Here is a 144,179-nt window from a genome sequence, read left to right as displayed (position 1 = left end):
CCCAGTCCTGGCCGGCTCCTCCTAAGCCCGCCTCCTAACCCCTGTCAAGGCCCTCCTCCGCTAAGCTGCGCTTTGGCTCCTTGGGGCTACATTCTTCCAGTGTGTAAGTATATTAGTACTGTGCTTCGGCACTTTGACACTTCGGAACTTCGGCAACTTCAGCACTTTGGCACTTCGGAACTTCGACACTTTGGAAATTCAGCAATTTCGGAACTTCGGGACTTCGGCTATTCGGCACTTTGGCAATTTGGCAATTCAGCTATACGGACATTCGGATGTATCTGAATGTCCAAATTGCCTCAAATTGTGGCCAGTGATAGGCTGTTTTCCTGTCCTCTATGACTCCCAGCTTTGCTAGTACAGTAATGCTGGGCTGAGGGCACCAGCCTATCACTGGCCACTCATTCAGAGGAATGCTTAAGAAAAGTATGTACTTTTGTGAAGCATCATTTGCTATTGGCGGCCTGTAATAGATACAGGTTAAAGTTAATGAATTTTCTTAGACCTACAGCACATGTGCTATGATTGATATGTGTGGAGTGTAGAAGGTCCTTGTAGCAATTTTGTTTCTGTTGTCCCTTGTCAGACAATTCTTCAGTGTAGAATCTATGCTGAAGATTTGACCGACGGGTGGGAGAAAGACCTATTTTTAAAAAGTTTTTTTTTCTCACAAACTATACAGTTGCTAGCAAAGCTGCTATCACAATGTATAAGTAGAATATAATGCTCTTTAAAAATCTGACATGACAGGTACCCTTTAAAACCCTAGATGTAGAACTTATTCTTTTAAAGGGAACATATACTCCCGAAAAGAAAATGTATTATACATGTGCGGCCAAATGCCTATCTGCAGCATTTCATTCCCACACCACATTTTAATCGGTCTGGAGGAGGAAGGGCCTCTAGTGGCTGTCAGTATGAAACCCACTAGAGGTGGAGTTAACTGTCCAATGTAAACATTGCAGTAAACATTGCAGTTTCTAAAATAAACTGCAGTGTTTTACTCTGAAGGGTTAAATGACAGGACCACTGCACCAAGACCACTTCATTGAGATTAATCTTTCTGGGTGACTATAGCACTCCTTTAATTTGCTTCATATTCACTTGGCCACTATTGATTTAATAACCCGGTATACAAATGTTAAACTTGTGTTTTGCTGAGAATGCTATTAAAACATTGACTCCAAGCACCAGGAAAATTATTCTTTAGTGACAAACGATACAGACAAAAAGTAGAATGTTGGAGATATTACTGAAAAAATAAATATGTACTTACATGGAAATAAGCTTTAGTGAATGTTATTATTGTTTGGGAGGACTATGTTTTCCACAGGCGGCATGTATGTTTCATCCATCTTCTCGGACTTAATTATGGATTATCTATGGTTACTAAGTCCATGAATGTCAATGAACTGTGCAAAAGGGTGATATATTGCCCTACACCTGAAAAAGCTTTATTCCGTTCTTTAAAGGAAAAAACTGCTTGCACTTCCACTGGTATTACGTATATGGCCTTTTGTTCTCCCGAGTGCTTGGAACAAATTGCTTTTTCTTCTGACGATTACCGTAGAGTTTTTTGGACAGCTTGGGATACTGCTATTTTGGAGCACGTTGAGACGGTGAAATTTAGGGCGAGCAGCCGTCCTGTGATATTAAGATATTGTCAGCCGAGCCCCATATACATTCACAGCTTTTCAGGTATTTAAAATCTGGAATAAATACAAAGTATAACATTGCACGCTGCTAGCACAAAAAGGGTTAGCAGTCACATATACCTATACAATTATTGTAAAAAGGATACATATGAAACACTGTAAGTAGACCCATGAGCACCGTATTTGCTGCCTGTGAAGTGGTTAATAATGCAGCTGCCACAAATCCGTTCAGTGCGTTGTATGGAGAGGCACTTTTTTATTTTGCTGAAGTGGGATTTTCCTCTTTTGGTTTATAATTGTTGCAGAAATTTAAACCTCAACCCATTTCAGTGATAGCTTATGCTAAGCTTGTTAGTGGCGTCTGATGGTCCACGTGATAGGGCTGATGCATTACCATAAATCAGCAGAATTAACGATGATCTTCAGAAACATGCCTGAAAGTGGGTGACAGAAGCCTGTGCTTTGGATGCTCTGAATATTATGATAACACTTAATATTAAATGTTTATAATCTACTTAAAGATGAGCTTAGAGTATATTTTATATTTGTGCCAAACCTATTATAATAAATTCCATGCTATTTGAGATTCCCTAGGACAACTATCCTGGAAATTAAGAATTTAGATGATGTTTTATTTGGAACTTTCTTTGCAAAACTAACATGCCTTCCTGCAGCATATTATATGCAATATTATTACTTACTATATCTATATGTAATCATTTACAAAAAGTGGACAGAATGTACTTACAGCTACCACTTATAAATACATGTGTCTAGTGCCGGTCAGTCCAGCTGCTACCTGATGACATTTCCTATAGCCTGGCCCCTTGCCTGACACTCGCCTAATACGCATGTGAATTTCCGCATTCGCCTGTCCAACTTTCGGAAGCAATGATAGGATGAAAGTGTGGGGCTAACTAGTCCCCATCATTATCAGCCTTCTATTGTCACACAAAGTTGAAGTTCACTTGCAAAATAGATGAGACAGGAGAGCTGGTCTACAGAAATGAGCTGAGGCGTTTTTGTCAAACAATTACTATGAGAGTATGGTAGTACATATCAATATATGCTACATTATTATTATTATTATTATTATTATTATTGGTATTTATATAGTGCCAACTAATTCCACAGCGCTTTACAATATTATGTAGGGGGGGGGGGGGGGGGAGGGAATTTACAATACATGAGACAATTACACAGTGACACAGGAACAATAGGTAGATGAGGACCCTGCTTAAATGAACTTACAGTCTAGATGAGGTGGGGTACAAATACATAACAGGCAGCAAGGGTGACAGCCACCAAACAAGGTGGAAAGGTAGCAGAACTGGAGGTGAGAGTCAGGGCCGGATTAACATAGGGGCTGATGGAGCTGCAGCTCCAGGCCCAGGCCCATGGAATAGGCCCATTGATTTAAAAAAAAAAAAAAAATTTTTTTTTTTTTACACACTACTCTTAGGGTTGCCAGGTATTTCTCATGTATTTCTTAGGGTTTCAAGGTATTTTTCATAAGTATTTCTCAGGTATTTGAGGCTGCCTAGCCGGTGCCTGTACTGCAGTAATACCGGCAATACAAATGTCTGTCTCAGTACAAAACAGAGATTGTTCTGCAATACCAACGCCAGCCAGTAGGGGTCGCTGTTTGTGTGGAGAGAGGCAGTGATAAGAAGTTACGGCATCTCCCTCCCTGCCTCTCTCTACTCACTGAGAGTCCAGACAGCAGCTCCGAGACATGGGGACGCTGAGACATTGGGACACTGGGGAACATGGGGACCCTGAGACACTAGGGACCCATGTCTCCCAGTGGCCCCTAGTCTGTGTCCCCATGTCTCCCAGCCACTGTCCCTAGTGTCTCAGTGGCCCCATGTCTCCCAGTGTCCCAATGTCTCTAAGTGTTCCCTAGTGTCTTAGTGACATTGGGACACTGGGAGACATGGGGACACAGACTCTAAGGGACACTGGGAGACATGGGGATACAAACACTAGGGGACACTGGGCAACATGGGGACACTGAGAGACATGTAGACACTGGGGGACACAGGGAGACATGGGGACACTGGGCGACTTTGAGACCTAGGAAACATGGGGCACTCCCAGTGTCCCCATGTATCCCAGCCAGTGTCCATAGTATCTCAGTATCCACATGTGTCCCTGGTTTCTCTCAGTGTCTGTGGTGTGCCAGTGTCCCTAGTGTCTCAGTGTTTCATAGTCTCCCAAAGTCCCCTAGTCTCCCAGTGTCCCCATGTCTCCTAGTGTCTCAGTGTCCCCTAGTGTAAAAGAAAAAATCTCAGGCACTCACAGTGATAGATTTAGGCAGGTTTATTGGACACTGCAACGTTTCGACCTGTACCCAGGTCTTTATCAAGTCTCCAATATCCCCTATGTATCAGTGTCACCTATGTATCAGAGTGTCTCAGTGCCCCATGTCTCTCAGTGCCCCATGTCTCTCTGTGCCCGTAGTGTCTCTGTGTCACCTAGTATAAAAGAAAAAAGAGCTAAACTCAAGAGGCAGCAATTGCCCAGAGCACATGTCTTACATTGGGAGGTCTGTGATTGGACAGACACAAAGCCTGGACAGGTTTAGAAGGGGAGGCCTTGCAAAGGCAGACAAAAGAGCAGTAGCTTTTACAAAATTATTATTTTTTTCATTGTTATGCATGTAAAAATGCTTAACTAGAGGGGTGGAGCCAACGCATGAACCTGAACAGACGCCATTCCTGAAAGCTCCTCACAGGCCCTGTCAAAATCGCCTTATATCATCACCCCGAAACGCCATTTAGCCTTGCCACCCCAAGAATTGGCACCGGGAAGCCTACCCGCACAGTTAGATGCCTTTCCAGTACGCTCAGCGACAAAAAAAACAGAGGCGTAAAACTGCGGCCTACCAGCCACTGACACCACGAGGCCTGGAAACGTTCCTTGATCAATTCTTCGAGGCACACAGCCCGAGCAAGCCAGAACAGCCTGAACCTACCTCACTTTCAGACTCCTCGAGCATGAAACACCGGACACAAAAACCTGACAGAGACATAGGGGCCATGCTCCAACACAAATGGAGACCTTACACATGGAAGGGGCACCAACACTAGAGTCAGCAAACGGGGAACAAGAAGCAGTCAACAAGCCTGACACTGAACCCACCTTAAGCCTGCAACATACAGACAGCTCGGCCCCAACTAATAAAGGGGATCTCAAAATCCTCCTTGCAGACCTGCGCAAAATGATGGCAGCTGACCTAGTGCCCCTACGATCCAGGCCAATACTGTACGCATTAAAGCGATAGAAGAAGAAATCACGGATGTCAGAACCACAGTGAATCACCTGAACGGTGAGATCCCACAACTCCACACTTACTATTACAACATGTCCCAGCGCCTGACTGCCCTTGAGGACCAGAAGCGCCGCAACAATATAAAGATCTGAGGCATCCCCGCCACAGTAGTGGCTGAAGAGCTGCCACACTACGTCAGGAGGCTGCTTACATCCATTCTCTCGCCCCCAGTGGCCAAGAAAATTGTCCTGAAAAGCATATTCACGATCACTAATGCAGCTAAAGCCTCTTCAGCAGAGTCAAGAGACGTCATAATTAAATGCACCTCAACGTTGGATAAAGCCCATATCATGGCAGCACTACGGGGGAAAACCCCACTGACTCTTGAAGACTCCTCGCCTAACTTCTTCAACGACCTATCCAGGGCAACACTACAATGGCGCAGAACCCTGGGCCCTGTCACTACCCACCTCCGATCCTCAGGCGTGACCTACCGCTGGGTAAACCATGGCACTCTACTGGAGAACAGAAACGGCGCCACATACACACTCCGGTCCCACACTGACACACCAGTGTTCCTGGCAGCATTGGGTCTCCCCGCACCCGATACCACCCCATTACCACAGGCCCCATCAGAGATGCTAAACCCTCATAACATCACCACATTTGTGCCAAGGGTCTCAACACTCACCACCCCTGGGACTTGAACACTTGGAGCAGAAAAATTAAGGACTCAAGAATCCAGGCGGCAAGACATAGGAACGCAAAGCAATGGATCACACCAGATGGCTCATTTTATTGTTTAAACAACGTTTGACAATAACTGTTTTTTTTACTTCATATTGTATTTAGTTAGACACTGCATGTTCTCCCCGCCTAACAATACACGTAATGTCAGTTACAGGCTCCTATGAGTAGCAAACGGGCCACAATGCACATTGAACAGACCAGGCACGGCAGAACACACACCCGCACAGGTGCCACACCCATCACAAACACCTCTTGAAATCCCCCCCACCCCACGAGCCCTAGGCACTGGGGTAACCACTCACACCAGCCCTCTCTCTAATCATGGGGCAATCATAGGTGCCCAGCTTGCCCACCCATGTACAAACACACATGACCGGCCTCAGTAAAAACAGGCTAGCCAGAGGCTCACGAGAATCACGAGCCACCATGTCATAATACCACAGCACATGCGTGACACACCTACGGACACCTACAGATATATACTGACGCATAACAGCCTAAACATCCTACAACACCTGGGTTACTATCCTGGCCCGACACTGCAACACTCACACCAACGCTGACTAGGACAGCTCCCTCCTGTCTATATAAAAAAAAAAGTGCCATGAATCTGTCATATAATGCTGATCTTGTAACTACTACTTTCACTACCTTAATTGACCAAATACATGTATGGTATATTACAAGCACTACAAAAATAAAGATTTATTAAAAAATTAAATAAAAAAAAACCTCAGGCACTCACTGTGATAGATTTAACCAGGTTTATTGGACACCGCAACATTTTGACCTGTACCTTGGTCTTTATCAAGTCTCCAGTGTCCCCTATATCACAGTGTCTCAGTGCCCCATGTATCCCAGTGTCCCCTTGTGTCTGTCACCCAGTGTCCCCATGTCTCCCAGTGTCCCCAAGAGTCTCAGTGTCCCCAGGTCTCTCAGTGTTCCCTAGTATCTGTGCCCCCATGTCTCCCAGTGTCCCAATGTCTCTCAATGTCCCCTAGTGTCCTAGTGACATGGGGACAATGGGAGACATGGGGACACAGACACTAGAGGGCTGGGAGACATGGGGACACAGACATGCCCCCTTTTTGTGTATGTTCGCCCTTTCAGCTGTTCTGGTTATGTGATTTGTGTCAGTGGCCCACCCTTTTACCGCATCCATAGACTTCCTGCTTTACTGGACACTGCTGTTAGGGGATATGGGTTGACTTAAAAGATGAAAGCGTGAGATTAGCAAAGGGTATATGTTTTCTCATAGTTGCATCCTTTGAGTTTCCCTCTAGCACCATCTTCATCAGATACATGACGCTTAGGAGGTAGGACTGTTTTAGTGTTTTTGGTCAATAAGATTTGGAATTAGGCCCATCATAATTATCAGCACCAGGCCCACTGGGCTCTTAATCCGGCCCTGGTGAGAGTGGAGGGTGGCTCTTTAGGAGAGCGAGAGACAGACTTGGGTAAGTATAGATAAGTTACTCTTGGAGTCCATACGCATTTCTGAACAGATGTGTTTTGAGAGACTTCTTAAACAATTGAAAACTAGGAGAGAGTCTGATAGGGGTAGGCAGGCTGTTCCAAAAGAAGGAAGCTGCCCTTGAGAAGTCCTGCAAGCGCGAGTTAGCAGTAAGGGTGCGAGCAGCGGACAGGAGAAGGTCACCGGCAGAGCGGAGAGACCGAGAAGGGGCATATCTATGAATCAGGGAAGAAATGTAAGAGGGCTTAGAGTTGGTTAGAGCTTTATAGGTAAGGGTTAGTAATTTGACACCTATATGATACAGGAAGCCAGTGTAAGGATCGACAGAGGGGCGAGGTATGGGAGGAACGACGGGTGAGAAAGATCAGCCTAGCGGCAGCATTCATTACTGGTTGTAGCAGGGCAGTTCGGCTTTTGGGGAGACCAACTAGGAGAGAATTACAGTATCCATGCAAGAGATTATTTTTTTTGCGTGGGTTTTTTTTTAAGGTGGAATCGACAGGTCTTAGCAACATACTGGATATGTGGGGCAAAGGTGAGGCCAGGATCAATGATAACAGCAAGACAACAAGCTTGCAAGGATGGACTGATGCATGCACCATAAACTTGCAGGGAGAGCAAAGGAGGTGGATAAGCATTATGAGGGGGAAAAATAAGAAGCTCAGTTTAGAGAGATTGAGTTTCAGAAAGCAGGGTAACATCCAATCAGAAATAGAAGAAAGGAAAGCAGTGACACGTTACAGGACCGCGGGGGAGAGATCAGGGGAGGAGAGATATATCTGGGTGTTGTCGGCATGCAGATGATAGCAGAATCCAAAGGATTAAATGAGTTTGCCAAGAGAGGCAGTATAAAGAGAGAACAGAAGGGGACCAAGAACAGATCCTTGGGGGACTCCAACCGAGACAGGGCAAGAGGAGGAGGTATCATTGCAAAAGGAGACACTGAACGAACATTGTGAGAGATAGGAGGAGAACCACTAGAGGACAGAGTCACAGAGTCTGAAGGATTGAAGAGTTTGGAGGAGAGGACATGATCAACAGTCAAAGGCAGGAAAGAGGTCAAGAAGAATTAGTATGGAGTAGTGGCCTTTGGATTTAGCTGTGATTAGGTTATTTGTAACTTTAATAAGAGCAGTCTCAGTACAGTGGAGGCGGCGAAAGCTAGATTAAAGAGGATGAAAGAGAGCAGTTTAGGATGTGTGTTAAGGATGGTACAAGATAAGGGGAGAGAGATCTGCTAATGTGGGAAGGTACTGGATCAAGCAGAAAGGTGGTGGGATGAGAGAAGAGGAGAAGCAAAGCCACCTCCTGTTCTGAAGCTGGGGAGAAGGCCTATAGGGTAGGGAAGGTATGGTCCATATGTGGTTGCGAGAGGGAGGAGCAAACGGGGGAGAATTCTTTCCTTAACTGTTAAATCTTGTCGGTAAATAGCATGCAAGTCTATCTGCTGAAAGGTCAGTTTGAAGGGTGGCTTGAGGTGGGCAAAGGAGAGAGTTGAAGGTATTAAAGAGACGCCTAGGATTGCGCGAGCAATAATTACATCATAACAACATCTGTTTTTTCTTTGGGGGTTTAGGGGTGGAGATTTGTTTTTTTCATTATATTTTCCCTTTTAAAGTATGTGATCTTTCCTGGAGAGTATTCCTGAGTAGTGTTCTTCAGAAAACATTGAATGCTCACTGGCACTGGTAACTCCCTCCCCTTGATTCTGCCTAAATAGTGGCGTAAAACATTCAGAGAGACAATCTGGTCAGCACAGCGGTTTGCGGCAGATTGACACTTGCCAATCCTGTTGGGCCAGCGCTGTAAGGGAGAAAAACTAAGCAAAACTCAACTTATCATCTAAACAGTGACTATGGCACTAAAGTATTAAAGCAATTCTATAGTGTTAGGAATACAAAGCTGTATTCCTAACACTATAGTGCCCTCTGGTCCACCTCCTTGGCACATCAATGGTCACTTACCTGATTCCAGGGCCAGTGTCCCTCTGCACTAGGTCACACTTCACCTCCTCCTCTGGACAACCTAATGTGCATGCGTGTGCAGGCCTTTTTCTAGGTTTCCTCTGACATTGGAGGTTCTCATGCAGAGTATGAGGACATCCAGCGTTGTTTAATGGAGTCAAACTAAGTGAAACTCCAGGAAGCGCCTCTAGTGGCTGTCTGATAGTTTCTCTAAAACTTCAACATTTTACCTTGCATGACTAAGGGTGTCAGAGACACTGCATCCAGACCACTTCAATGAGATGAAATGGTCTGGATTTGTATCTATAATGCTATAGTGTTCCTTTAATGGATTGTTAAACATATTTTGTTGGACATAATTATTTGTCTTGGTTTATCTATTGTACAGTGCTGCAGAATATGTTGGCACTATATCAAATCATTGTAATTTAAAGGGACACTATAGTCACCTGAACAACTTTAGCTTAATGAAGCAGTTTTGGTGTATAGAACATGCCCCTGCATCCTCACTGCTCAATCCTCTGCCATTTAGGAGTTAAATCCCTTTGTTTATGAACCCTAGTCACACCTCCCTGCATGTGACTTGCACAGCCTTCCATAAACACTTCCTGTAAAGAGAGCCCTATTTAGGCTTTCTTTATTGCAAGTTCTGTTTAATTAAGATTTTCTTATCCCCTGCTATGTTAATAGCTTGCTAGACCCTGCAAGAACCTCCTGTATGTGATTAAAGTTCAATTTAGAGGTTGAGATTCAATTATTTAAGGTAAATTACATCTGTTTGAAAGTGAAACCAGTTTTTTAATCATGCAGGCTCTGTCAATCATAGCCAGGGGAGGTGTGGCTAGGGCTGCATAAACAGACACAATGTGATTTAACTCCTAAATGACAGTGAATTGAGCAGTGAAATTGCAGGGGAATGATCTATACACTAAAACTGCTTTATTTAGCTAAAGTAATTTAGGTGACTATAGTGTTTCTTTAAAGGATAAATGCAAAATGATTCAAAAGTGTAAATTTTATATCACCACTGTAGACTTTGTTTTACGCACCAAAAGAAGATCTGTTTATACCAGGGTTCTGCTTTTTTCTGAATAAAAGTTATGACCTTTATTTTTATGTGTGTTTTTTTGTGAGCCCAATTTAAGGAAAAACTACTAAAGGAGGGTGTTCCACATTATTAAGCAGAGCACCATTTTCATGCAATATGGGGAAGAAAAAGGACCTCTCTGCTGCCGAAAAGAGTAAAATAGTTAAATGCCTTGGACGAGGTATGAAAACATTAGATATTTCACAAAAACTTAAGAGTGATCATCGCACTATTAAGAGATTTGTGGCTGATTCAGAGCACAGACGGGTTAGTGCAGATAAAGGCACATTGAGGAAGATTTCTGCCAGACCCATGCATCGGATCAAGAGAGCAGCTGCTAAAATACCATTACATAGCAGCAAACAGATATTTGAAGCTGCTGGTGCCTCTGGAGTCCTACGGACATCAAGGTGTAGAGTCCTCCAGAGTCTTGCAACTGTGCATAAACCTTCTATTTGGCCACCACTAACCAATGCTCACAAGCAGAAATGGCTGCATTGGGCAGAAAAATACATGAAGACTAATTTTCAAACAGTCCTGTTCACTGATGAGTGCCGTGCAACCCTGGATGGTCCAGATGGATGGAGTAGTGGATGGTTGGTGGACAGCCACCCTGTTCCAACAAGGCTGCGACATCAGCAAGGTGGTGGTGGAGTCATGTTTTGGTCCGGAATCATGGGAAGAGAGCTGGTCGGCCCCTTTAGGGTCCCCGAAGGTGTAAAGATGACCTCTGCAAAGTATGTGGAGTTTCTGACTGACCACTTTCTTCACTTGTACAGAAGGAAGAACTATGCTTTCCGTAATAAAATGATCTTCATGCATGATAATCAATGGCGTACATACCAGGGTCGCAGGGGTCGCGGCTGCGACCGGGCCCGGCCCACCAGGGGGCCCAGCCGCCCCTGCGACCCTGTATGTACCCACTGGGCCAGCCTCTTCTCCTGGGGGCCCCAGGAGCCGGCCACCTCAGGGCCCCCTGAGGCTGGCCCTGCTTACACCTGGCGGGCAGTCAGGCTGGCCGGTGCGCGAGGGAGCACTCTCCCCTGAGTGCTTCCTCTTCAGCTCCCTTGCGCACCGCACTGATACCGGAGCCGGAAGATGACGTCATCTTCCGGCGCCGGCATCCCTACGCGGCGCGTGAGGGAGCTGAAGAGGAAGCACTCAGGGGAGAGTGCTCCCTCGCGCACCGGCCTGACTGGCCGCATAGGAGCCCAGCAGCACCACTGGACCCCAGGGAATCCCCTCAGCACTCCAAAAGGTAGGGAGGCTGGGGGGATTAAATTTAAAAAAAAAAACATGTGTAAGTGTGTGTTAGTGTGTGTGAGTGATTGTGAGTGTGTGTGAGTGTGTGTGTGTGTGTGTAAGTGTGTGTGAGTGAGTGTGTGTGTGAGTGAGTGTGTGTGTGTGTGAGTGAGTGTGTGTGTGAGTGTGTGTGAGTGTGTGAGTGTTAGTGTGTGTGTAAGTGTTAGAGTGTGTGTGTGTGTGTGTGAGTGTGTGTGTGTGTGTGAGTGTGTGTGTGTGTGTGAGTGTGTGTGTGTGTGTGAGTGTGTGTGTGTGTGAGTGAGTGTGTGTGTGAGTGTGTGTGTGAGTGTGTGTGTGAGTGTGTGTGTGAGTGTGTGTGTGAGTGAGTGTGAGTGTGTGTGAGTGAGTGTGTGTGTGAGTGTTAGTGTGTGTGTGAGTGTTAAAGTGTGTGTTAGTGTGTGTGTGAGTGTTAGTGTGTGTGTGTTAGTGTGAGTGTTGGTGTTTGTGTTAGAGTGTGTGTGTCTGCTAGTGAGTGTCAGTGAGTGTGTTACTGTGTGTGTCTGTTACTGAGTGTGTTTGTGTGTGTTAGTGAGTCTGTTTGATGTCTGTTAGTGAGTGTGTATTTGTCAGTGAGAGTGTATGTTTTGTAAGTGAGTGTGTATGTATGTCTGCCGCTGAGTGTGTCTCTGTCAGTAAATGTGTGTGTCTATTAGCTAGTGTGTATGCATTTGTTCGTGAGAGTGTGTGTGTGTGTCTTCAGCACTTACCTTTCTCCAGCGCCGGACTCCCATGGCGCTGGGGATCCCTCCGCCTCTCAGCTCTGAATGCGCATGCACGGCAAGAGCCGTGCACGGATTCAAACCACCCATAGGAAAGCATTACTCAATGCTTTCCTATGGACGTTCAGTGTCTTAAAATGGCGGAAGCGCCTCTAGCGGCTGTCAGTGAGACAGCCACTAGAGGCTGGATTAACCCTCAGTGAAACGTAACAGTTTCTCTGAAACTGCTATGCTTTCAGCTGCAGGGTTAAAACTAGAGGGACCTGACACCCAGACCACTTCATTGAGCTGATGTTATCTGGGTGTCTGTAGTGGTCCTTTAAGTGTGTGTGCATCTGCATGCACTGGCGTACATACCGCGGTCGCATCCCTGCAACCCCTGCGACCAGGTGCCCGCCGCCATGTGTTGCTGCCCCGGCCCGCGCAGAGTAAGCGCGAGGGGGGGGGCCACGGATCAATTTTCGCACCGGGGCCCCATGGGTCATGTGTACGCCACTGATGATAATGCACCATCTCATGCTGCAAAGAATACCTCTGCATCAATGGCTGCTATGGGGATAAAAGGAGAGAAAGTCATGGTGTGGCCTCCATCCTCCCCTGACCTCAATCCTATTGAGAACCTTTGGAGCATCCTCAAGCAAAAGATCTATGAGGATGGGAGGCAGTTTACATCCAAACAGCAGCTCTGGGAGGCTATTCTGCCATCTTGCAAACAAATTCAAGCAGAAACTGTCCAAAAACTCACAAGTTCAATGGATGCAAGACTTGTGAAGCTGCTATCAAATAAGGGGTCCTATGTTAAAATGTAACGTGACCTGTTAAAATGTTTAAAAAGTTAACATGTTGTTATAAGTTTGATTGAAATAGCTTTTGATTTCAGTAAATATGCTGCAAACACAGCAAATTACAATTTTCAGTTCCTTACAACCTATAAAGTGTTTTGAAACTTACTGTGCGTAATAATTTGGAACAGTGCATTGTACGTTTTTTATGTTTAAAAAAAATACTGTTATCATTAGGAGGTTTGTTCAATAAAATTTGAATTGTACTATTAATAGTTGATAACATGAGAATTATGCTGTTATTTACATCAATTATTTAGGTAAATGAGAAAAATATATTTTGCATGATAATTTGGAACAGGGTGTATTTCTTTTATTTTGCAGGCATTGATAATTACAGGGAAAGGTTAACGGTGCATGGAGTGATGTATTGACTCTTTTTTTTCTTTTTCTTTTTTTATCACTTGGGTGCACCCCAAAATTATGCTATGGGGTGTATGGCACTATTTGTAGACATCTTTATGGTACAGGAGGATCTGATACTGATAGTGGCTACTTGGACACACAGCAGCCTCATCCTACACTCTTGAAGACCTCCGTCAATGTTTTTTAGCTCAAACTCCTTGGGGCCCATAGAACACTGTACTATAAAAATTTCTAATCTCACTGACCACACACACAGTTGTGCAATTCGTAGCTAAGTCATCTCATCTGGCATATTGAAAACCATTGCATGGCTTATTATTAATGTATGTGTTTATTTGTGTTTTTAATTAAAGATCCTTGCATCTCATTTCTTGCTGTGAACACATGGTATGCTTTTTGGTGGAAGACTATGGCAGGTGAGCTGTTTAAAGAGACCTACTTAACAGACGATCAGCTTTAGGATGGCTCAAATTGGTTATCTCTCTAGTTAAGTTATGGAAATAAATATTTCTTTATATAAAAATATTTGTGTATATTCGGAATACTGACCAACTTTAAGAAGTCAAATGCTGGCATGAAGTAGTCTGAAGTGATTCCTAACCATCTTCCTAAAAAAGGTGTTTGCAAAGACTGACTATTGCAGATACATCCTTTTTTTTTTTTAAACCCGATCATGGATGACTTAAAGCATGGGTCCTCAAACTCCGGCCCCCCAGATGTTGCTGAACTACAACTCCCATGATTCTTTGAATTATATAGATAGCCAGAGAATCATGGCAGTTGTAGTTCAGCAACATCTGGGGGGTCGTAGTTTGAGGACCCATGACTTAAAGGAACATTATAGTGCCAGGAACACAAACATGTATTCCCAACACTATAGTGTTAAACTAACTATTTAGGTCCCGGCCCCCCTTAGATCACAGTAAAAAGGTGTTTTTACTAACCTTTTCTCCCACGCTGCACCAGAAGTAAAGCACCCATAGGAAAGCACATGCGTGGAAAAATGCTGTGCTGCGCCTATCAACATCTCCTTTGTATCAATGCATCTCTAGCGGAAGCATTCAGCATCTCTGATATTGAACGTATGTGCGACATACTGTGGTGCACTGAGATTGGAAGCACATCTAGTGGCTGTCTGAATGATTGCCACTAGAGGTGTTACTATGTAGCAATGTAAACAATGCCTTTTCGCGGAATGCTGAGCCTGCAGGGGCAGGCTATAGACACTAGAACCACTTTAAGCTGTCCCTTTAATTATAACGCAACACATGGTGATTTGCATATAGTACTGCAAGCTGCTTCATATTATTTGCATAACAACTAGAATTATACACAGAGTTTTTATACAGTGAATATAAAATACATATTAGAATAACAAAGAATCCAAGATATATTTATAGACATCAAAAATAAGAGTTGATGCAAGTATGTAACATTAATAGTAAGGCAAAAGTACTGAAAATGGGTAGAGAGTTAATAGAAAATAAAAGACAATGACAAAAAAAAAACAAGTCTGTTTTGTCAGTGGAATATTTTATGCAGAAAGTGCCTTAGAGTTTGTTGTGCTACAGAAAACTTCTGAGATACTTTGCATATTTAATATAAAATGTATTTTCAAGGTTGTTTTGCAATTTTTAGGGGAAAAAATATCTAAGATGAAAACCATTTGCGTGGACTGGTTGCATTATTAAATGGCTCGGATTCGTCTTGGGCTGTTCCATTCTCTAATGATATTACAGGAGGCTTTCCATCTCATCTAATCTGTTAGTAAAATCCTAAAGTCACTTATGTCAGTCTCCGATGCAAGCCAAATGAGTCTTTCCAGTAATAAGAAGATTCTGAGAATTAGTTTTCGTTTTGCAGAAAATTGCCATTGGGGCAGGCACTTTTATCTAAAAATTTCACTCGTGCATAAGCAAAAAACTCATATTATTTGGTTACATTCCATCAGTGGGAGAAATAACATTGTGAAAATTCTATGCATGTTAATGATATATAGAAATCCACCTTCTTTCAGATAAAAATGAGTTTAATTTTCTGTTGCCCACTGCCTGGTTGGCCTTTCATAAATTACTTATGCACAGCTATTATTAAAATAGAGGAAAAGAAAATTAGAAAAACCTCCTATCTCTCCACTGGATTTAGCCAAAGCACGGCTGTGACAGGCAGAGTCAGCATTTTGTACAAATTCCGCTCTCTTGAAAAATTTTTGCATCTCTATACATTTCTATACCACTGTTGTAAACGCTCTGACCTGCCTTCTTACCAAATTAATCTAAGTCTTTTCTAGTTTTCTACTTTAATGGAATACTTGAGAGTCCTGCTGATCTATATTAATATATATTTATTGGTTCATTTGAATTCAAATATTTTGTACCATGTTTCCAATTCTACTATTCAGCGTTAAAATGCCATCTTTGCACAATTATGAGATTAGTAAAAAAATATATATGTATATATACATATAATTTTTTAACAGCACTATGTGTTTGCATATTTGACAATTCTGTTAAAAAGAAATACTAAAGATAGTTTAAGCATTGCTGCCAGCATGAAATATTTTAATTGGATTTGACACTCCAGTTTAAGGTCGTTACAGCACTGTGTTTGAATATCTACCTGACCTCTTGGTTTTAAATTTGGGGATTAATTTTTTTCTTTAAGGGTTTCAATTCCTTAGACCCTTTAAATGTCATCTATTGTTGGAAGAATCGTGGTCAGTTTAAGATGAAGTTTCTTTTGATCTACTAGCCAACAAAGGAAATCCTATTACTTAAGTGATTAAAGATCAATTATAATATAACTCTTTATTCTTGTTACTGATGTGTAATAAACGTGATTCAATTAATTTAAAAGGGTATATGTTCATAATCCTGTTCCTGATTGAACCTGTGCATTTTTCTTGTCGAAATGTACCGTTGTTGATTTTGATTTCCTGTTGTGACTAGTTAAAGGGGCACTCTGAGCATCTGCATGTCTAGTGCCATTGGTATGTTAAATCACAGTTTGCATTTTTTTTCTCGCTCTTCTTTAAACAAGAAACAAAACAATTAATAACAAAATAGTGAATAAAACACTAAAAATAAACAAGTATATATATTTATATATATAAATATATATATATATATATATATATATATATATATATATATATATAAAACCAGCGGGCTGCACTCACCTGAACATGCATTAATGGGCTAGTGCTGGGGGCCAATTTATACAATACACAATATCCAGCGCACTCACCTATTCACTAAACAGCAACTTCAATGTTATTTTTGTCCAGGTTAGGTGTTTTTTTAAAAAAAAAAAAAAACCTAATAAAATCTGTCAACATTGAAGTTGCAGCACCCCATTTATGCTTGTTCAGGTGAGTGCAGCACCCTGGTTTCATTTATATATATATATATATATATATATATATATATATATATATATTTGGGAGTCTAGCCAACTCCTTGGTTTTGCACCCCTCCCTGTCACAGGTGCCTCATCCCAGGGCCCTATTTAGCCTTGTACTGCAGAGAGGCCCAGATTGATTTTTTCCCCCAAGTAAGTGGGTTAATCTCATAAGAGCAGACAAAAGACTGTGAGAGTAGGACCTGCCAAGAATGTACCCCTCTGGTACATTGACATTGTGGCAGGCTTATGCAATGTATGATTATATAATGTCTAGGTTGGGTGTTAAAAAAAACCGAATAAAATCTCTCAACATTGAAGTTGCTTTTTAGTGGATAAGTGAGTGCGCTGGATATTGTGCATTTTTTTTTCCTTTATTTTATTTGTGCACATTGTGAACAACCCTGTTCGTACTGCCACAACAGCTGGCACAAACAGACATGTATGTATACATTAACATTAGTGTGGTTTATGAAACATTGCACTTTTGTTTTTAAGAAATCAGGATTGGTAACATATGACTGGCAGCCGGTAACCTAGAGTGTTGGTTGGTTGCCTGTGAAGGCATAGTAAGGCATTATTACAGCACAACGTGGCTCCGGTCCCCTGGGCACATGAATAATACTGTTGTTTGGTCAATATTCATAACTCTCAGGTGATAAATTGCTCCAGGTTTGGGATGTGTCCCCCTCCAAGGGTACTTGGCTGTGGGTCATACTGATTGCTAGGCTGTATTGTGCACGGAGGGGGGTGGAGGGGTGGGGGGTAGTCAGGGCTTCTAGTTTCGGTAGCCACTTAATAGGTGGGGATGATGAACGAAAACTTGTAACGGGCTTAGGTGTCCAGGGTAATAGGTATTTTACACTAGTATGGTACAAACAGGAAACAATTTGGAGTAAGCAGAGAGCAATTCTCACAACTATGGCATGATAGGTGATCATTCTACCCTGGTTTGGTGTAAGCGAAGAACCGTTTACACTAGTATGGTGTGGGCAGAGAATGGTTTACGCTAGTATGGTGTAAGCATAAAACAATTTACATTAGTATAGTGTAAGCAAGTAACAATTGCGGTATAGAGTTCCTCGGGAGGTGAAGGATATGAGGCGAGGTGTACCCCAGCACTACTGGATGTTGTTGGACCTCAGGAGTAGTAAACTGGGTTGAAGCGATTTCCGCCAGTTTAGTGTTCCTCTCGTTAAATCCAAGAATAATAGTAGTTGGGATTCTTCGAACGATAAAGGGGTTTTCCCTCGGGCCGCCGCCATGACTGCAGATTTGTCCTGTTGGGTTTGGAATTTTACTATAATGTCTGCCGTGGCGGTAGGGGGTGCATTTGATGGTTTGGGCAAGTGGAACAGTCCGTCAATTTTCACGAGTTTGGCCTGCTTGGGTTGCAGTAGTGTTGCTATTAGGCGCCTCACATAGTGTGGGAGGTCGGCTAGCCCTACATCGTCAGTTACCCCTCTGACCTTTAAGTTGGTCCTCCGTCTTTGGTCTTCTAAGGTCTCCAACTTCTCCGCCGTGCCCACTTGTGTGTGGAGGGCCGACAGTTTTTGTTCCAGATTGTGTAGTCTTGTGTTGTGATTGTCTGCTTTTGTCTCCAAATGAGTAAGCCTTGTGGTGGCCCCTTCCAAGGCCTCCCTGAATTGTGTGCGGTCGGTAGCTAGATCCTTTCTGAGCTCCGTGAACATTTTAGTTAGCAGTAAAAATAGTACAAAAAAGTGCAATATAAAATTAAATCGTCTGTATGACACAAAATATTAAAAGTCCAAAGATAAAAATTTTTTAGCTGCCAGACATAAAAGGTTATTCCGCAAACCTATGTGATAGAATGTCCAAAAGTAGATAAATATCAGCGCTGTGCAATAGCCCCAAATCAGTGTTTGTGGGGAAGCTGGGTATTGAGGTAAATGTGTATGATTTCCACCTCCATAGGAAATTAGGAGTATTCTGTGTAAACTTTGTATCCAACAGCAGTGATCACAGAAACGTATCTTCAAAGATACAAACCAAGCAAAGAAAGTGCAACACAGTTTATTAATATCATGTAAAAATAAAACTCCAAATCCTTTAAAAAACTCATACACAGTAAAAAAGATGGTGTTTAAATCCTACTTTCCATCTAAGGATCCAGAGTCCAGGATATGTAGCAGATAAGCAGTGTGCTGAAAGTATTACCACTCCCTTGGTGCAGTAGAAATCCAGAAAATGTCCAAGGATCTAGCCGAAATGCTGCAAGTTCAAATGGAGGGATGACAAAGCACTAAACTGCCAAAGGTGTCTGCCTGGAAAGATAACATATAACTCATCCACACGTTCCACCTGTACTCAGCTGGCTTTTTCAAGACCTGCTCCTGATGATCTAAAACTCCTATCATGCTCAGATTTTTGCTCTAACTGGTGAAATTTAACATATACAAACAATGTAGTAGGACTGTGAGTTAACTACCTGCTAAATAGCTTATGTTGATTATAATTCCAGTCTATTTCATCCTGTGGTTGGATAAGCCTGATAGAAATTTAGCCTCCATTATTCACCATTCGAATGGGCACATAACGATAGTATTTTAAAAAAAAGTTATTAATACAGCTTTAAAGTACGTTGTTTTTTTGTTTTGTTTCTTGTATGAATCCACTACTATAAAAAAAAAAACTATTTATCTGTATTAAAGGCTTTGGACTGGAGATTTGTACTTAAAGGGACACTACAGGCACCCAAACCACTTCATCTCATTCAAGTGGTCTGAGTGAAGTGCCCTTGTCTGCTTAACCCTGCAATATGAAACAATGCAGGCTTAATACTATCTCTGGCTGCTGTCTTCCAGACAGCGACTGGAGACACAATCTGGTTTCTAACAGAGTTTAACTCTGTGAAATGTCTGTGGACAACCTCGTGCTTTGCATGAGGACATCTCATGTCTTCATATTCCCCATAGGAAAGCATTGATTCAATACTTTCATATGGGGAAACTCTAATGCATCCATGGCACATGTCTCACATGCGCATTAGGTTACCCCATCGGCGCGACATTGCAGGAGGAGACTAAGCCAGCAGCGACGGAGCCTCTGCACTGGTACGAGGTAAGGTAACAAAGGGTTTTTATCCCTTTCAACACCAATGGGGAGTGGACACTATAGCAAATACAGTTTTACATTCCTAACACTACAGTGTTCTTATAATGTTTCTCTGTGTGATATTTGTCAAAAAAATAAAAGATAATTTATTAGACATGTGCAATTCGTTTCGGTCCGAATATGAATTCGGACGAATTTCGGACAATTCGGACATTCGGGTACTTCCGAATGTCCGAAGTGCCGAATTGCCGAAATGCCGAGGTCCTGAAGTTCCGAAATTACCGAATTTCCAAAGTGTCGAAGTGCCAAAGTTCCGAAGTGCTGAAGTGCCGAAGTTGCCGAAGTTCCAAAGTCTTGAAGTGCCGAATTGCTGAAGTCCTGACTTGCGAAAATCCCGAATTTCGGAATGCCGAACTGAACCGAAAATGTTTCCCATGCACATGCCTATAATTTATATATTTAAAAAAAAAGGACAAATAAATAAATAATAATTTTAAAATAAATATATATATAAAACTAAATGAAGGTATCTTGCTACATCATGCAATGTAAATTTCCCGACTATAGCCATAGGTTTGTGGTAAAATAAATCATAAAATTAAATATGCTTTTGTAATAATATGTAGCTTTTTTTCACAAGAACATAAACTTCATATATTAGATGTGCCTCATCACCACTGTTTTTTGAAGTTTAAAGGGACACTATAGTCACCTGAACAACTTCAGCTTAATGAACTCTCCTCCAGCTCTGCTTCACTCCTACTTGATATTTCCTATCCTAATGTTTCTAATACCCCACTTCCTATAGACTGTAAGCTCATTTGAGCAGGGTCCTCTTCAACCAATTATTCCTGTAAGTTTTCTTGTAATTGTCTTATTTATTGTTACATCCCCCCCCCTCTCAAAATATTGTAAAGCGCTACGGAATCTGTTGGCGCTATATAAATGGCAATAATAATAATAATAATAATGAGGTTGTTCAGGTGAGAACTATAGCTCCCTGCAGCCTTTCTCATGTAAACACTGTATTATCTGAGAAAATACAGTGTTTACATTGAAAGCTAGGTACACCTCCAGTTGCAGTCACTCAGAATGCCACCAGAGGGACTTCCGAGTTGATTGAGGCATAAAACTCCTCAATCCACTCACATCTGCTGTCAGCAGAGCAAGCAGGGGTCAAGTCCTGGGTCAAAAAGTGCAGGAACTCACCCAAGATCCACTCCCCGCTCCCTCCCCCCCTCACCCCCTCACCCCAAAAAAAGATACGCTTGTATGCAGGGGCTGAGTAAGGGCACGGGGCTGAGGAGGGGGACAGGAGCTGAGGAAGAGGGACAGGAGATTGGGGGGGGGGGCATGGGCTGAGGAAGGGGACATGGGCTGAGGTAAGGGATAGGGGCTGAGGAAAGGGACAGGAACTGAGGAAAGGGACAGGAACTGAGGAAAGGGACAGGAACTGAGGGGCTGAGGAAAGGGACAGGAACTGAGGGGCTGAGGAGGGGGACATGGGCTGAGGAAGGGGGCAGGGCCTGAGGAAGGGGGTCAGGGGCTGAGGAAGGGGGTCAGGGGCTGAGGAAGGGGGGCAGGGGCTGAGGAAGGGGGGCAGGGGCTGAGGAAGGGGGGCAGGGGCTGAGGAAGGGGGGCGGGGGCTGAGGAAGGGGGGCAGGGGCTGAGGAAGGGGGGCAGGGGCTGAGGAAGGGGGGCAGGGGCTGAGGAAGGGGGGCAGGGGCTGAGGAAGAGGGACAGGGGCTGAGGAAGAGGGACAGGGGCTGAGGAAGAGGGACAGGGGCTGAGGAAGAGGGGCAGGGGCTGAGGAAGAGGGGCAGGGGCTGAGGAAGAGGGGCAGGGGCTGAGGAAGAGGGACAGGGGCTGAGGAAGAGGGACAGGGGCTGAGGAGTGGGACAGGGGCTGATGCTCGTATGCAGGGGCTGAGTAAGAGCACTGGGCTGAGTAAGGTGGACAGGGGCTGAGGAGGGGGACAGGGGCTGAGGAGGGGGACAGGGGCTAAGGAGGGGGACAGGGGCTAAGTAAGGTGACAGTGCTGTGGAAAAGGGACAGGAGCTTAGGAGGAGGGGGGGCATGGGTTGAGGAAGGGGCCATGGGCTGAGTAAGGTGGCAGGGCTGAGGAAGGGGCCATGGGCTGAGGAGGGGGACAGAGGCTGAGGAGGGGAGCAGGGGCTGAGGGGAGCAGGGGCTGAGGAGGGGAGCAGGGGCTGAGGAGGGGAGCAGGGGCTGAGGAGGGGAGCAGGGGCTGAGTAAGAAGACAGGGACTGAGGAGGGAGACAGGGACTGAGGAGGGAGACAGGGACTGAGGAGGGAGACAGGGACTGAGGAGGGAGACAGGGACTGAGGAGGGAGACAGGGACTGAGGAGGGAGACAGGGACTGAGTAAGGGGACAGGGCTTAAAGAGGGGGACAGAGACTGAGGAAAGGGACAGGGACTGAGGAGGGAGTCAGGGCTTGAGGAGGGAGTCAGGGCTTGAGGAGGGAGACAGGGACTGAGGAGGGGGGCAGGGACTGAGTAAGGGGACAGGGCTTGAGGAGGGGGACAGGGACTGAGGAGGGAGACAGGGCTTGAGGAGGGGGACAGGGCTTGAGGAGGGGGACAGGGACTGAGGAGGGGGACAGGGACTGAGGAGGGAGACAGGGACTGAGGAGGGAGACAGGGACTGAGGAGGGAGACAGGGACTGAGGAGGGAGACAGGGACTGAGGAAAGGGACAGGGACTGAGGAAGGGGGACAGGGACTGAGGAAGGGGGACAGGGTCTGAGGAAGGGGGACAGGGCCTGAGGAAGGGTAACAGGGCCTTAAATAGGGGGACAGGGACTCATGAAAGGGACAGGCCTGAGGATGGGAGCAGGGACTGAGGATGGGGGCAGGGACTGAGGAGGGGGGCAGGGACTGAGTAAGGGGATAGGGCTTGAGGAGGGGGGCAGGGACTGGGGAGGGGGCACAGGGCCTTAAATAGGGGGACAAGGACTGAGGAGGGGGGCAGGAACTGAGGAGGGGGGACAGGGCCTTAAATAGGGGGACAGGGACTGAGTAGGGGGGCAGGAACTGAGGAGGGGGGACAGGGCCTTAAATAGGGGGACAGGGACTGAGGAGGGGGGCAGGAACTGAGGAGGGGGACATGGCCTTAAATAGGGGGACAGGGACTGAGGAGGGGGGACAGGGTCTTAAATAGGGGGGCAGGGAGTGAGGAGGGGGGCAGGAACTGAGGAGGGGGGACAGGGCCTTAAATAGGGGGACAGGGACTGAGGACAGGGCCTTAAATAGGGGGACAGGGACTGAGGAGGGGGGACAGGGCCTTAAATAGGGGGACAGGGACTGAGGAGGGGGGCAGGAACTGAGGAGGGGGGACAGGGCCTTAAATAGGGGGACAGGGACTCTGGAAAGGGACAGGGCTGAGGAAGGGGACAGGGACTCTGGAAATGGACAGGCCTGAGGAGTGGGACAGGGACTGAGTAAGGGGATAGGGCTTGAGGAGGGGGACAGGGACTGGGGAAAGGGACTAAGGGGATAGGGCTTGAGGAGGGGGACAGGGACTGGGGAAAGGGGGCAGGAACTGAGGAGGGGGGACAGGGCCTTAAATAGGGGGACAGGGACTGAGGAGGGGGGACAGGGCCTTAAATAGGGGGACAGGGACTGAGGGAAGGGATAAAAAAAAAAAAAACTAAAGTGCCTTCCCCCCTCCCTGAGGCTTACCTTGGGCCAGGAGGGCTGGGACAGGATGTGGAGCCTGCAGCCTGCAGTCAGTGGAGTAAGCCGGCCTCTCCTGATGATGTCAGGAGGAGGAGGCGTGACTTCCTCTGCTCCCCAGCGGTCCTGTGAGAAGAGCAGAGAAAGTCACGCCCCCTCCTACTGACATCATCAGGAGTGGCAGGATGACTCCACTGACTGCAGGGGGAGAGGTGAGTTTAAAAATCCGAGTCCCCAGTCAGAGGCAGGGGATTCGGATTTGTCCTCCCCCCTGCTTTGGCAGCCGCTTGTGCCAGCCCTGGGTCCTGCAGGACTAGTAATGGCAACGGCGTTCCTGCTGTGGAAAAAGTGCAGGAACGCCGTTCCCACGCGTTCCTGCAGGACTCGAGCCCTGAGAGCAAGGGTAGCACTGTGTCTCCTCCCTCTGCATGCAGACACTGAACTTTCCTCATAGAGATTCATTGATTCAATTCATCTCTATGAGGAGATGCTGATTGGCCAGGGCTGTGTTTAAATCATGCTGGCTCTGCCCCTGATCTGCCTCTTTGTTAGTCTCAGCCAATCCTATGGGGAAGCACTGTGATTGGATCAGGCTACCACTTCTGACGATGTCAGCAGACATTTTTTAGGCAAACAGCATGCAGAGTTACAGCTTCTGGTTTGAATACAGTAAGATTTTTACTATATATATGGCGGCATGAGGGCAGGGCCAGATTAAGATGCCAGTGGGCTTGGTGCTGACAATTATCATGGGCCTAATTACAAAATCTTATTGACCAAAAACACTAAAACAGTCCTACCTCCTAAGCGTCATGTATGTGATTGATATGGTCCTGGAGGGTAGGCATGTGCATGGGGAAAATATTTGGTTCGGTTCGGCATTCCGAAATTCAGGACTTCGTCAATTCGGGACTTTGTCAATTCGGCAACTTCGACACTTCGGAACTTTGGCAACTTCGACACTTCGGAACTTCGACACTTCGGAACTTCGGCACTTCGGAACTTTGGAACTTCAGCACTTCGGAACTTCTGCAACTTCGGAACTTCGTCAACTTTGACACTTCGGCACTTCGGAACTTTGGCAACTTCGGCACTTCGGAACTCCGGTATTTTGGGACTTCTCTTGCAGCCGCTTCCTAGCCAACTCCCTAATTCCCACGGTATTAGGGAGCTATTTACCAAAAGGTTGAAAGACCTAAATTGGTCTTTCAGCCAAATTTACTAATACTAAGTAAAATTACTTAGTATTAGTAAATTTTGCCCCTACTCGCTATACCGCGAGGGGCATGTCTATAAAACAAGCCTGTGGCTGCTCACTGTTAAAAAAATAAAATAAAATTAAAAAAATTGCCCCCCCCCCTGCTGTGTAATTTGACTCATAACACTCTGATTGGTTACTTAATCCACCAATCAGAGTGTTATGAGTCAAATTATACAGCATGGGAAAATTCCAAAGAACTTTCCCACGCTGTGTAAAATGACACAGAGCACTCTGATTGGTGGATTTCAAACCAACTGACTTACCTGTCAGTCTTTTCATTTACCTGTCAGAGCACTCTGATTGGATGGCTTAAACCCACCAATCAGAGTGCTCTGAGCCTAATTGCAGGGCAGGGCAAGGCTTTATAAGCCTTCCCCCGCCCTGCAGAGCTCAGTCTGCGCAGAGCCCTCGCTGGGTGAAGATGGATTATATTTTTTTTTTTGGCGCTCAGGTTTTTTATTTTTTTTATTGCATTGGTTATTATGGATTTTTTGGCCTTTTTAGAAGAAAGAAAACATCAAATGGTAAGTTTTGATTTATCTTTTACAGGTACTTAGTTAAAGGTTCCCCCCTGATTATTTTTAGGGTGAGGGGGGTTGGTAGGGGTTCATTTTTTGGGGGAGGGGGTGACTAGGTGTTTGGGGACCCCTAGTCACCTGGGGGAAGGGGGTTAAATCTGTATTTAGGGCCCCCACCCGCCGCTCAGGGGTGGGGGCCGGGGGGAGAACATTAGGTCCCCCCCCAGTTTGTATTTAGGACCCACCCACCGCTCAGGGGTGGGGGCCAGGGGGGAGGACATTAGGTCCCCCCCTTATTCTTGTTTAGGGCCCCATGTGCCCCATGTCTCCCAGGTCTTCCTGTGTCCATGTCTCTGTGTCCCCTAGTGTCTCAGAGTCCCCATGTTGCCCAGTTACCCAATGTCTCAGCGTCCCCAAGTCCCTCACCATCCCCATGTCTCGCAGGCTTAGAGATGATGTCTGGGCTCTGTGCAGAGCTGCCCCCCCGCGTTTCAGTGAGTAGTGAGAGGCAGGGAGGGAGATGCTGTAACTTCTTATCCCTGCCTCTCTTCACACAAACATTGGCTGGCGCTGGTATTGCAGAATAATCTCTGTTTATACTGAGACAGACATTTGTATTGCTGATATTAATGCAATACCGGCACCGGCTAGGCAGCCTCAAATACCTGAGAAATACTTCTGAGAAATATATGGCAACCCTAAGAAATACCTGAGAAATACCTGGCAACCCTAAGAGTAGTGTGTAAAATCAATGGGCCTATTCCATGGGCCTGGGCCTGGGCCTGGAGCTGCAGCTCCATCAGCCCCTATGTTAATCCAGCCCTGCATGAGGGCTAGATGGTGGTGTTAACACTATAGGGTCAGGAATACATGTTTGTGTTCCTGACCCTATAGTGTTCCTTTAAACTAAATGTTATTAGAATGTTACATTGGAAATCTCTTACCAAGTGATACAGTGTTGCTGTCCTTCCCTGACCTTGGATCAATCGATACCTGCAATACCAGTTGAGTAGTAGTTAAAGTTGCATTTAATATACTAATTTCTGTTTACACTAATTGTGTGTGTACCAAGCTAAGGGAGACTTGCCAATGAGTATTGAGACAGAATATGAGAACTGTGTAGCTGCACAGTTCAGGTAGACAGATTTTGCAAACATAATGTTTGTCATACAAATTTTGGCTACTACTTCTGAATATGTATCAACAAGTAGCTGTTTACACAAACAGTAATATTAGAAGAGGTGGACACAAAAGAGTTCAAAGCACGGAGAATCACCCGAGGGTATTTATAAATGTCTTAACCATGCTGCTTGTTCTTATAATCGCTTCTCGTTCAAATCCAAAGCAAAACGTCTAGAAATGCTATACAAATATGTATTTTGTTTTATTTTTACAGTTCTTTAGATCAATGAACTTCAAAGGTTATTAAAAATCGATAAATAGTGGTTGTTTGAAGTACCCACCTAGAATAACATGTTAAATTCCAGCTCTAATTTTAAAGATTTTATTGCGGATTATCGACATTTCATAATGTACAGACACATTCATTATCTTTATAAAGGTGTCAGTCAAAGCTGTGTGGGAGATATATATTATAGATTTAGTTAAACCATAGGCCATTTGTAGGGTAATGGAAGAGGTAGGAGAGTAGCAGGGGTGAGCAAAAGCAGGGGCACATGTGACTGCACGCATGCACTTCAGACTTCTATGTAAACTTTGGGATATACGCTGGCTACCTCCTTGCCATTTCTAATTAGAGCAGCCCACCTACATCGTTAATGGTGGGCAAATCTAGGTTGAAGATTGGGGAACTGGGACTGTCCATGGGGCATACAGTTGAATTGCTATGTTTCCCAGGTAAAACCACATGCCTTATATCGTGTTTTACAGCCAAAACAGCTCTGATGCATTGAGGCATTGACTCCACAAGATCTCTGAACGTGTCCTGTGGTATCTGGCACCAAGGCCTCAGCAGCCGATCCTTTAAGCCTTCAATTTGTTAGGTGGGGCCTTCATAGATTGGATTTGTTGTTCCAGCACATCCCATTGTTGCTCAATCAACACCTTGTACTCCTTGCAATGCTAAACAAATCATTCCTGAACAATGTTTGCAGTGTGGCAGAGTGCTTAAACATGCTGAATGAGACCACTGCCATCAGGGAACATCATTGCCATAAAGGGGTATACATGGCCTGCAACAATCTCTAGGTAGATGGCGTGTGCCAAAGTAACATCCACATGAATGCCAGAACCCAAGGTTTCATTGCCCAGAGTATAACACTGCCTCCACCGTCCTGTCTTCTTCCCTTATTGCATCCTGCTACCATCTTTCCCAGGTAATTGACGCACACACCTGGCCATCCAATTGATCTAAAAGAAAACATGATTTATCAGACCAGCAACTTCTTCCATTACTCCATGGCCCAGTTCTGAAATATATGGCCGAAATATGTGAGCATTATATGATGTAAAATTAAGTGAGAGAACTATAAATCGTGATAAATAAAATAATACATGTAAAAATGAGAGAGCTTTCCTTTGAGGAACTAAAACGTTGATGTCTTTGACAATAAAAGAACAAGATTGATTATAAAGCCAGGAGTGCCAATAATTTCTAAATAAGGTATTTACAGTGTTACTTGGCACCGGGTTCATTTTTCCGACTAGAGGTTGGAGTGCAAAAGTTTGGATTCATATGCATATGAAATATATTTTCTTGAAATGTCTACAGTACCAATTTTAGACATTTTTATACACTAGATTTTTTTGGCGTATAGAATAATGTAAAACATTTGGAACTAGGAAATGTGTTTCACAATTGTCTGCATTACTAATAGTATTCAATTATACAATGTTATTCATCTTTATTAGTGACCAATTTTTCTAAATGTATGTGCAGTGCATTTACCATGATCCTTTGCATGTCTTGTTATAGAAAAGGGTGGGATGTGTAAATGGAATGTTGAAAGTGGAGGTGCTAATTTATTCATACCCACATGTCACTGTGAAAAAATAGGATTTACCTAGACAAAATAGAAGTGATTTTCAGGCTCATCAGTTTAGTAGATTCTCACGAATTCCTCATACCGTATATACTCGAGTATAAGTCGAGTTTTTCAGCACATTTTTTGTGCTGAAAAACCCCAACTCGGCTTATACTCGAGTCATAGTCTGTATTATGGCAATTTGCATTGCCATAATACAGACCGGGGGAGAGTGGGGTGCTGGCAGAGCTGTACTTACCTTTCCTGCAGCTCCTGTCAGCTCCCTCCTCCTCCGCGCCGTCCGTTCAGCACCTCGGTCAGCTCCCAGTGTAAGTCTCGCGAGAGCCGCGGCTCTCGCGAGACTTACACTGGGAGCTGACAGAGGGAGCTGCACAGACCGCGCGGAGGAGGAGGGAGCTAACAGGAGCTGCAGGAAAGGTAAGTACAGCTCTGCCAGCCCCACTCTCCCCCCCACGGAACTACCAATGACACTGGATCACCAGGGAAGGAGCCCCCCTCCCTGCCATGTATCAAGCAGGGAGGGGGGACGAAAAAAAATATAATAAAAAAAAAAAAAATAATAATAATAAATAATAATACAAAAAAAAATAATATAAAAAAATTAAAAAAATAATAATTAAATAATAAATAATACTATAAAAAAATAATAATATAAAAAAAAATTAATAATATATTAAATGCCCACCCCCACCCCCACCCCCACCAACACATACACAAACACACACTGCATCACACACACTCACACTTCATTCATATACACACACTGCACTCACACACACTGCACTCATACACACTGCACTCACACACACTGCATTCATACACACACTGCATTCATACACACACTGCACTCACACACACTGCATTCATACACACACTGCACTCACACACTGCACTCATACACACACACACTGCATTCATTATATACACACACTGGAAATAAATATTCAATTAATATATACGCACACACACTGCACTCATACACACACACACTGCACTCATACACGCACTGCACTCATACACGCACTGCACTCATACGCACACACTGCATTCATTATATACACACACTGTAAATAAATATTCAATTAATATAATTTTTTTAGGATCTAATTTTATTTAGAAATTTACCAGTAGCTGCTGCATTTCCCACCCTAGTCTTATACTCGAGTCAATAAGTTTTCCCAGTTTTTTGGGGTAAAATTAGGGGCCTCGGCTTATATTCGGGTCGGCTTATACTCGAGTATATACGGTAGTTAGAATGATTGATATCGCATGTAAAAGATAAAAAAACATCATAGTACAGCACTGTCATGAAGTATAAATCAGCTTTAATGGTTGCACTTACAATATAAAAGATGTAAAAAGGCCCATGTCACTGTCCCTTGGGTAGAAATAAATTATTTTAAGGTGGATAGCAACATTTTACTCTTCAATCATGGAGACCACTAAATATTTTATATAACCTTACTTAAAAAATAATGGAGAGCAAAAAACAGGGCGCAAGAGAAACTTATGGAGAGCAAAAAACAGGGCGCAAGAGAAACATTACTTAAAAAATACATTACTCAATTATTTCTACTGTTTGCTGTTTTGCAGTGAGTATTTTAGCTTTTTTTTGTCATTCTTTGTTTAATTGTCCTTATTCTACAAATTACACTTTTTTTTATTATTGTTTACAGATAAAGTCTATAAACTGGAAGAATCATGGGGAAATTATTTACGGAATATTTCAGTCCTACGTGCACTGCGTGTTATCTACATGGTCCAGCATTATAGGAAGTCGGGAAGAAACCAGTAGAGGCATTTATGGTGCTGGATTTAGAATTTTCTCCTTCTTTCAACATACTCATCTCATCCCTGCAATGAATTCTACTATCTACTTTTCTTGTATGTTGAATTAGTTGTAAAGTGGTTTTAACATTACAGAAAGGACTTCAAGCATGTAATGAACCCATTCAGAGTAACATGTATTGCTGGCAAGTGTTGCACATTTAACGGTTGTCACATTTTGCGATGCATTCTAGTTCTGAATTTTTGTTGTGCTGTTTTTTCATGCGTGTAAATAACATTACATTTTGTTTGTGCTGATGACAATGCCCATTTTGTGATAGTATTCATTTTATCTGTTCAGTTTTTTACACTAGTCACAAAGGTTTACCATATCTTTAAAAAAGGTTATTTTTGCTATGAAATTCTTAATTCATTGTGTGTCTGATACTTTTAATAAGAACACAAAAATAGCAACATGTGCACACTGGATGTTGTGGGGGGAGGGAGGGGAGGGGAGTAATGCCTGTGTGTTATATGTTTGTTTTATCCACTCAAAAGATTCATAAATGAAGTGCTATTTCAAAGACAAGAAAATAAAATGTGCAATAAATAGCAGAGTACTAAGATGCTAAATGTTCTAGAGTCTGTCTACACACTCTACGCAGAGCACAGTGTTGCATAAAACACAAATCTAGCACACACAGTAAAATTGAATGGATGACCTGCTGCTACTTATGTCTTATTATACATAGAAATGTCTTAGAATAATAAACCCCACTCAGCTGAACAGAATATTAGCTGCTGGTTAACCTCCTGACCATACCTAGGTGTAGGAACCTAAAACAATTAGGGATAAACCTTCTCCTCAGGAATTTTGATGTTTCCTTATGAAGAGCATACATCAAACCACATTATTTTGTAGAGGCTAAAATGGTACATTATTACTTTGGCGGTGGTAATTGTGTGTTCCATTTTTCTTTTTCTTTAACTAATTTCTATTTTGTTTTAGAGAAGAATTTATTCATATTCACATTTGGTGGTTATACTTGATGTAATCATTTTGGGCAGCGGCATTTAACTTGTTGAGTAATGTCTTGGTAAATCTTTGTCCCCATCCATTGATGGCATTACTAAAAGGCACACATTCCTATGTCAATCCCACCATAAACATTTTACTCCTCATTCATATCATATGTACTGTTGCTAAAATTTGTATAGTGAGCAGCACACACTTATAACGCAAGGGAAAAAACACAATAATACAATTACAGAAATAGAGATGAAAATGGCCCATTGTGAGATCCAATTAAAATAATGTGTGTAAATGTGGCTATACACATGTAGCACTTGGAAATGGTTCACTTAAAACCCCAAATGCCAAGCAGTAAATAAAATACTATAAGTTTAAAGTGTGCAAAGTGCAATAAAAAAAGTGTGTACCAGCATACAAAAGTGTGAAAATAACAATAGTTTCCCTTTTAAATACTCAGACTCTCTTTTCCAAATTGCTAAAAGTTGATATTCATCACACGTACAGTAGAATAAATAAAAAGAGAAAAACATTCATAGTGTAACCTACACCAATAGGTATTAATGTTAAACACTTCTTAGAACCACCCACATTCTTTAGAGCCGTGAAAATAATAAATGATAAAATGAGTACATAAATGTCAGGAGATATAAATAAGATATTTAATAATAGGGGGTTATAGAGTTTATAAATATAACTAGAAGTATTGAGCTTGGTTAGTTCTTGATTTACTAATGTCATGAAATGTTGGTAAAGCACTGAATAATGCAGAGGAATTCGAAAGCAGTAAAGATAGCTTTTTATATGTAATAAACTTTAAAAAATGGAAAGAGAAAGTTTAATGACATTTGTTCTTTAAGACCATCTGAGCTGCGTGTAGAAGACATGCTTATAAATGTAGCTACAGCAGTAGAGATTAAATCTGAAATCACACACTTGTCTTCAATACATTACAGATTAAATGGGTGTCAATTCATGATAAAAAAATACATGACATCAATGTTTTTTCTCATATTTAAATTCCTTAAATTGTTAGTTCAACTTTCATGACCATGCGTTAGAAGTGGTCATAAAGCAAGCAATCTGTATGTTCAGAGTTTCAGCTTGTACGTGTCCCTTCCCTCCCACCCTGTCTTCTTACATGTAAAAATCCTCGCTCTCCCCTCCCTCCCCGAATCCCTATCTCCTTACATTTAAAAGAACAGTCCATGACTTGTCCACCAACCCCAACCAGCACCGCCTTCCTTTCCACGCAATACCTTCTCATTTCCCTCCTTGGCTAATAGTCGGTTGGTGGACTGTATTGCTGAGCTGAGCAACACAACTCGTGACCATTCAAATGCACAATGTAGTGTTTACAGCTTCTGCTGATATAAGAGAAGCATTTAATTGAAAAACTGGAAGAAGATGATGGGTCACGATGGCGGACGAGGCATAGAAACGATCTGCGCTGGTTTAAAGGTTAAAAGTATTTCTACAGGTTTTATATATAAAAAAAAAAAAAACAAGTGGGGGTGGAGCAAGCAAGTGACAAATACCAAGGCTTTAAAAACCAAAAAAAAAAACAATAATGGAAAAAGGGTTGTACTGTTTAAAGTAAACCCGTAATGAAAAACGTACTTTAAATCGCCCCCATATACATTGAATACATCCTATATCACAAAAGTAAATCATGTATTCTTTGTAAAATTCCAGCTCACCACATTCATATAACACCAACCTCTAGTCTGTCCTCTGCTCCTCCTCCAGTGTTTTGTGATTTGCTTTGCTTGATGCAAACCTCCTGTGTGATGTTGACACCATGGCTTCAATGTCAGCATGCTGGTGTTCCTACACTTCCTGGGTAGCCCTAGCTAGTTATATTCCATGGCAACCACAACGAACGCACTGTGCTTGGGAGAGCAAAAGAACCACCTGTGGGAGGTCATTTCTGCTCTCCCTTGCCAGTCAAATCATTGGCATAGAGACTATGCTGAAGATTTGAGTGAGAAGTGGGTGAAAGATATGTTTATAAATAGGGTTTTCTCACAATCTATACATTTGCTAATCCAAAATTTCATAAATCAGTAGTTTGGGGAATGGAAGTTCCAGGGCCGGATTAAGAGCCCAGTGGGCCTGGTGCTGATAATTATGATGGGCCTAATTCCAAATCTTATTGACCAAAAACACTAAAACAGTCCTACCTCCTAAGCGTCATGTATCTGATGAAGATGGTGCTAGAGGGAAACTCAAAGGATGCAACTATGAGAAAACATATACCCTTTGCTAATCTCACGCTTTCATCTTTTAAGTCAACCCATATCCCTTAACAGCAGTGTCCAGTAAAGCAGGAAGTCTATGGATGCGGTAAAAGGGTGGGCCACTGACACAAATCACATAACCAGAACAGCTGAAAGGGCGAACATACACAAAAAGGGGGCATGTCTGTGTCCCCATGTCTCCCAGCCCTCTAGTGTCTGTGTCCCCATGTCTCCCATTGTCCCCATGTCACTAGGACACTAGGGGACATTGAGAGACATTGGGACACTGGGAGACATGGGGGCACAGATACTAGGGAACACTGAGAGACCTGGGGACACTGAGACTCTTGGGGACACTGGGAGACATGGGGACACTGGGTGACAGACACAAGGGGACACTGGGATACATGGGGCACTGAGACACTGTGATATAGGGGACACTGGAGACTTGATAAAGACCAAGGTACAGGTCAAAATGTTGCGGTGTCCAATAAACCTGGTTAAATCTATCACAGTGAGTGCCTGAGGTTTTTTTTTATTTAATTTTTTAATAAATCTTTATTTTTGTAGTGCTTGTAATATACCATACATGTATTTGGTCAATTAAGGTAGTGAAAGTAGTAGTTACAAGATCAGCATTATATGACAGATTCATGGCACTTTTTTTTTTATATAGACAGGAGGGAGCTGTCCTAGTCAGCGTTGGTGTGAGTGTTGCAGTGTCGGGCCAGGATAGTAACCCAGGTGTTGTAGGATGTTTAGGCTGTTATGCGTCAGTATATATCTGTAGGTGTCCGTAGGTGTGTCACGCATGTGCTGTGGTATTATGACATGGTGGCTCGTGATTCTCGTGAGCCTCTGGCTAGCCTGTTTTTACTGAGGCCGGTCATGTGTGTGTTTGTACATGGGTGGGCAAGCTGGGCACCTATGATTGCCCCATGATTAGAGAGAGGGCTGGTGTGAGTGGTTACCCCAGTGCCTAGGGCTCGTGGGGTGGGGGGGATTTCAAGAGGTGTTTGTGATGGGTGTGGCACCTGTGCGGGTGTGTGTTCTGCCGTGCCTGGTCTGTTCAATGTGCATTGTGGCCCGTTTGCTACTCATAGGAGCCTGTAACTGACATTACGTGTATTGTTAGGCGGGGAGAACATGCAGTGTCTAACTAAATACAATATGAAGTAAAAAAAACAGTTATTGTCAAACGTTGTTTAAACAATAAAATGAGCCATCTGGTGTGATCCATTGCTTTGCGTTCCTATGTCTTGCCGCCTGGATTCTTGAGTCCTTAATTTTTCTGCTCCAAGTGTTCAAGTCCCAGGGGTGGTGAGTGTTGAGACCCTTGGCACAAATGTGGTGATGTTATGAGGGTTTAGCATCTCTGATGGGGCCTGTGGTAATGGGGTGGTATCGGGTGCGGGGAGACCCAATGCTGCCAGGAACACTGGTGTGTCAGTGTGGGACCGGAGTGTGTATGTGGCGCCGTTTCTGTTCTCCAGTAGAGTGCCATGGTTTACCCAGCGGTAGGTCACGCCTGAGGATCGGAGGTGGGTAGTGACAGGGCCCAGGGTTCTGCGCCATTGTAGTGTTGCCCTGGATAGGTCGTTGAAGAAGTTAGGCGAGGAGTCTTCAAGAGTCAGTGGGGTTTTCCCCCGTAGTGCTGCCATGATATGGGCTTTATCCAACGTTGAGGTGCATTTAATTATGACGTCTCTTGACTCTGCTGAAGAGGCTTTAGCTGCATTAGTGATCGTGAATATGCTTTTCAGGACAATTTTCTTGGCCACTGGGGGCGAGAGAATGGATGTAAGCAGCCTCCTGACGTAGTGTGGCAGCTCTTCAGCCACTACTGTGGCGGGGATGCCTCAGATCTTTATATTGTTGCGGCGCTTCTGGTCCTCAAGGGCAGTCAGGCGCTGGGACATGTTGTAATAGTAAGTGTGGAGTTGTGGGATCTCACCGTTCAGGTGATTCACTGTGGTTCTGACATCCGTGATTTCTTCTTCTATCGCTTTAATGCGTACAGTATTGGCCTGGATCGTAGGGGCACTAGGTCAGCTGCCATCATTTTGCGCAGGTCTGCAAGGAGGATTTTGAGATCCCCTTTATTAGTTGGGGCCGAGCTGTCTGTATGTTGCAGGCTTAAGGTGGGTTCAGTGTCAGGCTTGTTGACTGCTTCTTGTTCCCCGTTTGCTGACTCTAGTGTTGGTGCCCCTTCCATGTGTAAGGTCTCCATTTGTGTTGGAGCATGGCCCCTATGTCTCTGTCAGGTTTTTGTGTCCGGTGTTTCATGCTCGAGGAGTCTGAAAGTGAGGTAGGTTCAGGCTGTTCTGGCTTGCTCGGGCTGTGTGCCTCGAAGAATTGATCAAGGAACGTTTCCAGGCCTCGTGGTGTCAGTGGCTGGTAGGCCGCAGTTTTACGCCTCTGTTTTTTTTGTCGCTGAGCGTACTGGAAAGGCATCTAACTGTGCGGGTAGGCTTCCCGGTGCCAATTCTTGGGGTGGCAAGGCTAAATGGCGTTTCGGGGTGATGATATAAGGCGATTTTGACAGGGCCTGTGAGGAGCTTTCAGGAATGGCGTCTGTTCAGGTTCATGCGTTGGCTCCACCCCTCTAGTTAAGCATTTTTACATGCATAACAATGAAAAAAATAATAATTTTGCAAAAGCTACTGCTCTTTTGTCTGCCTTTGCAAGGCCTCCCCTTCTAAACCTGTCCAGGCTTTGTGTCTGTCCAATCACAGACCTCCCAATGTAAGACATGTGCTCTGGGCAATTGCTGCCTCTTGAGTTTAGCTCTTTTTTCTTTTATACTAGGTGACACAGAGACACTACGGGCACAGAGAGACATGGGGCACTGAGAGACATGGGGCACTGAGACACTCTGATACATAGGTGACACTGATACATAGGGGATATTGGAGACTTGATAAAGACCTGGGTACAGGTCGAAACGTTGCAGTGTCCAATAAACCTGCCTAAATCTATCACTGTGAGTGCCTGAGATTTTTTCTTTTACACTAGGGGACACTGAGACACTAGGAGACATGGGGACACTGGGAGACTAGGGGACTTTGGGAGACTAGGAAACACTGAGACACTAGGGACACTGGCACACCACAGACACTGAGAGAAACCAGGGACACATGTGGATACTGAGATACTATGGACACTGGCTGGGATACATGGGGACACTGGGAGTGCCCCATGTTTCCTAGGTCTCAAAGTCGCCCAGTGTCCCCATGTCTCCCTGTGTCCCCCAGTGTCTACATGTCTCTCAGTGTCCCCATGTTGCCCAGTGTCCCCTAGTGTTTGTATCCCCATGTCTCCCAGTGTCCCTTAGAGTCTGTGTCCCCATGTCTCCCAGTGTCCCAATGTCACTAAGACACTAGGGAACACTTAGAGACATTGGGACACTGGGAGACATGGGGCCACTGAGACACTAGGGACAGTGGCTGGGAGACATGGGGACACAGACTAGGGGCCACTGGGAGACATGGGTCCCTAGTGTCTCAGGGTCCCCATGTTCCCCAGTGTCCCAATGTCTCAGCGTCCCCATGTCTCGGAGCTGCTGTCTGGACTCTCAGTGAGTAGAGAGAGGCAGGGAGGGAGATGCCGTAACTTCTTATCACTGCCTCTCTCCACACAAACAGCGACCCCTACTGGCTGGCGTTGGTATTGCAGAACAATCTCTGTTTTGTACTGAGACAGACATTTGTATTGCCGGTATTACTGCAGTACAGGCACCGGCTAGGCAGCCTCAAATACCTGAGAAATACTTATGAAAAATACCTTGAAACCCTAAGAAATACATGAGAAATACCTGGCAACCCTAAGAGTAGTGTGTAAAAAAAAAAAAAATTTTTTTTTTTTTTTAAATCAATGGGCCTATTCCATGGGCCTGGGCCTGGAGCTGCAGCTCCATCAGCCCCTATGTTAATCCGGCCCTGGGAAGTTCCCACAAAAAATCGATTTGTACTTATTCTAGTAGACAGAAGCAAATGTTGGGCTGCTAGGAAGTAAAGGGAGTTTAGGGGATGAGAAGGGATATATTCAAGGGGGTGGTATAGTGGGATTTGGGGACAAAATTGAGTCAGATATCTCTCTTTTAGTAACCGAGAACAAGAGGGAGGAAAAAACAATAACCAGTGGTTTTATTTGCTGATTGAAGAGCTGGCATTAACAAAATCTCTGTCATTTCTTTTTTTTAATAGGCATGTCTCAAATCCCCTCCTTGGCTGCCCTTTTTGTTTTCTTTAACCCCTTAAGGACACATGACATGTCTGACATGTCATGATTCCCTTTTATTCCAGAAGTTTGGTCCTTAAGGGGTTAAATGGCCCATTTTTGCAAAGTTATACATAAGAACCAGCAGGTTCACAAAAGTTGACATAGGGTGGAGCTTTAGTCAAGCTCCATCAACTTTGTCATTGGCTCTGGATGTGTATACACAAGTCCCTCCAGTGCAGTATCACATCCTAAAGTGACGCATTACAGATCTCCAGTGCTGACTTTCACATGCATGCCTAGGAAAGGGGAGAAGATAGTATTTCTTGGTGCCACCAACTTAGAAACTTTAAGATGGTTGTGCCGTGTTTGAAGACCCAGAGGGACTGGAAAACCATAAATATAGTGAGTTTAACCCGTCCCAGGGTCAGTGAAAGCTTGGGGTGGCATCAGGTGGAATATAGGAAGAGATAGCTCATGTGGGAGCTGAGGAATTCATAAAGTGATATGACCTCTTTAAGTGGCAAGTTCTAGAGTAGAGAAAAAGGAGTGGAATACAAACATGGGTGGTTGAAAAATGGGGAGAGGAAAGTGGCAGAAATATCTGGGGTGTAAAGATAGTAAGACTAGTAGTGTAGAGAAAAGTACATCCCTAGATTGTAGGGTCTCAAAATGAACTTGATATGAATAAAGTCTTCTTAAGATCTTAATTTAGTAAATGTTATTTCAGTAAAGCAGATAGATGAAGTGTATTTTTACTGCTATATTTTTCCATTGTATAATGTTAGTTGAAATGCTTGTGTGTCATTTCATCATGTTTTGTGGTATGCAGATGAATAGGTGGAATTGTCTTCCACTGCTTACCTATGTTGGTCATTGCAGCTGTTAGAATATGCAGCAGGATGTGTTTTACGGGCCCCTTTAAAGGATGCGGAGAACATGTCTAGCAAATAGCTTTCTCGTTGAAGAGGAAGAGAAAGCTGCGTAACATCTTGGATTAACTGTTGAACAAGTTGCCAGTAGGGTTTTATAAGGTTGCAGTAACAAATTATGTGCAACAGTGCGCCAGGTTGACAACCACAGCTCCAGCATCAATGAGAAGCAGCGGAATAGATATACACAAGGCAAGTGGGAACCATGTACCAGCAGAGAAGGCGATTTCTATTGGATTCCAAATGTGACATACAATTAGAGGTACCATGCACAGTGGACATGGCCGTGCACAGTTCTTCCCATTACAACATATACAAGGTTTTAGTATTAGTGTTTAACTCCAGTAGAAAGTGGTAGTAAGCTGAGAATGGACAGAAAGTCTGTTAAGTTTTCATACACATGAGACGAGAGATCGGCTTTTGGGAATAGCGACACTCCCTGCAAAGAAAGGAGCTTCTTAACTGTTAGAAAATAAAGTGTCTACTAGGTAGCGAATATTGTATGCTTAGGTTGGCAAAGGTGCGAATAGTTGAAGATGAGAAAATATGGTAAACCTTGACCATACATCCTATTTTATTCTACAGAACAATGGTGTGAGGTTGCAAATGTACAACCCCCTGTCCCAGGGGGTATTTTCCCCTATGCCAGCCCACAAATGGCTGAGATAGAATAGAGTTGATTTTGATTTACATAATATCTGGAGAAAAGAAACTATTTAACTTATGTACACCAGCCTCAAAATATCTCAAAAGCAGAATAAACTAATCTTTAGTAAAACGAATATCCTAAGAATTCACATTACCTGGCTGTTTTATATCATATTTAAAAATTATTATAATATCTCATTATCACACTGTGGGTACAACAATGTGTTAGTGACTAAAGCCTGTATGGGTATGTGTGTTGCCATGACCTAGAAAACCTCTGTGTCTTGTTTGCTAGACTTCAAAATGACTTTTAACTTCATTGTTCAAACATGGAACACATTCACGGGAAGAAAACACACTGAAAGGCTGTTATATCTATTTGATAATGGATTTTACTCAATTGTCATGTACTTCACTTTGCCTAGACAGGAGTATGTTAGCAAAGGGGAAAAAAAACATGCTTTTATGTATCTGGAACAAAAGAAGAAATAACAGCATATTTAAAGTAATTTGCTTTTGTGCAAATAATACTAATCTAATACGTTGTTTTCTGTCTCAGACCTGTGTTTAAAAACATTAACGGCCCTTTTTGTTATGTCTGTAACTGGGAGGATGCTTTGAAAAATCAAGAATCAAAGCAAGGGGTGCATTTATCTTCCTTCCCTTGTTATAGTTCAGCAGCCACAGCCTCCTCCGTACAGTCCAAATCCTTACATTAATTTGTCATATACCATGACTAATCATGGCCCTGCAAATGCCTGGGAACTACATTTCCCATAAAGCTCAGCCAGCCCGCTATCCCCAATTCCTATTGTACACATAAATTCATATATATTTTATATATGTCCTAAATTGTATATTTTATACATGTCCTAAATTGTACTGCACTGTAGACTAGATGAACGCTTGATAAATAATAAGAATAATAATTAGTAATTTTACTACACACACCGTTCTACAGAATTTAAATCTTTGTACACATACTTTTTTTTTCAATTCATTTTTTTAAAACTAATTTCTATAAAGCTGTTTGTGATAATCTGTATTCAATTTATTAATCTAAGATGTATATAGATTATCAGTATTAAAAAAATTGTTTTACAGACTTGACATCAATGTTGATTTTGAAGTACACAACGAAAAAAATAATTAATTTTAATTTGGATAAAATACAAGCTCACATTCCCCTGAAAGCCTGTGTGCACAAATGTCAAGAGTTTTCGCATGAATAAGGGCCTTAAGCCATTAAGTCACTGGATAACACTAAGTATTGCCCATTACTTTCCATACAGAGAGTTCATTTTGTGGCTGTACAATGTGATGTGAAGGTGTTTTTGATCGTAGTATCTGCTTTTGAGGTTTGATCCCTTTTTTATGTTTGCATCATTTAAGTTTCCACTTTTCTGCACCTCTCCTCCCCCTATTATGTCTGAACGTATTAAATCTGCTAACGCACTGATGCTCAACTGAGCCGAGGAGCTCGGAATGGGCTGTGATACGAAGAGATAGCTCTCCCCGTAATATGCAGAACACTTGGCAGATTTTCACTGGATATTTTTTCAATTTATGTAAACTCCCTCTAAATAATTATGTTAAAATGAAAGGAATTACTGCTGGCAAAGGATGGCAAAGAGACATGTATCATAATCAACATATAACAGGAAACATATGATGTATAATGCTGTATTCTAATCTGTCAAATTTTTGTAAACTCTGTAAAATTGTGTTTCATATAATTAGTATGCATGTGTATATATTACTTATTACCAAGAAGTCACAGGCCGTTAGCATGATAATGTAAATATAAAAAAAAACATACATCAAGAAAATGAAGAATTGAAAAATCTGTTCTTATTCTGAAGCCCATTATACAGAGGTAGATATACTGTGTCGCTAATCGGAGCATCATTCAGGTTTAAGTTTTAAACTGGAATGCATCCTATTATTCTTGAATAGTTTAAAGTAGGATTTGAAATATAGTGGTACTTTGCTGAATGTATGATTAAAATAAAATAAGTATAACATTCAGCTATAATTATACAGTTGCCATAAGAGTGAAGTTTTCTTAAAGTGAACCTGTTATGAGAAAAACAACGTACCTTAAATTGCTCCCATACACACTGAATACACCATATATCATAAAGATACATGGTGTATTTAACCCCTTAAGGACACATGACATGTGTGACATGTCATGATTCCCTTTTATTCCAGAAGTTTGGTCCTTAAGGGGTTAATGTAAAATATAGGGATTTACTCACTTTTCCTCTGTTTCAGCACCGCATCATCGGTGTTACTCTTTGTGTAAAACCCACCTTTGGACCATCCTGCGCTTCTTTTTGATTTGCCCTGCTTGGGACACATACCCAAGCAGGGCAAATTGCACGTTGGCCTATTCTCCTACCCAGCGCTTTCTATAACTTTCTATAGCAACCACAGTGCCATTATTATTATTATTTTATTATTTATCAAGCGCCATCAGATTCCGTAGCGCTGTACAATGGGCATAACACCTAGGTATTGATTAATAGCTGGGAGAAAAACCTGCTAACTTCTAAAACCAAAACTGTTATCAAAATGTATAGATAAAATATTGTGCTCAAGCTAATGAGCATAAGCTGTTTGGGGCATGACAGGACCTCCTATAAATTATGCTCTTATAAATTAACACTGTGTAACACTAATGATGATCATACTTGGATTTGCTCATATAGCATAGTTGAATGTTATTTTATTTGATAATATATGTTATCCAATGAAAATTATGAAACAATAGCCCTCAAGGCCCTGTAATGTGGCCTCAAAAAAATCTCTCATAATAAAAGGGCAATTGCATAACCCTAAACTTGAAGGCATTAATATAATGGTTTCAGTAAATGAAGGAAGGAATAATAATAATAATAATAATAACTAACAAAAAATAAATAAATTTAAATGGTATTTAAGTTTAAAACAGGTAAGAAAGTTTCAGTCTTACTCTCAAGACCTTAGCCAAAATTCCGAAAATGACCCAGTGATTATGGCCCAAACTTTTCATTAAGTCGTAAAATGTATTTTTCATTTACTAAACCGTGTGGGTCCTGTACAATTTCTGAATTATATATTGCATGGGATGTGTCTATGAATATTACTTTTATAAATCCCTGCGTCTCAAGAAAAAATGTTTAATTACATACAAAAATGAGATGAGCATAAAATGTTGAATTTCAACTTTATCTCTGCACATAATGCTCTCTGTACCAGAAGCACAATCCTTTAAACATTATTTCATTATTTTCAGAGACAAGTAGATATAGAGTGTATATTAAATGGAATTCAGTGACGTTTGATTGAACTCCATTACACAGGTAAAAATTGTAATTGCCAATGCTCTCTTTTCTCTGCTGTAAGAGGGTTTAATACAATTGAATGGATTTAGTGAACAGGTTCAGTTTTACACAGGATACAATTTTTGCAGTAAATTTGTAGTGTATTTGCATTAAATGAACAGCTACAGCCGGTGAAGTTCTCAGATAATCTACTATTATGAATAGATTTTTATTGCATGATTATTTCTATCTCTTTTAGCAGTAATGTGTGACTACTATGTGTAGGTCAAGAGTCCATTTTACCAGAAATCTCTACATGAAAATCTCCTCATGAAGCATCTATAAGTTTTAGTTTTGTTGGTAATTAACTCCTTCACTATGGAATGCGTTTTTTAATAAATAGATAAATGAACATGAGATTTATATGAAATATGAAGTGCATAAACAAAAACAACCGGGAGAATTCCTGCAAAACGTAGATTTAATTTTCAAAATTAAAATTATAGACATTTCACAGTTTTAAGGTTTATTTTAGCCATTCATCTTTTGCAGAAATGTTGGGAGTTGGATAAAGCTTTTAAATATGATAGGGTGTATTTCTCGCATATTTTCAGACCTCTTACGAAATATTAGCGTAGACATAATCATATACTAAAAATATAATCATATACTAAAATATGAATTAAATAAAAATGATCAATTACTTTTCTTCTGGGTATTTGTAAAAAAGTTGGTGGAATTATGAATACGTCTACATTAAACGATGCTTCTGATATTGGTATAAAAACATACACAATATGAAATATGCAGAATAACAGAATAAGAAATACCTTTTTCAAATTATAGAGTAGATGCGGAAGGTCAGGTCAAGTCCTAGAAACACCAGAGAACAGGATATGAAAAATAAAAAAAAAACAATGTTCATTGTCTTTATTGGACACAGATACAACACAAAACAACACACAAATGAATAAGCAATGTAAATGCACTCTCAACCATTGAATTCCCAAAATGTGGATGAATTTGATGTGAAAGTAAACTTCTGCTTCAGCTTTATCTGAAAGTGTGATGTGTCAAACTGGTCATAAACAGATTGCCTCTAACCCAGAGGATTGCACCAGGGAGACTCGTGGCACCATAACCTTTATAATGCTCCATAGTGGTTATTATGCTTATTCTCCCCCATTAATGTCTTATAACTAGCCCCAATATTTATTGCAGTACAAATGAAAATAAGTTATTTGTTACTTGGGTAATGAAAATTTAAAAAAAAATTGTAAATAGGCCCAGTAAAAAGTCATTTTTCTAGAGTTCATCTGAAGAATTAATCGAATAAAGCATTTGAATAATTTTGGATAGAGATTGTTAAAGTGGTATGCTAAGCACAAAAAAACATGATATAAGTAAAACCTACACCTTTTAATGGAGCGCTATATAAATACAACCTGTGAAGGGATTTGACTTTCCCACAAATTCTTCAATATATTATATATATATATATGTACAATTGTAGATAATGACCAGCACTCACGGACTTGGTAAAGATAAAACTTACAGTTTATTGTTTTCCATATTAAAAGATCAACGTTTCAGTTCCCTCTGGAACTTTCATCAGGATCAGGCATACGTGTATGCCTGATCCTGATGAAAGTTCCAGAGGGAACTGAAACGTTGATCTTTTAATATGGAAAACAATAAACTGTAAGTTTTATCTTTACCAAGTCCGTGAGTGCTGGTCATTATCTACAATTGTATGCCATTCCCTGGACTGCAAGCACCCGGCCAACATTTGCTGATAGCGTGAGTGCAAGGATTTTCTATTTCTATTTCTATATATGTGTACATATATGTGTGTATTTTATATATATAATATATAGAAGAATATGTACGTCTAGTACATAAAAGAAAAAAAAAGAAAAAATATAGTGCAGATATTACTAAAATACACAACTAGTTATTTGTAAAGTCAGATCACATACATTTAATAGAGCCCTTTAAATATTGGCCCCGTAAGATGAACTTTAATCCTCTTAGGGCAGCATCTTACCACTCCTTTTGAACGTTTCTGCCAAAAAATAAAAAATAAAGAGAGAAACAACCAATGTGCAGTATATATGCTTAAAACCTTTAAAACATAGAATAGGTATCAAGCTCACTTTTTCCAGGGCTTGGCTTTGAGAATAACAGGTATAATGTCTTTATTCTGGGGATGGCACCCCCAATGAAGATTCCTGAGGCCTACCCTCAGAGCCAGGATTTTAAGGACCATGAAATGCATATTGCTGGCCTCCCACAAGTCCCGGTGTCCAAGTCCTGTCCTGCCGTCCCGACTTTGTTCCCTGGTATCCTGTTTTTGGAGACACTAGGAAACTGAGACCGACATTGGGTGCTGAGCACTTTAAGAGCTTCTTTGCCATTGAGGGGAACCATTTGCTTTAATTTATTGATTTATTATTATTTATTTATTTTTTCAAATCACTGCCATCTATCCAAAAATTAAGACCCAACATAGGGACAGTATGGTGTTTAATGACCTGTGTATTTTTTTTATTGAGTTTTATTTTTATTACTTAGAATTGCTGCAAATTGAGACTACATATTTAGGAATATTCTCCAAATGTGCACCTGAGTTGCCTTAAGTGAGTTCTTGAATGGTAATTTTTTTGGGACAAATTCTTGGATTTTACACAATTTTATTTTCTGATTTAGATCTACATTTTTATACCTTAGCGAAAAAGTTTGTCTACTTTCACTAAATTCTGAATAAATCAGTTTATATGCCGGTATTACTCTGTATCTGGGTTGAAAGAGGTTTTTTTTATTTGTTTTTTTTTAACAGTATTAATTAATGGCATGCGTGTTTAAAAATTATCTCTCTCTCTATAGACATGTCTGTGTGTGCATAATTTTGTATTTAAATAGGGTTCTGGCACCATCTGCTGGATATGCATTTACACTGTCGCATGACTTTAAATAATAAAACAGCATTATGTCAGCTCTCCCATATGATATTGTGCAAGCCAAGATACCGACCATCTTTTCTAGTCTATTTCACCATATTCTACTTACAGTTGTGTAATATATGTTATCCCCCTTACTCTATATTCAAGGCTCTATTTACTTCTCTCCCTTTCTATGCACCAGAATCCTAATTCTGTGGATAAAACAAGCCATTCAATTTAATTAGTAATTTCAATGCTCATTTCTCTGTAATAGAACAACCTTACATCTACATGGTGGAGATGCTTTATCTCCTTCTTTAATCCTCAGCAGCAAAGCAAAGGATGCTGTAAATCAAGCAGGCCCACAATAATTATTTTTGCAGGCCGCCTGTCCTGCCCTCAGCTGTGGCTGCGACCAGCCTCAAGACAGGAAAAATATTTCCTGATTCTTGCTTTCCCAGCCACAAGAGGGCAGACTGACTTTCTGGCTGCAGAGCAGACCAGAGCAGCAACTCCCCCTTCCCTCCTGCTCGCAGTGCCAGAGGAGTGTCTGGCCGGATTCAGTAGGTCGGGCAGTGTATTTATTTGGGGGAGGGAAGAGGCCAGTGTATTAATTTGAGGGAGGGAAGGGGCACTGTATTCATTTGAGAAAGGGGGGCAGTGCATTAATTTGAGGGAGGGAGGGGGCCAGTGTATTGGAGTGGTGGTGGGGGGGAGCAGTGTATTAATTTAAGACAAGGAAGGGACACTGTATTAACTTGGGGGAGGGAGGGGCCAGTGTATTAAATTGGGGAGGTGTGGCAGTGTATTAATGGGAGAGAGGGGGCAGTGTATTAATGGGAGGGAGGGGGGCAGTATATTAACGGGAGGGAAGGGGCAGTGTATTAACGGGAGGGAAGGGGGAGTGTATTAATTTGAGGGAGGGGGTATTGTATTAATTTGGGGAAGTCAGGGGGCCAGTGTATTAAATTGGGGAGGGGGGCAGTGTGTTTGAAGGAAGGAGGGGGCAGTGTATTTATTTGAGGAAGAGAGAGGGCCAGTGAATTTATTTCTTTATTTGAGGGACAGAGTGGGCCAGTGTATTAAAGTGGTGGGGGGCAGTGTGTTAAATTAGGGATACGGAGGGCAGTGTATTAAAGTGGAGTGGGGACCATCTATTCAATTAGAGAGGAGGGAGGAGGGGCAGTGTATTAGATTAAGGGGTAATGTATTAGATTGGGTGAAGGGGGCAGTATATAACAGTGGAGGGAGGGGGCAATGTATAGGATTTGTGGGCAGTGTATTAGAATGGGAAGAGGAGCAGTGTGTTAGATTGGATCTGCATGGAGGCGCTGAACGCTCCCCATGGAGATGCTGTTTGGCCGCGCAGCTTTTTGCCACACATGCACAATAGCCTCCCAATGCTTTCCTATGGGAAAACATTAGATTGGCTGAGATCATCAAGTTTGATGATCTCAGCCAAAGTGAAGAACACACTCATAGAACTTCAAAATAAACAAGATAACGTAATTTGTTTTTTAACAGGTGTGCAACAGCATACATTCACCATTTCAGTCACATTACCAAACATTTCTTAATATGTAGTTGGACTGAAACGTTGGTTATTTGCAAATGTAAGTCCCCTTAAAATAAATTTGCTCTTTTGTTTACTTTGAAGCCCTACAAGCGTGAGGACGTCCAGTGTCAGTTAGGCAACTTTTTTTATACTACTCCGGTCGGTTTGTTTATTTCCCAACTGTTTGGTTCTTTCTACCCCCATTGCCAGCTGCCTGCCTCACTTCTCTTCCCTCCTGCAGTCGGATAGCGCTAGTTTCGGTGGTCCCGACAGATCGCGATTTTGGAGGGTGAGTGTGCATTGCAGTGGCCATCTTGAGGTTGGCGGTTTTTTCCACGCTTTCCTGCACGGCCGTTGCTGCTCGTTTGGGGGCGGAAATAAGCTGATTGGTCGGCTGTGTAGTCAGGCAGCTTCACAGTGTTCCCAAGGAGCCATTCTATTACTGTGATTTTGTGCCATATGCTTACTAGTGTACTATCTGCCCTGCCTATTTAGTGCTAACTTTTTACACTGTGAGTGTATCTCCCTCCTTTTGTCCAATCCGTCCCTGAATTTTTCTCCTACACTACTGTGTCTTTATTGTTACATAGTGACATAGCTGAAAAGAGACTTGAGTCCATCAAGTTCAGCCTTCCTCGCGTTTGTTTTTGCTGTTGACTTAAAAGAAGGCAAAAAAAAAACAGTTTTAAGCACTTTCAATTTTGCAACAAACTAGGAAACAAATTACTTCTTGACCCCAGAATGGCAATCAGATTAATCCTTGGATCAAGAAGCTATTACCCTACATTGAAAGGTTATATCCTTGAATATTCTGTTTTTGCAAGTATGCATTTAGTTGCTGTTATTGTGTATTATGCAGTCGCAAAAGGTGCTGGAAGTCCACGCTAGCGGTTCTTCCACTAGTGGCCAGTCATGCAAGCCATCTTTTACGGCTTTGGGGACTATGTCTGATAACATATTTTACTCTATCACATGGGCCTTAATGGCATCCCAGAATCCACCTGCTCTCCTTTCTCCTAACCCCAACAAAGAGTGAACTGGTTGCTCCTAGTGGGCGTAAATCCGCCAAAACATCCTGTCAAGGAGGCCTCCAAAACTTTTCAGATGGACAGGGTACGTCCTGTCACAGATGATATGGTTGCACCACAACAAAGATCCACCCACTGGGCAAAATTGATGAGGAGTTGGAAGAGGGCTAAGACCCTAATTGAATCTTCCGAATCCGAGTCGGAACAGGAGTAGGCGGAGAGTGGTAACGCCAATTAAACCAATTAAACGCCATTGTGTACTCCACACACGGCCTGTTCCTGGTGTCACAATCTCGGAAATTCACCTCCAAACTCCAGATTTCCTAAGCAACCTCTTCCTTATCCCCTAAAAAGGAAAATTCCACATCTCCAGCGTCTTCAGAGTGTGGGGACGCTGAACGGCTGTGCTGCCTACTGCAGCACTGAGCCAGGAAGCCCCTCCAGTGGCCATCTGAGGAGTGTCCACTTGGAGGTGTCCCTAGGGGCAATGTAAACACTGCCTTTTCTCTGAAGTTGTAGTTGTTCTGGTGACTATAGTGTCCCTTTAAGGACAAAACAGAAATATTATTTATACTTGCTGTTATTTTCTTTTCCCATATATAGGCCCTGGCAGCAATATAGAAGGGTATAGCTCATCCTACTCCTAATTTGGATACGAATACCACCCAATTAAATGATAAAAATAACTCCATTCCTCATATCCCCAGTCTTAGTCCCCAAGTTACATAACAGTAAACACAGAATGAGGGTGTGCTGCCATGGCCTATATCTGGGAAAAGAAAATAACAGTAATGCATGCAATCATGCCCTCCTCCCTTGCATGCAATCACGCCATCCACCCCAATGCAGTGGTGGAACTAAAGTAGAGAGGTGCAATAATTCTTTTGGGCCCCCCTATTGCAAGGGTGACAAAAAGGTAGATCACCATCTGTCGTGCAACTCCAAGAATGCATTGACAGATGGGGATCTACCATTTACTCATGTTTGCAGGTTTGTATTTAGCACTGAGCAGTGTTTGTGTGTTTGAATTTAAGTATGTTTTTGTATGGAGTATGTTTGTGTAAATTTAGAGATGTGCTTGTATGTGGTGTTTGCGTTCGAATGCAAGCATGTATTTATGTGAAGTGTTGGTTTATGAATGCAGGGGTGTGTTTATATATAATTTTGGTGTCTAACACAGAAGTGTGTTTGTATGTAGTGTGGATGTTTTAATGCAGGAGTGTGTTTGTATGTAGTGTTGAAGTTTGAATGCAGGGGTGTATTTGTGCGAAGTGTTGACATGTGAATGCTGAGATGTATACACACACACTGAAACACATGCAGTTATACAGACACATATACACATACTGACACACAGATAAAGTCACACCGACTGACACACAGACAGGGATGTATTTAGCCCAAGGCAAACTAGGCATTTGCCTTGGGTGGCCCACCGAAGCGTCCCCTGTGATTCCACTGTCATGGGGGGGAGGGACAAGAGCTGACCTGCTGGCCTCCCTCCAGCGGGTGGCTGGCTGACTTACCATCCGAGGCGACGAGGGAGCTATGATCTCTCTGCTCTGCTCCCTCGCGCGCCGTTTACTGATGCTGTGGGAGCCGGAACATGACTTAATTCCGGCTCCCAGCATTAGTAGACAGCCTGCGCGGCACGATGGAGATCACAGCTCCCTTGCCACCTCGGATGGGAAGCCGCCCACCTCACAGCAGCCCCACAGGACCCCAGGGACGGATCCACACCAGCTCTCCAGGTAGTTGTGAGTCTGTGTCTGTCTGAGTGTGTGTGTATGTCTGTGAGTGTATATGTGTGGGTGTGTGTATGCCTGTGAGTGTCTGTTAGTGCATGCGTGTGTTTGTTAATGCATGTGTGTTTGTGTGTGTCAAATCAGTGAGAGTCTCTGATTGTGTGACTATCAGTGTGTCTGACAATGAGTGTCAGTGTGTGTCTGTCAGTGTGCGTGTCTCTGTCAATAAATGAGTGTGTCAGTGAATGTGTGTGCGTCAAATCAGTGAGGCTGTGTTTGTCAGTGAGTGTATGTATGTGACTGTAAGTGTGTATCTGCCAATGTGTGTCTGTCAATATATGTGTGTCAAATCAGTGTGTCTGACTGTCAGTGACATCTGTGTGTCTGTCAGTGAATGTGTGTGTCAGAGTGTATGCTTAAAGGGACACTATAGGAGCTTAGACCACTTCAGCTCAGTGAAGTGGTCTGGGTGCAGTGTGCCAATCTCTTTAACCCTGCAAGTGTGATTATTGCAGTTTCTCAGAAACTGCAATAAGTACCTTGAGGGGTTAACTCCACCTCTAGTGACTGTCTACCAGACAGCCACTAGAGGGACTTCAGGGTGGTTAGGCAAAACTAAAATACACCACTGCACACAGATACACAACCTGACACACATGCAGATACACAGACACACACACCGATATACAGACTGACAGATATACATACTGATAACATACAGATAGATACACTGACAACATACAGATACACAGAAATACACAATGACAACATAGAGACATGCAGATACACATACACACCCACTGACTCACTTGCAAATACACAGATACACACACATATATACACACTGACACAAACACACAGATACACAGACACATATAGTGACAGATATGCTGACACATTCACAGACACACACATACACTGATATACTGACACATACAGACATACTGATACAGACATGCGCACACACACACACACAGACATAGTTCTGAAGACCCATAGACCCATCAGGAGCTTGTGAGCAAGTCAACCTGTCATATCATTCCCATCACAAGCTATGCATAAATGAGCTTTATTCTTTTTTCAAGAGGATTATTTTTGAGAACTGTAAAACCAGTCATCAGACAAGGTAAATCAAAGCACTATATTCCAAATAACTAATAACAAAGTGACTTACTCAGAAATTCTCGAGTGCAATCTACTTTTTGAAGAAAGGTCAGGAGACTGCATCCATAAAAGGAAAGCTAGAATAAGAAAATAATACTTTGTAGCCCCCATATTCAGGGAAAGAAAAAACACAAGACAAGAAAAGAGGTTTTTATCATATTAATAATACCAATGACTTTAAACAACTCTAAAAAAAAAAAATTATCAGTAACCTTAGTGCTAGGAAAGGAATCCTGGAGAAAAAGAATTCAAGAAGAAACGTTAATAATAATAAAACAGGAAACATGAGAAAAGAGAGAAAGAATTAACTGCAGCAATTACACACAAGGGTAAGCCTGACTGCAAGAGAGGTAGAGGAGATAGCAAACTTCAGGGGACTCCCCTGAATCCAGAACCACCATTAAAAAGGCTCCCAGAAGTAAAAAAATAAAATAAAAAATGGAAATGCACAACTGAGCATGCGCAATCCGGTGTGTGTTCCACCATGCTTTCCAAGAACAGAACTCCATAAAAACATGGGGGAGAACACCAGAGAACAAAGACAAACAGTGTAAAAATCAGATCAAAGAAAGAGCAAAGTTACCAGAAGGTTCCCAGCATCTAAAGATCTAAGAGAAGGCTATCCAAAAGCCTAAGATGCCTGAACATACTACAAGTTAGATAGATGAACCCATAATAGGGAATTACCACTCAAGGGGCTCTGGCACATCCAGCTGCTACCTATAGGACCACTGCAGCATGTCTACCTGGTTCCTAAGCAGAGAATCATGAGGCACCATGTGCTAAGGCTTCCAGTTGAGAGAGGCTGAACTCCCCATGGGGCAGGGGTACCTAGACTCAAGTTAGCCACAAAGAAAAAAAAAGGTGCAAAGCATGTTAAGTCCAAATGGGAGTGGAGACGAAAAAAGATTGGGATGTAGGGAATGGAGCTCCTTTTATTGAATTAGGATGTGCTCCTGTCAAGTTTATAAGTGGAAGGAGCTACAACCATCTGTAGTGCTGCCATGGTTATCTCTGTAGTAGTGCCATGGAGATATTTGAAAAATAATGATTTCTTCTGAAATATATTTTTATATAAGGCATCTGATTGTCATGAAGTCTAAAATGTAAAACAAAAAATTGTAAAGTTATAAAATACAAGTTATTTTTTTCATTTGATGACAGAAAGTAGTTAAGATTCCAAATCCAGTATTGGTCCTCCAAATGTGTCCATGTGGTGTTCCTAGAACACACATTATAAATCCCAGTATTTGCTTTGTAGTTCAGCATAGGTCACAGGTTGTTTCATTTATTAACCAACAGTCCCATCTCCTGCTCTGTTGAACTTTAATAACACACAGGAGGCTGCTGCAGGCTCCAGCAGTAGATAAGTAATGCTAAACTCTAAATTTTAAACACTGTACAGTAAAGGAACACTATAGGGTCAGGAACACAAGCATAATCCCTGCCCCTATAGTGTAAGAATCACTATATGTACACTGTTAAAAAAAAATAAAGGGAACACAGAAATAACACATCCTAGATCTGAATGAATTAAATATTCTTCTGAAATACTTTGTTCTTTACATAGTTGAATGTGCTGACAACAAAATCACACATAAATAAAAAAAAAATGGAAATCACATTTTTCAACTGATGGAGGTCTGGATTTGGAGTCACACTCAAAATTAAAGTGGAAAAACACACTACAGGCTGATCCAACTTTGATGTAATGTCCTTAAAACAAGCCAAAATGAGGCTCAGTAGTGTGTGTGGCCTCCACGTGCCTGTATGACCTCCCTACAACGCCTGTGCATGCTTCTGATGAGGTGGTGGATGGTCTCCTAAGGGATCTCCTCCCATACCTGGACTAAAGCATCTGCCAACTCCTGGACAGTCTGTGGTGCAACGTGACTTTTGTGGATGGAGCGAGACATGATGTCCCAGATGTGCTCAATTGGATTCAGGTCTGGGGAACGGGCGGGCCAGTCCATAGCATCAATGCCTTCGTCTTGCAGTAACTGCTGACACACTCCAGCCACATGAGGTCTAGCATTGTCTTGCATTAGGAGGAACCCAGGGCCAACCGCACCAGCATATGGTCTCACAAGGGGTCTGAGGATCTCATCTCGGTACCTAATGGCAGTCAGGCTACCTCTGGCGAGCACATGGAGGGCTGTGCAGCCCCCCAAAGAAATGCCACCCCACACCATAACTGACCCACTGCCAAACCGGTCATGCTGGAGGATATTGCAGGCAGCAGAACGTTCTCCATGGCGTCTCCAGACTCTGTCACGTCTGCCACATGTGCTCAGTGTGAACCTGCTTTCATCTGTGAAGAGCACAGGGCGCCAGTGGCGAATTTGCCAATCTTGGTGTTATCTGGCAAATGCCAAACGTCCTGCACGGTGTTGGGCTGTAAGCACAACCCCCACATGTGGACGTCGGGTCCTCATACCACCCTCATGGAATCTATTTCTGACCATTTGAGCAGACACATGCACATTTGTGGCCTGCTGGAGGTCATTTTGCAAGGCTCTGGCAGTGCTCCTCCTGTTCCTCCTTGCACAAAGGCGGAGGTAGCGGTCCTGCTACTGGGTTGTCGCCCTCCTACGGCCTCCTCCACGTCTTCTGATGTACTGGCCTGTCTCCTGGTAGCGCCTCCATGCTCTAGGCACTACGCCAGACACAACAAAGACAAAGACGACAGACACAGCAAACCTTCTTGCCACAGCTTGCATTGATGTGCCATCCTGGATGAGCTGCACTACCTGAGCCACTTGTGTGGGTTGTAGACTCCGTCTCATGCTACCACTAGAGTGAAAGCACCACCAGCATTCAAAAGTGAGCAAAACATCAGTCAGGAAGCATAAGAACTGAGAAGTGGTCTGTGGTCACCACCTGCAAAACCACTCCATTATTGGGGGTGTCTTGCTAATTGCCTATAATTCCCACCTGTTTTCTATCCCATTTGCACAACAGCATGTGAAATTGATTGTCACTCAGTGTTGCTTCCTAAGTGGACAGTTTGATTTCACAGAAGTGTGAATGACTTGGAGTTACATTGCGTTGTTCAAGTGTTCCCTTTTTTTTTTTTTTGAGCAGTGCATATATATATATATATATATGTAATTTTACTCTAACTGTATTTTGATATTAATATTAATATATATTATATATATATCAAAATACACTTAGAATGAATTTATTTATATATCTATGTATATATAAATAAATAAAAATAATACAAAATATATATATATATATATATATATATATATATATATATATACATATCAATATGTGCATATTTATGTAATATTTATTTTTACATAATTAAGTAATTTTATTGATTGCAATTTGAGGGACCTGCCTGACAACCCAGGCGAAAGTCCGGAGAATTTAATTTGCTAGCACTGTACTTAACCCTGTAACTTTCCATGACACCCTAAAACCTGTACATGGGGGTACTGTTTTACTTGGGAGACTTTGCTGAACACAAATGTTAGTGTTTCAAAACGGTACAACATATCACAGCGATGATATTGCTGATATTGTCAGTAAGTTTTTTGCATTTTTCACACACAAACGGCACTTTCACTGACGATATTATTGTGATACGTTTTACTGTTTTGCAACACTCATATTTGTGTTCAGCGAAGTCTCATGGGGGGTATAACAGTGCCCCCCATATACAGGTTTTATAGGTTTTTTTTTTAAGTATAGGGTCAAATATAAGGCTTGATTTTCCTTTTTTTCACATTGAAATTTGCCAGATTGGCTCTGAGAGTGTATGGTAGCCCAGGAACGAGAATTTCCACAATGATGGCATACCATTTGCAAAAGAAGACAACCCAAGGTATTGCAAATGGGGTATGTTCAGTCTTTTTTAGTAGCCACTTAGTCACAAACACTGGCCAAAGTTAGCGTAATAGTTTTTTGCATTTCTAACACACAAATATAAATGCTAACTTTGGCCAGTGTTTGTGACTAAGTGGCTACCAAAAAAGACTGGACATACCCCATATTGAATATCCTGGGTTATCTACTTTAATAAAATATGTACATGTGAGGTGTGATTCAGAGATGTATGACAGATAACAGTGTTATAGTGTCACTATTGATACATTTCAAAAATATATATTTTGAAACAGCAATGTCCTACTTGTACTTATAGCCCTATAACTTGTAAAAAAAAAAAAAAACCCCTGCTAAGAACATGTTAACATTGGGTATTTCTTAACTCAAAAAGAAACTAACACAAAATTTAGAAACTATTTAGTACAGGTGTTTTTTGGTGGTTGTAGATGCGTAACAGATTTTGAGGGTCAAAGTTAGAAAAAGTGTGTTTTTTTTTACATTTCTTCATATTTTATAAAAAAATGTATAGTCAATTATATGATATGATGAAAATAATGGTATCTTTAGAAAGGCCATTTATTGGCGAGAAAAACAGTATATAATATGTGTGGGTACAGTAAATGAGTAAGAGGAAAATTACAGCTAGATACAAACACTGCAGAATTGTAAAAATAGACCTGGTTCTTAACGGTAAGAAAATTGAAAAACGGTCTGGTCACTAAGGTGTTAAGAAAACAGCATAAGCTATTAACAGCATGACGGGCACTCTTGAACAAATATTACTTTCACACTGACACCTATAGTTGTCATTAATAATAGGAGCCAGGCTCCCTGTGGTAGCCCATGGTGAGAGCCCCTGGTGGTATCCCTAGAAGCCAGACTCCCTGTGGTAGCCCATGGTGATATGAGCCCTAAGAGCCAAGCTCCCTGTGATAGCCCATGCTGACAGCCCTAGAAGCCAGGCTCCCTGTGGTAGCCCATGGTGATTGCCGTAAGAGCCAAGCTCCCTCTGATAGCCCATGAGCCAGGCTCCCTGTGATAGCCCATGGTGATTGCCCATGAGCCAGCCCATGGTACGAGCCCTAGGAGCCAGGCTCCCTGTGACAGCCCATGGTATGAGCCCTAGGAGCCAGGCGCCCTGTGACAGCCCATTGTATTATCCCTAGGAGCCAGGCTCCCTGTGACAGCCCATGGTATTAGCCCTAGGAGCCAGGTTCCCTGTGACAGTCCATGGTATTAGTCCTAGGAGCCAGGCTCCCTGTGACAGCCCATGGTATGAGCCCTAGAAGCCAGGCTCCCTGTGGTAGCCCATGGTGATTGCCGTAAGAGCCAAGCTCCCTCTGATAGCCCATGAGTCAGGCTCCCTGTGATAGCCCATGGTGATTGCCCATGAGCCAGCCCATGGTATGAGCCCTAGGAGCCAGGCTCCCTGTGACAGCCCATGGTATGAGCCCTAGGAGCCAGGCGCCCTGTGACAGCCCATGGTATTAGCCCTAGGAGCCAGGCTCCCTGTGACAGCCCATGGTATTAGCCCTAGGAGCCAGGCTCCCTGTGACAGTCCATGGTATTAGTCCTAGGAGCCAGGCTCCCTGTGACAGCCCATGGTATGAGCCCTAGGAGCCAGGCTCCCTGTGACAGCCCATGGAATTAGCCCTAGGAGCCAGGCTCCCTGTGACGGTCCACGGTATGAGCCCTAGGAGCCAGGCTCCCTGTGACAGCCCATGGAATTAGCCCTAGGAGCCAGGCTCCCTGTGACAGTCCATGGTATGAGCCCTAGGAGCCAGGCTCCCTGCGACAGCCCATGGAATTAGCCCTAGGAGCCAGGCTCCCTGTGACAGTCCATGGTATGAGCCCTAGGAGCCAGGCTCCCTGCGACAGCCCATGGAATTAGCCCTAGGAGCCAGGCTCCCTGTGACAGTCCATGGTATGAGCCCTAGGAGCCAGGCTCCCTGTGACAGTCCATGGTATGAGCCCTAGGAGCCAGGCTCCCTGTGACAGTCCATGGTATGAGCCCTAGGAGCCAGGCTCCCGGTGACAGCCCATGGTATGAGTCCATGGTGTGAGCTGTGCATGTTGTCCGCTTGCATGGAGACCGGGCGCTGCAGCCTGTCCAGTCACGTGCGGGCGGCCACTTCCTGGTAACCAGCTCTAGTTGCTACGAGCGCTGACAACAACAGCAGCAGCGAGCAGCCATAGGAAGGGCCGGACCGGCATCACCCGTTCCTGCTTTCATTGACACCGGCACCGACCGTAAAAATGAGTCGAGAGATCCTCGCTGAGCTACACTGGGCCGACGGCTTCGCCATCCCTGTGGCCAACACGGAGAATAAATCCCTGGAGGATGAGGTGAGAGTCAGCTCTCTGTGTCCATACCTTCACCATCTGAGCTCACACATTAATGCACTGAGTGCTATGTGCTGCAATACACCTGTATATACTGCATGTACTGTACCACGATATACTGCATGTACTGTACCCCTATATACTGTATATACTGCATGCATTGTACCCCTATATACTGTATATACTGCATGCATTGTACCCCTATATACTGTATATACTGCATGTAAAGTACCTACCACTATATACTGTATGTACTGTACCTAACACTATATACTGTATATACTGCATGTACTGTACCCCTATATACTGTATATACTGCATGTACTGTACCTACCACTATATACTGTATATACTGCATGTACTGTACCCCTATATACTGTATATACTGCTGCAGTATATACGGTATATAGGGGTACAGTACATGCAGTATATACAGTATATAGTGGTAGGTACAGTACATGCAGTATATACAGTATATAGTGGTAGGTACAGTACATGCAGTATATACAGTATATAGGGGTAGGTACAGTACATGCAGTATATACAGTATATAGGGGTACAGTACATGCAGTATATACAGTATATAGTGGTAGGTACAGTACATGCAGTATATACAGTATATAGTGGTAGGTACAGTACATGCAGTATATACAGTATATAGTGGTAGGTACAGTACATGCAGTATTACTGCATGTACTGTACCTACCACTATATACTGTATATACTGCATGTACTGTACCTACCACTATATACTGTATATACTGCATGTACTGTACCTACCACTATATACTGTATGTACTGTACCTACCACTATATACTGTATATACTGCATGTACTGTACCTACCCCTATATACTGTATATACTGCATGCATTGTACCCCTATATACTGTATATACTGCATGTAAAGTACCTACCACTATATACTGTATGTACTGTACCTACCACTATATACTGTATATACTGCATGTACTGTACCCCTATATACTGTATATACTGCATGTACTGTACCTACCACTATATACTGTATATACTGCATGTACTGTACCCCTATATACTGTATATACTGCATGTACTGTACCTACCACTATATACTGTATATACTGCATGTACTGTACCCATATATACTGTATATACTGCATGTACTGTACCTACCATTATATACTGTATATACTGTATGTACTGTACCTACCACTATATACTGTATATAGTGCATGTACTGTACCCCTATATACTGTATATACTGCATGTACTGTACCTACCACTATATACTGTATGAACTGTACCTACCACTATATACTGTATATACTGCATGTACTGTACCCCTATATACTGTATATACTGCATGTACTGTACCTACCACTATATACTGTATATACTGCATGTACTGTACCTACCACTATATACTGTATATACTGCATAAACTGTACCCCTATATACTGTATATACTGCATGTACTGTACCTACCACTATATACTGTATATACTGCATGCATTGTACCCCTATATACTGCATATACTGCATGCATTGTATGTATTGTATCACTATATACTGTATATATTGCATTCACTGTATGTATTGTACCACTATATACTGCATGTACTGCATGTATTGTATGTATTGTATGTACTGTACTCCTATATACTGTATATACTGTATGCATTGTACCCCTGTATACTGTATATACTGCATGTACTGTACCCCTATATACTGTATATACTGGATGCATTTTACCCCTATATACTGTATATACTGCATGTCCTGTACCCCTATATACTGTATATACTGCATGCATTGTACCCCTATATACTGTATGTATTGTACCACTATATACTGTATGTACTGCATGTATTGTATGTATACTGAGTACATTGCCTGACATATAGTATGTATGTATGTATGTATAGCTCGGTATTCAGCACTCATGATAAGAGTGGAAATCACTAGGAGACAGTAAATAAATCTTTCTGTGTTTATATGATCTGTAGTGTGTATTTAATGTTGGGGGTACCTGGATTGGTGACAGCCCTCACTCATCACTAGCTGTTACCTGATTATTTTCATTACAGTATATGTCTGTCACCTCTGCCACCCACCACCTGTTCCCTCAAGCCTCATCTCTCTGCATCCATTTCTGATGCATTGCTCCCACTATTAGTTCCCATATTTTCTTCTTTCTTCATCCATCTCTAAACCCCTTAATCCCATCATCAGTTCCACCAACACTTCAACAGCTCTTACTACTCTGGTGCTGCCAGTATCCTCCACCTTTAGCAATATTTGCTATCAAAATATCACCATATGCATAACACTGCTTCCTCATATAACACAACCTTCCTTGTAATTCAAATAAAGTTTTTCAATAACCAAGTCTTATCTCTATAACAATGATTGTCTAATTTTCATTCAATTAGACCAACCACTACAAAACACAGCTCCCATTATTATAAATGCATCTGTGCTCCCTATATCTGAATCCAATTCTCATTAGAAAAACTACATCTCCCTGTGACATAAACTCCTTTTTCTTTTCTCATTAGCTTATGTGCCTACAATTCAGACTCATTTCTCATTAACCAGCTTCTACTCCCCCAATACAGAGAAACTTACTCCCCATCACAATCATATATTCCCTTTTCATTAGCTAAGTCCCCTTGCAGTATCAGATTTTCCTCTCATTTGTTTAACAATCAAAACACACAGCCTTCATGTAATTGCCCAAATCCACCAACTAATAACACAAACACAGACTAATAACATACCCATTTCTTTTTACTACCACAGTCCCCTTCAGCTTCCTTCCAGTAGCACAGTCCACTACTTACCTTCCAGTGACAATGCCACTTGACACTAGTAAAGAATGCATTGGTCCCTTTTAGATTAGTTCAGTTCCATAATTCCAGCCTCTTCTAATTAGCAAGGACCATTTTGCCATAGCATGACTCAATACCTATAGCCAATTCCCCCTTCTCATTACTATATTTCTATTCAGCCTAGTTCTTAGGAAGGTTTCCTACTATATAGCCTCTTTATGGACTTACTCTCTTTACAACCACATTACATAGCTATCAGTTTGCAGGTCTCCACTCAAGAATCCATCTGCAAGGCCCAAGGTGAACTTTTAACTCTGCCTCAATTTTAGAACTGTGACGAGTGTACAACATGGGTATTGGTCTTGGCACATGCCAGCTCTGTAATGGTGTCATATATGTGTTAATGCTCAGTTGAAACCGGGCTGCTGCATTATCATATGTCTGCCTGATGGATTATGGCGCTGTGGTAAAAAACTATGGGCAATTTGTCAGTCACTGTTGATTCCTCTAGAATACATACAGAAAAATCCCTCTAACAAAAAGCAAGAGTATCATGAGAAATCCAGATAAATTATGTGCTTATTCATGGACTCCCTTTCTGTACAAACACTGATACGGCTATACTATAAATTGTCCAGGGACCGCGGATGAGGGCATAAGGCTCTAGGCACATTAAAGGTTTTCTTTGCTGACTGCAAGGGTTTGTAGAAGATAAAAGATCTGGAGAGTTCTGGTTGTGGTAGTTACGGTTGAGATTTAATGGGTGGAGATGAACAAAGCTTGGAGTGCAAGATAGTAATGGTGTAAAGGTAGAAATGGCCTTATATGTGTGGAAAGCTGATTTCGACTTCTTTCTTAGTCTTGAGATGTTTTAGTAGTTTGGATGAACTCAGTGTGACCTTGAAAAAAGCTTGGAGATGAGTAGCGTAGGAGGGAAGGCAAGTGTGTTATGTCACTGATCAAGCAGAACAGAAATCTGTGTTCCTTGGAGAAGTACCCATCTCAACAGCTTCAGTAGTTGTGGTGGATTAGAGGATAGAAAGCATGCCCTCTGTATGACCTTGCAAGCGCTGTCGAAGGATAAAAATATTTCAAATGTAACTGTACCGTTTGTACCGTTATTCCATTCATAACCAGCTTTGGCCAGTAATATCCGTTTATTATAACTCTGAAAATGGCCTTCTTTATCTTTATAATTCTCACCATGGAGAAGCAGAGTTAATCCTCCTTATCATGAGAAACTAGATGTTTGTCTTTATCAGAGAGATGTTCTTATCTTATAAACAAAAAAAATATATAAACTAAAAAACAAATACTAGAACAAATCAGTAAATGTACAAGCAAAGATAGCAGAGATCAGGGGATCATGGTAGGAAACGAGTAGGCTGTAAGGGGTTGTAAATTGTAATAATCACTGGTAAAATCTGCTGGAGCCATACAACATACGCAATATAATAGACAAACTGCATAATACTACAAGCAAAACAGTATAATGAATCAAGACATTTGAAAAAAAATCCAGAGGAACAAAAAGGAAAAAAATAGCAAATGGAAAAAAAATGAAACAATCTTTGTGTTTTTGATAAAACAGGCAATTTGCAGTAAAATATCATTACAAATTACTAAAGAAATGTCAAATGCATCTCAGGATTCAAAGATGATTATGCAACCTGGGCAGCTCCTGGGTTGAAGTGGGTTATTGGATAAGTTCCAGTTATGAAGCCTTAACACTAGTTGCAAGTAAAAAATCAAGAACAAATAGAGCCTGAGTTCTTGTAGAAAGGTTCTCATTCACACTGCAGACGTTACTGTTAGTGAATAAGCTATATGTCAGTATGAAAGTACTCCATTAAATAAAATGCTGAAAAATCACATATAATTTGTGTTAATCTTTATTCATGTGATGCTTTTTTAAAAAACTTGAAAAAAATTATAGTTAGTAAATTAAGATATAGTAAATTACATATCAATATAGTTAAGTCTAGGTATTTGTCTCGATATTGGGCAAATGAGCAGGAGAAATGGAAATATTATTTCAGTTCTCTCGTTCTCAGTATGCTTTGTCTAGGCTGACTCTCAGGTGCAAAGGACACAGCTTATAATAATGACTTGACAGGGAGCCAAAATAGAAGCAAACAGTTGCAGGGTTAAGATTTGTAATTTTACTTTTCCACACCTTACAAATACCTATTTGTTGAACCAATACTCCAAGCACCATAACCATTAGAAATCACGATAGTGCTCTTAGTTAGAACCTTCTGTTTTTTTTGGCATTAGTGATAGAAGGGGATAGCGGTATCAGATAAATCCCAGGTAAGAAAGTCAAACCAGTCTCCTTACAAAAAACAATACAGTGAGCTGAGTAATGCTTGGTGTCTTCCTTTAAATATAGGTGATAAGTAAACATAACAGAAAAAATCATGAGAAATGACAATACTCCATCTTTAAATGGGACTTGCTAGTCTCTCTATCATCAGTGTCTACTCCTGTAATGTGAACGCTATTTTGGATTCCAATAAAAGTTAAAGGAACACTACAGTGTCACCGCTTCCACCACCAAACGCAACCTGAGGGTCCTGTTACATCCACAAACTCTTAGCGGCGTACTCCGCTCTTCTTAAAACTGAAGTGCAGGCGGTCACAGAACGGGTAAGGGCCTCCGAAGAGGACATTACTGATATACACACTAACCTGACTACCCTCAGTGACTCAGTGCACCAACTCCAGACCCAACAAACGGTCCTGTCAGTTAAATTCACGGCCATGGAAGACCACCAACGCAGCACTCAAATTAAAATTTGTGTACTCGCTACTGTATCAGAGAGGTATCGGAGAGATTACCACACTATATCCGACGCCAACTAGCCACCATTCTGTCCCATGCAGCGGCATGGAAACTAACAATCGATGGAACCTACTCAGTTCCCAGCACCATCCACTCAACACCAAATATGTCAAGGGACATCATACTTCGCTGTATCATCGTACAGGACAAAATCCAAATAATGGCTGCTCTTAAAGTCAAAACGCCCCTCACATTTGAGGATTCTACTCTAACCTTTTTCCAGGATCTCACCAGAGCAACTTTACTATGGTGGAAATCCTATACTCCTGTCACATCTCAACTGCGATCAGCAGGCTTGGTTTATAGATGGGAGGCTAACAGCTCTCTGGTGGTAACCCATCCTCACTTTGATGGAAGAAGCACCAACTTTGCTAAAGAAATTGGAACTGTCCCTACCAACTGCAACCTTGACCAAAACATATCCAGGAACATCTTGGGACCCTGATAATATCACCCCTTTGTCCCTAGGGCAAGAGGATGACAAGCATTGGTACCATGTACTGGACTGCAACCAGCCCATTGGATCCATAACTAGTGGATGAACCAGACAGATCTATGTAGTCCTAAAATACAACACTTTAATTTGGTTTGTTTAAATTGGCATTAGTTCCTCTTTTTTATATTGTTTTATATTGTTTGTTACACTTGAAGAGTATCACAGACATATCTCTCGGTTCAAGGAGCATATAGTTTAAATCGGGAATACACCTGATAGTAACGCTACCACTTATAAGGGAGTCTTAGACCTCTCACCACCAGGGCCGGAGCAACCGTTAGTTGAACTAGGGCGCCGGCCTGCTGGGGGGGCTCACCGGGATATTTCCTGGTGGGCTTCCCCTGTCCTGGGCCGCTGTGCGAGCGACTCTAGTGCTGTCCCCAGCGGTAGGGCCAATTCTCCAGCGTTCTGAAAATGAGGGCGCCTGGAGGAGACCTGTCACAGGGGGCCCTAAGGATGGCCATTTGGCCACCTCAGGGCGCCCCCGAAGCTGTGAAACAGTATGGCAGAGCAGGTACCTGCTTACCCTGATGGCAGGTGCCTGCTCTGCCAATTAATGCCGGAGGAGAGGAGGCAGGCGACAGTGTGGGTGGCAAGGGAGGCTCTTTATGCAGCTCCCCACTCCTCCCTCGCGTGCCCTCTGTAATGCCGGGAGCTGGAATATGACATCATTCCGGCACTGGCTAAACAGCGCGCTGGAGGAGTGAGGAGCTGCCCTACACTGAACAACAGGGAGGTAAGGATGCTGGATGTTTGAGTCTGTGTGTCAGTGAGTGTGTGAGTGTTTCACTATGTTTGACTGTCAGTGAGTGTGTTTGTGTGTGTGTGTGTGTGCCTGTGTGTGTGTGTATCTGTCAGTGATTATATGAGTGTTTGACGGTCCGTGTGTGTGTGTCTGTCAGTGAGTGTATGTCTGTGTGTTTGTTAGTGAATGTGTGTGTCTGCCAGTGTGTGTCTGTCAGTGAATGAGTGACATGAGAGGGTGGCAAAATGGATCTTTGCCTAGGGCGGCAGAAATCCTTGCACCGGCCCTGCTAACCACTAATATCTGGTGCAAAACACCTCCCCTCCTCCGCAGCCCTCTTGGTTCGTGGCAACTAACCTGGATGCACGCTCCCCCACTCACTATACCTTCGTGGCGACAAGCTTGTATATGCATATCTTGCACTAACCCTATTGGTGTACTACTCATACTGCTTCTATACGGTCAGCATCCTAGAACTTTTACTTGCCATAGCTTGACCCTACACTAATATATACGCCAGCAAGCATTTAGCTCACCTGGCACAAACCCGGGGTTTATTCACGGGACGTATATATATATATATACATATATATATATATATATATATATATATATATATATATCCTCCAAAGAGAGGATTTTCAGTACAGGTTTTCACTCATTCCCACTCTCTAACAAATTGAACTACACTCTGAAATCCTTTGTTTATACTGACATTGTATAACGAAAAAAATAGTGCATAATTCTTGATGTGTCTAACATATGTCTATATTCTTGTTTACACTACATATTGATACCGGAGAAACTGACGGAAGCCAAGCACAGAGAGATGGACACAGGTTTCTTCAGGAAGGAAGAGATTCTTTATTGGATCACCGATCGGGACTCAGAGGGACTAGCGTCACCAAAATACAGCAAATTCTGAGCCCCGGACAATAGTGCAGGCTCCTTATATAGGCATATAACTCCTCCCATATTAAGCTCCACCCGCACATTCTCTTAACCAATCAACACAAATAAGAATTAACTTCCTGTTTGACCGCATGGCTTGTCCAGCACAATGGAGGAGGGGAATACTATATCCTGTATTCTTGCACATGCTCCGTACACTACTGATCGTATCTTGCCTCGTGCAACCAACTGATCGATACGTCAGCATATGCACGTACACATGCCACGTGGTAATCTCGGCCTACTAAATTTATTTTTACCGAGATTCCACCACATTCCCCCCTTTGATGCCTCTTGATATTTTACAATTACTTGAGGCATCACATAACCTTAGTTTTGCTTACACCGCAAGTTACCTTGAACCAGACCAGACTTATCTTATGATGTGAATCTTTTAACACTCATCTTCCTGCATTGGTTCTCCTTGATCTAGAGCCTTATACTTATATATCGCCATTATCTGTGCAGCAACCTTCCTCTCTGCTATACTTCCTATCAGGCTTTGCACAGACCTAACTACTAAGGGTATAAGACACGGTAGGAGTAGACACAACAGTAAAATCAGTAGGACTCCACCTACCACTGCCTTAAGCCCTCCAAACCACTCATACCAGCTACCAAACCAACTACTTGGATTGTACCCTTTCCATACCTGAGTAGGCACATGCGCTAGTTTAACCATATGGCTAGTAAGCTCAGCTATTGCTTGCCCTTCGTCATCTATTTGAAGACAGCAATTGCTTAGGTTAAACTTCCCACATACACCTCCCTCTACTGCCAAAAGGTAATCCAAGGCTAATCTATTCTGGTATACTGCTGTCCTCATCCTGGTATTATGTTTCACTAGGAGATTGAGCGCTTGTGATATTTCATTAGTGATAATCTCAACCACCGCCTGTAATCTTATAATGCGGTTGAGCATATAAATAGGGGTTCTATAACCAAAGGTACCATCTTCTGCCCACGTGGCTGGCCCATAATAATCTATGATACGCTGGGGAGGCCATTCATTATCTTCCCAGGTGCCTATCTCTAAGGGTCCCCTTTTCTTCCTATGATTCACATCATACACTTTAACACCTAAAGTCTCACCTGTTTCAATCGGTAACAAGAAGAAGGATGGTTTGAGCATACCCAACACACATGCCCCTTCCCAGTCCTGTGGCAACTCCGAATAGGCTTTCTTACCACAGATCCAGTACAAATTTGCTGGGGCTCTCCAGGTAGATGTGATGGATAAATCAAACCACACATCCTTTAAACTGGCATATCTAGCAAACGGGTTAGATGGTTCTGAGACATTTGAAGCCGACCACCAAGTTGTATTTTTAGTATCATCATCATAAGCTTTTTGCCCTAGACAAGTTAATTCTCCTACAGAAGTATTATACATTATTCCTTTCCTTGCTATGCAAACATAACCTATGATGGAGGTCTTTAATCTCCACTCAGATTTACCTCTAACACTCAAATGATAATCGGCTTGTGTAGATATTAGTTGGTCAACTGCCTCAGAACCGGACATTACCTCCTTTGCTTCCCAAGGCCATTGGTCTCCCATGTTAGTACCTCCACACACATAGCAGTTGGTAACATTAAGACTACCGGCAATACTTTCAGCTAGGTCAATGAACAGGTTTTTAGCGTTATGGGGGATCTTATTATCTATACTCATCTCTTCATAAAAGGAATGGTATACTTGATGAGTCTGGGAGGATACCGTATCAGTCTCTATTCCTATAAACAATAATGTCCCAGGATCTAAACCCGTCCCGTATATCTGAAACCCAAATAAATTTCCATACTTATCTAGGAACTTGTCGGGGTTATTAATAAGTATATGGACTGGGTTGCATTCCATAGACTTACAATAAGGGCTAGTCGGCAACTTAGTCACTATCATGTCTTTATCTACTGTCTGTCCCCAAGTCGCCCACCCCACACAAGACCAATATGGGCAAAAGTTATAGTCTTTATTTGGGCATCTAGGACTTACATACTTATTTTTACTACTGGGACAAATATATTTATCATTAGACCCATACGTCCTCTCCCATATAAGATCCCCACATACATTCCACGGCTTTCTACCACTTGATATCGCTTTACACGCATCAAATAGCAGAACACCCGAAGAATATACGGATTCTAACACCGTCTTATTAATTAGGGTCCCCTGAGGATCTCCATTCCTGAGAGTCAACCAAATTGTACGAGGTTGATACTCTGGACTGAAGCACTTAGGTTCTCCTACTCCTAAATGGCACACACTATAGTCTATATTTAGGTATCTACATCTTGATACCTCTCCTTTACATTCGTATTGTGAATGCCAAATTAGGGTTTGGGAAATATGGTTACCTGTTCTCGTAGTCTTAATGCATACCTCACAGCTAGGAGTGTCGGTACCTCTACCTTCCTGAATATAAAAACACATATAAATAAACACAATCAAAAGCACATCTTTCGCCGTCATCCTCAGTCTTCGTCCGTGCGATGGAACCTCAGCTTCCAGGATGTGAGGGCTGCAGGGAATGGAGTTCTGCTCGTCTTCACAGGTGTCCCTTCGAGACTTTCCTGGCTTATACACTATGTGTTGGTAAGCGGACAGGCTTTATTATGGCCTTCTCACTCACACCTGTAACAATAAAATTTGTAATCCACAATAATTCCTCGTTACTCCGACTGAGTAGTGCGTTTCAACCGGATCTTGCAGGGATTCTCTGGATCTGCTGTAACTTGCCAAGAATTGACTGCTGCTGGTTTAACCCTGGAGTGATGTATCCACGGAGTTACTTCGGCTACTTTTATCGCTGTAGGGGTAGACAAAAGAACAACATAAGGACCTCTCCACTTGGGCCCTAACAGTACATTATTCCACTCTTTAATCCACACTTGGTCTCCTGGATGATAACTATGAACAGGGGGATAAATATTCACAGGTAATCTATCTTGTACCCATTTCTGTACCTCCTCCATAGTCTTACCCAACTCTACAACCTGCTGCCGGGTAATTCCTTCTCCCAACTGACTCAAATCCCCCCTTAAGTTACCAAGTACGGGAGGTGGTCGCCCATACATGATTTCAAAAGGAGAGAGGCCCATCCTTCTGGTAGGGGTACTGCGGATTCGCAATAGAGCTATGGGTAAGAGAACGTTCCACTTAAGTTGGGTTTCCTGACACATTTTAGCCAACTGGTTCTTAATAGTTCTATTCATTCTCTCTACCTTACCAGAACTCTGGGGTCTATATGCGGTATGAAGCCTCCACTTTATACCAAGCATATGAGTCAGTTGTTGTAGGCACTGGTGAACAAAAGCTGGACCATTGTCCGATCCTATAGAACAGGGTAGTCCATATCGGGGTATTATTTCTCGTAGCAGGAATCTTACAACTTCTCCTGCTTTCTCTGTACGAGTAGGACATGCTTCTACCCAGCCTGAATAGGTGCACACAATTACCAGCAGGTAACGATGTCCACCCGATTTAGGCATCACTGTAAAGTCTATTTGTAGATCGGACATGGGGAGTCCCCCCATAAACTGGACTCCTGGTGGCTTTACTGGTCCTTGTCTTGCATTATTCTTAGCACACGTTACACATCTGCGTACAATAGCCTGAGTCAAGTTGGACAATCTTGGTATGTAGAAATGTTTCCTGAGAGATTCTTCAGTACTGTCTCTCCCAGAATGTGTCCCGTTGTGATAATTTTGGACAATTTCTACCGCTAGTGATGCTGGTATGACTATTCTTCCATCTTCTAGCTGATACCACTTGTTCTCCAAATACTTTCCCGGTTCAGTCTTTAACCACTCCTCTTCTTGAGCTGTATAAACTGGAGTCCATTGGGACAGTGGAGTTGGTATAAGAGCAGCTATATGCCCCACATACTCCTGTCTTCCTGATTCAGCAGCACGCTTAGCTGCACTATCTGCCATCCGATTTCCCTTGGTTACATCACCATCTCCTCTCAGATGCGCTCGACAATGTATGATACCGACTTCTTTCGGCTCCCACACTGCTTCCAATAGTTGTAGGATTTCGGCTGCGTATTTGATTTCTTTGCCTTCTGAATTCAGTAGTCCTCTTTCTTTATACAAAGCTCCGTGGGCATGAGTGGTTAAGAACGCATACTTAGAGTCCGTATAGATATTCACTCTTAAACCTTCAGCCAATTGTAACGCTCGTGTTAGTGCTATTAATTCTGCCTTTTGTGCGGATGTTCCTTTCGCCAGTGGCCGAGCTTCTATCACCTTGTCTATTGTTGTTACTGCATATCCTGCATAGCGGATCCCTTCTTTCACATAACTACTGCCGTCGGTATAATATTGAACATCGGGGTTCTGGATGGGAAAATCACGAAGATCTGGTCTACTTGAAAATACTTCATCCATTACTTCCAAACAATCATGTTGACTTTCAGTAGGTTGTGGCAAAAGGGTAGCTGGATTTAAGGTGTTTACAGTCTCTAAATGCACTCTTGGATTTTCACACAACATTGCTTGATACTTGGTCATACGGCTGTTACTAAACCAATGATTTCCTTTGTAATCCAACAACGTCTGTACTGCATGTGGGACTCGTACATAAAGTTCTTGACCCAGAGTGAGTTTATCGGCTTCAGCTACTAGCAGGGCGGCTGCAGCTACGGCTCTTAGACAAGGTGGAAGTCCGCTGGCCACTGCATCCAGTTGCTTAGACATGTAGGCAACAGGTCTTTGCCATGATCCCAAGTACTGTGTCAATACTCCCACAGCCATTCTTCTTTGCTCGTGTACATATAAGTAGAATGGTCGTGTGTGATCAGGTAGACCTAATGCTGGGGCACTCATCAAAGCCTTCTTCACATCTTCAAATGCCGTTTGCTGTTCTTGGGTCCATAAGAAGGGGTCGTGCTCTGTACCTTTGATAGCTGCGTACAGAGGTTTTGCCAGTATCGCATAGCTGGGAATCCATATCCTACAGAAGCCTGCTGCCCCCAAGAATTCTCGCACTTGTCTTCTATTCTTGGGTATTGGTATTTGGCAGACAGCTTCTTTTCTCTCTGGCCCCATAATCCTTTGACCTTCAGAGATATGGAATCCCAGATACTTGACAGTTGGCAAACACAACTGAGCCTTCTTCCTGGACACCTTGTATCCTGCCTTCCAGAGAATATGTAGTAGATCGTGCGTTGCTTGCTGACATATTTCCTTTGTAACTGCTGCTATCAACAAGTCATCTACATATTGTAACAATACACATTCTCCTGGGATAGACTCGAAATCCAGTAGATCTTGACTTAGAGCTGAACCAAATAGGGTAGGTGAATTTTTAAACCCTTGGGGCAGTCTTGTCCAAGTCATTTGGCGTTTTGAGCCCGTTACAGCGTTTTCCCATTGGAAAGCGAAAATACATTGACTTTCTGCGGCAATCCGGAGGCAAAAGAAGGCATCTTTGAGATCTAAGACTGTGAAGTAAGTAGCCCCGCCCGGAATTAAAGCAAGCAGGTTATATGGATTGGGTACAACTGGATGTATACTAACAACCGCATCATTGACTGCTCTCAAGTCCTGCACAGGTCGATACTCATCTGTACCGGGCTTTTGAACAGGCAGCAATGGGGTGTTCCAGGGGGAAGTACAGAATTTTAGGATACCATACCGTATGAACTTATCCAGATAGGATTGGATGTTCTTCTTAGCCTTCTGTGGGATGTGGTATTGTCTTAGGCTTACTGGATAAACCCCAAGTTTCAGTTCAATTTTTATAGGTGGAATATTGCGGGCCAGTCCTGGTGGGTTGTTCTCTGCCCAAACTCCTGGTATGTTAAACAATGTCTCATCACTCCTAGGGTTTTGGCTAGTCAACACTGTATAAAGTCGCCACTCTTCTTCCTTTGGTACGGATAAAGTCATAATACCTGAAGGTCCATTAAACTTTAAGGATGTTGTTCCATTTGGTAGGAACGTAATCTGCGCTTGTAATTTTGATAGCATATCACGTCCCAGCAATTGGACTGGACATTCAGGCATATAAAGGAATTGGTGTTTTACTACGTGGCCTCCCAATGTACAGAGTCGACTTTTAAGAACCGTTTTTTCAGCACTTCTTCCAGTTGCTCCTATCACAGTAATAGTCCTTCCAGATGGAGGAGCAACTAGATTAGTCACCACTGAATGTTCAGCACCAGTGTCGATCATGAACGCACTCCTTTTTCCCCCTATTGATACATCGACCATAGGCTCCGCTCGACCAAGGGGGATGGAGCCCGGTCGGTATCAATAGTCCTCCATGACCGTGTCAGCCAATCCTACAAAGTCCCTACCTTCTCTATCGCGGGACCTTTGCGCTGCTGGAATATACCTGTCTTCCCTAACACTTCCTCTGTTTCCATTACTCCCTCTATAACCATTACTCCCTCCGGGGCCTCCTCTACCTCTCGCTCTGCCTCTAAAGTTTCCGTAGCCTGCCCTGGGTTGGTCTCTCTCGTACTGCTCTCTTTGCGGACATTCGTTCCTCCAATGCCCTTCTTCCTTGCAATACGCGCATTGATCCCTACTCAAAGGCTCCCTACTCCATCTATTATTGCCTCTATCTGGGCCCCTTTTATCTACGCCTGCGATCGCTACCGCTAGCATATCAGCCTTTTTACGCATCTTGCGCTCTTCCTCTTTCTTACTTTCTGTATCCCTGTTCATATAGACCTTATTTGCTACCTCCATTAGTTGGGTGATGGACATACCTGCAAACCCTTCTAACTTTTGTAGCTTGCGCTTAATATCTCCGTATGCTTGGCTGACAAAGGCGGAGTTAACCATTCGGGAATTGTCTGCGTCTTCCGGATTAAAGGGGGTATACAAGCGGTATGCCTCCAATAATCGGTCATAAAAGACACTGGGCGCTTCATCGCTTTTCTGGATCACCTCAACTGTCTTCGACATGTTAATGGCTTTCTTTCCTCCTGCTTTCATGCCAGCAATTATAGCGTCTCTATAGGCTCTGAGTTGAACCATATCAGCACCATTTACGTTCCAATCGGGATCAGTGTTGGGATAATGTGTTGCGGCCCATGCTGCTGGATTAGCTTGGTTCAAAACACGGGCTCTATCCTCTAGTGCTTTTATGGCTGCTTGATTTATTCTTGTCCTTTCCTCATTGTTAAATAAAGTCATTAGTAACTGCTGGCAATCAGCCCATGTCGGATTATGCGTCTGTACTATTGAGGTGAACAGATCAGTCATAGCTTGTGGTTTCTCAGTATACGAGGAATTATGGGTCTTCCAGTTTAAAAGATCGGTTGTGGTAAATGGGACATATACGAAAACTGGGTCAGCGTGTGCCATTTGACCTGCGGCATCGATATAAGCTGACCCGGGATTCAGACGAAGAGGCATCTGATAGTGCTTTAATTGTTGGGCACCAGTCAACTGTCGGGTTTGGATGGGGCTACGTAGAGAGGCGTCAGTCATGGGTTCCGGTCGGGGAGAGATAGGGTATGGGGATGTGGGAGGTTGGTTTTGGGAAAAGGTCGTAAATAAAACACTTCGAGCCGAGCTAGATGAAGCTTGACCGGAAGTCTGAAGTGGCGCCAAATCAGGATATTCGTTTCTAATGGGGGTGGGTTCTGGTTCCGGAAGGGGAGATTTAGTACGAGGGGGGGTGGATCCTGTACTGGAGGAGGAAGCGGAAGTGGATGGGGGTAATGAGGGGAGGGCTGCAGGACTTCCTGCGTTTGCGTCACTTCCTCTTAACGGAAAGTAAGGGGGCGGCAAAGGGATCTCGGACTCAGGGGGCGTGTCCAAAATGGGCCTAACACCAGTCCTAGTGGACGAACAAGTCCTAGCTACCATGAGGCGACACTGCTCCTCGTGGCATGTCTGGAGCCATTTTGGCGAGTCATTTACGGCCTGTCTCCAACAGTCAATATAAGGAAACTGGCCGTAAAGTTCAGGCCTACCTGATACAGCCACGTGTAAACGCTGTACCAGAGTTAGATCCAAACTGCCACGTGGCGGCCATGCCGCAACCAAAGTAGGCCACTCCCTAGTACACAAAGTGACCAAACGTACAGGAGACATTTTAACCCCAAAATCACAAGTTTTGAATCCCTTTTTAAAATTCTTCACCATACAACCTAAGGGATCCGGAATCGTTGACTGCGACGCACCCATACTTAACAATGGAACGTCGTCGACAACGAATACTATACACGCGTACTATTCAACAGTCACACCCGTTTCCTCTGGCAACAGCACCACGTGGTACGGTTACCAAGTGAAACGTACACAATAACAATAAACACTCAGGGAATTCCCGTACACACACAGCTGTTACACCAGTCACTATATAATCAATATTATGCCCTTTGGCGTAACTATACAGTCACCCACGCTATAATTCTCTATATACGAATTACCCGTCTATAACACACCCCAGTAACATCGTCTTTTACAATTAGCGGTTACAGTACGGTTAGCATAGGTCAAAGCACAAGTTAAGGTCACAATACAATTATTAGTGGTTATGGTGTTAAACATGCAATGGACAACAATGATTAGTACTTATATACAGTGTCAGTAAATATACAGGGTTATGGTACCGTGCACTATAATACAGCAACACACTATTAACACTCTCGCTAGACGGCTGAGCTCGCGCTATCTAACAAGATATACACTTTACTAAACAATCGTTAACACATTTACAATTCCCAACTAAACTATTGGCCAGTACCTTGAATGGACTACCTAAAACTATATACACCCGTTTTGGTTAGCCACACTGCCCAATCACCACATATATAGCGAGCTAGAGAACCGAATTTACACAGGCGCCTCTTAGTCGCACTATCAAAAGTCTAGTGGGTTCCAAATTTACACGCCTTCCCACTTAGCCCAGATAGGATGAGAACTAGCGAACCGAATTTACACAGGCGCCGCTTAGTCTCCCGGTCCCTCCGACCTAGCGAACGTAATATACACCCTAGAACGCTAGTCTAGACAAGACACCGGTGTCCGGCTAGGGCTATTTACACCAGGACCCCGCCTGACTAACCAAATCAAACGGTCTGACTAAAGAGCGTTCGATCGAGCGGTGCGCCTTCGCTCCTTCCCTCCGACAGAGGGGGCAGATACACAGATTCAAACCCCTTTGGGCCTACCGCACAATCGGTATACCCCTAGTGGGTCCTGCCGTCTAAAACAGCAGTTGTCTTACCTCCTCGTTCCTGAACCTGAGTTCACACTCATCGACGGGGACACCCCAGCACTTCTCACGTAGAGGCCGATGATCTCCTGGACAACAGACCAGTGGCGCCGAGACGAAGGGAGGTCCACACAGAAGTTCAGGGGTGCAGCCGTAGAGAACGTGGGCAAAGATAGACCGTCTCACGCCTCTGCCTCTCAGCTACCGTTGAACGATGAGTTTCCCGGCCAATGCACCAAATTATACCGGAGAAACTGACGGAAGCCAAGCACAGAGAGATGGACACAGGTTTCTTCAGGAAGGAAGAGATTCTTTATTGGATCACCGATCGGGACTCAGAGGGACTAGCGTCACCAAAATACAGCAAATTCTGAGCCCCGGACAATAGTGCAGGCTCCTTATATAGGCATATAACTCCTCCCATATTAAGCTCCACCCGCACATTCTCTTAACCAATCAACACAAATAAGAATTAACTTCCTGTTTGACCGCATGGCTTGTCCAGCACAATGGAGGAGGGGAATACTATATCCTGTATTCTTGCACATGCTCCGTACACTACTGATCGTATCTTGCCTCGTGCAACCAACTGATCGATACGTCAGCATATGCACGTACACATGCCACGTGGTAATCTCGGCCTACTAAATTTATTTTTACCGAGATTCCACCACATTATCTTGTTGACTCACTATATATATGCAATGTACTGCAAAAATAAAGAATTATAAAAAAAAGTTTAACCCCTTAAGGACCAAACTTCTGGAAAAAAAATCGAATCATGACATGTCTCACATGTCATGTGTCCTTAAGGGGTTAAAAAGGTAGTTTACTTGCCTTAATTCCATCACTGTGCTGGTCTTTTTGGCTGCGATCATCAAATTTTGTGATCTCAACTAATCCAATGCTTTCCCATAGGAAAGCATTGGGAGGCTAAAGTGCAGGCATTGCAAAACGCAGCGCTGTGCCAATCAGCATCTCCTCATAGAGATGCATAGAGATGCATTGAATCAATATATCTTTATGGGGAGCGTTCAACATCTCCATGCAGAGGGTGGAGATGTCAGTGATGCACACTGCAGCACTGACCCAGGAAGCACCTGTAGTGGCCTTCTAAGTGACTTCCACTAGAGGGGTTCCTAGGCAGTATTGTAAAAAGCCTACAGGGACAGGCTGTTGACACAGCTTAAAGTAGTTGTTAAGGTGACTGTAGTATCTGTTTAGGTTTTGTATCTGGAGACTATGGGGGTTAAGTAAAGTGTATGTCACATGCTTAAAAGTGGCCTAAAATACTGAAATTGTGGAAACCGGTTGAACCAGTAAGTAGATTGGATTGGTGATTTTGCCTCTTCTCTATGTTTGCACCACTTTTCAGAACAGAGAGTTTGTTTATATAGTAAGCTGAAAAAAATGAGTTTTTGGACTAATTACCATAATGACAAATTATAATCTGAATGTATCTGCAGATTTAGGCATTGATTTAATGTTGTTGTATAAGCTTTTCAAATGGTTTAATATTTTTGGATACATTTTTAGAATATGATTTTCAAAATATTAAAATATAAAAAATATCATATAAAAATATATCAATATATCAAAAATCTCAAAATATAACAACAAATGTAAATATTTTTCCTAATATAAAAAAATAAAAAAAGTGTCCAAAGATATTAAATCATTTCAAAAGCCTATCCAACTATATTAAATTTACACCTTAATTGGCAATCATAAGATTGGAGTGGTGAAATAACATGTTCATAATAATGATGTGACGTTTAAGTTCTAATGATAGGTGTCATTTTAAAAGCAAGACTAAGGTAAAGTGTTCTGGATAGGATGAGAACCTAAATGGCCCATTGGGGCTATTTACTAAAGTGAGAATTCAAAGTGAATCTCAAATTTGAGGTTAATACAGCCAAACTAGAAATATTCTCTCAGTCAGCTATGCCTGGAGTTCAGCTACTCTGGCCTTTAGTGTCAGGAATACACACATGTATTCCTGACACTATAATGTTAAAAACTCATTTTATCAATCTATATCTATGGGGAACATTCAGTGTCTCCATGCAGAGCATGTCCAGGGATGTATTTGACTTGTGCTGGCTCTGACCCTGATCTGTCTCCTTGACAATCTCAGCCAATCCTAAGGAGAATCATTGTGATTGGCTCAGACTATCACTTCTAATGATGCCAGTCGAGCAGGCAGATCAGTGTCAGTGGCAGCAGCTGCAGACTTGAATACATGTAAGATTTTACTATATTTAGGGAGGCCAGGGGGGCAAGTTAGTGGTTTTAACACTATAGAGTCAGGAATGCATGTTTGTGTTCCTGACCCTATAGTGTTCCTTTAAGTTGTAGTTGTTCTGGTGACTGTAGTGTCCCTTTAAATTTGAAATTTCTTACTCAACTAGCCTAGTGAAATTTTGAATGCATTCTTATGATGTGCCAAAAAAGAAAAGAAAGATGGAGCCATTGCAATAGTGTATCCTGCTGGATGCCAGCTTGGTTAGTCACTGTACTATAATCTACTATTATTACTTCTTTCAGATGCAGAGAAAACAGAAGGAAAAGACAAGCTTGACAAACCAGATGAAAGAATTTGAAGACCGAATTAAAGCTATGTCTGACCACCTGAAAAATGTCAAACAGGAGTTAAACTATACTCAGGTAACATGTTAAAACTGTATATTGAGTTTGACTAATCTAGGAATCCATTAGTTTTTTTCTCATTTACAAATACATTTTGAATTGTAATGATTTCAAGGCAGCATTAGAAACCACTAAGCAGTTCATAATTCTGTATTAACATGGGAAAAAAATATTCTAACCTTGAATACTCTTCATACTTTTTACATTCCCCACAATTCTGTATGCTGTGAAAATGGATGCTGGGGGAGGGGTGATAGGGGGAATTCAGCTATGTAATTTGCATACTCCTGTAGAATTGACAGGTCACCCTGTACTTTAATCAAGTAAGCTGGCCCACCAAAAGAACAATGTATCAGTACTCTACAGTGGCGTACACACAATCCATGGGTTCCCCTCCCCCACAACCACCACATACAGACACACACAGAGATACACACATACATACATACAGACACACATACATACAGAGACACATACAGACAGACAGACACATAAACACACATACAGATACACATACATACATAACATACTTACATACATACATACATACACACACATACACACAGATACATACAGACACATACATAGACACACACACAGACAGACACAGATACATACAGACACACATACATAGACACACACACACACACACAGACATGTACATACAGACACATACTAAAACACCCATGGAGTGACGGGCCCTGTCGCAGCTGCGACCCCTACGACTGCAGTACTAACACACACACACACACACACTAACACACACATGCAAAATATTTTAGTCACCCTCCTATTTCCTACCTTTTAGGTGCAGGAGGGTGACTTCCCTGGGGTCCAGTGGCTCAGGTTGATGGGAGTCGGAGTTCCCACTCTGACTCCCTCCACTTCCTCCCGCGCGGCTCCCAGTGGTTGCTGGGAGGAGGGACTAGGGCAGTCATTTCTTCCCAGCGTCTGACATCATCAGAGGGGGCCCGGTCATGCTGTTACTGGGCCCACTCTGATGATGATATTCACCACCTGGTGGGCCCCTTCACGTGCGGCCCCGGCAATTATACAGCGCGGTCGGGGCCGCAACACATGATGGCGGCGGGAACCCGGTCGCAGGGGTCCGCAGGGCAGTTGGGCCCCCCAGAGTGACGGGCCCGGTCGCAGCTGCGACCCCTGCGACTGCGGTAGGTACACCACTGGTACTCTCCACAGGTTCCTAATGACCTGAGCATATTGCTCATGCCATGCATCTTGGGGAAGATTGGAACAATGGGAAAAGACCCAAAAATCAGGACTTGCCCCATTGAAATCAGGATGGTTGTGAGCCCTGTGGTTATCTTCTATATATATTCTTAGTACTTTGCTAGGACATGCACTCTATTGAATATATAAAGTTATAATAACAATAAAACAGATTTTAAAATGTTAGATACCTTTTACAAGCAATGAGAGTGGTACAACATTAAAGATGATATCCAAATGCTGTGAGAATTTTCTTTTAGCGTGAGTCAGGGCTTGTTTGGTATCATTACTAGGGATGTGCATGGGCAAAAAATTCAGTTCGGTTCAGCACTTCTGAAATTCGGGACTTCGGTTCTGCACTTCCGAAATTTGGGACTTCGGCAGTTTGGTACTTTGGCGGTTTCCGAAATTCGGGACTTTGGCACTTCGAGACTTCGGGAATTCCCTAACCCTACCTCTATCCCTAACCCTACCCCTAACCCTACTTCTACCCCAAAACCTTACCCTAACCCTACCTCTATCCCAATCCCTTACCCTAACCCTACTCATAACCCTAACCCTACTAAGGTTAGGGGTAAGGCTGGGTTAGAGGAATGTTGGGGTAAGGTTTAGGGGTAGGGGTTAAATGCAATCGAGGCCTTAGATTCAGATTCAACTTTATTATCGATGTACATGCAAGGATAATGAACCACAGTTGACCTCTGATCAGAAATGCAGCAGCAATTAATAAAAATACCATATCTATATACCAAATATAAAAATACTATACCTAATACCAAAGCTCCTCTAGTACTTTTATCATTGATAAAAAGTTATTAAAAACCTAATAATACATTGACATTACACAAAAACAATTTCAACAATGCAATCCATAGCCCCCAATCTAAGTAAAATATCTATTACATTAAAAAAAAAAAATTGAAAAAAATTCTTTAAACCAGTACTCCCATATATAATAAGGATTCTCATAGGGTTGTCAAAAAAAAAAAAAAAATACTTTTGCAATAAGTGTGCCAAACTACCATACAGTTAATACATATAGGGCAAATAAATTACACAATCCTTAGCAATATACCTTTATCATGTGAAAAAGAAAAAACTTAACACATACCGTATTTATCGGCGTATAACACGCACAGGCGTATAACACGCACCTCATTTTTAGAAAGAAATTCCAGGAAATTTCCCCCCTCATCCCATAGTATTCCCCCCCCTCATCCCATAGTATTCCCCCCTCATCCCATAGTGTCCCCCCTTTCCATAGTATTCTCCCCCCTTTCCATAGTATTCTCCCCCCTCCCATAGTATTCCCCCCCTCCTCCCATAGTATTCTCCCCCCTCCCCTCCCATAGTATTCTCCCCCCCTCCCCTCCCATAGTATTCTCCCCCCCTCCCCTCCCATAGTATTCTCCCCCCCTCCCCTCCCATAGTATATAGTATTCTCCCCCCTCCCCTCCCATAGTATTCTCCCCCCCCTCCCCTCGTATTCTCCCCCCCTCCCCTCCCATAGTATTCTCCCCCCCTCCCCTCCCATAGTATTCTCCCCTCTCCCCTCCCATAGTATTCTCCCCCCTCCCCTCCCATAGTGTACTTTCCTCCCCCTCCCCTCCCATAGTGTACTTTCCTCCTCCTCCCCTCCCATAGTGTACTTCCCCTCCTCCCCTCCCATAGTGTACTTTCCTCCCCCTCCCCTCCCATAGTGTACTTTCCTCCCCCTCCCCTCCCCTCCCATAGTGTACTTTCCTCCCCTCCCATAATTACTTACCTGTCCTGAAGCGTGGGCCGGCTTCACACCGTGCACCGCGGAACAGGAACTTTAATTTAAGGTTCCGGTTTCCGGCGGGACTGAAAGGAAGTGTGCACACTATTGTGCACACTTCCTTTCAGTCCCGCCGGAAACCGGAACCTTAAATTAAAGTTCCTGTACCGCGGTACGCGCTGTGAAGCCGGCCCACGCTTCAGGACAGGTAAGTAATTATGGGATATCGGCGTATAACACGCACCCACGATTTTTCCCCTATTTTCAGGGGAAAAAAGTGCGTGTTATACGCCGATAAATACGGTACTTAGTAAACTCTTAAGCGTGACTACATTGACCTATTTATCCAGTCATGTATCTTCAATTCATAGTTTAGTGAATTATACCAAAATTGTTTGTAGAAATAAATAACTTAAATATGACAGAAACAGAGGTTTCTTATACTAAATGCAAAATGTAATGTGTAACTGTGTTTCTGATGCTAAGCACTATGCTAACATTTGTTAAATACAGAGGATAAGTAAACATATTATTAAAAAAAACAAAACATGAGAAGTTAAAGGATCACCATAGGGTCAGGAACACAAACATGTATTCCTTACCCTATAGTGTTAAAACCACCATCTACCCCTCCTGGGCCCCTCATGCCTCCATAAATATAGCAAAACCTTACTGTATCCAAGCCTGAAGCTGTAGATCTGCATGCTGTTTGCCTAAAACAAACAAGTAGTCTGCTGACATCATCAGAAGAGGTCGCCTGATCCGATCACAATGCTTCCCCATAGGATTGGCTGAGACTGACAAAGAGGCAGATCAGGGGCTGAGTCAGCATGATTCAAACACAGCCCTGGCCAATCAGCATCTCCTCATAGAGATGAATTGAATCAATTAATCTGTATGAGGAAAGTTCAGTGTCTGCATGCAGAGAGAGGAGATACTGAATGTTTGGATGCATTTTAGGCAGCCATGACCCAGGAAGGGTCTCTAACAGTTATCTGAGGAGTGGCCAGTGAGGTTATCACAAGGCTGTAAGGTAAACACTGCATTTTCTCTAAAAAGACATCGTTTACAGCAAAAAGCCTGAAGGTAATGATTCTACACACCAGAACAAATTCAATAAGCTGTAGTTGTTCTGGTGACTATAGTGTGTGTCCCTTTAAATTTAATACAGTAAACAAATTCAGTAATATTTGGGGTGTACAAGGCTACATTAAAGAATTTATTAAATCAGAGAGGTAAACTAGATGGGACAATTGGTGCCTATTGTATGTTACATTTCTAAATAAGCATATGAAAACAGCCAGTGAGTTATCTATGTTTGTGACAAAATAGGAATCAGAACATTGTGCCATTAATGTCCTATTTTATTTTTAATTTTACTTCCGTTTGACATTTCATTGTAATTGCAAAGCATACCTAGGCCATAGCCTTATTTAAATAACATAATTCAGAAGCAATGGAATCAATGGAACTTGTATATAAAAGCTCAGTGTTGTCAATAGTTTCATTGTGGTTACATCAATCAAACACTCGCTTAATTATATCCTCCGTACATACTGATTTCGTAATTTAATATGTTTACAGGAGTGTTTTGCATTTTCTGATTAGACTGATAAGAGGGAATTGAATTGATAACTCTTTTACAGTCCCTGTGTAGGGCAAAAGAGAACGAAACGGAAAGTGAAGAACACTTTAAGGCTCTTTCTGAAAGGGAAATTGGTCGGCTCAAACAAGAAATTCAGAGACTGGAAAATGAACTTGGGTCCTTGAAAGAGAAGAGAAATAATCAAGAAGTAAGCTTTGCACATATATTTCATTTATCTTTGCAGACAATTATATGTTCAAGGTGAATGGGATTCTGTTAGGAGAGGTTTTTGTGTAATAACCTTGTGTCTGATATCTAGATTAGAATGAAAGGCTGAACATTCACTGTCATACAAAAGCACAAAATATATATTAATACTCTGGGAGTTAGTGTTTTACAAGAATAATCCAATTACCTGCACATCTAACATAAGGTCTGATAAATCTTTAAAGTTCATCTGCATGATTTACTGTGTTATATGGTTAGTCTGGGTCTGTGTAACTTATAAATTTCCATTGTTGTTGGTTACTGGGTTGTCTTTGTGTAGGGCAACAAAAGCACAACCTGCACATCCTGAGTCATTGTTTATATAGGTTAGTGCGTTGAACTCCTTGAAAAATAACAATTATCATTGTAACATGTGATGTATGTTTTAGAATGATATTTTCAAAGCAACAGAAAAACTGGATAATCTCAAGAGTCAGCTGAACTGGGACCAACAGGCGCTGGAAGCTTGGCTAGAAGAATCTGCTCGCAGAGACGAAGACTTGGTTGCGATCCAGAAATATGCTCAAAAAGATGATGGAAAAATTAAAGTAAGTAATTTTTTTTTTGGTTCATGTCAAGTTTTCAGTTTGCAAACTGTAAATTGTAACTGCGGTGATTTTTCCCCCCCTGATTATTGGTTTGAACAGAGCAATTGCGTTAAAGATATTTTGTATTCTGTAGGAGCTGTCCCTGAGGATTGAACGGATGACGATGGAGGCTAACCAAAAACGCAAAGTTTTAGACAACGAGCTCACAGAAACCATCACTGCACAGGTGTGATCAAATGTACATACTTACATACTTTAACTTCAAAACACGTGATATATCAGAACTGGAGAACATCACCATTTGCTGCACTATATAGTTATATTAACGTTTCATGACATGCTCAGAAGCAATACTTAGTCCAACTGCTTAAATGACAAGACCAATATCACACAATATTTTTGAAAAAAGAAAGGCAATCAGACATACAAAGTATGCTGAAGCCAAAGAGTGGGTTAAATGGTAGTCTACAGGGGGTAACCCTAATTAAATAGGTTTGAACATATAAGAGGAGTCACACAGGTTATAAGAGACAAGGTTCTATGTACTAATTATTTTGTACTTATTCTTGTCTTCTTGTACTAATTAACTTGTCTTCTTTTGTGCCACAGTCTTGCACGGCATGGATTTGAACTAATAACTGTTGACACCATAAAATCTATTAAACCTCACAGCATTTAAAGTAGGCAAAGAGGGAACCTTTTGATTTAGGTGGTGTGGCCAGGAGTGGGTTTTAACCCCTTAAGGACAGACAACGGATATATTCCGTCATGATTCCCTTTTATTCCAGAAGTTCTGTCATTAAGGGGTTAATTTAGAACATTGTTGGTGACTTATTGGCCTGCATTTAGCCATTCATACAATTGGAAAAAAAAAGTAATTTAGAACAAGGTTAAAATATATTATTTGAATAAACAAATTTAAAACACATTTAAAGTACTTTAAAGGTAAATAGTTGTTAGCTATTTTGCTGTTTTGAGATATACTCTGACATGCAAAAGAATGTGAGATGCAAGAAAAGTGGGATAATAGTGTAGAAAAGAAGAGCAGATATATTTGAATCCCAAGGAGAAGGTGAAGTTAAGCCCTGCAATGCAGGGCTTAGGTCATTGAGTGAGAAAATCATATATCTTATGGTACTTGGATTGTTCCTTTAAGTTTTCATTAGCACATATGGCAGAAAGAAATCCTAAAATCTGAAAACTTTGTGCTGACTTTACTTTACCTATATGAAGTGCCAATATTATACCATACTTTGTTATGTAGCTGTAGGATAAACAACCTGCTCTTGATTTTACCTCTCATGTGTTTTTTGTTGTATTTATATAATTCTTTGATAAGCTTATATTAAACGTAACATTTTGCGGTATTGTTTACTTTTTCAGGAAATATCAAAACAAGCATTTTATGATATATGTGTAATAAACTTGTTTTACAGATTGAACTAGATAAAACGGCTGAAGATTTTCGGAAAGCACACTCGGAACGGCAACAGCTCATCCAACAGTGGGAAAACACTATTGAACAAATGCAGAAAAGGGACAAAGAAATTGACCACTGTGCACTGGTTAGTATTTTAGACAGTTCTACTATGACACAATAAACATACTTAAAAGTACACTAATAGGGTCAGGAACACAAACATGTAACCCTATTGTATTAAAACCACCATCTAGCCCCCACCTTTGTCACCCAAAATATAGAAAAATCTTACTTTTATTTAAATTTGCAGCTGCTGCCTCTGTCCCTGATCTGCCTGCTTGGCTGATATCATCAGAAGTGATTCTTTGAGTCAATCACAATGCCTTCCCATAGGATTGGCTGAGACTGTCAAGGTGGCAGATCAGGGGCAGAGCCAGCACAAGTCAAAAACAGCCCTGACCAATCAGCATCTCCTCATAGAGATGAATTGAATCAATGCATCTCCATGCATAGGGTGGAGACACTGAATGGAAGTGCTGCACGTCTAGTAGCCATTGGAGGAGTGGCCAGTGGAGGTATCCCCTAGGCTGTAAAGTAAATACTGCATTTTCTCTGAAACGATATATAAAAAAAATGTAAACTGTTTTGAACACTGTATTTCATCAGGGACACTGCATGCACACTCTAGGCAACAACACAACTTAAATGCCTTTGACGTAAATGCCATCTTTTGATATTCACGCTGTATTTTTCTCCATATCCATGTCTCACTAGTTTTAGTTTTCTACTTTCAGTCTTTAGCCAAGCCACTCATTTTACAAAACGTCATCCTATAGCAGCTGAGTAATTGAGTACTTCAGTTTGGGAAGGCATTTTGTAAAATGGAAGGTGTGTCTCTAAATCAGTGGGTTTGCTTTAGACAACAGACGTTTTTGTTCTAAAGAGATTTAAAGAGGAAGACAATACAGCATGAAAATTATGCCAAAATCCATTAGATTTAAATTGAAAAGTTAACCTGGGCCCTCCATCGTCCTATTACAGCGTATCCAAAAGAAATCCCCAACATCCTTGTTGTTTTGTGACTTTTATCTGTGCCTGTCTTGCTACTTAGACATGCCACTAGCATTAATTTCTTCCCATAACAGTTTAAATGAAAACGATCAAATTTCCTTGTTTTTTTATTACATTTAATGAAATTAATGATATTTGTAAAATGATGTATATTGATTTTTTATTTTAGAAGATTTCACTTTATCTGGTTGAACAGCTATGTTGTGCCCGACTCTATTGTTGTTTGAACAACTTGTGCTCAACCTAACTTGGCTGTTGCTTCAGTTTCACAAATATCAATCACAGCAGCAGGCTAGTTAGGGTGAACAGAGGTTAGTGAGATAACAGTAGAGTCTGCCCCGGCACGGCTGCTCAGTCAGATAAAACATGTCATTTTCGGGGGGCCGGACCGCCATGCTAACCGGTCGCATGCAGGAGAGGCTCCGGAGCAATCGGGCCTCTTAAGCTACAAATGGCAGATTATATTGCTGACCGACAAGCCTACAAAATACCCACGGCTGTGGGAGAGGTAGCGGACCCCGAGATCGGGAGCTTTGGACCCCATGGTGGAAGAACGAAGCTTCGAGGGCTGCGGCCTAATCGGGAGGGGAGCGACGGCCGCTGCCAGGCCTCCCTTCCCAACTGCCACACGCCGATTGCCAGAGCAGCTTGCCGGTCCTGTTTCCCCCCCCTTCGGGCCGGGGGGGGTCATCCCGGCCCCCACTGAGAAGAGCTTGAGAAGTGGGGAGACTGGTGCACAAGACACGTCCGAGCCTTACCTTGCAAGATGGCGGCGGCTTCTGACTCTCCGCCATCTATCCCTACAACATGGAGTATCTCTAAGCTGCAACCAAGCCAATCACCTCGGCAGAGGTCCAGAAAGCCAGACACTCGAGGGCTACAGCGCTGGTAGAGAGGGAGACCATGCAAGTCACTGGAATCGCCGCCCGCAACAGACCCTCTCTGGGGGGGGGGGGACAGACACACGTGGCGAGCAGCAGACCCATGCCGCAGTGTGTATCTACTAAACGGAGCTAAGCAGTCGACAAGGCCTAACAAAAGCGAATTTAAAACACACAATTCTCTCGTTATGTGCCGAGCAGCTGTGGTACCAGACCCGGGTCTGGGAAGACCAATCCTGGCATGCAAGCACAGTGACACCCGCAGTTCCACAACACGTGGACTTTGTAAGAGACAGCAGCTACACGTAACCCGCTGGCAGCCCCAGACCTAAGATGCACAACGGAAAGATTCTCCCACCTGTCTTACATCGAAGGTTGAACAGCTAGAAAGTATGCTGAAAATGCTCCAATATGACCTTAAAAAGGAAGGAGTGGACAAAGCCAGTCTCCAAGCAGAAATACGACTTTTGCGAGAAGACAACATGCGCCTGCAGGAGGAATCCCAGAATGCATCAGCCAAGCTAAAGAAATTTACCGAATGGGTTTTTAACACCATCGACATGAGGGACATTCTGTAAGATCAGAAGGAAAACCTGAAAACCGTGTCTACAATCAATACCGAACCATAGGAGCTTTAACTTCACCCAAGTAAAAATGTACAGACTCAATAGCCACCATAGCCACAATGTTTCTTAGCACCTACCAACCAGAATTTGTATGTAGTCGCATGGTTTAGTCACTGCCTCTTGCTGAAATGTGAATATTTCAGGCACAGGTTCTGATTAATAAAACAAGGCAAAAAAAAACTATGCCTGTTTTGTGCAAAATGTGTGACTTAAATATGATCAAGCTATACTCGACTGAGCTAATGTCACTCCATATAGTATGTCATAACCAGGCTTACTGTTCTCTTGTTAAGTGACATAATATGCATTAACCAGTTTATCCTTTTTAAAAATGTGCAGTACATGCCACAGTCTCCTGCTTCTTGAAATGTCTGCATTCACTGTGGTGGCATGGCAAACCTGTCTTATCATACTGCCATACCTATAATGTGTTGCTCATGTGCATAGGGGGCGGTCTGGGGTGGTATACTCTTCTCGTATATTATACTGTATTCCTCATCAAAACATGTCTACAATTAGTACCTATCGTTTTTTAGCAATCTACTCATCTAGCTTTCTTCATGTCAAGCGTAGTACATTACCATAGTTAAAAACAAACGTGATCCTGAACTACTGTTTTCAAACAATATAAAAAAAAATGTGCCTGTATATCTAATGCCATAACATATTATGCCAATGTTTACCTACTCTACCGGATGTCGCTGTTGTGGCACACGCCGGCTGTTTGTTCAATCAGTGCACAACCAAAATAAAGAATTTAAAAAAAAAAAAAAAAAACATGTCATTTTCAAATAAAGTATATTAGGTTTCATTAAATGTAATAAACTTAAAAAAAAAATGAAAAAAAAAAATTTTATGACGCTTTTAAAATAATCTACCCAAGGAGGCATATTAGTCATTCTTGCTACCGTAGAATCACTGGTAACCCATATTGCTCCTCTATCATACATCAGTAGCTCCATTTAGACTTTACCTTTCAGTACTATAAATTTGTTCACTGTTGATTGCATTCCAATTTGTTTAGAACCAAGATTGTATGATTAACACTTTCACATTAAACTTTGTAACAGCTTCTAGCCCAGGTGAAACAGGAACTGAGAGAGAGAGAAGGCGTAATCAAAGAAAAAATGCAGTTTTTGACAAGTGAGATAGACAATAATAAAGAATATGAAAATAAAATCTCCAATGCAGAAAGGAAGGCTGCCAAGCTTAGATTGGACTCTCAGGAACAAGAAGCAGTACGAAATCAACTAAAAAACGAGGTAATCTCAACCATTTATAGTCTTTTTGTAAATAAAAATATCTTGTCCACCACTGTTGATGATAAGTGAACAAATGGTGTTTCTGTAGATACCTTTGTATTCTCATTTGACTATTTTGAAATTTTAATGCTCATATATTCAGCTAAACTTTGAACATGTTACAATGTGTACAATTGATCAAATGTGAAATATATCCAGGATGACGATCATGGATGTGAATGGGCATTGTAGATGGTTGAATGAAAAGGATTTCATAAGACTTCATGGAGAGTACAAGGGAAGAGAAACATATTGTATGGCAGGGAATCTTTGGGAATGAAGTTTAAATCTGGCTTATCAAATGTATTGGCGTTGCAACTATTGTACATGCTCAGAAATTCATAGTCAGAATTATTTATTTAGTTTTTGAGAAAAAAGGGTAGGAGAAGGCTTGTGTGCAAGGTTAGGCATACGCTGGGCGAACAAAATGGCACAAGTGAGCAAAATAAGTTTTGAGACCTGAGTGGGGACTAACTGTAGCGCAAGCTACTGAGTTTCTCTAGGCTTTTGCCCGTTATCAGAGTTCTCATATTCTCTGTTTTTGTTATTAAAAAAGCAATACGGAGAACAAGGGTGATGAAAGGGCAGCATTTGATAGTGAAATGGATCCGAGACAAGGCAAGAGAGAGAGACAGCACATTGAAACAAGACAGTGATGATGAGGAAAGTAGAGCAAAGAGGGCAGAATAACAGTGGTAAAGGGTAAATGGCAAGAAACCAATAATGGCAAATTGAAGAAAGGAAGAGTTACAGCGACTAAAGTGAAAGATGCAGATATTAAAGAAAACAAAAACAATATGAGAGCATCCCGAAGAGCCCACAAAATATGGTCGGGTAACGAGAGTTAACTATGAGGAAATACAGAGAGAAGAAAATAAGGAAAGCTCAACCTAACAAGTTTTTCAACAAGTCTCAACATAACAATCTTTATGAAAATTCACTGCTTTGCAATAGGGAAGATGTCCTGTCCTGAATGTGGGGTTCAGGATATAATATAATAACGATAACAACGATATATTCATTTTCATTGACAGCTGGACACATTGAAAGTTACTGTTGATAGGACAGCTACAGAGTTAGAGATTATGCGAACACAAGTTGTAAACCTGAAAAAAGAGATCCAGAATAAACAAAACAGGTACAATTCACCTTAAACTATTGTTTGGAAATGAGCACTGGATATATATTATATTTATTTTTTATTTAAGTTTTGTGTTCCCTCTCAAATCTATATACCGGTACTCAGTGGGCTACAAATGAAAATATGTTACAATTACATATAATACACTTATAATACATGATACATTACAATTATAAATTAGCCCATTCATTCCAGAAGTATAGGACACTACAAAAGGTGCAGTACCTAAAACTTAAAGCCTATTGATTTTACAGGCTCAATATAGCAAATGAACATAATGATGGTCTCACTGAAAAACTGACGTTTGTGACTGAGTCGGCAATGAGTTTGGAAGAGAGAGCTTTACGCATGGAAGAGATGCTGAAAGAACAAGAAAAAACTGTCAAGGTACATACATCTGTATAAGCATCATGATATATTGAAAATATACAATATAAACGTACACCAAAGATTTGTGTTCATGACATCTGGACATAGCTATAATAGACTTATTATGATTAGTAATTATATAGCACCATCATATTTTGCAGCACTTTACAATTATATAGTGGGGTAATTGGCAGACAGAAAAACAAATGACAGACACAACTGGGCCCTACTCAAACTATCTTACAATCTAGAATATATGGTGCCTTTATCGAAGACACGCTCCAAATTTAATTTGTCATCAAGTTTTTTACAGTAATAATCGACTAGAAATAAAATAACCCCAGGTTTCTGATCTCTTATCATCGGTGAACACAGAGCAATGATGATTCGCATCCAGTATAATCTGGTCTAACTACTGATAGAATTGCATATAACTGTTACAAAGCAGATCAGTTTTCAAAGCATATCAAGTGAAATGATAGCTAGGGCATTTAAATAATTTTTTCATCAACAGTTGCTTTTTAAAATGCAATGACCAGAGTTTTTCCAATAACCATTTTGGAGTGGCCATGTTGTTTTTCCAGCACCATGGGAGAGATATCTTTAGCAAGTAAAATATACATAGCAAAGTTGGGTACGATTGGTCTGGTATGAGATATGATGAAAAAAAGGAACTTTATTTTTAAAGAAGATGCTTTCCTTGTTTCGCTGCTATCTATTGGATAATAATATAATGCAAAAAGAGGATAGGAAAAAAATGCAAGAAATGGGAAAATATAGAAGAGGTTAATTTTAAAATGGCATCCATTTAACATTTAAAGATCAATTCTAGGCCATGTGACTGCTTACTATTGATATGACTTACTTGGAGCTTTTAGTGAAAAAGCTACAGACAGTTCTTGTTGGACATACAAAGCTAATTGTTTGGCATTATTCTATTCTTATGATATACAATATGGTTGTGAATATACCTGAGAAAGTTATCTTACTCGTGTAATTGTGTCCCTAGGATTTTGAAACCCAATTAAAACAGATGAGAGAGCTTCATTTCAAGAAATCCCAAGAACTGCATGAACACAAATCAAACGAAAAGAGCGTTGTGGCAGAAATTAATGGAGGTCAAGTTTCATTGAGAAACCTTAATATCCAACTGCAGAAGCTTGACCTGCAGGCTTTGAAACAACAGGGGATCATGTACAATCTGGTAAAAATGCTCTTACATTCCGTTAGCAGGTTATTTCCATATTTACCGTAGTGGGTGATATACATTATGAACAGCAGTTGTTAATAGTTTGTATTATGTTTTATAGTTGTCATCATTTGAGTTCAAAGGCATGAGGAGTGGAGCTTTAGAAAAATGATTTTATGAGATCTCTGAAGTGGAAAACAAAAATTTTTAAATGTGAGACATTATGCACAAAACCTTTTTTCTTATTTAGTATTTAATTTATCCAGACTGGGTTTTTACATGTAGAACACTAAGCTCCAGATTCATTCACGGTGTCATTTAATAAAGTAAGAATTCAAAGTGATTTAAAATGTAAGGCTCGAGTAGCCGAACTGAAAGCATAGTTGACAGGTTGGATATTTTGACCTTCAATTTTCAATTCACTTTGAATTCTCACTTTAGTTAATAATTCTTTCACCATTTAAACACAATTAAAATAATACATGAAATGAATAATTAAAATGAATAATTATACTAAGTTCTAACGAGCATACCAAATATTATGTGCAGTAGCAGGTTCCTTTTATCATAATATTGTTTGTGAATTCCCTTCTGTTTTTTAATTGATTTCCTGCTTATGGCAATCATTTTGGAACAAGGAGTAAGAGATTTGTAACTGCCCTCCATGAGTGTGTATTCTCTTGTGCAGGATTTTCATATCCAGCAACTGGAGCGCAGACTGTCACGTTTAAAAGGAGAGGTCAACACTGATGAAAAGCGTGCTTTGGAAATGAAAATCTCTGAACTTACCAAAGCATTTGAAGAGCGTAAGACTGCTCTTAATCTAATAAATGGGCAGCATAAGAAACTGCAGGTATAGTTATGTGTTGTGAAAGAAAATATACTGAACTTAATTTGTATTTTGAAGTTACAATTAACATTTAGCTTTTACCATTCTGTTACTATGTGCTATTTGTTCTTCCCACATAATTTGTTTTTCGATTTGTTATATTTTTGTCAAAATGCCAGTACCGCTGAAGACTAAAATGAGTAAAATATGAATAGTGCTAATGGCCAGACATTATTGGTATGAATTAACAGACAACTGATAATAAAGTATAGAAAAAAATTGTGTTGAATTATTTTTGAACACAAATAAAATTGTATCATGAATAGGGTGATGTCCGTCATATCAAGCGGGACCTTGACAAGACTGGCCAGGAGAAAGGAGATCTCATCAATAAGATGGAGGAATTTAAACTGTTTAACACAATGACTGAAAAAGAACTGAAAAAGTTGAAAGCATCAAAACAGGTATATTTTTGAATTATTTTTGTTTGGTTATGGATGGTCAGAAATCCATCCTGCATATGTCATGATTTAAAATTCAATTAAATCTTAAGTTCACATCAAGACTTCATCATACCAAGACAAAAAAAAACTATAATGCATTATTTTGTTACCATGTTATTAAAGGATTTGATGGTTGAAGACAACATCCTGAAGCTGGAAATCAAGCGACTGAGGGATATGCTGTACAGTAAAGCAGATGATGTATTTTCATTGGAAAAACGCAGGTTGCAGCTGCAGACTGCAATGAAAGAAAGGAGAGAAGAGATTGCGATTCATAAAGAGATGCTTAAGTCACAGGTCCGATTGGTGGATCAGGAGAGACAAAGCATAAGGTACAATTACAATGCTGGCCTTGCATCTTTTATTTGATATTTTGCAGTTACTTGTTCATATGTGACAATAACATGTCTAATGATAATACTATTTTTAGTAGTTATGGCTTATCTTTGGTGCTACAGCCATTTGGCTAGCTGTGACAGAGAAATGTAGACCACACAGCCATAGTGCAATTGGTTATACAATACTGCTCTGTGTAATACTGTTTTATATTGCGTTGGATACAATTTCTTACTATTGACAATGTGTCCGTAAGTAAAAGACCATCCCTACATCTTGCATGTTGCCACTTACACATGATCTTATTGGAGGCAATATCCCCACTATACTTAAAAGGCTTGTGGCAAGCCTATTAAAATAGGACGACAAGAACATGCCTCAAAAATTTAAAGAATTACCGTTATAAACTAATCAAGTTTTTCATTTAATGAGAAATTGTCATCATTCACCCTAGGAGAAACAATGGGCATTTACTAAATTGAAAAGTGCAGGAGAGGTAAAAAAAAAAAAAACAAGTATAAAATGTATTTACCTTTTGCAGCATTTATGGGTTCTGTGTGTGTTTTCATTCCACTATGCTGTGAGTGTATATGGTTGTCAGCATCTGCTCAAAGTTACCATGCACAGACATTCAGTGACAGCATTGCATGTAATATCACAGAAAAGAAAAGAAAGAGCAGAAGGGGTCTATAACAAAATATAGAACAACTCATGTTGAAATAAAAAAATGGAAAATACAAGTCAAGCATATAGTTTATTTGTTGCAATTAAATAATATGTTAAGCAACATGTTATGTTATAAATATATATTCATCTTTTAGTTAGGTTGATATTTAAAATAAAATGCTAACACACACAGATCCATAGGAAAAATACAATTTCAGTTTAATATCTGCACATACCTGTGTTAGCCATCAAAACCTATATGTCACTAGGACCAAGTCCTAACTGTATTTTCATTTACAGACCCTAACTATACATCACTATACATGTGTCTTCTCTAGCTAGCTCTAACTGAACAATTTCATGGCTGTAGCAAACTGCCAATCTCTACTATTGCACTGATATAAACACACAACAACACCAAGTAAATGTAAATTAAATAGTACAAGTATTATAATTAACAAGGGAATGAACAAGTTCAATATAATGAACTAGGAAATATAACCAGGGGAGATCTGATACAATGGATCACAATACGTTTGGGGGAGGGAACATAACTGTTTTCATTAAATGCCGAATTGTAGTGAATTAAAAGCTAAATCCTAACAGTTAGGCAAAAAAATGCATATCTGGAAACATTCTTTATCTTAGTTTTAGTCATAGCTTGGCTATGTTGTAGTTTCCTTTTTAAATTCACTACAATAACGTTTATACTTGGGTATATATTTTTTGGTTTTTCTATTTGTAGATTGATGTTGAATATCTTCCCATGTAACCGTAGCAGTAAATTAACATCTTAGTGTTAGTGCACCCCTGTTGAATTGTTTTGTAGAAAGACCAGTCATTTAATGCTACACCTCCTTTCACTGTCTAGCTCAGAGCTGCATGACAGACTGGCAAAAGTAGATAAAATGAGGAAGAGATACGAAATCCTAACGATCGCAATGATGCCTCCTGAGGGAGAAGAGGAGAAATCCCAGGCATACTACATAATTAAGGTAAATTAATAGATCAGCCGTAAAGTGGTCATAATTAAACGGCACATGTAAATAAATTAGTGTTCTTGTTTTAGAATGATTTTTCAAAAGCTATTCATTGGCAGTACTTAATTTCAAACACTTCAATCTTTCTGCATTAGCACTTTTATTCTATTCATGCATTAAATACTCACAGTCTGACATTTTTTTTTTCAAAGTATGATGAGATTAAGATATATCTTAATTAGCTGAGCAATCATTTTTAGTTTTCTAATTATACGTGTTTTTATTTGTTCTTTTAATATTCCAAAGATTCATTTCAGAATGTTTCTTTGCCATTAGTTTATTTTTTTTTAAATGTAATTATAATCATAATTCTGATTATTAGACAAATATTCCATTATTTACAAAAAAACTCAAATTAACCAGACATCACTGTGAGGAAATACCCACTCAGGATCTATTCAAATTTTTGCTAACAAAAGAAAGTCAATTGGCTATTTATGTTCTATGTCCGTTACTGTGGACCCCTCATCCCCAGACCTGTGAACTTAGGAAGAGTGGACCTGCCATTTGTTAGAGAGGGTGCAGAATGTTCTATTTCTTCTCCTCCTGGTTTGCGCTCTGTACAAGCTGCAGCTGCAAAGTTCTCTATGTGTGCTGTTCAACTGTGTGGTCTAGGTGTCAGGATGCGGGTCAGTGAGATTGCGACTTACCTCAGGGAGTCCTCTGGCTTTATGGAGGATCGGTTGCATCAGGAAACACTGCCTGCTTTTAATCCCCACCATCTACAGACTAACTGTGCAGCTTTCAGAGTAGTCTGCAAGGGTTGGTAACTGGCTGCAAGGGTTTTGGGTGTAAGTGCATGTGTATTATCCTTATATTAGGTTTAAGTATAGGTTCCAGGAGAATTGTGCACACAATCTATGGTGCTTACTGGATTCATGGGGCACATTGTCGGTTACTATATGATGAGCAGTTTAGGGTAAAATTGGAATTCTACCATCCCTCTGTTGCGACATTATAGATAGAAGTCTTTGGCTTTTGTTAATGATTCAACAAAGAACAGAGCTGTCCCCTTGACCTTTTTGACCTTCTCCTGGCCAAACATCACCATTACAAAGGGAGTCTGTTGGTTGTTTAACAAGTGCCATTGTAGTCATAAGTGCAGTTTTGTCCATCTAGTAAACAGATGTTTTGAAAACTTGAGTACTGTCAGTGGTACATGAGACCTGCTAAAGGAGAGGAGACAGTGGATGTATTAAAAATTGACAGTTGACTAACAATGTACCCCAGAGATAGAGGGGCTCATCATTTATGGAATGGTCTTTCATATGGTATTTTGTTCCATTTTCTCTCAGGCCCCTTTAGTTCCTCTCCGTACCCTAATCAAAATCTTGCCTCTAGAATTTGTCCCTAAGAAAACGCAGGGCAAATTTAAACAAATTCACCACTTCTCCTTTCCAACTGGTTCATTGTTTAATGGCATTAATAATAGTTTTACCAATAAACAAATTGACCCAGGTGAGGTCAAGGAACCCTGTGGCAAATACTGCATAATTAGTATTTGTCTGTAGACTCTATAATGCTTAAAAAAGCGTGGTATTTGGATATAGATCTTACGCAATCAAAACACTCTACTTAATATTTTTTTTTCAGGCTGCTCAGGAAAAGGAAGAATTGCAGCGTACAGGTGATGACTTGGATGCTAAAATTCGAAAAGCTGAAAAGGAAATCAACGCATTAGAGAATACTCTTCAGATTATTAATGGCTGTAACAACTCCTATCGAAAATCTTTTAATAAAGTCACTGAAACAAGTAAGTCTAAATTCCATACAAAAACAAGTGGAATTGAAGCTGCATTTATGGTGGAGCTTCAATTCAATTTTAAAATGCAACAAAAAGTACTCAAAAAGAAAACAGTGGACAGGGGCGGTACAAAGGGGAGGGGCGTGCCGCCATTTTCTCTCTGTTACCAGCATGCTGGTGTCAGATGCCAATTTTGCACAGAATTTACATTAGCCAGCCTGAAAGTTTGACACTGCTGGAGCTGGAGTTATACGTCCATCTATGTATGTGCAGCGTTTCATAGTTAAATGATACACGGAACGACTCCAGGCACAATGACCAATACAAATCATTCAAGTGGTCATGGTGCTTAAAGTAAACATGAATTTACAATTTAGGCCAAAGTGGCAGAATTGGGAGCAAAACAACTGTTTTCAGTTCACCTATATTGCACAAATTTAGTGTGTAACTTTGCTTGTTCCTTGTTTAATGTCAGGTGAAGAGTATGAAGAAAAGGTTCAGCTGGAAGAGCAAAAAAAAGCTGCAGAAGAGAAGTACAGGTACAAACGAAAGCAGATCCGAGAGCTACAAGCAGACATACAGGTGAGTTGTGTGTAAATAGTAATACACTAGATTGAGAACACAATTTACAGTTTTCAAATAAATTAATTCTTTAAAAGTTATGCATAGCAACCATTCTTCTAGAGGAAGTGGTTCATGTATTTACCTTTAAATAAGGGTAACAAGTAACATGTTAGTATATATACCTTCAAATGGCTACATGAAATGTACCCATGAATATCCATGAATTAAAAAAGTTGCCTATCTGGCAACAAATCCCTGGGATCCAATTCTCCTGTGTTGCCAGTACATAGATGCAAATTTTATAGTGGAGTTGTCCCAGGATTTTTAATAGTATGCTTACTTATCCACTATATTTAACAATATTTATAATGTGAGCTGTGAAAAATAAAATGTAAAAATCAACTTTATTCAGGCAACAATGCACCTCCATCTTCGTTCCCATTCTATCATTGTTATAAGCTCTGTCCTGTACACCTGGCAGTCCGCACAAATAAATAATACAGTGAAAAGGAGAAATAAAACGTGTCTCTTTTTCTTCCTCAGTTGCAATGTGTGCCTTGGCTATGTCTGGACTGAACTGGATTGCGAAGTCATTAGCTAAATATTTAATATAAATTTCAAAGAAAATAGAGCATCCCATGAAAACTATAATTATTGGTGACTTTATTAATGGATGGTGTGATTTCCAGAGCAGTGATCATTCCCCTTTAATCAAATCCGTTGTCTCTGAATTAACTTAATTACTTTCAATGTGCATTAGTGAGAACACATCTTTCTTAAAGATAAATAGGAATTACTGAACTTAGGAGTTAAAGATTGATGGGAGTTAATGGAGAGCCAGTAGACACACTTAAATGAAACCAGTGGCATTCTCTGTGATCTAATGCATGCCTATAAGGGATACCTTACACAAAGGCAGTAGTAGTGAGTGTACCTATAGATGTTTAGTTTTACTGGTGTGCTTAAAATTATTGGAATACTTATTCAAGGATGTTCTACATTAAGTAAAATACTCCTCAGGGTGTTTCCGACTCAACCAGCTTTTATTCTCTTCTGACAATAGGCTCCAATCACCAATGATAGAGGTTACTTTTTGGAGCTATTATACTAAATGTGTGCGAGTTTGGTACCATAACAGCTGGAGTTTCAGAGATAGTTCCCTACCATTTAAGCTGAGGAATGCAACTCCCAGCACACTCAGAGCCACACACACAAACAAATCAGTAGCTGGAATTCCCAACTGGGCTGCATTTTCCTACAGATTCTGCCAGTCTGTTCCTGCTGCCATCAGTTTAAATGATGTAATAGATTCCCTGTGTTGTGCATAATAACTCCCTGTGTTAACTATTTCTTATGAAATAGTTAGTTTTAATCTTGTGTTAGCAGAGGGACAAGCTTGCTAAAACCCACAGAATCACTTAAAGGAACGTTAATGTATTCCTAGCGCTATAAAGGCATCTCACCCAACTCTGTTTGCAAAAAAACCTATATCACTCTTATTGTAGCCCTCACCTCTAGCTGGTCTCTGTGCTGCAAGTCTCACCTCCTTGCCTGATGATCTTAGCCAATCCAGTGTTTCTCCAAGCATTAGGAGGCTAGTGCTGTGCCAATCAAATGCTCTGTAGGAGCAGCATTTGCTTGTTTTAAAGCCAGATTAATTTTCTTGTATTTTGATACTGTGATCATGATAAAAAAAACACATATGTATGCTGGGTTGTTTTACAATAAATATTTCGCTGAAATACATGGTACTTTTTGTAAATATCACAGATCTTCCAAAATTGCTTGGTTTCCTAAGCAACATCTTACTTTTTTTTTTTTAACTTAAGTGAGACAGTATTTTTTTCCAAGCTTGGTAGCGGACATAATAAAAAGGGGAACTTATTAAGCTATAAATATAATTTTAAATTAAACAAAAACTTGCTTAAGCCATCAAATACGGAATCCAGCTGAATTTACAGATATAGTATCTACTCCGCATTAGAAGAGAAAAACGAGTTTGTTACTTTTTCATATATGATAAAGCAGTTTTAAATCCAGAAAACCAAAACCTGTATAAAGTTAAAGGAGAGTACTTTATTGCAGGTCATGAAGAACACTTTTGATAGCATGATGAAAGAAGAAGTGTCCTATGAGGACAAGGTGAATGAAATGCTTCCGAGCATCACACAGCTTAACAAAGAAACAGAGGACCAAAAGCAGAAGCTAGAACGGGTGATGAAACAGGTTAGTGCTTCCATTTTTGTGTAGTAACACTTTGTATGCTTATGTGAAAGCCAGTTATATAGCTCAACCTTGAGCCCTATATGTTTATAAAGCACATTTTCCGTAGTTCATATCAATCCTACTGTTTTTAGTAAATAACCCTGACATAACATAAGAAAAACATATAAAATGCCCAGATAACTACATATCCTAACATACTGTCTTACAGTATAAGCTAGCATTCTGAACACTTATTTGAAATATTTTTCTTTTTTTCCATGTAAATGATGACCAGTTTTTATTAATGGTCATTTGTTTGTTTATTTTGGATGGGAAGGGTGAGATCAGGAAGTTGTAACTACAAGAACTGAATATACCAATACCTACAGATTATGATATTCTTTTGCTCTTTACTTTATATTTTGTTTTTGTTACATTCAGAACTTATCCTGCCATTCTTCAAACATAAAAATGCAATTTAAAGGGATTCTATAGTGTAGGGAATACAAATCTGTATTCCTTACACTATAGAGCCCTCTGGTCCCCCTCCTACAACGTCAATTTTAATTTCAGTTTGATCTCGGTTTATATTTTTTATTATTTGCGGTTTCAAGGAGAATGTGAACCATATACTTAATCTTCATACATATATATATATATATATATATATATAATCTTCTCTATATAGTTAACAAAAAAGAGTTTACCTATGAATACATTTTTAGCAGGCTACTACAGTCACCTCAATCTATCCATTGATTTATTTGCATGTACTATCCTACAGTTGTAGGTTTCCCTTCTCAGTTACTCTTGAGTTCTCATCCATTAAAACAGCAGGGACTGTATTTTGGCACCACTATGTGTGTGTGTGTGCGCAAAACTATGTCTTATCACAGAGAGCATATGCAACAGCAACACACTTAGTTTTGGAATTTGTTTATTCATTAAAGCACACAAATTAAACTACTCAGCAAAAGTAATAGAAGCACATAATATCACACTCTTATAGTTTATGTTTCTAATGAACACAATTTGTACAGCTTTTAGTTTAAAGGGACACTATATACACCCAGCCCACTCCATCTCATTGAAGTGGTCTGAGTGCAATGTCCCAATCCCACTTAATCCTCAGATTTAAATCATTGCAGTTTTTGAGAAACTGGGTGCTATCGGACTTTGAGTCCCCTAAATGATGCTGGACGCCTTCACGCTCTGCATTTGGACATCCAGCATCAGTTAAATTCCTACAGGAAACCATTAAAGCAGTGCTTCCCTGTGGGTAGGATATAATGTGCTGACCCAGCACAGATAGATATCAGGTAAGTGACTAAAGGTTTTTTGTTTTGTTTTTTTAACCCTTTAGCTGCCAAGGTAATAGTGATAGGATTTATGTCATGGAATATCTTGTAAGATTGATCTGTTAGATTACTCTACAAAGCTCAATAGATCAGGCAGCCAGTTTACAGAGGGCATATGTTTTTAGTAGACACCAGATATCCAACTCGGTAGGTAGGGGACCACATTTTCCTGGAGCAGAGCGAACCTATTATGAGTGAGATTAATCAGAGTTGCTGAACTTTATTAAATCTGTTTGGCATTTTATGTGGTTTATTTGAACCCTAACTGTACTTTAGAATGTACGCTCCCCCCCCCGATCCAGTAGTACTAAGACTAATTAATAGTCATCTGAGATTTCCCCTCATTACCTATACCAATAATCACTTTCATTTTGAAGCCCTCCCCTAACAAATAGTCCATGCCACGATAATTCTCTCAGAAACTACTGGCCAATATAAAGTGCCCTACTTAGATCTACTATTAAGAACCAGAATGTTAGGACAACGCAGATGTGGTCATCAATGGGTTAAAATGCTAGTGTAAGCACATTCCAAAATAGTTTTTCTAAATTATGCTTTATTAATAGTGTTCCAAACTGATGAAAGAAATACGTACAGCAAAAAAGAGTGAAGGAGAAACACAAGATGAGCGAGATATTAAAGTTCGTGACTTGCGTGACTTCAACAAATCAATCAACAAAATGCTTGCAGGGGCAATGGAGCAAAATCCTGATCTGAGTCAAGCTCTTCAGTTGTATTTCCAACAGGTTTGTAGTTTTTATATTAAAATACAATTTATTTACTCTACAACTACCGAATCTTCATATAAGTATGGTCCTGGGCAGTGAGAAATTAAACAGGACTGAATAATCAAAAGGGACACTACAGCATTTGTAGTGGTTATGGTACCATACATTCCCTGAGGAGCAATCCACTGATAATCTGTCAAATGATTTCCAAACAGATTGACACTTACCTTACATTTCAGTCGGGGCTGATCATTATTATACCTGCTTGTTCATTGGCTGAGAGTGTGAGCTACAACACTTTGTAGTGGTTATGGTTCCTATAGTTGATCTTTAAATAAAACTTAAATGTAGACTCCTAAACTACAGTTCAAATGATGCATTGCCACCTTTTAGACTGGGTCTACCGCTGGCCCACCCAAACATCAACCTGCCTACATAAATCGGTAGTAATAATGTATCTACAGAGGGGTAGTTAATAATATGGAAAAAAAATGCATTGTTTTTAAATACATACACCCTTTTCTTTTTAGTTTGGTTTGGAAATCCCTACTAGCAATTCAACTCCAGGAAGTTCAAGAGGAAGTTCATCAAGAAGCTCACTCTTATCAATCCGGTAAGAGTTTTTTTTAAAAACAAAACGCTTTCTCTTCTCATGGTTTGAGTTTGAACTACCTCTTGACAAAACAGATGACCCATTCCATGCTGTCCACATCAGAGACTTGGAACTGTGGTGTGAGTAGGGTTAAATTCCTGCTCACACAAGGTAGCGCCTTTAAGATTCTATTAATACTTTGGCCTTGATTTAATTTACTTGGATCAACATTTTAAATGATCATAACCTGTTTAGAGAAAAATAAATATAACCTTTCTAATGACTTATCTACAAGAACTCAGATACTTTTATGGTGATTTCTGTAGATAAATGATTTGAGAGGTTTTGAGACAGATTGTGATCATTTGAAATGCTGACCCAAACGGATTAAAGGGTTACTCCAACACTTTATTTTGTCTGTTTTCAAGTAGATTGCTCAATCAGGTAAGTATATATTATATATACTATTCCAGCACTCAATGCTTAGCCTCCTTGGTTAAGAGTAATCAGTTGGCACTTAGCCAATGAGCTAGCACGGCTTCTAGCTCTGAGCACTGGAAATAGATGCAGTGAACATCACCGGATTGGCCTTATGTAAAATGGGCACTCTTGGCACCATAAACACTACAGTATGCTGTAGTGCTTATGGTGTATTCCTTCAATATAAAACACTAAATGAAGATGTCAATTATATCAAACACTGAACTGTATTTCTGATTTTGTTTTTTAGATCAAACTCTTCTAGATCTTCATCTAGTTCAGGTACTTCTCCACGTATTAAAGTGCTTGAGCTTGGACTACCTCCTGCTTCTCCCTCATCAAGTATCTCATCAACTCGCAGCTTGAAGACTTCTACCAGAGAACGGTCTCAAAAGGGTCACAAATAGTAATGATGTCAAATGAAAAATTACACATGAAGGCAAATAGTATAAGCAACCCTTTTTATTGTTGTCTCTCAATACCAGACTCTTCCCTTATTTACAACAAAAAATATCAATGTGTAATTCAAAAATTATCTATTTTTACTTCAGGAGGTATACTTAATCACAAAACACAACCCAGCTTGGGAGTCATTTATTATTCTCTTAAAATAAAAGTGATAAAATTGTACTCCTGCATTAAAACAGTGTTCTTCAGAACCGCTTGCAACAAAAGCAAGTATTACATGACAACTTGCTTTTGCACAGGTAAGTAAATCACAACTGCACGCCAGTCCCTGAGAGTGTATCTCGAATAAAAGGTTTCAATTACTTTTTTCTTCTTCATATAACAACTCAAATTGAACACTTGAAAATAAAATAAGCACACTACTTAGCAAGGTGAAACTTTATTAAGAATACAAGGCCTTTTATCACAAATTGGACTTCACATTTCATGGACATGGCTTACAATGTTAATTTAAATCAATATTAAAATAAATACGGCAACAATGGAATTGAGAATGCAGTGAGTTTTTTCCAACCGTTTGGTCCTCCAAACACAGAACTTTGTACAAAAGGCTTTAGGAGCAGCTAGCGATGTAATAGCAGAAAGGTTTACTTTTCAAATGTGCACCTATCGATAAATATCACCACCTCAGACCCAGTGAGAATACCCGGTTAATTAGCCCTTCGTTCAGGAAGATTGACTCACCTTGCTCATAAAAAGATATCCTTCAAAAGCCGACCTGTGTGCAAAACCTTGCAAACAGGTTCAGGGACCACTGCATTAGATAAGGCATTTTTCTTTCATCCTTTATAAAAATAGGTAATGTTTTTTTACACCCACTTTAAAAAAAAAAAAAAGGAAAAAAGTAAAAAAACAAAAAACGGCTAGTTTTTCAAATAGAGGTTTGCATACCAAAATTGATCCTGAATCAGGGGATTAAAATTGGTATTTAATGATTGGCAATTTTTAAAAAAAATGATAATGCACAAAGGTCATTGGTGTTAGAGCGACAGATAGCAGGAAATGCATAAAACCATGTTGTACTAATTTTGCTTGCTGCCCTTTTCCTTCTCAAACTCTGCAATCTGGCTAAGAATATTTAATAAATTTCCAGGCAAAACCTTGGCAGCAGATGTATTTCCATTTTGCGCTTTATCGGTTTCCAGTCTCCTTGCATTTTCTTTACATGGTGTATCTGATTGTTGTGATCGAGAACTCTTTGAAGTAGACTGCTTTTCAGCAGAATCGGATTCTAACCTTCTATTGTAATATTTATGACCTTGATATTGTTTAGGGTAGTCAGGTCTGTCATCTGTTTTCTTGTAGCTGTAGTCCGTAGAATCTCTTCGACTAGATTTGTGTTTACTACTTTTAGCCTCGCTATTTGTCCTGCTGCTACTAGCTTGAGTTTTTGCACTGCTGTATGAATCCCGGGAATCTTCAGACCTGCCTCCATAAGATTCCAAGATCTCCACAGATGAAGAGGACAAAGATCTGTATCTTGCTTTGTCATTTGAAAACCTCCTACAAGAGGCAGCCTTTTCACTTTCTTCTAGAGCTTTTTTCATATCACACTTGCGGTTTAGAAAGGAAGCGGATGTGTCTGCCGGAGGACTGTAAGATTCTTCATCCTTATGTAAAGGAGCATTAGAAGAATATTTTTTAGATTGACTTGAGGATTCTGAATTTCTTTTACGCCTCTTCTTTTTTTTATGCTTGTTATGACTGTAAGAGGATGAATCTGAAGAGCAAGAGGTGTCTGAGGAAGAACTACTTGATGAAGATCGCTGTCTGTGTTTCCTCTTCCTAGAATATCAACCATTAGAATTTCAGGAAAACCACCTTGATCTAGTAACTACATTTAACATTGCTTAGACTCTCCAATTTCAGCTGACACAAATGTTTTCCTACCCATTAAGATTAGTAAAGTGCTATATACAGGAGTAACTGAGAATTTTGCATTTGTGGTAAAGGCAATCAATTTTACTGTAATTTGACAACCACAATATAAACCATACCTTCTTGGCACTTCTTTACACAGATAATAATTAAGATGAATTGATAATAATAATGAGAAAAAAATAGCCATCTCTGTGTTCCTATAACAATGAGAACTAAATGACACAGGAGGGGAAAAAAATCCAAATATTGGTAGTAATCCATCATAGCATTTGCACTTCTTTCTAGTCACCATTTCTATTCCACTTGACTATTTTAAATCATACCTGTGTCATTGTTTCTGAAACCATATGATGTGCATACCTTTTATCTTCTTTTAGAAGTTTACGCAATTTTTCTGCGCTTGTTTCTATTTTCTTTTCTTTGGGTTTCTCTTCTTTTTCATCATGTGTCTCTCTTTTTTCCAAAGATTTCTTTTTTTAAACCCAGTTATCAAAAAAGAAATGTTAATAAAAAAAGATTCCAGAGGAAATATCAGTATACACCCCACCCCAGAAATGGCAAATAATAAAACCAATAAATTAAGTGTGCAGTTGGCAAAGATCAGGTTTTTAAAAAAAAAAAAAAAAAAAAAGTGCAAGCAACCATTTCCCAGTTACAAAAAGGTGTATGTTATTTAGATAATAATAATACAATATCATGGATAATTGTGTATTGTAAAAATATTTCAGTAATGTGCCAGTGGAATGAAAGTCAAATAATATGTAGGAGCACAGTATCCAGAAAAACAATTTTGTACAAAAGTTTAGTTTGAAATTGATCAACAGTAATTGGATTAAATCATTTATTTCATACAAACCAGTTATTGAAAGACGCAGGTCCATTAAAAAGGTGGTGGGTTACGAATCACAGTCCAGTTTCAATATGTAAAGAGCAATAATGGATATTCACAGCCACAGCATCAACCGTTCAAAGCAGGAGGAGATACACATAAGAGAAATACATCATCAGTATTACAGGAAAAAATAAACACCTTTTATCATCATTAAACAGTACTTAAGAGGGGGAAGGGGGTAATATACCTGGGCTACTATTTAAAAGAATAAGAGCTCAAGCCCAGTATTTATTTTGGGAAACTGTATATTGTTTTCTTTCCCAATAGTTCAGCTGTATCTGTACTAGCTAGGAGTAGATTGAGAGAATATAAAGGATCACCTGCATGCATTGGCGCACTTTATTTAATGCCTCTTCGGCTTCTGTGAAGGTCTTGTCTATACTCAATGCTTTCGTGTAATAACTTTCAGCATTCGGTAGTTTATCTTCTTCTTCCAACCTAAAAATTAGAAAATGTACACATAAGATGTTTTTACAACAAACCAGTAACTTCTGACACTTGCAGGGTTATTTACTAAAAATATAAGTCATTCAGTAATCAAAGTACATTTCACATTTTAGGTCAAAATAGCCCCAATCAAACTTTTGGTGAATTTTAAAAATTCAGCTACTCTGTCCTACAAATTGAAAGTGAGTTAATTAATCATAATTTACATTCAGTAAATACACTATTGGAGTTCAGACAGGAGTGAAAGACAGATATCAATGTTGAGTATGCCGAGACCTCATATGAGGCTTGTACAAGTTGTGACCAGTACATCAAACATTGCATTAGAGTTTCAATAAAATGCCAACACAATTGCTAGATAAGCATGAGACAATATAAATACTGTCTTATTGTGTCAATTGGCAGAGCTTCTGTCACCATATCAGGCTTTACTATGGCAGATCTTCCAGAATCCCAGTGCCACATTCTATTGTAAAGAATCAAAGAACAGATTTCAAACAGAGACCCATTCTATTATTTTCCAGATATGCTGGTATAGCAACATTTTAAACAATATACTCACTGGCCACCTCTCTCCACAAGAGTTTGGCAGAGATATTTTCTTGCATTTCGATGAGTAGGACAGTTTTCAAGAGCAATCTCAAAATCATGTATTGCTTTGTTAAGGCTTCCCTTTGTAGCATAACTGGAAGAAATTGTAAAACAAGTCAAAAAGTCTATAATATGCAACGGCGACATTAAAAAAAGCTTAAGAGAGCACACAAAATGTAATGAACACATTAACAGAGCACTAACAGGATTTGTGTATGACCCCAGGTTTCCCAAAGAACAACCTCAAAAGTTCTACTGTATGCCTACTCCTACAGCATTGTATGAAATAGGCTCATAAATTAGCAGATTAATAGATGACTGTCAAATTTTGTTTGACTGAATCCTTTTAAAAGTATACCTCAAGAAAAAAATGGTATGGCAGCGGTTTATAAATAATAAGGTTCCATGACAGACTGTGCTAGCAATATTCATAGACTGTATCATATATATATATTATTATATTCCTAAAATATATATATATATATATATATATATATATATATATATATATATATGGCACCCCATAATAGGCAGTGTGACATGCAGTTTTCATAATTTAGATTTGTTGTAGTTCTGATAACCACTCAGTTTATTTATATAGACTATAAGACAAAGGATACAATCAAGTAAAAAAATAAAATAAAAAAACAAAACATTTTTATATGTGCATAATGTACAGATTGAATGTATACCAAAAAAAGTGACTAACATATGCACACGTTGCCCAAGAATGGCACAGAATTATTGCAGTTGTAGACAAAGATCCTCTTTGGAAGATTGTCTCAATTTAAGGAAAAGGTTCAAACTAATGAACTCAAAATTATTAAACATCAAAATTACATTCAAAAATACAACTTAAACTAAAGTAAAGATGACAAAACCAAAACATGAGAATGAATACAACAGATGTTGTAGGGAAATATTCACTAATCAAACAGATTAAGAAAGGAATTGGTATGATTAAAGGTTTTGGTAGTAACTCACAGTGCACCTCGTGCTACCAATGCTTCAACATTTTGTGCATCAATTTCCAGAGCTTTATTGTACTCGCTCATTGCATCTACGTGACGCCCCACTTTGAAGTAATCAACTCCTATCTTCACACTAGACAATAGCACCAAAATAAATGTGTTAGTGACAGAAAACAGAAATGAAGAAAAAAAAAAAAACAAAAAAAAAAAGTTAATATGCAAGAATTACTTACCACTTTAATGCCCAAGAAGAAGACTGTTTCTTCCTCAAACAGGGAGCATAATCTTGATCAGAAAAATTTTCCCTACAAAAAAAAATAGGAATAGTTATGGAGCAGAATTAATGTTAGCAAACATGTCTAGTAGGTATGAGTACATCTAACAAACTAGGGTACCCAGATTGTTGAAGGTCAACGGGAAATCAGAAAATAACAGACAAAAACACAACTACCTTTGAAGGCCTCTTATTAAGGATGGTGGATTGGATTCACTAAGTCCTAGTTTGTCAAGGAGAAACTCTACAGTAGATGGGTTTGAAAATGCTAAGGAATGTTGCAAAACCTTTTCGTAAGTGTTCACACTGCTGGAGGACATTGCAGCACTTTGCCTAGGAGGGAAAAAAACAAAAACAATAGTTGAAGACTGGTAATAAGCCCATAATTTTTTATAAATCAGGATAACATTTAAAGTTCTTATTTTAAACTACAGGACCATCTCTCACCTATTGTTCCAGTTCTGGTTACGCTCTCCTTTTGTCTTCAATCACATATGCCATCTTTCCTGCTTACTAAAACCGTTTTGCCCCCTTATATCAAAAGCTAAATACCAAGTGAATTTTAACTGCTTGCAGAAAACACATCACATTTTAAAAACCACCAGTACTCAGTGATATGTACAATTAATGACTAAGAATGGAATTTCCACACAAAACATGTGAGGTTCTAGAATTTGTTGCTGTACCCTGGTCATATTAAAGAAGTTTGTTTAAATTTTCCAATAAAGAATGGAACTATTCTACTGAACGTTCCGTTTTAAAACATTACTCTATACAAGTCATTGTTGGATCAAAATGTATTGAGACTGCATGTAGACCAGGCTTTGGAGCTACTAATTATAGCCCCAGCGGGAGAACCTTTCCCGAAGGTTGGCTGGAATTTTAAAAAACGGTTGGAAGGCAGAGTGAGTTCATTTTGTTTATGTATATTTAAGTAATTCCCACACAAAAAAAACCTAAAACTATACAGGTTTAATGGCCATTTCAAAGCAATTATTTTATTTTCTTACTTGTAATATTCAGGCATTTCTTCTGGGTTTATTACGCCCAGTTTAACTGAAGACATGTGTGTAGGTAGAGAAGATTTCTGCAGAGATAATGTCAGCTTTTCATGATATCGGTCAATATCCTTTACTGCAGCTAACATATAAAGACATTTAAAGTTTTCATTTAGTTCATTGCAAAGAACAGTATTACATATTGAAGTCACTGTACAAAAAAAAAAAAAAAAAAGTACATTCTGGGCACCAAAACAACTTACCGTATTTTTCGCTCCCATAAGACGCACTTTTTTTCCCCTCAAAAGTGAGGGGAAATGTCTGTGCGTCTTATGGAGCGAATATGAAGCTTTACTTACCTGTCTTGTAGCGTTGGCCGGCAGCACAGGGCGCACCGCGGTACTGGAACTTGAATTTCAGGTTCCGGTTTCCGGCGGGACTGAAAGGAAGTGTGCACAAGCTGAGTGCGCACTTCCTTTCAGTCCCGCCGGAAACCGGAACCTGAAATTCAAGTTCCAGTACCGCGGTGCGCCCTGTGCTGCCGGCCAACGCTACAAGACAGGTGAGTAATTATGGGACAAGGGGAGGGGGACAGTATGGGAGAGGAGACTATGGGGAGGGGGTGGGTGAAGACTATGGGGAGGGGGTGGGTGAAGACTATGGGGAGGGGGTGGGTGAAGACTATGGGGAGGGGGTGGGTGAAGACTATGGGGAGGGGGTGGGTGAAGACTATGGGGAGGGGGTGGGTGAAGACTATGGGGAGGGGGTGGGTGAAGACTATGGGGAGGGGGTGGGTGAAGACTATGGGGAGGGGGTGGGTGAAGACTATGGGGAGGGGGTGGGTGAAGACTATGGGGAGGGGGTGGGTGAAGACTATGGGGAGGGGGTGGGTGAAGACTATGGGGAGGGGGTGGGTGAAGACTATGGGGAGGGGGTGGGTGAAGACTATGGGGAGGGGGTGGGTGAAGACTATGGGGAGGGGGTGGGTGAAGACTATGGGGAGGGGGTGGATGAAGACTATGGGGAGGGGGTGGGTGAAGACTATGGGGAGGGGGTGGGTGAAGACTATGGGGAGGGGGTGGGTGAAGACTATGGGGAGGGGGTGGGTGAAGACTATGGGGAGGGGGTGGGTGAAGACTATGGGGAGGGGGTGGGTGAAGACTATGGGGAGGGGGTGGGTGAAGACTATGGGGAGGGGGTGGGTGAAGACTATGGGGAGGGGGTGGGTGAAGACTATGGGGAGGGGGTGGGTGAAGACTATGGGGAGGGGGTGGGTGAAGACTATGGGGAGGGGGTGGGTGAAGACTATGGGGAGGGGGTGGGTGAAGACTATGGGAGGGGGGACACTATGGGACAGGGGAGAAAATAAATATTCTGAACAAACTGTCCCATAGTAAGACACACTATGGGACAGTTTGTTCAGAATATTTTTTTCTGGGTTTCTTCCTCTAAAAACTAGGTGTGTCTTATGGTGAGGTGCGTCTTATGGAGCGAAAAATACGGTAAGCAAGATAAAGTTGTTAAGTGTCATGTGGTTGCAGGAGTCATCTGTTTTATGAGCAGTTTAACCCAAGACCTAAAATTCAATCAAGAAGCCTTAGACTGGCATCACTGATAAGTTAAGAGCATTTAAGCTGACACTCTCAGCCTCTCACTAGCTCCCACTTACAAAACTGGCTATGGTCCTTCTGGCACCATAACAACTTTCTTATGATTACGTTGTTATGGTGCTCCGGGTGTTCCTTTGATAGTGGAAAGCTATTTACAACATAAACCTTACATTGGAATTAAGTAGCAACACATTTTACAAAACCTCACCTTGGATTAAATCTCCAGTCTGATAATATGATAAAGGATCACCATGGCTGCTTTGAGAAGGCACATCTCTTATAGGACATAATGCCTAGGAGAAAAATAAATACAAAATCACAATTTTTGTACAGACATAAATGCCTCTCCAAATTTGTACAGTATGGCTAATTATTTTTCCCCAAATTCATTTTGCGTAAAAGCACAAATCTAGCCATTTAAATAGTAAGGAAATTTTTAGAAATTAAGAACTATATACTTACACTTATTTCCAGTGCTGCTAGATCTCTTAAAATGCCACTGCCCATTGCCATTAGCGCCATAAAAAAACCAAAGTCACGAATGGAGGTTATCTTTCCTATTACAACATCACCACGCTCTACATCCCGAAAGAACAGTTCCTTCTTCTCTACATTGGGAACTTCCATGAACTGCTCCAAAGGGGGCATCACAGCATAACCTGGAATTAAATTAAAAAAGGAAACATTTCAGTTATGGGAATATAATACCATCTCAGTGTCCTGGGAATATCATAAATAAGATTGAAAATCCGTCCCATAATACAACCTTGTATCTTTTATATTACAAGAAAAAGAAAAAATGAAATAAAAATGTTCAATGAACTTTGCCTCACAACAATTGTAATGCCACAGACAGTTTTCCTCCTGATGTGGAATACAACATACATATGCAGAAATGCACATGGTTGCATGTAGATAGACACATGTGTAAGACAGAAAAGCACGGAGTAGCGTAGTGACTGTCATGCAGAGGCCATAGGCAGGGCTGGATATACATTTCAGGTGCCTGTCCCCTTGATCTCCCGATCCCCCAAAAACGGAAAATAAAAAAGGAGTTTAATGACATTATTATTGATTTGAAGTGGCCATGGTGGCTTGAGTCTGTATGTGCAGCATTTCTCACTGCACATACAGAAATTGACCCCTTAGCTGACAGAGTTGTATTTTAACCTCCGTCCGTATCATTTGCCAACCAAGAACAAAGTTCTGACCTGGTTAATGTCAATGCCAAAAGAAAATAAAAAAAATAAAACATTGAAAATTGCAATATATAATTTAAACATTTTGGACACATCATAAAGACAGTCATTTTAAATATTTTACTAATAGATTAGCGGAGTAAGGGGCTGAAATACTTTGCACACCTCACTTTCAGCAAAACAGGCTATTTGGATTTCAGCAGACTACCTTCTGTTGACTCTGCAGATTCTGAGTTCTCATGTACATTTGACTTCCATGAAAGTGCAAAGAGTAGATCAGCTTTCCTTGCAATAAATTGCTGAACTTCAATGTTATCAACATTCCTTTCTTTCCTGAGAAAAGAAAAACATAATGTATACAGTTAAATGTTGTGCATGATGAGCACAAGTGTGAAAAATATAAGCAAATACTACAATTTAAGTAGGAACGGTCACTTGGAAGGATTTTTAATAAAATGTCTACTAATACTCTACATTTAACAAATATGTTATCTTTATCCTGTAAATAAGAATCTTCATCTTGGCGCCCAGTCATTGCTGCAAGATCTTTCCTTTATACTTGGCATATACAAAGCATACAGAAAAGTGAAAAATTAATCATGACGGGGAGTGGGGGATGAGTTATTAAAAAGTGTTCTTAAAAGTTAAATTCCAATTAAACTATCATTATGTAGTGAAACAGAAAACTTGTGTGTATGCAAAAGGAGACCGAAAGCTTGATACATCTGGATAAAAAAAAGGATAAAAGTAAATGATAGTATGATGCAAAAACAGCATCAGATTAAAAAATAAATACAATTTTAAAAAAAGCCAACAAATTAATTGCACCAAAAATTAGACATAAAAATGTCAACAATAATCATCAAGTGTTTACATTTCTTTTCCCCATTAAAAAAGTTGTGCCCTGACTGAACTATGATGTAATTTGCTAAATGGTCACTTCCCAAGAAGTGATAGTTCCTTGTTCAGTCACTTCAGCAAACATTATTTCAGCATTTACCTGGTTGAATAATGCATTGGAGGTAAGGGAGGTGAAAACGTTGTGGCAACTTTGCTGCCCCATGATGATGCCTCAACATTAACATTAGCCACCTGATGGGTTGTACTCTGCATAATGCAGCGTTTCACAGCAAAAAAAAAACAAAAAAAACTGTACATCCAGACTCTAGGCCCACTTCATATACCGGAAGTGACCATGGTGCTTGGAGTAACCCTTCAATTACTTTCCCTAGCAAGCATGTAAATTAAAGAAGTTTCCAGTTTGGGAAAGCAGACCCTCTTTAATACAAATTAAAAATGAATCTTACAAAAGGTATTCACTAAAGTGAGATTTCAGTTAATTTTAAATTCAAAGTGAAAATGCTTCCAGTTTAGCTACTAAGGCCCTTAAAAGGACACAATAGTCACCCAGACCACTTCAGCTCAATGAAGTAGCCTGGGTGCAATGTCCCTCAGGTTCAGAGAAACTGCTATGTTTACATTTGGGGTTAAGCCAGCCGCTAGTGGCTGTTTTCTGGGCAGCCACTAGAGGCACATCTGCGACGCTGGAGGCATATTATGCTTCCATCGCGCAGAGCGTTCATAGGAAGCATTGAAAAATGATTTCCTATTGACACCTTGAATGCACTTGCACATTCGGCTCCGCTGACGTCGGGTGGGGAGGAGAGGTCACCAGAAAAAGGTTAGCTGCTGAATGGGTTTTAACCCCTACAGCGCCACGGAAGGGGGACCCTGAGGGTGGAGGGCACCCTCAGGGCGTTATAATGTCAGGAAAACTGCTTTGTTTTCCTGACACTATAGTGATCCTTTAAGGTGAAATTCACTTTGAAGTCTCACTTTAGTGAATAACCCTAATAATATTACATGAAAAATCCTAAACACAAGACTCTCAATGTATTATTCAATGGTGTAATTTCCAGAGAAGATGCAGTTCCCCGTTAAAGGAACACTCCAAACCCCTAAAGTGCTTTAGCTTGTGGAAATGCTTTCTGTGTGAAGAGCGTGTCCTTTTTTCAAACCATTTTGCAAAAAGTCTAGATGTCTATAAAACTTTGTGAACTTTTATAAATTATCATCATTAAACCCACCCCCAGCTATCAATCTGACAACCATTCCTGTTACTTACTGGTTTGCTGAGAGGAGCTAAACTCAAGAGGCAGCAATTGTTCAGAGCACCTGATTGATAGGACTGCTCATTGAGCTTAACTGGGAAACATGTGACAGGGAAGTCACAGAAATCCTAGGCTGGGAAAGAATAGAAATGTTTGCAAAGGCTGCAAACAAGACATCTGCAGCTTTTGCAAGCTTTTCAGCTGCGTTCACAGCAATGCAAGGTGTACATGGTATACACCTAGTATGGTAGGTGTAATAAGCACTGTAGTACATTGTGGGGTTTATTCACTAAGCAGTGGATTGTAGTGATTTTAAAACTGAACTTAAAAATTTAGGTTAAAACAGCTGTAACTAAAGGTAAATTTATACTTTTTTTTCAAAAGCTGCTATTTAGTTTTCAATTCACTATATGTCACGGTTTAGTGAACGCCCAGGGTGAGCCGTAGCATTCACAGTAATGTAAGAGGGAGTCATACGGTACAGCAGGGGTAGGCAACCTTTGGCACTCCAGATGTTGCGGACTACATCTCCGGACACATGGCCAGCATTAAGACTGAAACAGCATTATGGGAGATGTAGTCTACACTCTGCAACATCGTGATTGCAGTAGGTTGCCTACCCCTGCAGTACAGTATGAAACAAAGTACTTACAGAAACCAGAGGTAGGCAAGTTATATAGTGAAACAGTGTATAATCCAGAGGCGGGCAACCTTCTGCACTCCAGATGTTGCAGACTACATCTCCCATGATGCTTTGCCAGCATTATAGCTGTTAGAGCATTATGGGAGGTGTAGTCCCATAGCACTCAGAGTAAGATTTTGTTTTTATAAATTGTATGAATTTACTTGGTAATAAAATTGTGCTCAATCAGTGGTCAAATTACTTGTATAAACAATGCAGTCTTGCTCTCTAGGACTAACCTATGTAGATAACTCGCATTATTAGTGCCTTGCACCCCAGCCATGCACTCACACCCCCAATACAGCTATCCCAGCTGTTGGAAGTGATGGGAGGTTTGACAGTGTGAGCAGCCAGTCCCGGGTAACTGATCACCGAGCTGGCTGGCTCTCGGTCACCATGTCTCCTGTCCCCCTGGGGGCCCAGCCATGTTTGTTACCTGTACTGCGGCCATTTGGACAGGTCGCCGAGCAGCTGCTGGAAGCCCGCATGCTCGTGCTGCTCGCACCGTAACAAGGACAGCAATGTAGGGCCGTGATGGCTGAGACACTGCCGCACTAGGTCTTTATCCATGGCGCAGCCCTTCACTGGCAGCAACAAGGCCAGCTCATCACACCACGACAACCATTGCAATGCAGGCCGAGCAACTGCTCCGCTACGCCAATAAGAGCGAGTGTTATTGGTCGGCACGGAGTGTGGCGATGAAAGCTGCCTCCTGATTGGTGACTGTTGGGGAAAGCGAGCGGCCATTTTTACTATGGGCAAAATGACCATTCCAGTAGGACCAGAGCAAGTTTCACGAGTTTGTCATAATAATATTAAAGCAAAAATACAAGTTTATAAAATAAAAGTATTCAGATACATGCAGGGTTGTTCAATAAACTGAATTATGGATATTTGCCACGAGTATTTAAACATTTTGGTTTAAAATAGCTGCGCTGGAAAAATTAGCACATATGTTTATTTATAAAACTCTAGTAACTACCAAATGAAAATCTGAATTAGAAAAATTTAGGCTAAAATACTGTAGCTAAACTGTAACTATAGCTGAAGAGGCGAATTTTTGCAGTGCAGCTATTTTTGACTTGCTTTTGCTATTCAGATTTTAATTCACTACCGCGTGTAGTTTTTGTAAATAACCATGCGAGTTAGACATTTTTGCCAGTTTGGTTATTTCTGCTTGAAATATCCACACAATGTCCTCTGTTCCCCCCAGTCTTACCAATCACCTTACATCTAGCTCTGTCACTCTGTGTTGGGAGGACTGAATGTAAGTGCAACACAATAAAGGGACACTATAGTCACCCAGACCACCTCAGCTCAATTAAGTGGTCTGGGTGCCAGGTCCCTCAGGTTTTAACCCTTCACATGTAAACATAACAGTTTCAGAGAAACTGCTATGTTTACATTTGGGGTTAATCCAGCCTCTAGTGGAGAAGAATTATGGCAACTTTCGCCTCCATTGCGCAGAGCGTCCAAAGGAAAGCATTGAGAAATGCTTTCCTATGGACACTCTGAATGCGCGCACGGCACTTGACGCGCATGCGCTTTCGGCTCCAGTGACGTCGGACGGGGGAGCTGACATCGGAAGGGGAGGAGAGGTCACCAGCGCCGAGGGAGCCCGGCGCTGGATAAAGGTAAGTGGCTGAAGGGGTTTTCAGTGCCACGGGAGGAAGACCCTGAGGGTGGAGGGCACCCTCAGGGCGTTATAATGTCAGGAAAACCGCTTTGTTTTCCCGACACTATAGTGATCCTTTAAATATAATGGTGTTGCAGATAGAGTCATTTCAGGTCATTTAAACCCATACACAAACACAAGAGCAGAGTTCACATGTAGGCGGTCCTCCACAGGTGACAGGAGATGGTGTTGAGCAGAACACTTCCCTCTTGCCAGAGCTCAACCTGTAAATCTTGTACTTAAAGGGACACTATAGTCACCAAAACAACTTTAGCTTAATGAAGCAGTTTTGGTGTATAGAACATACCCCTGCAGCCTCACTGCTCAATCCTTTGCCATTTAGGAGTTAAATCACTTTGTTTATGAACCCTAGTCACACCTCCCTGCATGTGATTTGCACAGCCTTCCTAAATACTTCCTGTAAAGAGTCATCTAAAGTTTATCCTTTCTTTATTGCAAGTTCTGTTTAATTCAGATTTTCTTATCCCCTGCTATGTTAATAGCTTGCTAGACCTTGCAAGAGAATCCTGTACGTGATTAACGTTTAATTTACAGAGCAAGAGATACAATTGTTTAAGGTAAATTACATCTGATTGAAAGTCATTTTTTTTTTTCATGCAGGTTGTGTCAATCATAGCGAGGGGAGGTGTTGCAGGGGCTGCATAAACAGAAACAAAGTGATTTAACTCCTAAATAGCAGTGAAGTGAGCAATAAAACCTGTGAGGCATGATCTATATACACTAAAACGACAGTAAAAGTTGTTTAGGGGACTATAGTGTCCACTATACCGAGTGTCCACTATACCTAGAATTGTATAGAACTAGACATTTTAGTTTGATCGAAATTATATTAGTACTTGTGTATTGCAGCAACTTACACGTTAAATTAATTATTCTCAGTGTAATATTGTTTATTATATTATTTACAGAAGAACTTTATAGTAATAACCATTTCTATTTCTTTCTTTATGAATTTATTTAGCCACTGGAGGTTTTTAGCAGAATGTATCAGTATGCATTAAAATGTCTCTGTGTATTTCTTATGCATATTATCAATTGAATTACTAGGCTTTGCATATATGCATTTGTACAGAAAATACAAAAATATAAGTGGATAAAAATACAATCCATGGTAACCTTTAAAGGGACACTATAATCACCAGAACAACTACAGCTTATTCATAGGCGTGCGCAGCCTATTGCATTAGGGTGTGCACCCTAAAGCACAAACACACACCGCATGTATATGTGTGTGTGTATATATATATATACATACACACACACACACACACACATACATACACTGCTGTGTGTGTGTGTGCTCTGTCAGTGTGCTGTGATAGGGTGCTGTGTGTGTGTGCTGTTAGTGTGATGTGTGTGTGTGTGCTGTTAGTGTGATGTGTGGGTGAGGGTGTTTGTGTGTGTGTGTGTGTGTTTGTGTGTGAGGTTGTTTGTGTGTGTGTTTGTCCTGTGAGGGTGCTGTGTGTGTGAGGGTGCTGTTTGTGTGTGTGTTGTGTATTTGTGAGGGTGCTGTTTGTGTGTGTGTGTTTGTGAGGGTGCTGTTAGTGTGCTGTGTGTGAGGGTGTTGTGTTCTTTTTAAAGGTGCTGTGTGTGTTTGTGAGGGTGCAGTTAGTGTACTGTGTGTGTGAGCGTGCTGTGTGTGAGCGTGCTGTGGGTGCTGTATGTGTGTGTGTGCTGTATGTTTGGAGGGATTGTGGAGGTGGGGGCAGATTAGTAAATATCCCCCTCCCTTCTGACCTGATGTATCCTTGCTGCCATGTGCCATCCCTGGTGGTCCAGTGGAGAGTGAACGCTAGCCTGCGGGGCTAGAGTTAACTCTCGCGAGATCTGAGCGTTGCTGCGGCAACGCTCAGATATTGCGAGAGAAACCTGGCGGAGCTGCTGTCTAGAGCTCCCTGGGTCCTCTCCTGCCTCCCTCTATGCTGCTGTGGGCCGGTAAGGTAGATTTTTGATCTCCCCGCCGGCCCATGGAGGCTTAGAGCAGAGCTGGCACTCAGATAGCGCCGGCTCTGCATGAGCCGACAGGGGAGATCGGGAGATCTAAGTCCTGTGGAATAATGTGTGGGAACTCTCTTCCAAGATTCCCACCCCCCCAAAAAAATAATATACCGCGTGTGTGTATATATCTATATATATACATATATATATATATATATATGCGTACACACACACACTCACAGACACACACTCATACATTCACACACACACATACACTCACAGACACACACTCACACATTTACAGACACACATACACTCACAGACACACACATACATTCACAGACACACATACATTCACAGACACACAGACACACATTCACAGACACAGACACACACACATTCACAGACACACACTCACACACAGACACACATACATACATTCACAGACACACACTCACATACAGAGACACACACACAGCTCCCTTGCCGCGGCTGAGATGGAGAGAGGGGGGGGGATCCATCACCTCTTGCCCCCCCATGACAGGGGTAGGAAGGGGGCATTTGGGGGCGCTGAGTGCCTGCATGAACGGCGTTCCTGCTCAAAAAAATTGCAGGAACACTGTTCCTGCAGGACTCAATCCATAGGCGTGCCGCAGGGATTAGGGTGTGCCCAGGCACCCCGTGCGCACGCCTATGAGCTTATTGTATTTGTTCTGGTGATTATAATCATTCCCTGCATGCTTTTTTGCGGTAAACACTGCCTTTCCAGAGACAATGCAGTGTTTACATTGCAGACAAGGGATACCTCCACTGGCCACTCCTCAGATGGCTACTAGAGGTGTTTCCTGGGGCAATGCTGCATACTGACATTCAGTGTCTCCACCCTCTGCATGCAGACACTGAACTTTCCTCATAGAAATGCATTGATTGAATGCATCTTTACGAGGAGATGCTGTTTGGCCAGGGCAGCGTTTGGCTATGGGAAAGCATTGTGATTGGCTGAGATCACCACTTTTGATGATGTCAGCCAAGGAGGCAGATCAGGGGCAGCAGCAGCAGACTGGAATAAAGTAAAGATTTTACTATATTTAGGAGGGCAAGGGAGGGGCCAGGTTTATTTTTAACACTATTGGGTCAGGAATATATGTTTGTGTTCCTGACCCTATAGTGTTACTTTAAATAAAAAATAATAGCCAAGTGTGACTCTGTTACACTATCATAATTACTGTCATATAAGCTAGAATAAGACAGATGCCATTGTCACAACACCCAAAAGGAATACAATTAATTAAAAATTTGGAAACTTATTGGTAAATATGCCCATCAATAACTGAAACAGTTCTGGCTACACTGGATTCAGTTGCAGAATGTAACCAAAACCCATACTCTGTTACCAGAATGGCCTCTCAGATAGTAATGGTATGTGCAGACTTCACTTCTTCTTTTGAATTTGACTTATTCTCAGTTATGCATAGGAGAGTTTTTTTTTTTAATCTAGATCAGTGATTCCCAAAATATTTAGGTTCAAGGCGCCCTTAATATTTCAATATTAGGCACCCCAAGTCAAAAAAAATTCTAGGTTGTATGTATGTACAGTGATGCGGCATACTGGGCCTCTAATCTTGGGAGTGGCACTGACAGATTATTTAACCCCTTAAGGACCAAACTTCTGGAATAAAAGGGAATCATGACGTGTCACACACGTCATGTGTCCTTAAGGGGTTAAAGAAACAATCCAGGCACAATAACCACTTCATTATGTTGCAGTGGTTATGGTGCCAGTAGTGCCGTAGTGCCCTCCCAGGGTAAGTAGTCAAACTGTTTAAGAACAGTTTGACAACTTACCTAGGGTCTGCCGGGATAGGGGATGTAGTGTGTGTGTGTGAGGGGTACAATATGTGTGTGTGAGGGGTACAATATGTGTGTGTGAGTGGTAGAGTGTGTGTGTGTGTGAGGGTTGCACTGTGCGTGTGTGTGTGAGGTGTGCGTGTGTGTGTACAGGGGTGCAGTGTGCGTGTGAGGGGTGCAGTGTGTGTAAAGGGGTGCATTGTGTTTGTGAAGGATGTAGTTTGTGTGTGTGTGTTTGTGAGAGGGGTGCAGTGTGCGTGTATGTGGGGCAGCTTGTGTGTAAGGGGTACAGTGTGTGTGTGGGGGGGCAGGTTGTGTGGTGGGTACAGTGTGTGTGTGTGTGGGGTGCAGTGTGTGTGGGGTGCAGTGTGTTTGTGGGGTGCAGTGTGTGTGTGGGGTGCAGTGTGTGTGGGAGGGCAGTGTGTGTGAGGGTACAGTGTGTGTGAGGGGTACAGTGTGTGTGTATGGGGATCAATGTGTGTGGGGGTAAGTATTTGTGTATGGGGTAGTATGTGTGTTTGGGGGCAGTGTGTGTGTATGGGGGTAATTGTGTGTATGGGGGTAGTGTGTGTATGGGGGATAGTGTGTGTGTATGGGGAGGAAGTGTGTGTATGGAGGAGCTATTGTGTGGTGTGGGGGGTAATTGTATTGTGGGGTAATTGTGTGTATGGGGGTAGTGTGAGTGTATGGGGTAGTGTGTGTGTATGGGGAGTAATGTGTGTGTGTGTGTGTGTGTATGGGGTAATTGTGTGTGTATGGGGGTAATTGTGTGTATGGGGGTAGAGTGTGTGTATGGGGGATAGTGTGTGTGTATGGGGATGGTGTGTGTGTATGGAGGGATAGTGTGTGTGTACGGAGGGGTAGTGTGTGTGTATGGGGCACAGTGTGTGTGTATGCGGGAGCTATTGTGTTGTGTGGGGTCTGTGGGGGTAGGAGGGAAAATTGATTAATATATACTTTTATAAATAAAAATATAAAATATTAAATTAAAAATGATATCCCCCCACCCTGCTTACCTTTGCCTGGGAGGGAGAACATTTCCTGCAATCCCTTGTGGTCCGGTGGGAAGGCCCTGGTGGTCCAAATGGTGAGAGTGAACTGCTGTGGTAACCAGGGCAACACTCTGAGCTCGTGAGAGGAGAACCCGGCGGAGCTGCAGGTTAGAGTTCCCCCGGGTCCTCTCTCCCTCCTTCCCCTGCCGGCTGTCAGCAAAGTGCTAGCGGGCCGGAGAGGGAGACCTCTGATCTCCCCTCCAGTCCCGCAGAGGCAGCAGGGGAGAGCACAGTTCCTAGTGCTATGATTATACCGGGAAAAATATCTCGAGAAAACATCTTGCGGTGCCCTTATGTGTGTAAGTTGTCAGCCCGTCGCTGCGTCCCAGGGAGCTGCGGCACACAATTTGGGAACCGCTGGTCTAGATTGATGCAGTCTAGTTTTAAGGCAGGTATACATTTTGATTTTACATTCTTCTAGGACAGGGGTAGGCAACCTTTTAATAGTACTGTGCCAAAATAAGATTTTGAAGTCCCTTGGTGTGCTGGTCCTATTTTTTAAATTTAGGTACGTATGTTGCCGCATTGTTCTTGTGTTATTTATTAGAGCTGTATGTAGTTGTTTTGTAGCGTTCTATTTGTGCGTATCTGGGCTGCTATATTGTATATATTTATGAGTAGTTTGTGGTATTGTATATGATACCAATGAATGTGGGATGTGCAGGGCCGGCCTTAGGGGTGTGCGAGCTGTGCGGCCGCACAGGGCACCATGGCAACAGGGGCGCCGGGCGGCCAACACAGCTCGCAGGCCAGCCGAGTTATGTATTTCAAGTGAAGAGCAAGTCAAGTGCATAATGCTGCTTTGCACTTGACTTGCAAATTATGAGTAGAGAGCCGCGGCCAGGAATCCACTTCTGTATGGAGTGTGGAGGAGGAGCGTGGGGGCGTGACGTCGACATGCTCTGTCATCAGAGGGAGCCGCGGAAGGATCCAATTCAGTGAGTGAAGGCGGCGCCTGGTGCTCTTCAATCGGCGGAGACAGCTCAGTCCAGGGAGCAGCAGCCTTTACTGTGAGTGACCTTTTTTTTTTTTTTTTATTAAATAGGTTTTGTTGAAGGGGTGCAGGAATTTAATTAAGGGGGGCAGGGGATTGATGAAGGGGTGGCATGGATTGGATTAATTGGCAGGGGATTTATTAAGGGGGCTGATAAAGGGCGGCAGGAAATTGAAAAGGGGGGCATGGGGCTGATTAAAGAGGGCAGGTGGCTAATAAAAGAGTGGGAGGGGATTGATGAGGAGATCAGGGGGCTGATGAAATGGGGGCAGATGGCTGATAAAGGGGTGGGAGGGAATTGATGAGGGGGCAGAGGACTGATGAAGGGGTGGCCAGGGGCTGGATTAATTGGCAGGGGATGTATTAAGGGGGCTGATGAAGGGGAGCAGGGGATTGAAAAGGGGGGCATGGGACTGATTAAAGGGGGGCAGGTGGGTGGTAAAGGGGTGAGAGGGGATTGATGAGGGGGTCAGGGGGCTAATGAATGGGGGCAGAGGGCTGATAAAGGGGTAGGAGGGGATTGATGAGGGGGTCAGGGGGCTAATGAATGGGGGCAGAGGGCTGATAAAGGGGTAGGAAGGGATTGATGAGGGGGTCAGGGGGCTGATGAATGGGGCAGAGGGCTGATAAAAGGGGGGGAAGGGATTCATGAGGGGGTCAGGGGGCTGATGAATAGGGGCAGAGGGCTGAGAAAAGGGTTGGAGGGAATTGATGAGAGGGGCAGGGGACTGATGAAGGGGTGGCAGGAATTGATAAAGCGATGGCCAGGGCATTGATGAAGGGGAAGGGGTGGCCAGGAGTTTGATGAAGGGATGGCCAGGGCATTGATGAAGGGGAAGGGGTGGCCAGGAGTTTGATGAAGGGATGGCCAGGGCATTGATGAAGGGGAAGGAGTGGCCAGGAGTTTGATGAAGGGATGGCCAGGGCATTGATGAAGGGGAAGGGGTGGCCAGGAGTTTGATGAAGGGATGGCCAGGGCATTGATGAAGGGGAAGGGGTGGCCAGGAGTTTGATGAAGTGGTGGCCAGGGGCTTGGTGAAGATCTGGCCAGGGGTTTTGGGGGGGGGGAGGGCGCCACGGGATTGTTTCGCACAGGGTGCCTGTACACCTAAGGCCGGCCCTGGGGATGTGTATGGTGCTTGTGGAATTGTGTGTGTGGATAATATGTCACATAGTGTGTTTGGTATGTGTTTGTGTGGGGCTGCGTGTGGGGTTGTGTGCATGTATGTGGATTGTCTGTGATGTGTCTGTGGGGACTGTGTGTGTGTTTGTGTGCAGTTAGTTGGTATTATTTGTACGAGGGGGAGGGTTACTCTGCAGCTCAGTGCATATCTAGCAGTGTGGGTGGCTACCTTGGGGCCCAGTGGGGATTGGACTGGTCAGGTACAGGTCATGTGCAGAAGCTGCAATAGTTGCTGCAGGCAGCTCTACTCCAGTGTGGTTTCCGGTTCACAATTTCTCCGACCATTCCTCTAGGTGCTGTAATGCATAAATTGAGGATTGTTCCTCACCACCTTTTTTCACCAACCGATACCTGAAGTTCTGCTGGGACTTCTGATGGGGCAGAGCCTATTTAGTTCTAGAAGTCTTAAATGCCGTGCAAAGGCACCCCCATGTGCCATGCATGACACACGTGCCATAGGTTGCCTACCCCTCTTCTAGGATATAGATAATGAAGAACTATGAAGAAAATGAAAATGCACAGGCGCATCATGTGATGTTGACAATTCATGAAAGTACTTATACAACAGACAGCACATACCTCTTATTAATGCCAGTGAGTAAATCTTTATTAACACAGAATGTAAATGACTTAAATTGTCTCAACAAATGTATCCACAAATTTCCAATAACGTATATATGCTCTAATTTTTTAAAGTATAAAAATGGTATATAAAGCTGACTTTAGATTAGCAGGTGTTTGAATTACTAGGTTCACTATAGGAAGGTAATACAACTAAGCCAATGGATTTTATTTATAAATATATGAAAAAATAATTCTGGGACAAAGTCGCAGAACAACATATAGCTAAAGCTATATTATCCAAAAAGACCACTTTTATTATAGTGATTTTTAGATTTTTGCTTTTCCCTGCCAGTGAAGTACTAAAATATGCATTGTATAGTCTGCACTGTCTTATGATTGAAAACTTTTAATTGTATTTCAGAATGTTCAAGAAAAAAAAAAGTTATCCTCATATAATACACGGCTCCAGACATTAATCATATTGCAGGGACAAGGCTGTGCTCTAATGGACTTTAAATTAAATTTGCATTAAATTATGTTTTAAAGAGTAGCAGGAGATAACTGATAATAAATGAGTTCATTTAGCAACAGTGTGATGTGAGCAACTGTTATGTTCCAAAGCAAAATCTGTTTATCTCTGAGTGAATGCTGATTTCGTTATGTTATGCAACAGATAGGTACTTAGTCTCTCAATAAAAAAAAAGAAAGAAACATATTTTGACTCAGTAAATACTGATGGCTTTGATCATGTTTCATTTTTGTAATATGTTTTGCTTACGTAGCCCCCAAAATATGTGGGCTCAGAATACCCTAAATTAACTTCTACTACTGCTACTGTATTCCACCATCCTTGCACTTGTAGAATCTTCGTTCATCTTTGCAGAGCTTGTCCAACTTATTCTCCACCCAACAGTGTCTGAATCTGTACAGTGTAAGAGCTGATTATTTCTGTCTCTCTTTCTTTATGTAACCGTGTCAGGATGTCATTGGGTGGTTTTGGAACTGCCTATCCAGTGCAAAATATAAACAAATTTAAGTGCTCAGGATGGAATAGTCCCTGGAGAGCACAGGGCTAAACAGCCCCTTGGGACGAGAAAAACAATAACAACATTTAACCCCTTAAGACCGCAGCCAAATGTACAAGTTGTGAACGAAACAAAATGTAAACAAAACCTGGCATTTGCGCTATATGTCTGTCCAACCGTAATTCACCTCTTTCATATTAAATGCACCCCCCCTTATTATATATCATTTTATTCAGGGGAAACAGGGCTTTCATTAAATATCAAATATTTAGCTATGAAACATAATTTAATATGAAAAAAATGGGAGAAAATAAGATTTTTTTTTAGTTCTACATGACATTTTAACTGTCAATGTCATAATACTGTTTGCTTTTACTGCAATAAAATACACATGTGTAAAACAGTACCCCCTATGTACAGGTTTTATGGTGTTTTGGGAAGTTACAGGGTCAAATATAGCGTGTTACATTTGAAATTGAAATTCGCCAGATTGGTTACGTTGCCTTTGAGACTGTATAGTAGCCCAGGAAATAAATTTACATCTATAATGGCATACCATTTGCAATAGTAGACGACCCAAGGTATTGCAAATGGGGTATGTCCAGTCTTTTTTAGTAGCCATTTGGTCACAAACACTGGCCAAAGTTAGCGTTAGTATTTGTTTGTGTGTGAAAAATGCAAAAAACGCCAATTTTGGCGAGTGTTTGTGACTAAGTGGCTACTAAAAAAGACTGGACATACCCCATTTGCAATACCTTGGGTTGTCTACTATTGCAAATAGTATGCCATCACAGGGGTAATTTTCATTCTTGGGCTAGCATAGGGTCATAAAGGCAACGTAAGCAATCTAGCGAATTTTAATGTGAAAAAAATGAAACGCAAGCCTTATATTTGACGCTGTAATTTTTGAAAACACCATAAAACCTGTACATGAGGGGTACTGTTGTACTCGGGAGACTTCGCTGAACACAAATAAATGTTTCAAAACAGTAAAAAGTATTGCAGCAATAATATCGTCCGTGTAAGTGCTGTTTGTGCGTGAAAAATGCAAAAAACTTCACTTTTACTGGCGATATCATCGTTGTAATACATTTTACTGTTTTGAAACACTAATATTTGTGTTAGGCGAAGTCTCCCGAGTAAAACAGTACCCCCCATGTACAGGTTTTATGGTGTCTTGGAAAGTTATAGGGTTAAATATAGTGCTAGCAAATTAAATTCCCTATACTTTCGGCATGGGTTGTCAGGCAGGTCCCGCTAATTGTAATTAATTAGGATACCTAATTATGTAAAATTATTACATAAATATATGTGTAGAATTAATATATGTATATATATACACATATGTGTATATATACGTATATATATATATATATATATATCATTTTTAAAAAATATTTTTTATTTATAAATAGGTATATATATAGTGATATATACATATATATTTATGTATATAGATATATATTTTATTTCGTTCTACGTGTATTTTGATATAAATATATATATATATATATTAATATCACAATACAGTTAGAATGAAATAAAACACATCTATATATTTTTTATATTTTATTTTTAATTATTTTTTATTTTATTTTTTTACGTATTTACATTTTTTTTATATTATATATAAATATATAACAATAATTATATATATATTTAATCAGTATCAGTCTACGTGTAATTTGCTATTAATATATATATATATATATATATAATTATATATATATTAATATTAAAATACACCTAGACAGTGTATGTGTGTGTGTGTATATGTGTATATATATACTTAGATCATATATATATAATATATAATCTAAGTATATATACATATACTTTTTTTTACACTTATTTAACTGTTTTTTATTTGATTTTCAGCCAGCAGGGGGACTAACTGTCATTACAGTTAGTCCCCCTGCTGGCATTGCTGCAGCCAGCTATCCCGGCCATGTGATTGTGAAGTCCTCACAAGGACCTCACTCTCACATGGCCCGGGGGGGCTGAAGAGGGCAGACGTGCCGCGGGGGGCTCCCTGGGAGTCCCCCCAACCGCGATCGCTGGCGTGGGATCGCTGGCGTGGGATCGCCGGCGACCGGGTAAGTGAAAAAAAAACCGGAGGGCGTACTATTACGTCCTGCGGCGTTTTGAGCCGCTTTAAAAAGGACGTAATAGTACGCCCTCCGGTCTTAAGGGGTTAATCTTGCCAGCCAGTTTCCACTCGGATTATGCGTAATCCCATTTTCTATTTGTGACCACCGTGTTAACACAGACTAATAAACACTTATTATAGGGGTTTAAAGTTTGGGTTAGGATTAGGGGCAGTTAGAGTTAGAGGGTGTTTAGGATTTGAGGGGACTTAATGTTATGCTGACTTATGGTAAGGAATTACTTTCCTCTAAATCATGGGTGTCCAAAAGGTAGATCCCCAGATGTTTTAAAACTACAGCTTCCACAATGCTTTGTCATTCTAAAGCAGACCTGTACAACTTGGCAGTAGGTGAGGGGGTGGGGGGTGGGGGGACAAAATTAAAAAGGCTAAGCTTCTTTGGGCCGCAGATAGATTTTTAGCGCCTTACTTTCCAAGTAAAGGTATAAAATTACATATAAAAACCACAAACACACTCTGACAGACATACAAATACAAATACACACACTGGGACATACACAGATGCACATAGACAGACACACTGATAGACATAAAGATATGCATACAAAGACAGACACACTGAAATATATACAAATACATACACTTTTTTGATCCACCCTCCAGTTTCCTACCTTTTGGGTGCTGGAGGGTGGCTTCCCTGGTGTCCTGTCTGCAGGTTGAGGATGTTGGGAGTTAGGGGCTGGCTCTTGCAGCCTGCTCTCCTCTTCTCCGGCCTTCTCATCTGCTCTGTCCTGATGGGGTTGTTCCTTCCTCCAGTGACTTAGGTAGAAAGTGACCTTCCTCCTGTGCTGCCAATGAGCAAGGGGCCCAGTTGTGCTGGTAAATGCACACAGTGCCTGAATGGGCCCCTTGCTAAAACATGTCCACCAGGTGGCCCTAGATGCATGGTCATATGTTGTGCAGGTCTGTTCTAAAGGCATTCTTAGGGCATTCAAAGCATCATATGAGTTGTAGTTCTACAACATCTGGGGTTCTACCTTTTGGGCACCCCTGCTCTAAACATTGAGAATGGGAACTCCTATTATGATTAGCCCCTATCTCCCTAAACTCCCACTAAAAAAAATTAATGGGGTACTGTATGTCGCATCACTAGAAACCCATCAATAGATGCTGATCATTTTCATCACTGCACTACTTTCAATAGAGCAGTATTACAGCATCATTATAATGTTTTCGTTCACCTTTTAAAGTTTTCAGAGTGACCCTTTAAATATTTGAAACAAATCTTGGCTAACAAAAAATATATTCTGTTGCTGTATCAGTAGAGGGCACTCATGTACTTCTATCCAATACTCTTAGGTTGTGTTTAGTGTTGCACAGAATACATCTGTTTATGAAGGTAAGGTTTTTAACTCAACTGAATGTGAATAATAGTATTTTACAACTAAGTGTTTGTTGTTTTTAGTTTGAATTTAATTGCCACATTATACCTTGTATTTCTTTGCAACATTACTGGGTTAACCCACCTTGTCTGATTGCTATCTCCTGTCCTATTGTGTTTCATACCCCACCTTCTGTAGACTGTAAGCTTGCTTGAGCAGGGTCCTCTTCAACCTATTGTTTTCCTAAGTGCTTTGTAACTGTCCTATTTATAGTTAAATCTCCACCTCTTATGATATTGTAAAGTGCTACGGAATCTGATGGCACTATATAAATGGTAGTACAAATATTAATAATAGAATGTAGTATTTAGTTACATTTAATGAGGATCATCCCACAGTCATAATTATCACAGTAAAAATAAAAATCCAGCGCACTCACTTATCTACTAAACAGCTACTTTGATGCTGACAGATTTAACTAGTTTTATTAAAAACACCTAATCTTGGCAAAAAATAATGGGAGTTTAGTTACATTATATGATCATACATTTCATAAACCTGCCACAACCTCAATGTACCCCATCTTTGGCAGGTCCTACTCTAACAACCAGCTGTCTACTAAATGAGCTACTCACTTGGGGAAATCCTTCCATCTCATTAAAAACCTGTTCATTGTTTAAATTCAACTGAAAGTCATTATAAAATCATTAATAGATGGCACTATGTCCCCACTAAATTGGCAAAAATGTACCCATCCTCTCAACATAAGTGTCGGAGATGTGGCTCACTTAGAGCAGACTATGTATATATCTTGTGGTCTTGCCCAAACATAAGTCAGTTATGGAATAAAGTAGTAAAATTCTGTCAAGAGGTGATAAAAGTAGATCTAGATTTTACTTGTAGGTCTTTTGTGCTACATCTGGGTTGGCCTAGAATCTCAATAAGTAAAAAAGATATAGTGATACACATTTTAACAGAGACTAAAGCAACATTAGCAAGATACTGGAAATTATCTGATTCCCCCTCTTGGGATATGATAAAATATCAGGTCCTGAACCATTGCAAAATGGAGATTGGAATCCTGAGACAAGATAATCATACTAATTATAGATTAGAACAATGGGAGGAATGGGTAAAAAAAATATTAAGCTCTACATAAGAAAAACAATTGTATCTTTTATTTGATCTTGGTACAGTATGTATATTGGACATTACTGTTAAATATAGGTAGTGAATAATAACTTAAAATTTCCTTGAGAAGAAGTAAAGACGATAAACTTAGTATGACAAATAACTAATGAATATAGAGACAGATTAGAAAAATGTTTTAATAACTCTATATCTCAGGGAACTAACACTGTTGAAATGTTCATTTGGTTCTAATGTTTCTATATTTTGCATCTCTATTTAAAGCTGTTTAATGGCTATTTATAGCGTATATTTTATTTAAAAAAAGGAGGAGAAAAGAGAGAAAGTAAGAGAAAATTGAAAAGAAAAGGGGACAATATCAAGCGCTATCTGTTAGGATTTATAGATCTCGGCACAGTATGACTTTATGTTTGTATGTTTTTATGTTTACATTGTTTGTCATAGACAGTGAATAACTATTTAAGGTCCTCTCAAGTCGAAGTGAAGACACTAAATTTAGTATGATGACTAATTTATAAATAAGGTGATAACTACAGGTGATACATTTTCGAAAAATAATAAAAAATAATGAAATAAAAAAAAATCATTAAAAACCCACTTCTTCATAAAAGCGTATCAATTAAACTGTTAATAGCTCCCGGCTGATTCCTCTCTTGCAACTGTCACTAGTCTAATACTATCGTTACCTTTTTGTGTCACTTTACCCCACTCCCTCTAGCATGTAAGCTCATTGAGCAGGGCCCTCAACCCTTCTGCTCCTGTGTGTCCAACTTGTCTGGTTACAACTACATGTCCGTTCGTCCACCCATTGTAAAGCACTGCGGAATTTGATGGCGCTATATAAATAATAACATACTAATAATAATAATAATATGGAGGATAAACCTAAAATACTGCATACCCTCAGGTGAAAACCTCATAAGGCACTTTCTTAATTACCTTAAAACCATATACCTGTATATGCAAAGATAAGGATGCACCTTATGTTTGTATATATATATGGGTTATTGTAGGAAACATATAGGCATTTTTAGGAAATTACCTTCCCAAAAACGCTACCAGGATGAAAAAGGAATACCTGTTTGTGAGCAGTACACATGCAGTAAATACATTTGTCTTGATGAAACCAGAAATCTGCTCAAAAGTTTACAGTTTTCTAATCATCCAGCTAGACTCATGTTATACAATTATAGGTTCACTGTAAGCATTTCAGCTGTCTCCAGTTGACTGCATCAATCATGTTTCAGTGAGTCTTTAACTTGCTATAAGCACACCTCTCCTGTATACCCCTGTTTGGGACACTTCCTTCCTATCCCCCAAAATACCCAAAACTTTATGTTGGCTTTGTGTAAATAAAACGTACTGTAACGGTTCTCTCTCTCCAATCTCAGTTTGCCTGTCCAAAGCTACTGCAACAAATCATTCAGGCTGGTTCTCTCCTCTCTCTGTGCTTGCTGCTGATGCTGCTCTAACACAGGGCCTGCCCCTTCCCCGTACTTCCCCTTGCAGGCATTGCTTTCCCTTGGCTGAATTCATGCAGGAGGCACACGCGGAGGATGTTTTCCCAGGTAACATACATGCAGAGCACATCCTTTTTGTCTCTGAATTGATTGAGAAGAAGGGGAAGGATTATTCTTCTAATCTTTGATTTTAGACAGATCTAGACATTTGTTAACAATTCTGCTAGAACAATTATATCCTATAAATTGTTAACCTCTTAAAGCTATTAGGGTGAACCATGCCACTCTGCAGAAAGTGGGCTTAAATGCCGTTAGGGTGCCATGGTATGCCCTAATGGTTTGCAGTCCCCCAGCCACTATATATTTACCATGCTCGACGATCCGCCGTGATCCCGGTTGGGATCAATCTGCAAACTGAAATGGGAAAGTCCTATATTTGACCCTATGCTTTTTTTAAAATTCCATACAACCTGAACATGGGGGGTACTGTTTTACTTGGGAGACATCGCTGAACACAAATATGAGTGCTTTAGAACAGTAAAACATATAATGACAATAATATTATCAGTGAAATGACAGTTTTGTTGTGAACAATGCAAAATAAATAAATATGAAAATTAACTTTGGCCAGGGTTTGTGACTCACTTGCTACTAAAAAGACCCCATTCTGAATATTTTGGGTTTACTTTTGCAATTACCCCCATGATGGGTGTCTAAGGGGTGCTGTGTGTGTGTGTGTGTGGGGGGGGGGGGGGTGCTGTGTGTGAGGCGGATGCTGTGTGGGGGGGGTGCTGTGTGTGTGGGGAGTGTTGTGTGTGTGTGTGTGTGGAGGTAGGGGTTCTGTGTGGGGAGGAGTGCTGTGTGTGTGGAGGAGTGATGTGTGTGTGGGGGAGTGCTGTGTGTGCGGGTTAGGGGTGCTGTGTGTGTGGGGGGTAGTGGTGCTTCTGTGGGGGGGATAGGGGTGCTGTTTGTGGGGGGGGGGGTGGTGTTAAAGATACATAAAAGAAATACATAAAATATTTATTCCCCCCTCCCTTCTTCTTACCTTTGGTGAGGGAGGGGGGTACACAGCCAGCCCTGGTGGTCCGGTGGGCTTCTCCCAACACGAAAGCAGAGTAGGTGCCTGCCATTTTAGGCTGGCAGGTGCCCACTCTGCATTGCTGCCGACCGCGCCAGTGCCCCCCCCACTGGTGCTCTATGGCCACGTGCCATCGGTTCGCCATCTCTGCCCTATAAAGGGCCTTTAACCACTTTGAAATTACACATCTACATATTTTGAGGTTTGAGGTTTTTAATATTTTTTGGTGTGATTGTGCCCTGATTTTGAAGAACTTTATAATTTCATTTTCCTATTTATTTTATGTGCTGGTCCTTCTGATGTCAATAAATACAAGTACTATTAAAGGAATGCTCCTAGCATAATAATCACTACAACTAGGTGAAGTTGTTATGGTGACAAGACTTGGTTATCCCGTGGTAAAATGTAAAGCCATTTAGTATGTGTTAGGGCAGAAATAATTCACGGCTGCAGACCGTCCTTGGAACTCCAACCAGCACAAGCACACCTACGAGCTCGGGAGAAATGACTGATACACGACACATGGTCTCTAATCACATCTCGAAATTTATTGACTTCAATCACAGTTTATATAAATAACAGATTACTTAGCACTACGTCATATATACAGAGTCAGCAATTTTGCATCATCGACAGAAAAAATAGTTCATGGTCACAAGGTAGACAGGGTCCTGGCCAAAGGTAGACATCATTTGATAATTTGACAGATAACTACTTTCTTAAAATATAATTGTACATATTTCATTTAATTACAGACATTGTTTCATAACATATTTGATCAGCTTTCAAATGTATTTCTGTTATTTCCTCAAAGTATCTGTGGGTCATGGCCAAAGGTAGACATCATACTTCCCATTTTAGATAACATGTAGATGCAACAGGACACTTTAATTAGAAAATAAATCACACTTAATATTTTATTCTGTCCTTATAAAAGATTATAACAGCTTTTAGCAATACACTAGAAGAATAGAATCAGGTTTCAAAATGCCTAATGCTTATGAAATGGCGGCTAATTATAAAATGGCTGCTGGTTATAAAATCATACCTCACAGTATGCTTTGACAACTTCAAATACTTAAAGATATAATTTCTACAAATAGATGAAATTATATCAACTACTTACACAAAGGGATTATGTAATGTGTTCTGACATACAAACTGCTTTCACTTACTATCAGATCTTTCTCTGTGCAATTTATTTCTGACTGTGGTGTGCCTGAAGCGACTACAAGCCCTTCTGATGCAGATTATGTTAGCACTCCCAAGCCTAGGTTTTTCCTACACCAGAAAACCACGGAGTGCACTGTTAACCCCTCCCCTCACAAATAACCTTAAAGGGGCACTATAGTTACCAAAACAACTTTAGCTTAATGAAACAGTTTTGGTGTATAGATCATGCCCCTGCAGTCTCACTGCTCGATTCTCTGCCATTTAGTAGCTAAATCATTATTTATGCAGTCCTAGTCACGCCTCCCTGCATGTGACTTCAGATGTATGTGACACAGCCTTCATAAACACTTACTGTAAAGAACCATCTAATGTTTACTCTTCCTTTATTGCAATTTTTTTTTTAATTTACAATTTATTAACTCCTGCTCTGCTAATAGCCATCTAGATTCTGCAGGAGCCTCATGTATGTGATTAAAGTTCAATTTACAGAGCAGTAGATGAAAATGTCTACAGCTAGTTAATATCTGATTGAAAATTAAAAAACATTTTTTCATGCAGGCTGTGTCCGTCGCAGTGAAGGGAGGTGTGGCCAGAACTGCATAAACAGAAAGACATTGATTTAACTCTTAAATGGCAGGGAATTGAGCAGTGAGACTGCAGGGTCATGATCTATACACAAAAAACACTCTGTTAAGTTAAAGTTGTTTGGTGCCTATGGTGTCCCTTAAACAGTTACCTAGTCTAGGAACAGTTTTATCTATATACTTAGTCCATCACTTGGCCGATTTCCTTTTAAGCATTTGATATTGTATTCTGTCCAGCTGTTTTAATCTTAGCTGATACCACATACCACTTTCTTGAGTTGTAGATACAACACTGGGTGAATTGCTTACTCAATTAGTACATCTAATTATAAACATATTTTATTCAAATTATCATACTCATTTAATAGCCTGGCGTAATAACTTTAGAGAGAGCTCATTTTAGAATTCATTAAAATTTGATGACTTCAAGTTGAACATTTCCCAACACATTTCATACCAGTGTTTGTTATACAGGCACATCCCAATATCCTCCATCCCCGTATTAAAATTTCCATTTAGGCACCATAAACATTATTTTAATAGCTATGGTGGAGGGAGCACCAGACCCCCCACCCCTCCCTCCTTACTGAACCATTTTGGTGAAACAGCAAACAATATTTTTCACTCCCTCCATAGCTGTGGCAGTTTACTCCAGTACTCAAGTACTTCTCCGCTACAAAAATTGAGCCATATCTATACGCTTGCACGCTTCAAGTATTGGTTATGTTCCTTACCAGTTTCATTTTTATAAACGGTATGGCTGCTTTTAGTTTGTTGAATGCTCATACTCTGTTACAAGTGGAACTGTAACTACTTATCCCTTTAACCACTGTTGGAATATTTATACAATCAGACCCCATAGAGCAAAATGTTTGGTGGAGCTTTTCTGATGAGGGTGCGGCATATCTGTAGCCCGAGCATCTCTCTTATTTATTTTTTAATTTCTTAATGACTCTAAAAAAGAGCATGTGATGTTTGCACCTCAGTTTATTTTTTTATATATACATACCAGAAACGTTGTATTGTATTAAATTAGATTTAAATTAGATTTTTAGATAATCATCAATCTCATATATAAATATAAAATAATAAAAAACATTTCTGGTAATATACATTTTAAAAGCAGAGATAATGGATTGAAATATCCCTAATGTTTGTAATGGTATGATACATTTTTATGCTTTTTATTTTATCACATAAAACCTATAATGATGTTTTTTTTTGCCAAAAGCACTTTAAGAACAAACTTATCTCATTTTATAAATTTTCTACATTTATTTCCCTTAAATGTCTTTTGCAGGAGGAAAACATGCCATTCAATCATGAAGTTTAATCTATTAATACAAACATAAAAGACAGCAGAAATATTCGGCTCTTATTATGAATAATGCAATTTAGTATTAGAGCTTTAACTTGTAGATAATTTGTTATGATTTCTATTTCTATTCTCACTCAGTATAATCTACATTTGCATTTTAGGATTGTCTTGCATTTTGCAATTTAAATGCATAGATACCAATGCAAGGGTATATTCTGAGTGACGTTGAAGAGCATAACTACACTAGTAATGAATGAAGTAGGAAATGGGGCTGATATTTGTACTGAACTACTGAATGCAATAGGGATCTTAAAGGGCATCTGTCATGCCCCAAACAACCTATGCTCATTAGATTGAGCAAAACATTTTATCTATCCATTGTTCTAGCTGCTCTCCTCCCATAGCAACCACTGTGCATGCTCTGCGGTTGCTATGGAAACTCCCTAGCCGGTGCATCTAGCGCTGGCTAGGGAGGATAGGGATGGAGTGATGTGATGTCACTCCGTTCCGATTCCAGCACGCTGGCAACAAAGTCAGAGTGCCGACGTTTCTGAAAAGATTTGGCCTGCTTGAGGAAGCTTCACAAGCAGGGAAAATCAAAGAAGAAAAGAGGGTTAGCGGAGAAGTAGCAGAGGAACATACTGCACGGGGACATCAAAACTGTAGTGCTGAGGTCCCCATGCAGGACGGATACACACATATTCCCATAAACACAGACACACATAAATCCTTACTCCTTTACATACAGACACACTCATCTACACACTTCCACCCTAACACACACCTACATACACCCTTACATATACACAGCTGCACATACACAAACATAATAAATAATCTCCACCTGCACCTGTAGCATGGCCTACATATAAAACCTTGAGTTCCCTTGTTAACGGCAATCCTGACTATCGTTCTTTTTTTTATTATGTATTTTTATGCTGGGTAGCTTGTTTAAGGTAAGATAGTATTATTGTACTTTTTTGGTTGTTTTCCATGGACACATGTGATTGTTGTATACCTTGTATGCTTTTTTTGAATTGAACATTGTTTTGACATTATTTGATGTATAAATTTGGGATACCTAGTGTACTTGACCCAACTAATAAATTCATCTTTTATCTCTATGGTTGTGCTCCTCATACATACACTGACATACACACACTCACTCACTAATCTGACACACTGACAGACACACACAATCACTCAGGCACACACTGACAGACAGACACACACACACATTCACTGACAGACACACACCGACAGACATACACACACATTAACTGACAGACAGACAGACAGACACACACTCACAGACATACATTGTCAGACACACACACTCACTAACAGTCACACACTGACAGACAGACACACTCACTCACTCACACAGATTCACTGACAGACACACACACATTAGTGGACATACACTGACAGACATTGACCTCACACATATATTGACATGAGGTTCAGACTGAGGCCCACTGTAAATTATGACTGGGCACCACAGTGTAAATGGACTCATAGAGACAAAGTAATCACTACCAGGTGTTTGCAAAATTGTATATTTTAGACAAAGAGAAAACATAGCTTCTGAGTAAGTGAAAAAGTCTCATTGTTAAACAATATTCTATACAGATACTGTACTAAGAAAAAACAATGTAGCAATCAAGAAAAGAACCACACAAAGTCAGCATGAGCAACTGAGCAAGTCAGTATGTAAGAAACCAGCATAATGCAGCAAATATTAGTCCAAAAATAATATCAAAGACTAACAACTCACTTTATAACAATGCAGAGTTGTTTCTTATTTAACCCCTTTGGGGCCACTGTATCCCAAGTATGTATCATAGACTCAGAACCCTAACAGGTGACTGGTCAACTAAAGCCAGAAGCCTGTAGGATATTTAATTCAAAGAATAGACTTGGTGGGCCAAAAGAGTGTCATCTGTTTTTAGATCTTATGTTCCACCTAAGTCTGCCAGTAAAGAGCATTCATTAACCAGCTGGAAGACTTTCTATTGAAGCAGAAGCTTTGGGATTTGCTTGCAGGGCACAAAAATATGAAAGAGAACCGAAATAAAATATGACTTAATGGAAGTAGCGCTGAATCGTGCCCTTCAATTTGTCATAATCAAAGTCACGAATGGCCATATCACGAGGGCCAGACACATGCAAGGGCTGCTCTTCTAAGGAAGCAGATAAACACTTCTTTAATACTTCATTTTAAGAAGCTATATAAATTCATAATTCCGCAAGTAAAAGAAGATGTAATTTCATTTTTTCCATTCATTTGAGTCCCAGAAATCCGTGGTTATTACTTTCCTTCACTGTCGATCCATGTTCCTTTTCCATTTACTATAAACGCAATATTTTTTCACTATAGAGAGCTGATAACATGAATCACACAATGCTTTTTGGACTGAAGTATCTCTGTATGTGACTTGGTTTACTTTTTAGATGTAAAATTAACATGAATGTTCTAAAAACACCATTTATAATGGCCACATATCATTTTTAAGTTAAATATTTGATCAATATTCAGTGTTTTCAATAATTATGGCTCATTCATTCAATCTGTAATTCAAGGACTTTAGAGGTTATAGAATTACATTTTGTCGCAGTTATTGCGTTGTGAACAACAAAAATGACAGGAGTTTATTATTCTAAACTTTTTAATTGTACTCTTCCCTGTTTTGCATTCAGAGAAAGTTATCTGGTCCCTGTTCACATTGTAGTCAGATTCAGATGTTTAAAAAAAGCTAAGTAAAATGCCCTTGTGATTGTCAAACAAGAATGAACCATTACCTCATTATAAATAGATACTGCTAGTAACTCATTCCCCATGATGGCAGTTCTAGAGACTGTGACGTTATTGAGTAGTTTGTAAAACAATGCTTTTTTTTGTGGTCAGTAGCAACACCTGAGTTCTTGGTGTTATTATTATTGTTATTGCAAGATGCTTGATTTTGTCAGGACAGCATTAGCTAGCCCGAATTTGTTTTATTTATTTTTTATAAATTCTCTTTTTTTCCCCTTTCAAAAAAAATCTTCAACTTTGCTATTTTTGCCTCAGTTTTGCCCTTCAGATTTAATTTGTGCACGCACGCACGCACACACACACACACACACACACACAGAAAGCGAATGACAAACAAACAGGTCTTTCAACTGTCCTGATTTCTCTTGGCGCATGCAAAGAGCACTTCATCAGTACACTCTGCATGGATTTCCATGTTGGAGTCTGGCTAAGCAAGCCTGTTTATTATCTGAGTCACTAGCGATGCCTCCTTTTCTATCCCATACCTCCCAGTGTTGGTAGTGGGAAGTATGCACACACAGATACCCACACACAATGACACACATACAGATACATAGTGACACACACAAACACACAGATTTACACACCTAGAAATACATAGACACACACTGACAAACACACGCAGAAGTAAATCAATATAAACATATTTTTAGCCACCTTTCTGTTTCCATTCTTTTAGTGTGCAAGGAGGGTAACTTCCATGGGCTATGGGTGTACCAGAAGTGACCTGTAGTCACACCACCTCTGTCTCCGCACTGCCACACAAGGAAGCAGACGAGCTATCCCAGTATGTCCAGGGACCTGGGTCATGCTCTGTTAAATTAAGTTTAATTTGGGGAGTCATTTCTATCTTTTCAATAGGACCACATAGTGTCAACGGCCTCAAGTTGGCTTTAAAATAGTGATACCCACCCTGCTTCTGAATGCCCCAAATGATATAATGTTTTATTGTTCAGGAGTGTGATATATGCTAGAAAGTTTTTATTCCTAAAAGCACATTCTGCTAACACATCCCTGTTTGGCAGAGCAAGCTTTAAAATAAAAGAAAGCAGTAAAGCAATGTATTGCTGTCATGTGCAATAAATGTATCCAATTCGTCATTGCTGAAGAACACATTGCCATTGCAGGAACTTGGCTGTTTAATATTTTGCATTTGTCTTTGTGAGACAAAGACTTTGCTTATCTGTGTACTAATGCAAATGATTTCTAGATTACAGAGCACATAGACAATGTTATTATCCTTTCAGTGCTGAAATTACACAATACTAACATTTTAAATTACAAAGGTGTTACAACTGTGCACCTTTTGTTATTAGTATTTTCTCACAAATTCTATATCCCAGTCTAACACAGTCTTTATAAAAGTAAGACAAGAAAGTTAAAATACATTTTTAACACAAATTGAACATATTTTAAACAACCTGTTTTATAAAGGGTTATTATAACCCTTTTCGATAGGGAAACTTTCCCAGTGTAATACGCTCTACTGGGCACTGTGAAAAAAGACTTCAAATCATTATAGTGGTCATTGTGGTTGAAGTAACCCTGTAATAGCAATATAAATTATCACTGGTCTTTAATTTTAGAAAGAATAAAGGCGTTATTAATGGCTTTCTAAACCTATAACTTGTGAATTAGAATTTAAGATTTTCCTAGAAACCAGTTTAACCAGTTTAACCTCCCATGTAGAATTATATCTAGGGCATGGAGGCATTGGTCTGCAAACTATGGGGTGTTTGCCCACTGGAAATAATTCAATCTGGTTATGTTTCGCTGATATAGCTGAACGATACACATTAATGGTGCGGTATGCTTTTCCCGAATCAAATGCGGAAGTAAATAAATTAAGTAAATTTGCTAAATCAGAATGTATGGCATTCACAGCCCATTCCATGCACCAATTAAGCCAAATTTTCCAGGCTGATCCGTAACTTGCAAGGGTACCTGGTGCCCATGCTTCTGAGAGAATGTTTCTAGGGGAATCCGAAAATTCTCTATGAGATTCGTGTGACGGGAGATAAGTGATGCTATTAGAGGTAGTTGGTCGGACACAACAAGGGGATGGGGGTTCTCGTCCAGATCGTTAAATGATTCCCGACGCATTCGTATGAGTCTTGGATAATCTATCAGCATGCTGAGAAGGTGAGGGAACCACGGCTGTGATGGCCATACAAAAGTTACTAACACTAGGGTTGATCTCTGAGACCATGCTTCCAGAAGATCCTGAGATATCATCGCAAATGATGGAAATGCATAACTGACTCCATTTTTCCAGCATTGAAGAAATGCATCTTGGTCTAATGCTTCTGGATCTGGATGCCAGATTACATTTTTTCTAACTGGCGATTGAGATGTGATGCAAAAAGGTCGTATTGCAATGGGCCCCATAGGAAAAAAAAAGGCGTAAAAAAATTATTGGACAAACATTTGTTGGATCAGCGCTTAGTGGCCAGTTAGAAGCTATTATTATTATTATTATTATTATTTATATAGCGCCAACAAATTCGTAGCGCTGTACAATGGGTGAACTAACAGACACATAATTGAGATCAGACCACTGGACGTACAGGAACAGAGGGGGTTGAGGGCCCTGCTCAATGAGCTTACATGCTAGAGGGAGTGGGGTATAGTGACACAAAGGGTTAAAGTAGGGGAATTAAATAGTTTGTTAGACAAGGGTTTATTGAGTGCTTGGTAGGTCACTTTTGACAGTTGCAGGAAAGGAGTCATGGGGTAGGGGATGAGAAGCCTGCTGACAGTTTAATTGATACGCTTTAATGAAGAAGTGAGTTTTCAAAGATTTTTTGAAGGAGTGGAGGCTGGGTGAAAGTCTGATTGAGGAGGAAAGGGAGTTCCACAGAATAGGTGCAGCCCTAGAGAAGTCTTGAAGGCGAGAGGTGGGGATCCGGGCAGAGGATAGGCGTAGGTCTTGGGCTGAGCGCAGGGGTCTCGACGGGACATACTTGTGTATGAGGGAGGATAGGTATGTTGGAGCAGCATTATGCAGGGATTTATAAGCAAGCGCCAGAATTTTGAATTGGGCACTATATCTAACTGGAAGCCAATGCAGGGACTGACAGAGCGTGGAGGCGTGGGAGGTGCGACCGGACAGGAAAATAAGCCTCGCAGCCGCATTCATTATAGATTGCAGCGGTGCAAGCTGGGAACATGTAAGACCGGTGAGAAGGGGATTGCAGTAGTCGAGGCGAGAGAGAACAACAGCATGAAGCTATGATAAATTGAAGGTAGGCAGCAACCTAAGGGTATGATGTTCCCTCACAGACCATCAAGGAGAATAGAGTACATAAAAAAAAAAAGTTAGGTTGCGCCACAGTAAAAACAACAATAATATAATGATATAGAACCAGGAAATAGAATAGTCCTGGTTAAAAGACATATAGGTAAAAAATCCAACTTGAGTGAGGAACTTGGGTGAGATATGGATCTGTTCGTCGTAAAGATTCTGAGGTAGTCAGATATTCAGGTTCCATTGGAACATGCAAATGAGAAGAAACTCCAATACTGTAATCTGTATCAGGTAGTAAAACAGAGGAACTTAGCAGCAGTGGTGATACCCCTACTCACCTTTTAGAGAGCTAGTACAAGCTTAGGTGTAACTGGCAATCAGTGGTGTTGATCCCCCACTGGTAGGATATAGGTGGTGGTAGGTGGTTTGAAGTGAAGGTAATGGTATGGGGAGAGAAATAAAACAGAAATAGTGCTCTCTGTATATAGTAATAAAAGGTTGGTATAAAAACAGTATAATACTCACATTTAAGTTAGTAGGATGTACTGCTCACTATAATAGTGTAGGTGGTATAATCCCCACCTGGGATTCTTGGGTGAGTAAATACTCTTGATGTTCTTGATGACCAGGTTAAAAGATAAAAAAAAATAAAAAAAAAATATGTAGAGAAGGTATATGGCACACACAATATTAAGGGGTAAATATTCCTTTAATAGTACATATAAAAAGTATTAAAAACAGCGAAAACGTGTTTTGCCAACACAGGACTTCATCAACTGGCAATAAAAACATTAATCTGATAAATGGGGGTTTATATAGGCAATACATTCAATTGCTTATTCAAATTTTGGCGCCAAAATGGCGTCATGATTATAGGACATATAAAATACAAAGCAAATTAATACTAATGCTAAAATAACAGGTAAATTATACAGAATGTGAAATTTTTTTTTTTTTTTTCAACGAGGGTTGTATATGTAAAAAAACTTTTCAGGAAGTGTAGGGGAACGGTCACGTGGTGCACAATAAATTGTGACGTGATACCACGTGATCGGCCCTAGGTCCTTATGGGAAAGGTATGCTACACTGAGAGGCTTCTAATTTGCCTTTCACTTCTTGAAAAGTTTTTTTCTATATACAACCCTTGTTTTAATAAAACAATTACAATCAATTGTCCATTGAGCATGTATCTGAAGAGTATGTAAACTCTGTGACATAATTAAAATATCATCTAAGTATATTATCATTCTCACACCTCTGCTTCGAAGAAGCAATAATTTGATGAAATACCAAGGTGCAGAGGAAAACCAAATGACAATGATTTGAATTGCCATTTCTTGCCTTCCGATATGAATTGTAAGTAACTCTGACAAGAGTGGTTGTTGAGTATTAACAAATTATAGAGATAATAAATACCTTCCATCTTGATATGATGGTATCTAACAAAATTGTTTAGGTACTTTACATTTATGACTTGTCTGTGACCAGCATCTTTCTTTGTTACCCGGTATATATTGCTTATGAAACCTGGATGTTCATGGGTACCTGGATAATGGCATTTTTTGAAAACAAATTGAATATTTCTTGATATATTAGAGTCTGATCTTGACTAAAATTTTGTATTGGGAAAGGTCTTTGAATGCGATTTAATATTAAATTTATTTTGTATCCCAGAACCATATTTAAGATCCAGGCATAGTTTCTAATATGACTTCAAACATGGAAATAATGAGTAAGTCCTACATTTTATGGGAAAAAAAGGGGAATTGTCATACTTACTGTACAATGATCTTAAGCGAGACATTCCTTGATGACCTCTGGATCTCCATGGTCTGCCACAAAGTGGGAAGAAAGGAGATGTATGTTGTGTGTTAAATGATGATCTGTTTGCCTGGAATAAGCTCCTTGGAACCTGTCTATTTTGAGAGAAGCTGCTGGAAGAACGGTTCTGTCCTCTTCCAGCCTGTCTGAAAATCTTTGGGCTGAAAACTCTTCTCAGTGAAGTTTGAGCGTTGTCTAAAGAAATAAATAGGTCTACATATTTATTAATATCTTTAATAAAAGAGTCTCCAAACAGGAATCCTTCTAGTATACGCATTTCCTTCTGCCACTGGTCCTCGTTCTGTAGTGGCTAGATAAGCTAATTGTGGGTCAATCTTTATTAGAATTGACCTGCGTCGTTCCATGGCTAGAGCTGTATTAGCGTTTCCTAGAAAACATACAATTTGTTGTGTCCATCCTCTAAGGATGTCAATACTGGCGGAACTCCCTGAAGCAGCAGCTTGCTCTAAGACTTCAAAACTTTTTGCCACGGGACCAGAAATATCTATTAGCTTGTCGTGACAAGATTTTAGTGACCTGTCAAGTGTTTTGTTAGGATTCTTCCCTGATTTTGTTAGAAACTGTATTAAAGTAGGGGTCTAAATCAAGGGTCTGTGCGACGGTCTAGGGCAGGGGTAGGCAACCTATGGCACTAGTGCCATTCACGGCACTCGAGGTGTCTTTGCACGGCACTCAAGGCTGCTAGAGCCAAACAGGCTCTGGCCTATCAGGAGTCCCAGTAAAACTTCAGATATCTGCTAATCCGAAAAGGTGGTGAAGGACAATCCTCAATTTATGCATTGCAGCACGTAGAGGTAGTGATCTCAGATCACTTCCTCCCAGCACTTGTGAATAGGAAGCCACACTGTAGTAGAGCAGCTCGCAGTTGCTGTTGCAGCTCCTGTCCTTAACATGTACCTGGCCGGACTAGTCCCCAATGGAACCCAGGGAAGCCACCCACACTGCTAGATATACACAGACATGCAGAATAACCCTCCCCTCATACAAATAATACGGACAGCCCACACACAAACATACACACAATCCGCACAAACGAAACACCACTAACAATCCACATACATGCACACAACCCCACATGCAATACCCCAAACAGCCCCCACACACTACCAAACACACACTTTGACATATCCATCCACACACACACACACACACACAATTCCACAAGCAGCACCCATACACAGTTTACATTCATATCTATGTATCATACACAATACCATAAACTACTCATGAACATAAACAATATAATAGCTCATATACGCAGGGCCTTCTTTAACGAGGGGCAAACTGGGCAGCTGCACCGTGAGCCCTGCTGGCCTCAACTATTTCTAACCCTCTGGCTGGTAATCTTCACACTAAGGAGGCCCACCGGGTGGCCCATGCACAAAGGACCACCCGCTGGGCTTCTGTCAGCAGGGACCCAGTCACACGCTAAGGTGCTTTAACAGCGCGAGCGGGCCCCTTGCTTTTCAGCAGCAGGCTGGGAGGAAGCGACGGCCACGCATCACTTCCTCCCACAAAGAGAGGAGCGCGCAGGAAAGAAGAGTAGGCAGATTGGAGGGGGGCTGGCCAAGAGCTCTAGACCCCAACTCCCAACAACTTCAGCCACCAGCAGGAAAAGTAGGAAACTGGAGGGTGGGTTTTAAAGTGTATGTCTGTGTCAGTATGCCTGTCAGTGTGTGTGTGTGTGTCATATCTGTATGTTTCTGTGTCAGCATGTCTTGTATGTCAGTATGTGTCAGTATGTCTGTGTCAGTATGTTTGTATGTCAGCATGTCTATGTGTGTGTCAGTATGTTTGTATGACAGCATGTCTGTGTGTGTGTCAGTATATCTGTGTGTGTGTGTGTGTGCTTGCAATCACGCCAACACCACATACAAACATATCCCACAAAAACTGCTTAGTGCTAAATACAGACCTGCAAACATGAGTAAATGGTAGAGCCCCAGCTGTCAATGCATTTCTGGAGTTGCAAGACAGATGGGGATCTACCTTTTAATCACCCGTGCAACAGGGAGACCGCCAAGAATTCTTGCACCTCTCTACTTTAGGTCCGCCACTGTGTTGAGGTGGAGGACGTGATTGCATGCCTGGGAAGGGGGGGGACAGGGTCCAGGGGGCCCTAAACAAATGCTTTGCCCAGGGTCCAGTCATTATTAAAGACAGCCCTGCATATATACGCACAAATACAACGATACAAAGCAATTACAGTAAAAATAACAAGCAGAATACGGCAGCATACACACCTCGATTTATAAAAAAATAGGACCGGCAGGCTGCGGGACATCACTATCCTATATCGGCACAGTGCTGCTAATAGGTTGCCTACCCCTGGTCTAG

At 41.1% G+C, this 144,179-nt stretch overlaps 2 protein-coding genes across 3 annotated transcripts; one reads left to right on the top strand and one right to left on the bottom strand.

The window, feature by feature from the left end:
* The first annotated feature begins 56,995 nt into the window (after window positions 1-56,995).
* Window positions 56,996-102,043, top strand: CCDC39 (coiled-coil domain 39 molecular ruler complex subunit). Its single transcript, XM_063442695.1, has 20 exons — window positions 56,996-57,150; window positions 76,730-76,849; window positions 81,467-81,613; window positions 82,062-82,220; window positions 82,354-82,446; window positions 83,657-83,785; window positions 87,289-87,480; window positions 88,554-88,657; window positions 88,915-89,047; window positions 90,039-90,233; window positions 90,907-91,071; window positions 91,374-91,511; window positions 91,674-91,882; window positions 93,424-93,547; window positions 95,186-95,345; window positions 95,812-95,918; window positions 97,986-98,126; window positions 100,030-100,209; window positions 100,722-100,804; window positions 101,514-102,043. The coding sequence occupies exons 1-20, from the start codon at window positions 57,061-57,063 to the stop codon at window positions 101,668-101,670; spliced, it is 2,826 nt and encodes a 941-aa protein (XP_063298765.1). The 5' UTR covers window positions 56,996-57,060; the 3' UTR covers window positions 101,671-102,043.
* A 48-nt stretch (window positions 102,044-102,091) lies between these two features.
* TTC14 (tetratricopeptide repeat domain 14) lies at window positions 102,092-114,022 on the bottom strand. 2 transcript variants are annotated; one of them, XM_063442698.1, is made up of 12 exons: window positions 113,824-114,022; window positions 110,800-110,927; window positions 109,858-110,054; window positions 109,604-109,688; window positions 107,798-107,927; window positions 106,965-107,120; window positions 106,747-106,818; window positions 106,527-106,646; window positions 105,514-105,636; window positions 104,825-104,942; window positions 103,973-104,082; window positions 102,092-103,516 (listed from the first exon to the last, which is right to left on the bottom strand). In XM_063442698.1, the coding sequence occupies exons 1-12, from the start codon at window positions 113,955-113,957 to the stop codon at window positions 102,754-102,756; spliced, it is 2,136 nt and encodes a 711-aa protein (XP_063298768.1). In that variant the 5' UTR covers window positions 113,958-114,022; the 3' UTR covers window positions 102,092-102,753. The 2 variants fall into 2 exon arrangements, 1 of the variants encoding a protein (XP_063298768.1); XR_010086594.1 differs by lacking the exon at window positions 102,092-103,516 and having other exon boundaries at window positions 103,995-104,082; window positions 104,469-104,942.
* Between the last annotated feature and the right edge of the window lie 30,157 nt (window positions 114,023-144,179).

This window comes from Pelobates fuscus, chromosome 2 (assembly GCF_036172605.1).
Source record: "Pelobates fuscus isolate aPelFus1 chromosome 2, aPelFus1.pri, whole genome shotgun sequence".
NCBI classification, from domain to species: Eukaryota; Metazoa; Chordata; class Amphibia; order Anura; family Pelobatidae; genus Pelobates; species Pelobates fuscus.
This window is presented reverse-complemented; position numbering and strand designations above follow the sequence as displayed.

What these genes read in the sequence shown, in the direction of transcription:
- CCDC39 (XM_063442695.1), top strand. Translation starts at nt 57,061, where the DNA reads ATGAGTCGAGAGATCCTCGCTGAGCTACACTGGGCCGACGGCTTCGCC. An exon ending in AGGAGTTAAACTATACTCAG is followed by an intron (nt 76,850 to 81,466) that starts GTAACATGTTAA and finishes ACTCTTTTACAG; the next exon opens with TCCCTGTGTAGGGCAAAAGA. An exon ending in GAAATCAACTAAAAAACGAG is followed by an intron (nt 87,481 to 88,553) that starts GTAATCTCAACC and finishes TTTCATTGACAG; the next exon opens with CTGGACACATTGAAAGTTAC.
- TTC14 (XM_063442698.1), bottom strand. Translation starts at nt 113,957, where the DNA reads ATGGATAAAGACCTAGTGCGGCAGTGTCTCAGCCATCACGGCCCTACA. An exon ending in TAGCAGCACTGGAAATAAGT is followed by an intron (nt 109,689 to 109,857) that starts GTAAGTATATAG and finishes TTTTTCTCCTAG; the next exon opens with GCATTATGTCCTATAAGAGA. An exon ending in CTTCTAAAAGAAGATAAAAG is followed by an intron (nt 103,517 to 103,972) that starts GTATGCACATCA and finishes TTGATATTCTAG; the next exon opens with GAAGAGGAAACACAGACAGC.